This window comes from Hemitrygon akajei, chromosome 25, assembly GCF_048418815.1.
Source record: "Hemitrygon akajei chromosome 25, sHemAka1.3, whole genome shotgun sequence".
Classification (NCBI taxonomy): domain Eukaryota; kingdom Metazoa; phylum Chordata; class Chondrichthyes; order Myliobatiformes; family Dasyatidae; genus Hemitrygon; species Hemitrygon akajei.
Genome location: NC_133148.1, coordinates 42623725 through 42767903, shown reverse-complemented (window position 1 = coordinate 42767903; position 144179 = coordinate 42623725). Strand labels below are relative to the sequence as shown.

General features: G+C 45.0%; 1 protein-coding gene across 2 annotated transcripts; it reads left to right on the top strand.

Annotated features, from left to right (window-relative positions):
• The first annotated feature begins 66005 nt into the window (after positions 1-66005).
• Positions 66006-138359, top strand: LOC140716566 (synaptosomal-associated protein 25-like). 2 transcript variants are annotated; one of them, XM_073029396.1, is made up of 8 exons: positions 66006-66219; positions 91162-91301; positions 102769-102810; positions 111751-111799; positions 117937-118054; positions 127217-127351; positions 130345-130489; positions 132833-138359. In XM_073029396.1, the coding sequence occupies exons 2-8, from the start codon at positions 91230-91232 to the stop codon at positions 132899-132901; spliced, it is 630 nt and encodes a 209-aa protein (XP_072885497.1). In that variant the 5' UTR covers positions 66006-66219; positions 91162-91229; the 3' UTR covers positions 132902-138359. The 2 variants fall into 2 exon arrangements, with proteins under 2 accessions (XP_072885497.1, XP_072885496.1); XM_073029395.1 differs by lacking the exon at positions 117937-118054 and adding an exon at positions 118464-118581 and having other exon boundaries at positions 66009-66219.
• The last annotated feature ends 5820 nt before the right edge of the window (positions 138360-144179 follow it).

The following is a 144179-nucleotide window of genomic DNA, read 5'->3' as shown; positions in this document are numbered from 1 at the left end:
TTACTTTGAACTTTGAACATTTCACTGTATGTTTTGATGTACATGTGACAAATAAAGGTAATCTATCTATATCTTTACCTGCACCTAAAGGAAACCCACACTGTCAAGGGCAGATCATGCAAACTCCACGCAGGCAGCATTGAGGTCACAATTAAACCTGGGACTCTGGAGTAGTGAGTCAGCACCCCTACTAGCTACACCACTATCCTACCTTCAGTGGCACAGCAGGAAATGAGGCCTCTCTGCCTACTGTACTGTGTCAACTTTCATAGAGTCGATTTGTCCAGAGTTTCTGCTCTGTCCCAATTGCCCCATAAATTGGTGAGGGAAGTTAATGGGGAGAAACAGGTAGTATTATCACCTCGCAATACTATTTATGACTCACTTGACTCTAATAATATCTGTATTTACATCCCTGACCATCTCATGGTGTTTCCTTCCAAAGAAACACACACAAAATGCTGGAGGAACTCAGCAGGTTAGGCAGCGTCTTTGGAAAGGAATTAAGGAATTCTGGCCGAGACCCGTTGTCAGGATTGGAAAGGAAGGGAGAAGAAGCCAGAATAAGAAGGGGGGGAGGGGGAGATGTTGAAGTTGGCAGGTGATAAGAACCTAAGTACATGAAAAATAGGAACAGGAGTCGGCCATCCGGCTTGTCGAGCCTGCTCTGCCATTCAATGACCTGACCATGCACTCATCTTCATCTACCTTCCTTTTCCCCATAACCCCTAATTCCCCTATCTTGCAAAAATCTATGCAACTTTGTCTTAAATATATTTACTGAGGTAGCCTCCACTAGTTCATTGGGCAAAGAATTCCATAGATTCACCACTCTCCGGGCAAAGCTGTTCCTCCATAGCTAAATTACTCCCTCAAATCTTGAGGTTATGTCCCCTAGTTCTAGTCTCACCTACCAGTGGAAACAACTTTCCTGCCACTACATTGTCTATCCTTTTCATAATTTTATGTTTCTGTAAGACCTCTTATTCTTCTGAATTCCAGCGAGTACAGTCCCAGGAGACTCAATCTCTCCTCATAGTCTAAACCCCTCAACCTGGAATCAATCTGGTGAACCTCCTCTGCACTGCCTCCATAGCCAGTATATCCTTCTTCAAGTAAGGAGACCAGAACTGCACGCAGTGCTCCAGGTGTGGCCCCACCAGTACCCCGTAGGCACTAGGTGTGATAGGTGAATCCAGGTGAGGGGGAAGGTGAATGGGTCAGGGAGGGGAGTGAATTGAGATCTGGGAGGTGATAGGTGGAAAAGGTAAAGGGCTGAAGAAGAAGGAATCTGATAGGAGAGGAGGGTGGATCATGGGAGAGAGGGAAGGAAGAGGGGCACCAGAGGGAGGTGATAGGCAGGTGAGGAGAAGAATGGAAAAAAGAAAGACTGGGGAGGGGAAGAAATTGCTAGAAGTTAGAGAAAAAGATGTTTATGCCATCAGGTTGGAGGCTACCCAGATGGAATACGAGATGTTGTTCCTCTAACCTGAGAGCGGCCTCATCATGGCAGAATTGGAGGCTGAGGGGTGACATGTTGGAATGGGAATGGTTGGCTACTGGGAGATCTTGTTGTGGATGATGTGAAGGTGCTTAACAAAGGTACTTTCAAATAAAGTGTTTTATCAACCTCTTAAAACCTTCTGTGCCTTCAAATATTCCTTGTGCCAAGCACAAAACTGTTCTGTATGCCACACAGACTCGTTTATGAACAGCGTGTTCTTTACATTTTGAACAAACTCTAAGCTGACTCCCAGGGTCCCTAGATCAATAAGGTTCATTTCTCTCAGTACTAATGCTTCCAGTTCCTTCTGCACTCATTCCCCGCATTGCAGGAGCTGGAGGAATGAAGCCCCACTGCCCATGAAGCAGCGGAGCCAGGCACTGCAGCAGCTTCACCGAATGAAGAGGGCAAGTGTGCCAAGTCTGACACCAGAGGGTGGAGTTCTGGCAGCTGGGATTGACAGAGTATTCAGTCTACAGCTATGGGTGTTCACCATTCAAAAGGGGGGGAGGACAGAGCAGATCGGTGTTACTGAGTTTGTATTCAAAGGGGGACAAAGTAGATCAATATTCAGTGAATCTGTAACTATGGCTGTTCACCATTTGGGTGGGGGGCAGAGTAGATCAGTATTTACTGAGTCTGTATGACTGTTCACCATTCGGGGGGTGGGGTAGATTGGTATTCACTGACTCTGTGACTATGGCTGTTTGGGTGGGGGGTGGGGTAGATGGGTATTCACGGAGTCTGTAACTGTGGTTGTTAAAAGGGGAAGCAGAGCAGCTGCAGGACCTCTCTGTTCCAAGGTCTGAGGATGGTATTGCTCCCATTTCCTCTTCTAATTTTCACCCCTCTAAACTGATGGCCTGCATCCCAGGGTACTTAAGGAGGTGGCGCTAGAAATCGTGGACACATTGGTAATCATTTTGCAATGTTCTATAGATTCAGGATCAGTTCCTGTGGATTGGAGGGTAGCTAATGTTATCCCACTTTTTAAGAAAGGAGGGAGAGAGAAAACAGGGAATTATAGACCAGTTAGCCTGACATCAGTGGTGGGGAAGATGCTGGAGTCAATTATATAAAAGATGAGATAGCGGCACATTTGGATAGCAGTAACAGGATCAGTCCGAGTCAGCATGGATTTACGAAGGGGAAATCATGCTTGACTAATCTTCTGGAATTTTTTGAGGATGTAACTATGAAAATGGACAAGGGAGAGCCAATGGATGTATTGTACCTGGACTTTCAGAAAGCCTTTGATAAGGTCCCACATAGGAGATTAGTGGGCAAAATTAGAGCACGTGGTATTGGGGGTAGGGTACTGAAAAGGATAGAAAATTGTTTGGCAAACAGGAAGCAAAGAGTAGGGATTAACGGGTCCCTTTCAGAATGGCAGGCAGTGACTAGTGGGGTACCGCAAGGCTCGGTGCTGGGCCTGCAGCTATTTACAATATACATTAATGATTTAGATGAGGGAATTTTAAAAGTAACATTAGCAAATTTGCAGATGATAGAAAGCTGGGTGGCAGTGTGAAATGTGAGGAGGATGTTATGAGAATGCAGGGTGACTTGGACAGGTTGGGTGAGTGGGAAGATGGATGGCAGATGCAGTTTAATGTGGATAAATGTGAGGTTATCCACTTTGGTGGCAAGAACAGGAAGGCAGATTACTATCTGAATGGTGTCAAGTTAGGAAAAGGGGAAGTACAACGAGATCTTGGTGTCCTTGTTCATCAGTCACTGAAAGTAAGTACAGCAGGCAGTAAAGAAAGCTAATGGCATGTTGGCCTTCATAACAAGGGGAGTTGAGTATAGGAGCAAAGAGATCCTTCTTCATTTGTACAGGGCCCTGGTGAGGCCACACCTGGAGTATTGTGTTCAGTTTTGGACTCCAAATTTGAGGAAGGCCATTCTTGCTATTGAGGGAGTGCAGCATAGGTTCATGAGGTTAATTCCCGGGATGGCAAGACTGTCATATGTTGAAAGATTGGAGCGACTGGGATATACTGGAATTTAGAAGGATGAGAGGGGATCTGATTGAAACATATAAGATTATTAAGGGATTGGACATGCTAGAGGCAGGAAACATGTTCCCGATGTTGGGGGAGTCCAGAACCAGAGGCCACAGTTTAAGAATAAGGGGTAGGCCATTTAGAACAGAGTTGAGGAAAAACTTTTTCACCCAGAGAGTTGTGGATCTGTGGAATGCTCTGCCTCAGAAGGCAGTGGAGGCCAATTCTCTGGATGCTTTCAAGAAAGAGTTAGATAGAGCTCTTAAAGATAGTGGAGTCAAGGGATATGGGGAGAAGGCAGGAACAGGGTACTGATTGTGGATGATCAGCCATGATCACAGTGAATGGTGGTGCTGGCTCAAAGGGCCAAATGGCCTACTCCTGCACCTATTGTCTAATGTTTGATCTGCCTTCAGGTCAGTGATGTTTGCACTCGGTGCAGAGACTCTTGTAACATCAAAGAAGTATTTAGACAAGCAAATGCCGAGGTTTAGAAGTCTACAGAAGGAATGTAGTCTATTTCCTGTGGTTCATTCAGAGGTGCCAGAGGTGATCACAGTCTTTCCATGACCATGATTGTTCTTGCCAAATCTTTCTACAGAAGTGGTTTGCCATTGGCTTCTTCTGGGCAGTGTCTTTACAAGACGGGTGACCTCGGCCATTATCAATACTCTTCAGAGATTGTCTGCCTGGCGTCAGTGGTCACATAACCAGGACTTGTGATCTGCACCGGCTGCTCATTCGACCACCCACCACCTGCTCCCATGGCTTCACGTGACCCTGATCACAGTGGGGGGGGGGGGGGAACGCTGCTAAGCAGGTGCTACACCTTGCCCACCTGCAGGCTAGCAGAGGGAAGGATTGCCCTACATCTCCTTCGGTAGAGGCGTAGCTCCACCTTGCCACCCAATTTCCCGTGGCAGAACTGTCAAATACTGGAGGACAGAGCTTTATGGGGACAGGGAGAAAGTTAGGGGAAATGGGCAGGGTATGAAGGTTTCTGGAACGTTCTGCCATGGTTGGTGGTGGAAGCAGATAGAATCATGGTGTTCAGGAACTATTTAGACAGACACCAGAATAGGCAGGGAAGGGAGGGATATGGACCATGTACAGGAATCTAGGAATAATTTACTCTCGTACATGGTCAACACAGAGATCATGGGCCGAGTGGTCTAGTCCTGTGCTGAAGTGTTCTATGTTCTATGTTGGACTTGAACCCACAATCTTCAGACTCAGGATTGAAAGGAAGCAAACCAGAGAAACCAGGAATGGACTCAACAGTTATAACGAGTCTGTGATAATGGCTATGTTTCATTCAGAGTTTGTGCAGACTTGATATGTCACCAAAGACTCTTGCAAATTTCTACAGATGTACTGTGGAGAGCATTCACTGTTTGGTGGGGCAACTGCACCAGATTAGAAAAAGCTGCAGGAAGTTGTAAACTCAGCCAGCTCCATCACAGGCATTAGCCTCCCCAGCATCTGGGACTCCTTCAAAAGGTGATGTCTTAAAAAGGCAGCATCCATTGGTAAGGACTTCCATCACCCAGGGCATGGCGTCTTCCCAGTGTTACCATCAGGGAGGAGTTACAGGAGCCTGAAGAAACACATTCAATGTTTTAGGAACAGCCTCTTCCTCTCTGACATTAGATTTACATGAACACTACCTCAATGTCTTTTTTTTGTTCTCTTTTTGCACTACTTATTTATTTTAATTTTTATATATATCTTTCTTGTAATTTACAATATTTTACTATTATGCATTGCAATGTACTGCTGCAGCAAAACAACAAACTTCATGGCATATACCAGCAATTCTGATTCTGAGTAATGACGGACATTTGCATTAAGGAGCCTCATCATCTTCACCTCAGCCACCAGATTTCTGAACAGACTATGAACACTACTTCATTATCCATCTTTTCATTTAAATATTGTTCATCTTTCATTGTAATTTTGATGTCTTGCGCTGTGCCGCTATCACAGAACAGTATTAGTCAGTGGAGATAAACCAGATTTTGATTCCCAGTCTATCAAAGTTCAAGGTAACTTTGTTATCAAAGTATGTGTATGTCACTATATGCTGCCTTGACATTTATTTTCTTTCAGGCATCCACAGAAGAACAAAGAAGTATAATCGAATCAATAAAAAAACGACACACAAACAAAAACTGAAAAACAGCCAAAGCGCAAAAGAAAACAGTCTGTGCAAATATAAGAAGTAATAAAACTGAGAACATGAGTTGCAGAGTCCTTGAAGGTGAGTCTGTCGGTTGTGGAATCAGTTCAGTGTTGAGGTGAGTGGCCATGCTGGTTCAGGAACCTGATGGTGGATGGGTAATAACTGTTCACTGAGAATCCCCAGGAAACGGAAGGAATGAAGGATGCTGATTATCCTAATCAATCTGGGTTTGTGTTTCAGGAGGACATATGTCAAAACTCAAAACAGAATCCATTTCTAAACTGAATCTACTGTCGTTGCTCTTGACAAGTAACAATTGGCAACTGCTGGGCAAAGTTCTTTATCTCATGCTGTGACCCAGCGTTAGGAGACGGCTCCAAACACAGAGAGGAAATGAAGTGGAAGCACAGGACAGGTTTAGTGGCAAATGCAAAATGTGTGCTTTGTTTTCTCATTGTGACAGAACACACAAAGGGTGGCGGAAGCAGATTTGATAGGAAAAATATTTATCAAAGAACTTCTCTTTGTTGTAGAAAACTTTCAAATCAGTGAGCCTTGCCAGGGCAGATGCAAGTGTTGCCGCACTTCCAATACCAAAATTGCATGCTCACAACTTACTAACCTCAACTGTACATCTTTAGAAGGTGGGAGCTCCTGAAGGAAACCCACGTGGACATGGGGAGAATGTACAAACTCCTTACAGACAGTGGCAGGGTTGAAATCCAAACTTTTCTTTGGTGTAGAGACAGGGGTAGTGATGATGATTAGACGATGCTCTGCTTTATTTGTCAAGTTGCAGTGAAGTGCATCATTTGCATCAAATCAAATCTGTGAGGTTTGTGCTTGGACCAGTTTGCAAGTGTTAACACTAAAGTAGCACGCTCGCAACACACTAACCTTAACCCATGGAAACTCAGCCAGCTGAAGGAAACCCAGGCACTAAACGGGGAGAGTGTACAGTCTCCATATTGGCAGCGGCAGCAATTGATCCCTAATCAGTGATCGCTGGCACTCTAAGGCAATGTGCGAACCATTAAGCTACCAAGCCACCCCCATAGTGAGATAAATGGAGTGAGATTAATGGAGAACACTGTCAAGACATTAGCACCAGCACAATGGGCTGAATGGCCTTCTCCTGTGTAATCAGAATCAGATTTAATATCACTAGTATATGTCATGAAATTTAATGTTTCGCAGCAGCAGTACTTTGCAATACATAATAAGAACTATGAATTATGATAAGTATATATAAAAAATTACCATAAATAAGTAGTACAAAGGAGAACAAAAACCAAAGCGGTAGCATCATGAGTTCGTTATCCATTCAGAAATCTGGCTGCAGGATGAGAGTGAAGAGGAGAAGATTTAAAAGAGCCCTGAGGGGAAAATCATGCAGAGAATGGTGACTATATGGAATGAACTGCCAGAGGAAGATGCTGAGGCAGGTACCATGGTATCGTTGAATATCAATATGCAGGTAGATTGGGAAAATCAGGTTGGTGCTGGATTCCAGGAGGGGTAGTTTCTGGAGTGTCTAGGAGATGTTTTTTTAGAGTAGCTCATGGTTGAGCCCACTAGGGGATCAGCTATTCTGATTAGGTGTTGTACAATGAACCAAAATTGATTAGAGACTTTAAGGTAAAAGAACCCTTAGGGGCAAATGATCATAATATGATCTAATTCACCCTCAAGTTTGAGAAGGAGAAGCTAAAGTCAGAAGTATCAGTACTACAGTGGAGTAAAGAGAATTACAGAGGCATGAGGGAGGAGTTGGCCAGAATTGATTGGAAAAGAACACTGGCAGGGATGACAGCAGAGCAGTAATGGCTGGAATTTCAGGGAGCAATTCAGAAGGCCCAGGATATATACATCTCGAAGAGGAGGAAGTATTCTAAAGGAAAGATGACACAACCATGGCTAACAGGAGAAGTCAAAGCCAACATAAAAGCCAAAGAGAAGGCATACAATAGAGCAAAAATTAGTGGGAAATCAGAGGATTGGGAAGCTTTTAAAAACCAACAGAAGGCAACTAAAAAGTCATTAAGAAGGTAAAGATGGAATATGAAAGTAAGCTAGCTAATAATATTAAAGAAGATACTAAAAGTTTCTTCAGATACATAAAATATAAAAGAGAGGTGAGAGTGGATATCGGACAGCTGGAAAATGATGCTGGAGAGGTAGTAATGGGGACAATGAAGTGGCAGACCAGCTGTTTAAGTATTTTACATCAGTCTTCACTGTGAAAGACACTAGCAGTATGGTGGAAAGTCTAGGTGTCGGGGTCATGAAGTGTTAGTCTGACTTCAGTGGTTGTTAAGATGCTGGAGTCGATTATTGAGGATAATATCTCAGGGTACTGGAGGCACATGATAAAATAGGTCGTAGTCAATATGGTTTACTCAAGAGAAAATCTTGCCTGACAAATCTGTTGGAATCCTTTGAAGAAATTGAAAGTAGGATAGACAAAGGAGAATCAGTTGATGTTGTGTACTTGGATTTTCAGAAGGCCTTTGAAAAGGTGCCATACACGAAGCTGCTTAACAAGCCATTAGCCCATGGTGTTACAGGGAAGATTCTAGATGGTTAAAGCAGTGGCTGATTGGTAGAAGGCAAAGAGTGGGAATAAAGGGAGCCTTTTTTGTTGGCTTCCAGAGACAAGTGGCGTTCCACAGGGGTCTGAGTTGGGACTGATTTTTTTTTTTACGTTAAATGTCAATGAATTAGGTTATGATATTGATGGCTTTTAGCAAAGTTTGCAGATGATATGAAGATAGGTAGAAGGGCAGGTAGTTTAGAGAAAATAAAGAGGCTACAGAAGGACTTAGACAGATGAGGAGAATGGCTGATGGAATACAGAGTCTGGAAATGTATGGTCATGCACTTTGGAAGAAGAAATGTAAAGGTTGACTATTTTGTAATGGAGAGGAAACAAAAAAAACTGAGACAAAGGGACTTGGGAGTGTAGGATTCTCTAAAGGTTAATTTGCAGGTTGAGTCTGTGGTGAGGAAGGCAAATGCGATGTTAGCATTCATTTCAAGAGGACTAGAATATAAAAACAAGGAAGTAATGTTCAGACTTTATAAAGCACTGGTGAGGCCTCACTTGGAGTATTGTGAGCGGTTTTGGGCCCCTCATCTTAGAAAGGATGTGCTGAAACTGGAAAAAGGTTCAAAGGAGATTCATGAAAATAATTCCAGTTTTAATGGCTTTTTTTCATTTGAAGAGCATTTAATGGCTTTGGACAAGAACTCACGGGAATTCAGAAGAATGAGGGGTGACCTCATTGAAACCTATCGAATGGTGAGAGGCCTTCATAGAGTGAATGCGGAGAGGATGTTTCTTATGGTGGGAGGGACTAAGACCAAAGGACAGCCTCAGAGTAGAGGATCCTTTTTGAACCGAGATGAGGAGGAATTTCTTGGGCCAGAGAGTGGAATTTGCTGCCCCAGGCAACTGTGGAGGACAAGTCTTTATGTATATTTAAGTCAGAGGTTGATAGATTTTTGATCGGTCAGGGTATGAAGGGATATGGGGAGAAGGCAGGAGATTGGGGCTGAGTGGAAAATTGGATCAGCTGTGATGAAATGATGGAGCAGACTCGATGGGCCAAATGGCCTAATTCTGCTCATATATCTTATGGTCCTATGTGGAGTGTGGTGACTATATGGAATGAACTGGTAAAGGAAGATGCTGAGGCAGGTATCATGGTGTCACTGGACATTATATAGGAATATGGAGGAATATGGACTGAATGCAGGAAATTAGAACAGGCTGAGTGGATGATGTGTAAGCATGGACTAGTTGGACTGAAGGGCCTGTATCTGTACTGTATTGCTCTGTGACTCTATTAAGAGATGTGCAGGCATAAACCATAAAACCATAAGACATGATAGCAGAATTTGGACACTGAATTGAATTGAATTTCTTACATCCTTCATATACACGAGGAGTAAAAATCTTTGTGTTACGTCTCCATCTAAATGTGCAATGTGCAATCATAGTAATTTATAATAATTTATAATAAATAGAACAGTCAATGTAATATAGAGTATACTCAAATCAATATGAGTTCATCAGTCTGATGGCCTGGTGGAAGAAGCTGTCCCGGAGCCTGTTGGTCCTGGCTTTTATGCTGTGGTACTGCTTCCCGGATGGTAACAGCTGGAATAGATTGTGGTTGGGATGGCTTGGGTCCCCAATGATCATACGGACCCTTTTTACACACCTGTCCTTGTAGATGTCATGAATCATGGGAAGTTCACACCTACAGATGCGCTGGGCTGTCCACACTGCTCTCTGCAGAGTCCTGTGATTGAGGGAGGTACAGCTCCCATACCAGGCAGTGCTGCAGCCAGTCAGGATGCTCTCAATTGTGCCCCTGTAGAAAGTTTTTGTAGAAAGGATTTGGGGGCCCATACCAAACTTCCTCAACCGTTTGAGATGAAAGAAGTGCTGTTGTGCCTTTTTCACCACACGGCTGGTGTGTACAGACCATGTGAGGTCCTCGGTGATGTGGATGCTGAGGAACTTGAAGCTGTTTACCCTCACAACCCCAGATCCATTGATGTCGATAGGGGTTAGCCCATCTCCATTCCTCCTCCACAACCATCTCCTTTGTTTTTGAGCCATTGAGGGAGAGGTTGTTTTCTTGACACCACTATGTCAGAGAGATGACTTCTTCCCTGTAGGCCACCTTGTTATTGTTTGAGATAAGGCCAATCAATGTAGTGTCCTCAGCAAATTTAATTAGCAGATTGGAGCTGTGGGTGGTAATACAGTCATGGATATACAGGGAGTAAAGGAGGGGACTCAGTACGCAGCCTTGAGGGGCTCCTGTATTGAGAGTCAGAGGGATGGAGGTGAGGGAGCCCACTCTTACCACCTGCTGGTGATCTGACAGGAAGTCCAGGATCCAGCTGCACAAGACAGGGTCAAGGCTGAGGTCTCTGAGCTTCTTGTCGAGCCTGGATGGAACTATGGTGTTGAATGCTGAACTGTAGTCCAAGAACAGCATTCTCACATAAGCATCCTTCTTCTCCAGATGTGTAAGAATGGTATGTAGAGCAGTGGCTATTGCGTCATCTGAAAATCGGTTGCGTCAGTAGGCAAATTGTAGGGAGACCTGTTTGGGTGGTAGCATGCTGCAGATGTAGTCCTTGACCAGCCTCTCAAAGCATTTGCTTATTATTGAGGTGAGTGCGATAGGACGCCAGTCGTTCAGGCATGTTACATTCGACCCATCAAGTCTGCCACATCTTTCAATTCTGGCTAATTTATTATCCCTCTCATTCCCATCCTCCTGCCTTCTCCCTGTCACCCTGACTAATCAAGATCATATCAACCTCCACTTCAGATGTACCCAATGACTTTGCCTCCACGACTGTCTGTGGCAATAAATTCTACAGATTCACCACCCTTTGGCTAAAGAAATTGCTTCTCATCAGGAGGGGGTGTAGCCGCCTGGAATGTGTTGTCAGTGATGGCGGTGGCTGTTAGATACCTGAACGCTGGGACAGGAGGGTCAGAGATTCTATGCAGGCAGAGGAGATTGAGTTCAATTTGACATTATGTTAGCTGCTGACATCTGGGTCTGATCTGCCTGCTTCTGTGAGATGTTGTCCTATGTCATGTTATGCCGACCTTTGAAGCTACTCTAAGATCAATCTAATCCTTTCCTTCTACATATCCATCCCCTTTTCTGTCATCATGGATCTATCTGAGAGTTTCTTAAATTCCCTAATGTATCTGCCTCTACACCACCACCTCTGGCAGTGCATTCCATCACTTTCTGTGTAAAATATTACCTCTGACATCCCCTTAAACTTTCCTCTAATCACCTTAAAATTATGCCATTTCCACCCTGGGAAATAGTCTCTGTGTATCTACTAGATCTATGCCTCTTAACATCTTTTACACCTCTAAAAAGTCACCTCTCATCCTCCTCTGATCCCAAGACATGCTCTCCAATCCAGGTAGCATCCTGGTCAATCTCCTGTGCACTCTCTCTTAAAACTTCCACATCCTTCCTATAATGAGGTGACCAGAACTGAATACATTATACTAAGTGTGGTCTAACCAGAGTTTTATAGAGCTGTAACATTACCTTGTGGCTCTGGAACTCAATCCTCTGAATAAGTAAGCCATCATATCATACATCTTCTTGAACTCAATCCCCTGACTAATGGAACCAACACATCACACACCCTCCTGAACTGAATCACTTGACAACACACCATACACCCTCCTGAACTGAATCCCTTGACTAATGGAACCAACACACCTTACACCCTCCTGAACTGAATCCCTTGACTAATGGAACCAACTCACCATACACCTTCCTGAACTGAATCACTTGACAACACACCGTACACCCTCCTGAACTCAATCCCTTGACTAATGGAACCAACACACCATACACCCTCCTGAACTGAATCCCTTGACTAATGGAATCAACTCACCATACACCTTCTTGAACTGAATCACTTGACAACACACCGTACACCCTCCTGAACTCAATCCCCTGACTAATGAAGCCAACACACCATACACCTTCCTGAACTGAATCACTTGACAATACACCGTACACCCTCCTGAACTCAATCCCCTGACTGATGAAGCCAACACACCATACACCTTCCTAGACTCAATCCCTGACTAATGGAACTAACACACCACACATCTTCTTGAACTCAGTCTCCAGACTGATGTTGTATGTTGCATTTCTATGATAGCTTTGTTGAATAATATTTCAAAGCTTGACGTTAATAGACAATAGACAGTAGGTGCAGGAGTAGGCCTTTTGGCCCTTTGAGCCAGCACCACCATTCACTGTGATCATGGCTGATCATCCACAATCAGTACCCCGTTCCTGCCTTCTCCCCATATCCCCTGACTCCGCTATCTTTAAGAGCTCTATCTAACTCTTTCTTGAAAGCGTCCGGAGAATCGACCTCCACTACCTTCTGAGGCAGAGCATTCCATAGATCCACAACTCTCTGGGTGAAAAAGTTTTTCCTCAACTCCGATCTAAATGGCCTACCCCTTATTCTTAAACTGTGGCCTTTGGTTCTGGACTCCCCCAACATCGGGAACATGTTTCCTGCCTCTAGCGTGTCCAATCCCTTAATAATCTTATATGTTTCAATCAGATTCCCTCTCATCCTTCTAAGTTCACAGTCAATTTGTTATCAAGTTACATACGATGAGGTATGTAATTTGAACAGTGGTTTGGTTTACATTTGATGGGCCAAGTGGCCATCTCCTGCCCCTGCTCTCCTGTGTTCTTTCATGTGAAGGCAGGAAAAGGCAAAGAGGGCAAAATAGAGAAATACAGCATGTCGACAAACACGCCTTCAGCCAGTCCAGTCCACACTGACCGCCACACTCGTCCTGCATGCACTCCCATGTTCCATCTCCATGTTGAACAACAGGGGAGGGGTTTGATTGGCGACTCTCCCTGAACTCTACTTTGTGTTTTAAAGACTGGTGGCTCAGTTCATCTGGTTTTAATTTTGAATAAGCCAAAATAAAAGCTGCTGGGATTGGCTGAGCAGGTCACTCCATCAGCCAAAAGAAAAATGGAGGGCTGTAAGGGAAGGAAGCAATAGAGATTGATCTCAGAGTAGGTTAAAAGGTCGGTACAGCGTTGTGGGCTGAGTGGCCTGTATTGTGCTGTAATGTTCTATGTTCTAGGCAAATGGAGGTCAATCTCAAGTCAAGTTTATTCCCATTTAGCTCTATACATGCACATAACATATATAACCGTATAACTCTAACAATTTTACAATTCTACCGCCAGGACTTAAGAACTTTTTAAAAGCTATTATTAATGCTTTTTGAGATAGTGATTTAGATGCATATCATATTTTTTTTTTACTGAGTTAAGTATTGTATGTAACAGTTTTGCTACAACAAGTGTATGGGACATTGGAAAAAAGTTGAATTTCCCCATGGGGATGAATAAAGTATCTATCTATCTATCTATGTATATGGAAACAAGATAACATTTCTCTGAACCAGCACGGTAGTACACATAACATACATAACACATGATAACTGAAGATAAGAGTAAAATCTACAGATGAATCACACATCAACTAGTTGATCCACAAAGCATGCCTCCTTACTTTCTCAATAAGCCTTGCATGGGGTTTTTTATACATCCCAGCTACTGTTTGGAGGCCTGTATATAACTACCATCAGGGTCCTTTCACCCTTGCAGTTTCTTAACTCAACCCACAAGAATTCAACATATTCTGATCCTATGTCACATCTTTCTACTGATTTGATGACTGCCTTCTTATCCCTCCAATACAACATGTAACCTTTGATATTCAGCTCCCAAAGACAACCATCCTTCATCCATTATTCAGTAATGACCATAACATCACACCTGACAATCTGTAATAGTGCAACAAGATCATCCACCTTATTTCTTATACTCCGTCATTGAGATTAACACTTTGAGTACTGCATTTGCTACCGCTTTTGATTCTGCATTCCCTGATACCCTGTTGGCTGTAATTTTGTCCTTTCATCTGCCTGTCCTTCCTGGCAGTCTGACTGCATGCTATCTTTATTTTCTTTTAACTATCTGTTCTATCCTGGGTCCCTTTATTCCAGTTCTGATGTCCCTGCCAAATTAATTTAAACCCTTCCCAACAGCTCTAACAAAACTGCCTGCAAGAATACTAGTCCCCTCCCATTCAGGTGCAACCCACCACTATTGTACGGGTCATCCCTTTCCCAGAAGAGATCTCAATGATCCAGGAACCTGAAGCCCTTCCCCCTGCACCAGCTTCTCAGCCAGCTCATCCTGTTTCCACCATCACTGACATGTAGCACAGTCAGCAATCCAATAATTATTACCCTGAAGGTCTTGCTTTTCAACTTTTTGTCTAGCTCTCTAAATTCTCTTTTCAGGACCTCTTTGCTTTTCCTTCCAATGTCATTGGTGCCAATATGTACCAAGACATCTATCTGCTCTCCTGCCTCTCCAAAATGCTGTGGACACAATCCTTAGATTGATTACAACCATGGAAGGTGGTGTGTTTCCTTCTGTGAGGCAATTAGAATCCGATTAATGAAACTGCCTCACTAGGAAAATCATCCGATTCATTAGGGACGATTATCTGTGTATTTCAACAGATCAGCATAAATAAACTACTGGATATCCAGTGTTACTGGGATGTCGTCTCTCCCAACTGGATGTACTGGGTGTCCAGTGTTACCGAGTCGTCACTCACCCCCAACTGGATGTACTGGGTGTCCAGTGTTACCGAGTGGTCACTCACCCCCAAATGGATGTACTGGGTGTCCAGTGTAACCGAGTCATCACTCACCCCCAAATGGATGTACTGGGTGTCCAGTGTTACTGAGGGGTAACTCACCCCCAACTGGATGTACTGGGTGTCCAGTGTTACCGAGTCGTCACTCACCCCCAACTGGATGTACTGGGTGTCCAGTGTTACCGAGTGGTCACTCACCCCCAAATGGATGTACTGGGTGTCCAGTGTAACCGAGTCGTCACTCACCCCCAAATGGATGTACTGGGTGTCCAGTGTTACCGAGGGGTCACTCACCCCCAACTGGATGTACTGGGTGTCCAGTGTAACCGAGTGGTCAGTCACCCCCAACTGGATGTACTGGGTGTCCAGTGTAACCGAGTGGTCACTCACCCCCAACTGGATGTACTGGGTGTCCAGTGTTACCGAGTCGTCACTCACCCCCAAATGGATGTACTGGGTGTCCAGTGTTACCGAGGGGTCACTCACCCCCAACTGGATGTACTGGGTGTCCAGTGTTACCGAGTGGTCACTCACCCCCAACTGGATGTACTGGGTGTCCAGTGTTACCGAGGGGTCACTCACCCCCAACTGGATGTACTGGGTGTCCAGTGTTACCGAGTGGTCACTCACCCCCAACTGGATGTACTGGGTGTCCAGTGTTACCGAGTCGTCACTCACCCCAAACTGGATGTACTGGGTGTCCAGTGTTACCGAGTCATCACTCACCCCCAACTGGATGTACTGGGTGTCCAGTGTTACCGAGTCGTCACTCACCCCCAAATGGATGTACTGGGTGTCCAGTGTTACCGAGTGGTCACTCACCCCCAACTGGATGTACTGGGTGTCCAGTGTTACCGAGTGGTCACTCACCCCCAACTGGATGTACTGGGTGTCCAGTGTAACCGAGTCGTCACTCACCCCCAAATGGATGTACTGGGTGTCCAGTGTTACCGAGTGGTCACTCACCCCCAACTGGATGTACTGGGTGTCCAGTGTAACCGAGTCGTCACTCACCCCCAAATGGATGTCCTGGGTGTCCAGTTTTACTGGGTCATTCCTCTCTGGCAAGTGCAATTTGCTCATCACCAGCTTCCTGAGGGCAGCTGAACCCAGACACGAAAAACCGGCCCTGTCAGTAACCAGCTCACCTCGAGAATAGACTAAAAGATTTCTGAGAGAGATCTGGCTTATCGGGGGGTGGGGAGGGGGGCAACATAGCGACTAGGCTGAAGTAAAAATGAAGCACTATTGTTAGGGCTGACCTTTAGCTTTCAGGAGCCGCAGACTCCTGACCACAGTTTGCAAGCCAAAAATAAATTCTAAAGGTTAGTATTTCACCCAGGAGGCACCAGTTGTAGACATCATTTGGCTGAGATGTAGTGTTCCCAGAGGAGTAATTACGTTGCAGTGATGGATGAGAGGGAAAGCCTTATGTTGTAATTAAGGGCAGGTTCATTCATTAAACTGTGAGGATATGGGGAGAAGCGATCAGTCACACACTCCGTTACTGTAGGAATGCCAATTCATTGCCGTTCAGCTACTGTGTGTGATTCCTCTCCTCCAATCCCGGTCTTTTACTATGTAGCTGTTTGCCTTGCTTCCCTCCTCCAGCTTCACACCCTACCTCAGGGGTCACTTTCGCCTCCGAGGTGGAGGGAGTGAAGGGTGCTGCTTTGTCCTGGGTGGTTCTGATTCACATTCAGATTTGTTTAGCATTTGTACACCAGAAAACACGGTGAAATGTGTTAACGACCAACACACACACACACACACACACACACAAGGATGTGCTGGGGCTGCCCACAAGCGTCACCAGACATTCTGGTGCCAATAGCACAATGTACCCACAACAGCATCAAAACAAGCCCCTTCCCCTCTCCCTCACGTGCTCACGCGGACATGCCTCCAACCCCAGGTTTGGCAGCCTCCGGGCCTCCTGATGAGGAAATGTATTTTTATAGTCAAAGGGGTAATGAGGGCCTGCCCGAGGGAGTTTGGGGGTGGGGGGACAAGAGGCAGAAACACTCGTCACTGCGCGTGGCCATTCGATTGATGATCTGAGGAGCTAAGCACGGTTACAGGCCCTTCCTGCTCCTCAGGCTCACGCAGCCCAATTACGCCCAGGAGACCAATCAAACTACTAACTGGACTGTGGGAGGAAACCAGAGCACCCGGAGGAAACCCACACAGTCATGGAGAGAACGTATAAACTCCTTACAGACAATGACAGGAATTGAACCCAGTTCACTGACTCTCTAATAGCGTATGCTAATGTGTCAGTGCACGGCCTCCTCTACTGCCGTGATGAGGCCACACTCAGGTTGGAGGAGCAACACCTTATATTCCACCTGGGTAGCCTCCAACCTGATGACATGAACATCGATTTCTTGAACTTCCGGTAAAAATGGCCACCCCCACCTCACCACTCCCCGTTCCCATTTCCCTCTTTCACCTTATCTCCTTACCTGCCCATCACCTCCCTCTGGTCTCCTGTTCTTCTCCTATCAGATTCCCCCTTCTCCAGCCCTGTATCTCTTTCACTAATCAACTTCCCAGCTCTTTACTTCACCCCTCCCCCTCTCCCGGTTTCACCTCTCACCTACTACCCTATACTTCTTCCTCCACTCACCCCACCTTCTTACTCTAACTTCTAATCTCTTTTTCCAGTCCTGAAGAAGGGTCTCAGCCTGAAATGTTGACTGTTTATTTTTCTCTGTGGATGCTGCCTGGCCTGCTGAGTTCCTCCAGAGTTTTGTGTGGTATTGAGGTGTCGTGCTGCCAACAAACAGTTACCTTTGTGAATTATGGTAATTCTTTATGTCTCGCCCTGTACTGCTGCAACAAATTTCACAACATACAGTACTGTGCAAAAGTCTTGGTTGACATCTGTCTATCTCAAAGAACAATGGGTGATGATGCTCATTGTTACAAGCCTGGGCAGAAGGTATGGAGATCCTGAGATGCCCAGTCATCAAGATCCTCACCAGTGTAGTCCAAAGGAAGACTAATGAAGCAATACATTTGGTACCAGCTTGGCTGCAGGAACTGCTCGAAGGATGTTCAAAGACATGCAGCCGCCTCAGGGGCTCCACTCTGGACTTGCTGCCTGAATTTGCTCCTGTAGCCCTCATCTCTCCCGAGGCTGCCCATAAGGCAGTGGGGCTATTTACCATTAGCTAGGGATCTGGTTCACGAGCTCCAGTGCGTGTCCGCACACAGGTGGGCCTGCATGCTATGTGTGCAGGGGCCAGACCTCCTCCCTGTCCTCTGTAGTTCAGCCCGAGTTCAGTTTCCGCGTGTCACCAGCAAGGAGACACTACATGAGGTTTGCTGTTGTGGAGAGGCTATACACTGGCAGGGAGAGACTTACACATTCAGCTCTCCTTTTTGCAAGACTGCTAGCCAGCGGTGGAAGCTGAAAGTGAGAGCAACAAACACTACCCACAACTCCACCATACTGGACGCTGCACAACGACCATTTTGTCAGTGGTAATGAAGCTGATTCTGAACAGTTGGAAATGCAGATCTCAGAATGATACAGAGACGAGGAAAAGCCAAGTGGTGAACGAATGCTGGGTGGGGAGACGATGCATCGAGCTGTCTGTTCTGTCCCCTTCCCCAGCTGACACTGTACCCCCCCCCCCCCCCACTGATTGTTCAGCGCCTGTCAAACGAGGTTAACACTGGCTGGCAGAGGGACAGATGGCTGATTTGATACACCCATTGTCTGAGCTGGCTTTCTACAGAGCAGTCAGTTTATAATTCTGCTCTGTTGTTCAGGAGCGGCGGCTGGAAACCAGAGTGAACCACTGCCCTTGCCCGCCTGTCAGCCCAGGCTCTGGATGTCCTGTGGCACCGTGGCTCTCAGGCAGGCGTCGACGGCTCTTGGCAGAGGCAAGCCAGGCAGTCTGTTTAAAACCAAGATCACTGCAGTAACTTCCTGCAAAGGTAATGGATCCCTGATTCCTAGGGGAGGCTCAGTTAGAGGACTGATCCTCCCGTAGGCCCACACTCCGATCACCTTCGTCAGGCTTTCTGCACACGAGGAAAAGCCAAGAGATAAAAGTAACTCGGCCTTACCTCCAACCTCCACACACACACACTCACACACACACACACACACACACACACTCACACTCACACACACACACACTCACACACACACACTCACTCACACTCACACACACACACTCACACAGACACACTCACACAGACACACTCACACACACACACACTCACACACACACTCACACACACACACACACTCACACACACACTCACACACACTCACACACACACACTCACACACACACACACACTCACACACACTCACACACACACTCACACACACAGACACACTCACACACACACACTCACACACACACACTCACACACACACACACACTCACACACACAGAGACACACACACACTCACACACACACACAGAGACACACACACTCACACACATACACACACACTCACACACACACACACAGAGACACACACACACACTCACACACACACAGACACACACACACACTCACACACTCTCACACACACGCAGACACACACACACACACTCACACACTCTCTCACACACACACAGACACACACACAGACACACACACACACTCTCACACACACAGAGACACACACACAGACACACACTCACACACACACATTCACACACACACACACAAACACACACTCTCACATACACACACAGACACACACTCACACACACACATTCACACACACACATACACACACACACAAACACACACTCTCACACACACACACAGACACACACACACACACTCACACACACACACACACACACACACACACACACACACACACACACACACACACACACACCACCCCCCCCCCCCCCCATTCTGGGAAAATTCCTCTCTGTCTCGGGTGGTTGGAAGGAAAGGAGGAGGACTCGTAGAGCAGACAGTTAGGTTCTGTCTGATCTGCTTGCAACACCTGCTCCTACCTCTCTAAAGCAGAACGAGGGAACCAACACACTGACTAGCAATATATTCCACAGGATCACCGTTCATAGTTCAATGGAAACCAATCCGTCTTGCTCCTGCTCTGGTGGAGTGGAAAAAAAAGGACCCTGTCTTCAGTTTGTCAAACGACTCCCATGTATACTGTGCCTTAATGTATGAAAACACTTTGAGATGCTTTAGAGAAGATTCTTTCCTGTTATCCTTAGACAGACACTCTCGATTGATGTTAGCTTGCACCCAGTCTAACTCAGTGGGTTCTGAGTGGCCGATGAGGTCCAAGTGGGACCTCGGACTCTTCGGCAGGGAGGGCAGGAGGTGCCTGACAGGATACATGGGCTATCTCAGTTCCACTGCTTACCTCCAACTTCTGTGTGCTCCTGACGTGAGGACTTGAGGTTCTCTGTACCAATCTGAATACAAACAGGACTGGTCTCCAAGCCACATAGGGAAAGATAGGGGTAGATGATGAAAAAGGAGATTGAAGAACGAGTCATATAGAGAGTTGTAAAGGTTCCCATCCCAGAGCCTGAGGCCTTGGCACCTGATTGTTTGGCTGTACTCATGGAGTGATTAAATTTAGGGAAGACAAGAATGTTCTAATCACTTGGGAGAGTCCGAAGGGTCCTGCTTCATGACTTCATTTCACTCACCTAGTTTGGAACACTTACGTGAATGAGCCATGTTACCAGGTTCAGGAACAGCTATTACCCCTCAACCATCTGGTTCCTGAACCAGTGTGGATAACTTTACTCACCTCAACTCTGCACTGATCACTGAACAAAACCTATAGACTCACTTTCAAAAATCCTACAACTTATGTTCTCAGTATTATTCATTTATCTATTTATTTATTTATATGTATTTTTTAATACTGGCACAGTTTGTCTTCTTTTGCTCATTGGTTGTCAATCTTAGTGTCGTAAATGGTTAACTATATATACTTTGATAATAAATCTGCTTTGAACTTTAGACTTGTGTGTCTCGAAAGAAGGGAAGCCTTCTTTCCAAGTTGTTGTGGCCAGATTTTCATTCTCCCTCCCGCGTGCTGATTCGTCGCCACCTTAGATTCGGTCAACGACAGTGGTGTCGTCAGCAAACTTGGATATGGCATTGGAGTTATGCTTAGCCTCACAGTCATAGGTAGAGCAGGGGGCAAAGCACACAGCCTTGTGATCCACCTGTGCTGATGGAGATTGTGGAGAAGATGTTGTTGCCAAACCAAACTGACTGGTATCTGCAAGTGAGGAAATCAAAGATCCAGTTGCACAAGGAGGTATTGCCACCAACTTCTTGAAGCTTATTCATTAGTTTTGAGGCGATGATAGTATTTAATATGGAGCTGTAGCCAATAAAGAGCATCCTGATGATTGTATCTTTGCTGTCCAGATGTACAGAGTTGAGTGAACAGCTAACAAAATGGCACAAGCCGTGGACCAGGTGCTTCAGTAGGCGAATTGGAGTGGATCCAAGTCATTTCACAGGCAGGGGTTGATATGTTCCATCACTAACCTTTCAAAGTACTTCATCACTATGGATGGAAGTGCAACTGGACAATAGTCATTGAGGTAGATTACCATGTTCTCCTTAGGTTCCAGTAAAATTAAAGTATTCTTGAAGCAGATGGGTAATTCAGACAGCTGAAGTGAGAGGTTAAAAGTATTAGTGAGCACTCTAGCCAGTTGATAAGCACAGGTATTTAGTACTTGGCCATGTACCTCAACTGGGGCAAATGCTTTCTGTGGGTCATTCCTATTTAAGTATGCTCTCATGTCAACCTCAGAGACTGAAATCACAGGGTTATCAGGGGGCTGTGGGAATTTGTGAAGGTTCCTCCATGTTTTAGACCATAAGGTATATGGGAGCAGAATCAGGCCATTTGGCATATTGAATCTGTTCCACCATTTCATCATAACTAATTCAATTTTCCTCTCAGCCTCAATCTCCTGCCTTCTCCCCATATCCCTTCATTCCCTGACCAATCAAGAATTTATCAACCACTCTGGCTAAAAAAATTCTCTTCATCTTCATTTTAAAAGGACGGCCCTCTATTCTAAGGCTGTGTCCTCTGGTCTTAGACTCCCCTGCCGAAGGAAGCATCCTCTCCACATCCATTCTATCAAGGCCTTTCACCATTCAATAAGTTTCAATGAGGTCACCCCTCATTCTTCTGTCTAAGTCCTTCTGTAACCATTCTACTTCTCAAAACTACCTGCCACTCCACCTACCTTCATATCGTCTGCAAACTTTGCAGCAAAGTCATCAATTCCATCATCCATATCTTTGACATGTAACATGCAAAGTCCCAGCACAGACCACTGTGAAGCACCATTAGTCACTGGCAGCCAGCCAGAAAAGGCTCCCTTTAACCCACTCTTCGCCTCCTGCCAATTAGCCACTGCTTTATCCATGCTAGAATCTTTCCTGTAAATCCACGTTAAGCAGTTTCATGTGTGGAACCTTGTCAAAGGCCTTCTGAAAATCCAAGTACACAACATGAACCAATTCTCCTTTGTCTATCCTGCTTGTTATTTCTTCAAAGAATTCCAACAGATTTGTCAGGCAAGAGATTCCCTTGAGGAAACCATACTGACTACGGCCTATTTTATCATGAGCCTCCAAGTACCCTGAGACCTCATCCTTAATAATTGACTCCAACATCTTTCCAATCACTGAGGTCAGACTAACTGTTCTATAGTTTCCTTTCTTCTGCCTTTCTCCTTTCTTGAAGAGTGGATTGACTTTATCACTTTTCCAGTCTTCCAGAACCATTGCAGAATCTAGTGATTCTTGAACGATCATTACTACTGCCTCCACAATCTCTTCAGCCACCTCTTTCAGAACCCTGGGGTTCTGACGGTTTTGATCATCAAAGAGAGCATAGAAGGCATTGGGCTCGTCTGGAATGAAAGCCTGCTGTCACCTGTGTGACTTGGTCTCACTTTGTAAGAGCTAATAGCATTCAAGCCATGCCACAGCATCGTTCACTGATTCAAGTTTAATCCAGAATTACCACTTCACGTGTGGGATGGCTTTCTGGGGATCACAACTGGACCTGTTGCACCTTTGCTTGATAACCAGACCTGAATGCCACTGATCCAGCTCTCAGCAAATTGTGGATCTCATGGTTTATCCATTACTTCAGGTTGGGAAATAAGTGATTTTGTGGGATCATACTTGCCTACAACTTTTTTATAAAATATATGACAATGTGATGTATTCACACAGATCCTCTGAGAAGTCTTTGAACAGAGCCCTGTCCACTGACTCAATCATTAGATGTTTCAGGTCAGGGAAGCAAGAGTGCAATAAGACTGCTGCCAATTAGCCACTGCTAGTTAAAGGGCTTATTGTGAAACACAGACCCCCATCTTTTCCCCTCTTTGAATAAACGGTTCAGTCCCTCCGTGTATCGAGAAGCCCTTGGGTCTTATTGACATATCCGGTGTGGCTGAGGTGAGCCATGTCTCTATGAAACACAGAACACAGCAATTCCTCATCTCCCTGTGATACAGCAATCTTACCCTTCATTCTTCAATCTTGTTCTCCAGCGACTGAATGTCTGCTAATAAGACGCTGAGTAGAGAAACGACCTCAGTTACTCAACTGTATTTCTCCACTTAATAAGTTGGTGATATCAGAAATGACGGTTTAGGAATCAGACAAGGGGCAATACTGATTCAATTGGAATGTCAAGTCAAGAGAGCAAATGCTTAGTCCACGAGGCAGAGTTTATGGAGATGGAAATCGAGGTGAAGACACGTGAGAGAAAAACAGACCATTGGACCTAGAAATCTGAAAGAGGACCACAAAGAGTTGGATGACGTACAGCTGCTCTAGCTGCTTTCTTTCCAGAGCAACAAGCTCCTTTCTTTGGAAGCTGGTGTTCGGGTGGGCGGTAGTTTGAAACGTACTCTAATTATAGCACTGGTGAAGATGAGACTTTGAATCCTGAGACTGTGGGAGGGCAGATAACTGTATAAAACTGAGATGCTTGAGCACTGAACATGGGAATTAGCATGCTGTGGTTTCTATGAACTGACTCCATAAGACCAAAAGGCATAGGAGTAAATTAAGCCATTCAGCCCATCGAGTCTGCTCTGCCATTCCATCACAGTGATTTATTATCTCTCTCAACCCCATTCTTCTGCCTTCTCCCCATAACCTTTGATGCCCTGACTAATTAAGAACCTATCAACCGCTTTAAATATACTCAATGACTTGGCCTCCACAGCCGTCTGTGGCAATGAATTCCATAGATTTGCTGCCCTCTGGCTTAAGAAATTCCTTCTCATCCCTGTTCTAAATGGACATCCCTCTATTCTGAGGCTGTGCCCTCCATTCCTAGGCTCCCCCACTACAGGAAACATCCTCTCCATGTCCACTGAGATGAGAAAATCTGCCAATGCTGGAAATCCAAGCAACACACACAAAATGCTGGAGGAACTCAGCAGACCAGGCAGCATCTATAGAAAAGAGTAAACAGTCAATGTTTTTGGCCAAGACCCAGGACTGGAAAAGAAGGGAAGAAGTAAGAGTAAAAAAGCGGGGGAGGGGAGAAAGAAGTACAAAGTGGTAGGCGATGGGTGAAATCGGCAGGGGGGAGGGGTGAAGTAGAGAGCTGAGAAGCTGATTGGTGAAAGAGATAAAGGCCTGGAGAAGGGGGAATCTGACAGGAGAGGGTAGAAGACCATGGAAGGGGAAGGAGCAGGTAATGGGCAGGTAAGGAGATAAGGTGGCAGTGCGAATGGTGAAGGAGATTGGGAAAGGTGAAGGGGAGGGGGGTGCAATTACCGGAAGTTCGAGAAATTGACATTCATGCCAGGCTACCCAGACAGAATATAAGGCATTGCTCTTCCAACCTGAGTGTGGCGTCATTGTGGCAGTAGAGGAGGCCATGAACTGACATCTCGGAATGGGACTGGGAAGCAGAATTGAAATGGATGGCCACCAAGAGATCCGTGTCTACTCTTTCTATACTTTTCAATATTCGATAGGTTTCATTGTGATTCCACCCCCCCCCCCCACTCATCTAAACTCCAGTGAGTACAGCAATCAAATGATCCTCATGCATTAACCCTTTCATTCCTGGGATCATTCTTGTGAACCTCCTCTGGAGCCAATGCCTGCACATCTTTTCTTAGATAAAGGGCCTAGGACTGCTGCCAATACCTGTACTCCAATAACAATTGGAGTCCGTTTGGAGTCTCCCTTCCTTAATGCAACATGCAGCAACTCTTCGAGTCTTTGGTGCCATTGAATTTCTTTCCCTGTTCATCAAGAGTGAAGAGCCTGGCTTTGAAAGAATTAAGAATTTTCTTGACTGATTCACATTCCTGGTGCACAGTGGAGTGCAATTCAGAACTCATTTGCAAACTTGCTAATGTTACATGGATCCCTCAGTAATAATGCAGGAGCAAGCTGAGACAATGGGTCTACCTGGACAGGCAGGTTTGTGGATCTTGGGTAGGAGGTAGAAACAGGAAGTGCGGGGTGTGGGAACTATGAGGTTGGTGGCAGTGGATGGGAGATCCCCAGAGCTGATAAGGTTGTTGATGGTATAGGAGACAATGGTCTGGTGCTCCTTAGTGGGGTCATGATCAAGGGGTAAATAAGAGAAGGTATCAGAGAGTTGTCATTGTGCCTCGGCCAGGTAGAGGTCAGTACGCCAGACAACAACAGCTCCCCCCTTATCAGCAGGTTTTATAGTGAGGTTGGGATTGGTGCAGAGGGAGCGGAGAGCAGAGTGTTCGGAAGGAGTGAGGTTGGAATTGGAACAGGGTGTGGTGAAGTCAAGACGGTTGATGTCCCGTCGGCAATTAGCAATAAAGAGATCCAGAGCAGGCAGAAGACCAGAGCAGGGTGTCCATGAAGAGGAGGAGGGTTGAAGACGGGAGAAGGGGTCATCGGTGGGGGTAGGAGAGTCCTTGTCAAAGAAGTAAGCTCGGAGACGGAGCCGGCAGAAGAAGAGTTCGGCGTCATGACATACGTGGAACTCACTGAGGTGTGGGGGAAGGGGGACAAAGGTGAGGCCCTTAATGAGGACAGAGCGCTCTGCCTCAGAGAGTTGAAGGTTGGAGGGAATGGTAAAGACCTGGCACGGATGAGCGATGGGATCAGAGGGGGGAGGAAGGCTGGTAGTGTCAGTGGAGAGAGAAGAATTGGGGTAAGAGGAAGATGGAGCCTCTGAGGGCCCAGGAGCTGTTGGCTTTGTGGAACAGTCCATGTTCCAAGTCTATACCGGTATCCATCCCCCTCTTTTCCTTCGCTACATCGACGACTGCATTGTTGCTGCCTCCTGCACGCATGCTGAGCTCGTTGACTTCATTAACTTTGCCTCCAACTTTCACCCTGCCCTCAAATTTACCTGGTCCATTTCCGACACCTCCCTCCCCTTTCTTGATCTTTCTGTCTCCATCTCTGGAGACGGCCTATCTACCGATATCTACTATAAGCCTACAGATTCTCACAGCTACCTGGACTATTCCTCTTCCCACCCTGTCTCTTGCAAAAAGGCTATCCCCTTCTCCATATTCCTCCGTCTCCGACGCATCTGATCTCAGGATGAGGCTTTTCATTCCAGGACGAAGGAGATGTCTTACTTTTTTAAACAAAGGGGCTTCCCTTCGTCCACCATCAACACTGCTCTCAAACGCATCTCTCCCATTTCCCGCACATCTGCCCTCACCCCATCTACCCGCCACCCCACTCGGGATAGGGTTCCCCTTGTCCTTACCTACCACCCCACCAGCCTCCAGGTCCAACGTATAATTCTCCGTAACTTCCGCCACCTCCAACGGGATCCCACTACCAAACACATTTTTCCCCCCCCCTTTCTGCTTTTCCCAGGGATCGCTCCCTACGTGACTCCCTTGTCCACTCGTCCCCCCCATCCCTTCCAAACCAATCTCCCTCCTGGCACTTATCCTTGTAAATGGAACAAGTGCCACACCTGCCCTTACACTTCCTCCCTCACCACCATTCAGGGCCCCAGACATTCCTTCCAGGTGAGGCGACACTTCACCTGTGAGTCGGCTGGTGTGGTATACTGCATCCGGTGCTCCCGGTGTGGCCTTTTATATATTGGTGAGACCCGACGCAGACTGGGAGACTGTTTCGCTGAATACCTACGCTCGGTCCACCAGAAAAAGCAGGATCTCCCAGTGGCCACACATTTTAATTCCACGTCCCATTCCCATTCTGATATGTCGATCCATGGCCTCCTCTATTGTCAAAATGAATCCAAACTCAGGTTGGAGGAACAACACCTTATATACCGGCTGGGTAGCCTCCAACCTGATGGCATGAACATTGACTTCTCTAACTTCTGTTAATGCCCCTCCTCCCCTTCTTACCCCATCCCTGACATATTTAGTTGTTTGCCTGTTCTCCATCTCTCTCTGGTGCTCCCCCCTCCCTCCTTTCTTTCTCCTGAGGCCTCCAGTCCCATGATTCTTTCCCTTCTCCAGCTCTGTATCACTTTCGCCAATCACCTTTCCAACTCTTAGCTTCATCCCACCCCCTCCGGTCTTCTCCTATCATTTTGCATTTCCCCCTCCCCCCACTACTTTCAAATCTCTTACTATCTTTCCTTTCGGTTAGTCCTGACGAAGGGTCTCGGCCCGAAACGTCGACAGCGCTTCTCTCTATAGATGCTGCCTGGCCTGCTGTGCTCCACCAGCATTTTGTGTGTGTTGTTGTTTGAATTTCCAGCATCTGCAGATTTCCTCATGTTTGCCCTATACAACATCCATTTGCTCTCCTTTGTCTACCCTGCCTGTTATTTCTTCAAGAATTCCAACAGATTTGTCAGGTAAATTTTCCCTTAAAGAAGACCATGCTGACTTTGGCCTATTTTGTCATGTGCCTCCAGGTACCCCAAAACCCCATCCTTAATAATGGACTCCAACATCTTTCCAATAACTGAAGTCAGACTAACTGGCCTAAAACTTCCTTCCTTTTGGCTCTCTCCCTTTTTGAAGAGTGGAGTGATATTTGGCAATTTTCCAGTTCTCTGGAACTATGTCAAAATCTAGTGATTCTTGAAAGAAAATTACTAATGCTTCCACAATTTCTTCAGCTACTTCTTTCAGAAAGCTAAAGTGTAATCCATCAGGCCCAGGTGGCTTTTCTACCTTCAGACCTTTCAGCTTTCCACACGTTTTCCGTAGTAAAAGCAATTATACTCGCTTCTGCCCCTGACAGTCTCAAATTTCTGGCATATTGTGAGTGTCTTCCACATAAAGACTGACTCAGTTCATTCACAATTTCCTTGTCCCCCATTACTACCTCTCCGGCATAATTTTCCAGATATCCAATATCCACTCTCACCTCTGTTTTACTCTTTATATATTTGAAAACAACTTTTAGTATCCTCTTTTATCTTTTAATCTCTGTTCTCTTTTAATCACACAAGCTTCTACAGATATACTCTGAAGAGCATTTTAACTGATAGCTTCACTGTCTGGAATGGGGGTGGGGGTGGGGGTGGAGGCCACTGCACAGGATTAGCCAAAGCTACAGAAAGTTGTAAACAGTCAGCTCCATCATGGGAACTAGCCTCCTCGACATCCAGGACACCTTCAAAGAGCGATACCTCTAAAAGGCAGCGTCCATAATTAAGGACCCTGGCACCCAGGACATGTCCACCTTTCATTGCTACCGTCAGTAAGGAGGTACAGGAGTCTGAAGGCACACACTCAGGAACAGCTTCTTCCCCTCTGCCATCAGATTTCTGAATGGACATTGAACCCATGGACACGACCTCACTACTTTCAATGTACTGAAGTATTATAATATGATAAGTTTTTATCTGCAATTTGAGAAGGATAAGGGCAGATCGGAGGTGTCAGTGTTGCAGTTGAACAAAGGAGACTATGGAGCCATGAGGGAGGAGCTGGCCAAAGTTGACTGGACGGATAGCCTAGCAGAAAAGACAGTGGAACAGCAATGGCAGGTATTCTTGGGAATAATGCACAAGGTGCAAAATCAGTTCATCCCCTTTAGAAGGAAGGATTCAAAGGGGGGAAAGGGGCCACAGTGGTTGACAAAGGAAGTCAGAGATTGCATAGCATTAAAAAAAAAGAAGTATGACAGAGCTAAGGTGAGTGGGAGGACAGATGATTGGGAAATTTTTAAGGAACAACAGAACTTAACTAAAAAGACAATACGGGGAGAAAAATTGAGGTACGAACGCAAGCTAGCCAGGAATATAAAGGAAGATAGCAAAAGCTTTTTTAGGTATGTGAAGAGAAAGAAGATAGTTAAGAACAATGTTGGGCCCTTGAAGAATGAATTGGGTGAAATTGTTATGGGAAACAGAGAATTTAATAAGTACTTTAGATCTGTCTTCACTAGGGAAGACACAAGCAATCTCCCAGATGTATGGATGGGCCAAGGACATTGGGTAACATAGGAAATGAAACAGATTGACATTAGGAAGGTGGCTCTGGAAATTGCGGATGCATTGGTAATCATTTTCCAATGTTCCTTAGATTCAGGATCAGTTCCTGAGGACTGGAGAATGGCTAATGTTATCCCACTTTTTAAGAAAGGAGGGAGGGAGAAAACAGAGAACTATCGTCCTGTCAGCCTAACATCAGTAGTGGGGAAGATGCTAGAGTCCATTATAAAGATGAAATAGTGGCATATCTAGATAGCAGTGATAGGATTGGGCCGAGCCAGCATGGATTTACCAAGGGTAAATCATGCTTGACTGATCTGTTGGAGTTTTTCGAGGATGTAACCAGGAAGTTAGACAAGGGAGATCCAGTGGATGTAGTGTACCTTGATTTTCAGAAGGCATTTGATAAGGTCCCACATAGGAGATTGGTGGGTAAAATCAGAGCTCATGGCATTGGGGGGAAGATATTGACATGGATAGAAAACTGGTTGGCAGATAGAAAGCAAAGGGTAACGGTGAATGGGTGTTTCTCGGAATGGCAGGTGGTGACTAGTGGGGTGCCACAGGACTCGGTATTGGGACCACAGCTGTTTACGATTTACATCAACGATTTAGATGAAGGCATTGAGAATAACATCAGCAAGTTTGCTGATGATACTAAGCTGGGTGGCAGTGTGACATATGATGAGGATGTTAGGAGAATTCAGGGTGACTTGGATAGGCTGAGTGAGCGGGCAGATACTTGGCAGATGATGTTTAATGTGAATAAGTGTAAGGTTATCCACTTTGGGAGTAAGAACAGGAAGGCAGATTATTATCTGAACGGTGTAGAGTTAGGTAAGGGAGAAATACAAAGAGATCTCGGAGTCCTTGTTCATCAGTCACTGAAGGTGAATGAGCAAGTGCAGCAGGCAGTGAAGAAGGCTAATGGAATGTTGGCCTTTATTACAAAGGGAATTGAGTACAAGAGCAAGGAAATCCTCTTGCATTTGTACAGGGCCCTGGTGAGACCACACCTGGAGTATTGTGTACAGTTTTGGTCTCCAGGGTTAAGGAAGGACATCCTGGCTGTAGAGGAAGTGTAGCGTAGATTCACAAGATTAATTCCTGGGATGTCCGGACTGTCTTACGCAGAGAGGTTAGAGAGACTGGGCTTGTACACGCTGGAATTAAGGAGATTGAGAGGGGATCTGATTGCAACATATAAGATTGGAGGCCAATTCTCTGGATGCTTTCAAGAAGGAGCTAGATAGGTATCTTATGGATAGGGGAATCAAGGGATATGGGGACAAGGCAGGAACCGGGTATTGATAGTAGATGATCAGTCATGATCTCAAAATGGCGGTGCAGGCTTGAAGGGCCGAATGGTCTACTTCTGCACCTATTGTCTATTGTCTATTATAAAGGGATTGGACAAAATAGAGGCAAGAAATATGTTCCAGATACTGGGAGAGTCCAGTACCAGAGGGCATGGTTTGAAAATAAGGGGTAGGTCATTTAGGACAGAGTTAAGGAAAAACTTCTTCTCCCAGAGAGTTGTGGGGGTCTGGAATGCACTGCCTCGGTAGGCAGTGGAGGTCAATTCTCTGGATGCTTTCAAGAAGGAGCTAGATAGGTATCTTATGGATAGGGGAATCAAGGGATATGGGGACAAGGCAGGAACCGGGTATTGATAGTAGATAATCAGCCATGATCTCAGAAAGGCGGTGCAGGCTCGAAGGGCCGAATGGTCTACTTCTGCACCTATTGTCTATTAAATTGAATTGAATTGAATTGACTTTATTTCTTACATCCTTTGCATACATGAGGAGTAAAAATTTTTTTGTTACATCTCCATCTAAATCTGAAATCATAGTAATTTATAATAAATAGAACAGTCAATGTAATACACCCAAATCAGCGTGAGTTCATCAGTCTGATGGCCTGTTGGAAGAAGCTGTCCCGGAGCCTGTTGGTCCTGGCTTTTATGCTGCGGTACCATTTCCCAGAGGTAACAGCTGGAATAGACTGCAGTTGGGGTGATTCAGGTCCCCAAAGATCCTTCGGGTTCTTTTTACACCTGTCTTTGTAAATGACCTGAACAGTGGAAAATTCACAACTGCAGGTGTGCTGGGCTGTCTGCACCACTCTCTGCAGAATCCTGTGATTGAGGGAGGTACAGTTCCCAGGCCAGGCAGAGATGCAGCCAGTCAGGATGCCCTCAATTGTGCCCCTATAGAAAGTTCTTAGGATTTGGGGACCCACACCAAACTTCCTCAACCATCTAAGGTAAAAGAGGCACTGTTGTGGCTTTTTCACCACACAGACACAGACAGACAGATACTTTATTGATCCCGAGGGAAATTGGGTTTCATTACAGCTGCACCAACCAAGAATAATGAAGAAATATAGCAATATTAAACCATAAATAATTAAATAATAATAAGTTAATCATGCCAAGTGGAAATAAGTCCAGGACCAGCCTATTGGCTCAGAGTGTCTGACACTCCGAGGGAGGAGTTGTAAAGTTTGATGGCCACAGGTAGGAATGACTTCCTATGATGCTCAGTGTTGCATCTCGGTGGAATGAGTCTCTGGCTGAATGTACTCCTGTGCCTAACCAGTACATTATGGAGTGGATGGGAGTCATTGTTCAAGATGGCATGCAACTTGGACAGCATCCTCTTTTCAGGCACCACCGTCAGAGAGTCCAGTTCCACCCCCACTGGCCTTTATGAATAAGCACCATTCTGCTGCCACATAACAACAAATTTCACAATGCCGGTGATATTAACCCTGATCCTGATTCTGGTTTTTATTTTTCCTCTCCTTTTTTGGTCCTTATAGGTACATGGATGGGAGGGGTATGGAGGGGTATGGTCCCAGTGAAGATCAATGGAACTAGGCAGTTCAAACAGTTCAGCATGGATTAGATGGGCCAAAAGGCCTGTTTCTGTCCTGTACTTTTCTGTGACTATGAGACTGCAGATACTGGAATCTGGCGCAACACGTAAGGCATTGGAGGAACTCAGTAGATCGTGCGGCATCTGTGAAGAGGATAATTGGAATCTCAAGTTGAGACTCTTCATCTGGACTGGGATATATGGGCCATTTTTTGGGCTGGCAGGAGGTAAAGCACAAGGCAGCAGAGGGATCGGCTGATGAGAATGTGTGTCTATGATTTGGAAAAGAGAAATAAGTGTGATATTTTGAAGTCTGCCAGCAGCACTAAACCCAGTGGGACTGTGAATTGCAAGGAGGATAAGAGGCTTCAATTGATTGAGCAAGTGGGCAAAAACGTGGCAGATGCAGAAAAAGGTGGTAATACAACAAGATCCATATCTCAACAGGAAAAACACAGAGGAGGTGCGGTAGATCAGGAAGTATTGATGTACAGGAGATAGGGATGTAAACCAGTCCCTGCAAACAAACATGCAGGTACATGCAGACTATTATTTTACACTGTTCGGTTTTAGATCATACGACCATAGGACAATCAATCTCAATCTCCTGCCTTTTCCCCCGTACCCCTTCATTCCCTGACCAATCATGAATCTATCAACCTCTGCCTTAAATATTATACTTGGCCTCCACAGCCACCTATGGCAACAAATTCCACAGATTCACCATTCCCTGGCTAAAGGAATTCCTCCCCATCTCCTCGTCCCCTGCCAACACAGTCATCTTTGGGTTGTGGGAGGAAACCTACAGGGTCAGAAAGAGAAAATGCAAACTCCATCTAGACAGCCTGTTATTTCTTTCTGCCGTACATGCGATTTGTTTGTTTCTTTTTGCACGAGGAGTGAGGCTGGGGCTTGGGGGTTTGATGTTCTAGTTGTCATTTGCATGATTTAGTTTTAGTTTTGCCGGTGGGGGGGTCGATATTTTTCAAACTTCAAAGTTCAAGGTAACTTTATTATCAAAGTACATATCTGTCACCAATCTACAACCCTGAGATTCATTTTCTTGCAGGCATACTCAATAAATACAATAACCGTTATAGAATCAAAGAAAGACTGCTCCAATTCAGGCATTCAGTCAATGTTTCAAAAGACAACAAACTGTGTAAGTACTAAAAGAAGAAATAATAATAGTACGTTTGTAAATAAATAAACAATAAGTATCGAGAACATGAGATAAGGAGTCCTTGAAAGTGAATCCATAGGTTGTGGGGACAGTTCAATAATGGGGCAAGTAGAGCTGAGTGAAATTATCCCCTTTGGTTCAAGGGTTGAGAGGTAATAACTGTTTCTGAACCTGGTGGTGTGAGTCCTGAGGCTCCTGTACCTTCTTCCTGATGGCAGCAGTGTGAAAGGAGCATGGCCTGGATGGTGGGGGTCCCTGATGATGGATGCTGCTTTCCTGTGACACTCTCCATGTAGATGTGCTCAATGGTGGGGAGAGCTTTATCCATGATGGACTGGGCCATAACCACTACTTACTGTATGATTTTTCCACTCAAGGATATTTTGGTGTTTCCATATCAGGCTGTGATGCGGCCAGTCAATATACTCCCCACTACACATTGAAAGAAGTTTGTCAAAGTTTTAGACATCATGCTGAATCTTTGCAAGCTCCTAAGGAAGTAGTGGCACTGCTGTGCTTTCTTCGTAACTGCTAGACCAAATTCTCTCAAGTAATAACACTGAGGACTTTAAACTTGCTGAGTCTTGCCGTTTCTGGCTCATGGATCTCTGGTTTCCTCGTCCTGAAGTCAATAATCAGCTCCTTGGTCTAGCTGACATTGATTTGCTGTCTTACTTAAGAAAGAATGCACTTGCTATGGAGAGAGTTTAGTGTTCGGTTTTCTACATTGAAATGGTGGCATCATTAGCTGCAGGTGACTTGGAAGCCCCTGTGTGATGCAGGGTGCTGCAGAATTTAGTTCATTCTGCATCTGTGGAATAGAAACAGAGCTAACGTTTCAGTTCCAAGAGCTTTTGTTAGTTACAGTGAAGGATCTCAGAATTGAAACGTTATTTCTATTTCTCTTTCTGCAGATGCTGACTGACCCACCGAGCATTTATCTGTTTCTTGATTTTCAGCCTACTGGCCATCCCTGGGAAATAAACGGGTTTCGTTTTTACAGACGTCCATGAGCTGATTTTATCCACTAGTCAGAAAATACTCAAAAATCACTTGAAATGGTAACTACTCTTCCACAGTATTGAAATGGTGACCATGTCTGCACAGTATTGAAATGGTAACGATATCTGCACAGTATTGAAATGGTAACGATATCTGCACAGTATTGAAATGGTAACCATGTCTGAACAATGTCGAAATGAATGGCGTATATGTAAGACTATAAAAAAGAACTAACATCAAAGTCAAAGCAAATTTATTATAAGTCCATAAGATATTGGAGCAGAAATAGACCATTTGGCCCATTGAGTCTGCTCTGCCATTCAATCAAGGGCTGATCTAGTTCTTCCAGTCATCCCCACTCCCCTGCCTTCTCCCCATATCCTTCGATACCCCGGTTAATCAAGAACTTATCTGTCTCTGCCTTAAGTGCACCCAATGACTTGGCCTCCACAGCCACTCGTGGCAACAAATTCCACAAATTTACCACCCTCTGACTAAAGCAATTTCTCTGCATCTCAGTTCTATAAGGATGTCCTTCAATCCTGAAGTCATGCCCTCTTGTCCTAGAATCCCCTATCATGGGAAATAACTTCGCCATATCTAATTTTTTCAGGCCTTTTAACATTTGGAATGTTTCTATGAGATTCTCCCTCGTTCTCCTGAACTCCAGGGAATACAGCCCAAGAACTGCCAGCCATTCGTCATACGGTAACCCTTTCATTCCTGGAATCATTCTCATGAATCTTCTCTGAACCCTCTCCAATGTCAGTATATCCTTTCTAAAATAAGGAGCCCAAAACTGCACACAATACTCCAAATGTGGTCTCATGAGTGCCTTATAGAGCCTTAACATTACATCCCTGCTCTTATATTCTATACTTCTAGAAATGAATGCCAACATTGTATTCACCTTCTTCACCACCAACTCAACCTGGAGGTTAACCTTTAAGGTATCCTGCACAAGGACTCCCAAGTCCCTTTGCATCTTTGCATTTTGAATTCTCTCCCCATCTAAATAATAGTCTGCCTGTTTATTTCTTCCACAAAAGTGCAGGACCATACACTTTCCAACATTGTATTTCATTTACCACTTCTTTGCCCAATCCCATAAACCATCTAAGTCTCTCTGTAGGCTCTCTGTTTCCTCAACACTACTCGCTCCTCCACCTATCTTTGCATCATCGGCAAATTTAGCCACAAATCCATTAATCCCATAGTCTAAATCATTGACATACGTCATAAAAAGCAGCGGTCCCAATACCGACCCTTGTGGAACGCCACTAGTAACCGGCAGCCAGCTGGAATATGATCCCTTTATTTCCACTCTCTGTTTTCTGCCGACCAGCCAATGCTCCACCCATGTTAGTAACTCCCCTGTAATTCCATGGGCTCTTATCTACCTAAGTAACCCCGTGTGGCAACTTGTCAAAGGCTTTCTGAAAATCCAAGTACACCACATCTACTGCATCTCCTTTGTCTCCTGCTTGTAATTTCCTCAAAAAATTGCAGTAGGTTGGTCAGGCAGGATTTTCCTTTCAGGAAACCATGCTGGCTTTGGCCTATCTTGTCATGTGCCTCCACGTATTCCATAATCTCATCCATAACAATTGATTCTAACAACCTCCCAACCACTGATGTCAGGCTAACAGGTCTATAGTTTCCTTTCTGCTGCCTCCCACTCTTCTTAAATAGCAGAGTAACATTTGCAATTTTCCAGTTATCCGGTACAATGCCAGAATCTATCGATTCTTGATAGATCATCGCTAATGCCTCTGCAATCTCTCCAGCTACTTCCTTCAGAACCCGAGGGTGCATTCCATCAGGTCAAGGAGATTTATCCACCCTCAGACCATTAAGCTTCCTGAACACCTTCTCAGTGTAATTTTCACTGCACAAACTTCACGTCCCTGACACTCTTGAATGTCCGGTGTACTGCAGATGTCTTCCACTGTGAAGATTGATGCAAAATAAGCATTCAGTTCCTCTGCCATCTCTGTGTCTCTCATTACAATATCTCCAGTGTCATTTTCTATTGGTCCTATATCTACCCCCAACTCTCTTTTACCCTTTATATACTTAAAAAAGCTTTTAGTATCTTCTTTGATAGTAGCCGCCAGTTTCCTTTCATAATTTATCTTTTCCTTCCTAATGACCTTCTTAGTTTCCTTCTGCAAGTTTTTAAAAGCTTCCCAATCCTTTATCTTCCCATTAGCTTTGGCTTCATTGTATGCCCTCTGTTTTGCTTTTACTTTGGCTCTGACTTCACTTGTCAGCCATGGTAGTGTCTTTCTTCCATTTGAAAATTTCTTCTTATTTGGAATATCTGTCTTGCACTTCCCTCATTTTTTACAGAAATTCCAGCCATTACTGCTCTGCTGTTCTTCCTGCTAGTGTCCCTTTTCAGTCAACCTTGGCCAGTTCCCCTCTCATGCCATTGTAATTTCCTTTATTCCACTGAAATATGACACATTGGAATTTAGTTTCTCCTTCTCAAATTTCAAAGTGAACTTGATCATATTGTCATCACTGTTCCCTAAGGGTTCCTTAACCTTAAGCTCTCTTATCACCTCTGAATCATTACACAACACCCAATCCAGCACAGCCGATCCCCTAGTGGGCTCAACAACGAGCAGTTTTAAAAAGCCATCCCTTAGACACTCTACAAATTCTCTCTTGAGGTCTAGTACTGGCCCGGTTTTCCAATCCACTTACATGTTAAAATCCCCAACGATTATCATGACATTGCCCTTCTGACACACCTTTTCTATCTCCTGCTGTAATTTGCAATCCACATCCTGGCTGCTGTTTGGAGGCCTGTATACAACTGCCATTTGGGTCCTTTTACCCTTGCCATTTCTTAACTCAATCCGTAGAGAGTCTACACCTTCCGATCCTATTTCATTGCTTTCTAATAATTTCATATTATCAAAATACATATTGGTATAAGTTAACGTGCCTCACAGAATTATAAATGTAACGCCCTGGGAAAGGTTTCACTGCTAATGTAATGGTTTCTCTGTGTTTGGGTTATGAGTAGAGATAATGGGGTCTTTGGGATTTGTGCCATCCAATGGAGGCATGTTGTTTCTTTCTTGTGTGTCTGAGAGGAGGTATTCATGGTCTTTTGTCAGCCAGAGATGAAGAGAGAAGACGCGAGTGGAGAGAGTTGGTAGACTGCAGGATGGAGTGGACTTGAAGTGAGGGTCTGGCAGTCGATGACGCTCGGAGGAAATTGATGAGGAACGAATGGGTGGAAAACCATGAGCTCCAACATACACATTAGTGAGGGTTCAGGAGGGAAGTGAGGGTTCGGGAGGGAAGTGAGGGTTCGGGAGGGAAGTGAGGGTTCGGGAGGGAAGTGAGGGTTCAGAGAAGGTCGATGGGGAACGAATGGATGGAAAACCATGAGCTCCAACATACACATTAGTGAGGGTTCGGGAGGGAAGTGAGGGTTCAGAGAAGGTCGATGGGGAACGAATGGATGAGCTCCAACGTGCACATTAGACTGTTTCATTAAAATGGGCCCTTTTTCTTTTCGTTTTCTTTACTAATCCTCTAGTCAAATTAAGAATTATAAAGCTCAATTGTTTAATTGCATATGGTGTACTGTCTGATATTTTGTGGCACGGATTTGTGACAGGGCAGCATCCAGACGAATGAGATTTCACAAGTTTGGCAGGGCCGGCCTTCCCCTAGACTAATGCCGCCGGCCAAACCTGGGGGTTACATAAAGAAACACAGAACTTATGAAAATGCACGGAAACAACAACTGACACGCAAAAGAAGACCAATGTGCACATATAAATAATTGAATAATACTGAGAACAAAAGTTGTTGAGTCCTTGAATGGTAATCTGTAGGTTGTGGTTTAAGCTGGAGAGAGAGAGATGAAACTAGAAAATTTATGTACATATGTTAGAGGTTTGAATTGAATAATATTATTGGAATTTGTTCGCTTTCAAGGCTGTCCATACTGTACAGCAGAGGTTTGGGATCCGGGGATGACCTACAGGATGACCTACCTATTTTTCTGTACATCAATTCTGCATTTTTCTCTGAAGTGAGTGAGTCAGTTCATTTCTCTGAAGTTAGCAGTAGTGTGGTAGTGGTGGGCAGAGTAACACTTTACAGTGCCAGAGACCTGGGTTCAATTTCCACCACTGCCTGTAAGGAGTTTGTACATTCTCCCCATGACCAAGTGGGTTTCCTCCGGGTGCTCTGGTTCCCTCCCACTTTCCGAAGACGTACAGGTTAGTACAGTAAGTTACCTGGTCAGATGGGTGGAATTGGGCAACGTGGCCTCATTGGACCAGAGGTCCTGTTACCATGCTGTATCTTGGAATTTAAAAAACCAACAAACTGACTCAGAGGCGCTTTGAGATCAGGTCACTGCTGTTGAATGGCTGTGAGTAACGAGATCATGTTGAATTCGACGAAGTACAGAAGGGGATCCAAGCTCCCAGCATGATGACGGTGGGTTTGACCACTTCATGCTGCTTGTCACTGACATGAGTCGCCTTTGTCTGTGTGATGCGTCACCCTGCAGCCTGACAAATTTATCAAGACAGAAAGCAGCTCATCCCAAAGACTGGAGGCAGCGAAGGAAAAAGCATGTGGGTGGTTTGATTGCTCACATCATGAGACCTCAGTGCTTTGTGTATTAGAGCTCACACAGCTTCCTTGTTTTACCAACTTTCATGATAAGATAAAGATTAGCTTTCTTTGTCATATGAAACACTCGCAAATTTCTACAGATGTACCATGGAGAGCATTCCAACTGGCTGCAGCACCGTCTGGCAGGGAGAGCTACTGCACAGGATCAGAATAAGGTGCAGAGAGTTGTGAGCTCAGTCAGCCCCATCGTGGGCACCAGCCTCCGTGGTAACCAATTCATCTTCAAGCAGCAGTGCTTCAAAATGGTGCCGTCCATCATCAAGGACCCCCATCACCCAGGGTATGCCCTCTTGTCGTTGTTACCATCAGGAAGGAGGTACAGAGGCCTGAAGGCACACACTCAGTGATTCAGGAACAGCTTCTTCCCCTCAGCCATCTGATTTCTGAGTGGACGTTGAACACGTGAACACTACCTCACTACTTTTTAAAAATTTCTATTGTACTACCGCGTATTGCATTGTACTGCTGCTGCAAATTTAACAAATTTCATGGCAAATGCCAGTGATAATAAACCTGATTCAGATTCCGATCCTGACTTATACATTGAAACTACACTCAGTGACACTTTACCCGTACACCCGTACACCTCTCGTTAATGCAAATATCTCATCAGCCAATCATGTGGCAGCAACTCAATGCATAAAAGCATGCAGGCATGGTCAAGAGGTTCAGTTGTTGTTCAGACCAGAATGGGGAAGAAATGTGATCTATGTGACTTTGACTGTGGAATGATTGTTGGTGCCAGATGGGGTGGTTTGAGTATCTCAGAAACTGCTGATCCCCTGGCATTTTCACACACAACCGTCTCTAGGGTTTACAGAGAATGGTGCAAAAGACAAAAAAAAAATCCAATGCGTGGCAGTACCGTGGGCAAAAACACCTTGTAAATGAAGGAGGTCAGAGAAGAATGGCCATACTGGTTCAAGGTCAAATAACCACACGTTACAACAGTGGTGTGTAGAAGAGCGTCTCACAACACATTGGCCCTTGAAGTGGCTGGGCTTCAGCGGCAGGAGTCAGCTCAGTACACACTCAGGAGGTACCTAATAAAGTGGCCACTGAGAGTAAAAGTAGAAACTCCTCACAGACAGCAGTGGGAATTGAACCCCATTCACTGATCACTGGTGCTGTAAAGATGGAGCAGCCAACTGTCAGAATCAGGTTTATTATCACCGGCATTTATACAGCCTATGTATATTGAATAGATTAAAAACTATGCAAAACAGAAATACTGTATATTAAAGAATAGTGAGGTAGTGTTCAAGGGTTCAATGTCCATTTAGGAATTGGATGGCAGATGGGAAGAAGCAGTTCCTGAATCACTGAGTGTGATTCAGGCTTCAGGCTTCTGTACCTCCTACCTGATGGTAACTCCAGCATGCGCTGGGTGCTGCAGGTCCTTAATAATGGATGCTGCCTTTCCGAGACACTGCTTCTTGAAGATGTCCTGGGTACTTTGTAGCTAGTACCCTAGATGGAGCTGACTAAATTTACAATCCTCTGCGGCTTCTTTCAGTCCTGTGCCGTAGCCCCTCCCACCATACCAGACAGCGATGCAGCCTGTCAGAATGCTCTCCACGGTACATCTATTTTTGAGTGTATTTGTCACACTCCTAATGAAGTATAGTCGCTGTGTTGCCTTCTTTATAACTGCATCAATATGTTGGCACCAGGTTAGATCCTTACAGATCTTGACACCCAGGAACTTAAAACTGCTCACTCTCTCCACTTCTGATCTCTCTATGAGGATTGGTATGTGTTCCTTCATTTTACCCTTCTGGAAGTCCACAATCAGCTCTTTCGTCTTACTGACATTGAGTGCCAGGTTGTTGCTGTGACACCACTCCACTAGTTGGCCTATCTCGCTCCTATACACCGTTTCGTCATACCTGAGATCCTACCAACAATGATTGTATCGCCAGCAAATTTATAGATGGTATTTGAACTATGCCTAGCCACACAGTCATGGGTATAGAGATAGCAGAGCAGTGGGCTAAACACACACCCCTGAGTTGCACCAGTGTTGATCGTCAGCGAGGAGGAGATGTTATCACCAATCTGCACAGATTGTAGTCTTCTGGTTAGGAAGTCGAGGATCCAATTGCTGAGGGAGGTACAGAGGCCCAGGTTCTGCAACTTCTCAATCAGGATTGTGGGAATGATGGTACTAACTGCTGAGCTACAGTCAATGAGCAGCATCCTGACATAGGTGTCTGTGTTGTCCAGGTGGTCTAAAGCCGTGTGGAGAGCCATTGAGATTGCATCTGCCATTGACCTATTGAGTCCAAGTCTTTGCTGAGACAGGAGTTCAGTCTAGTCATGACCGACCTCTCAAAGCATTTCATCACTGTAGATGTGAATGCTACCGGGCGATAGTCATTAAGGCAGCTCATGGTATTCTTCTTGGGCACTGGTAAGTATAATAATACCTGTTGGAGAAACAACTTGGACTCAAGTTATCGAGTCATTCAGCACCGAAACAAGTTCCCTCAACCTACCATGTCTAGCCAACCATCCCATCACCATCATCATCATCAGCGATCACTCGTAGTCGAGTATGGTTCTTCTCCTGGTGGTTATTTGGTCATTCGTGGGTCTTGAGATGACTAAAGAGGCCGATCTGTGATCCACAAGGCCTATTGCAGTGTTGGCCATTGAAGTGGTGGTGGATGTAGTTTCCCGGTCTCTCCTGATGTTGAAGCCGTTTAGTCTCAGGGCTGTGCAGTCCCCCTCATAGACAGTCCCTCTCCAGCTTTTCCTATCCTGTGATAATTTCTCCCATCCATTCAAGTTGGCACTTCTTTAGGTGGGTTGTGATATTGTCCTTGAACGGCCTTTTCTGTCCTCCAGGAGTGCACTTTGCATCCTTGAGTTGGCCGAACAGGAGTTGCCTAGGGAGGCGGGAGTCAGGCATACGGATGTTGTGACTGACCCATCGCAATTGGTGTTGAGTCACGATTGTGGCTGTGGAATTAATGTTGAAAATGATAGGGAAACATCAGACAGGTTTGTGTGAGGAATGTCAGGAAGAGGAGTCAGTAGAACATGTAATTCTGAGTTGCAGGAAGTATGGGATACAGAGAGAGATGATGAGAATTAATCTAAGGGAATTGGGGGTGCAGGAATTCACATTAAAAGGGTTACTGGGCATGGGTGAGAGGGCACAGGTCAGGGTACTTTTAGCTTTCTTAAGGGATACAGGGTTTTTTTTATAGGATATGATGGATAACCAGGAATAGGGTACTAGGAAGGAAGGACAAAGTGTAGATTAGTGTGTGTGTGTGTGTGTGTGTGTGTGTGTGTGTGTGTGTGTGTGTGTGTGTGTGTGTGTGTGTGTGTGTGTGTGTGTGTGTGTGTGTGTGTGTGTGTGTGTGTGTGTGTGTGTGTGTGTGTGTGTGTGTGTGAAAATGGGTGAAGGGATTTAGAATGTAAGTCTATCGTCTGATCCACACTGTGGAGCAGAAGGTGGTGATAATGCACCATTAAGCTGGGTGCCAACCACTGTAAAACAAGAAGAAGAAGAAGAGTTAATGTTAGCTTCCTCCAGGATACTGGACTTAATACGCCTTTTCTTCCAGCCAACGATCAGAATCTCTCAGAGGCACCTTTGATGGTAAGCTTATGTGCCTGCTGTATGTTGTCCATGGCTCCATTCCATATAGCAAGGAGGGGAGGACTTTAGCTTTATAGATCAGAAGCTTAGCACTGGGCTTGGTATCCCAATCTTCAAAAATCCTCTGTCTCAGCCTGGCAAAAGCTTCACTCACACAGCCTACTCTATGCCGATGAACGCAGCAACCATCTATGCCTATGAACACTAATCCCATCACTAGGCCTACATCCAAAACCAACATTTATTTTCATTCAACACAAAACAATCTGCTGGAGGAACACAGCACCTGTGAAAGGAAAGGAATAGTTGATGTTTCAAGTCAAAACCTTGCATTTGAGCTGCTGAATTCCTGTTCGTTACCCCAGGTTCCATCATCAGTAACCTCCTATGTCTCCATTTTACTTCCCTTTCCTGACTTTCCTTAAGAAAGTGAATGCTGTTTTACACCCCTCTCGTCAGTGAGGCAGTGGGAGTGCTGTAGGAGGGAGGTGTGGAAGTTAGGGTTTTGCCCCAGCAATGATGAAAGAGCAGTTTATCCATGCTCAGGTGCGTAACAGACTTGCTTTTCAGTCAGGAGATGGGTGGGGGGGGGGATGATCGTCCCACTTCAGTGATTTAAGCACACAAGTCTCGATTAGACTGCAAAGTTGATGAAGGAAAGGTAGCAGATGTTGTCTACATGGACTTTGACATGGACCCACATGGGAAACTGATCAAGAAGGTAGTGACTTGGGTTAGACATCGGCTTAGTGAACTAAGCCAGAGACTGGTAGTTAACGGTTGCCTCTGTGACTAGTGGGATGCTACAGTGATCAGTGCTGGGTCTATCAATGATCTTGATGAGAATGTGGTTAACCGGATCAGAATGTTTGCTGATGACACCAAGACTGGGGGTAGTGCACAGTGAGGGAGAGTATCAAAGCTTGCAGGGGGATCCAGACCAGCTGGAAAAATGGGATGAGAAATGGCAGATGAAATTTAATGCAGACAAGTGTGAGGTGCTGCACTTTGGGAGGACCAAACAGGATAGGTCTCACATGGTGAGTGGTGGGGCACTGAGGAGTGTGGTAGAACAGAGGGATCTGGGAATACAGAACCATAATTCCTTGAAAGTGGTGCCACAGGTAGGTAGGGTTGTAAAGAGTAGTTTAGGCACATTGGCCTTCATAAGTCAATGTACTGAGTACAGGAGTTGGAATGTTATATTTAAATTGTATAAGAATTTGGTGAGGACTTAATTGGAGTACTGTGTGCAATGTTGGTCACCTACCTACAGGAAAGACATCAATAAGATTAAAAGAGCGCAGTGAAAGCTTTCAAGGATTTGCCAGCACTTGAGGACCCGAGTTATAGGGAAAGCTTGAATAGGTTAGGACTTTATTCCCCGGGGTGTAGGAAAATGAGGGGAGGCTTGATAGAGGTATTATGAAGGGTGTAGATAGGGTAAATGCAAGCATGCTTTTCCCACTGTGCTTGGACAGGACTACAATTAGAGGTCATGGGTTAAGAGTGAAAGGTGAAATGTGAAAAGTTTGAGGGGAACATGAGGGGGAACATCTTCATTTAGAGGGTGAGAGTGTGGAACGAGCTACCAGTGGAAGTGGTGGATGCAGGTTCGATTTCAACATTTAAGATGAAATGAGAGATTTATCTTATTCATCTAAATTTTTTTTTCAGAGAAATTTAGATAGGTACGTGGATGGGAGGGGTATGGAGGGCTGATTGATGGGACTAGATGGATTAATAGGTCCAGCATGGACTAAATGGGCTGAAGGGCCTGTTTCTGTGCTGCAGTGTTCTATGACTGTTCTTTTACACCCACTTGGGGGTGTGGTTTGTAATATCTCATTGAATTAAAAACTGCAGCACCCCCTAACATTACATCAGTCGAGGGCTCAGTGCTTCAGTGTCTGGGGTGTCGTGCTGAATCCCACGACCTGCTGACTCAGAGGTGAGCTTGTTACTCACTGAGCCCTCAGCCAACACATGAGGAAGCTTCTAGCAAAGCGTTAATTACATGGAGACACGGATTAATCATTGCTGATCTTATGAAGTTCAGTTGCTTTGGTATCAAGATATATAATTTAAATAATGAGACGGAAAGACCAGACACCAATAAAGATGCGGCAGATGGCTGGTAATGCTGAAATGATTAGGCTTGTTATTAGATCAGATCATGATGGCATTGTGCACTGGAAAGGCAGAGCGGTTGGCAGAGGCATCTGCTGTGTCAATTGCCACAGATGGTGTTAAATACAAATACGACTTTGAGAAAACACTTGGCAAGGATAGTTCAACTCCACAGGTCATGCGGGAGAGGGAACGTGGTCGAGAATCACTTTGTACTTTTGTGAGTTGGGCTCGGTGCAACAGGCAAACATTTTGGGTTGTAGTGGGCAGGCAGATTAATTAATGTGAATTAATTGTATCTGAACTGTTTATAATTTATTAACACGGCTTCATTTTATTCCCTTTTATCTTTTCCTGTCTTTTTTTCATCTTCTTGAAGCCATCGATCCATTCTGGGGCGTGGAAGCAATTGGATATATTTTGCTGTGGGAACACTGATTTTGACAATGTGGACGTTTTCTGATACCATCAGAATTGATGTTGCAGGCTTAAGTTATACCTTCAAATAAATATCACCAAACACTTCAGCACCATGTTCTACAGTACTGTGCAGAAATATTAGGCATACACATACATCTATCTATCTCTTTATATAAATAACTCATGTTTCTAAGACTTTTGCAAAGTACTGTAGTAATTTTATGTATTACACTGTACTGCTGCTGCAAAATAAAAACAAATTTCATGACAGATGTGAGTGATGATAAACCTGATTCAGATCTGGGTCTCTACTGTGGACTGAGAGTGGGGAGGGGTCAGGAAGAGGGGAATCATGGTTGGGAAAAGGGGAAGGGAGTGGGAAGCACCAGAGAGACATTCTGTAATGATCAATGAACCAATTGTTTGGAATCAAATCACCTTGCCCGGTGTGTCAGGGCTGGGTGTGTTTGCACCCGCACCTCCCCTGCCTCTGGCACTCCTTCTCTGCCACCTGTCCCACACTCCTGCATGGTGCTCCGCCTTCAAAAGGCGATGCCTCTGACGCACCATCAATAACTCACTCTGAGACGTAAAGGCGATATATCGGCTTTTATTGACTGGAAGAAGGAACAAGCAGTGAGTGACCACTATACTACATCCTGGAGACCTCCATCACCTTTATACAGGGGTCTGTGGGAGGAGCCACAGGAGCAGTCATCAGGGGGCGTGTCCAGACAGGTAAATGTAGTTCACCACATTCTCAAGAAAGAGGCTTTCATCATTAAGGACCTCTACCTCCCACTTCTCATTTCTACCATCAGAGAGGAGGTACAGGAGCCCAAACACACTCAGTGATTCAGGTACAGCTTCTTCACCTCTGCCATCCGATTTTTAAGTGGACATTGAATCTATGAACTCTGCCTCATTTTTTTTCATTATTCCTATCTGTGCATTTAACTATTTAATATACTGTAGGCATCTTTCTCTCTGTCTCTGTCTGTCTGCTGCTCTCTCTCTCTCTCTCTGTTTCTGTCTGTATCTGTTTCTCTATATATATATATCTATCTATATATAATTATATATATAAAAATATATATAGTATATAATATGTGTATTTTTCTCTATCTATACCTATCTATCTACTATACATAGATACAGATATAGATCGATCAACATACCTGCATTGTTGCAATTTACCAAACACTGCAGCGCCACGAAATCAATAATGTTGTTTCCAACAATTTAGTACATGGTCTTATTGTAGATTGTGTGAGTTTCCTCTGCAAACATTTTCGGTCTGGAAATGTTGTTATACTATTGGCTGGTATAACAACACTGCTGTCAACCTCTCTGGGCTCTTGTGACTGAGAGAGGCAAGCCTAATGCTAACTATCTTGATAGGTACCGGAAAAGGTGGGGTTAAAAGCGCAGCATTCACAATCCTTGCTTTGAACAGACACAGCTCTGCTGCTCGGAGCAGGCTTGCAAGGTCAAAGCTGGGTGCTGGAGTGTTGGAACGACGGGTAGTCATGAGGGGTCATCAGCATTGTTCTCAGCTCTCACTGTGGGGCTTGTGGGTGTGGGAAAGACTTCTCCACCGGGTGCAAGGTGACCTTGGACCACCCCAACCCCAGCTCCACCCCCTGCCCTCCATCTTCCCACCCCACTCATTTGTTTGCGGGAGTACTGTGTAAGACTTTAAAAATTGCTATAAATCGGAACAAACCAACACAAATTGGGCAAACATGGAATAACGAATTAGGGATTATAGATTCATGGACCGATTAGAAATCTGATGGCAGAGGGTTGAAGCTGTTCCTGATTTGCTGAGTGCGTCTCTTCCGGCTCCTGACCTACCCTGATGGTAGTAATGAGAAACGGCATGTCCCAGGTGGTTAGAGTCCTCAGCGGTGGGCTCTGCCTTTTGAAGATGCGTTGGGTGGTGGGGAGGCTTGTGCCCATGAAAGACCTGGTTGAGTCACCAACCCTCTGCAGCCCCTGTTGATCCAGTGCATTGGAGCCTCCCCACCAGTCAGGATGCTCTCCTTACTTGTGATCAGATCAAAGTTTAAAATTTCAAATTGTGTATACAGTATAGAACCTTGAGATTCATTTTCTTGCAGGCAGCCACAACCAAGAAACACAATAGAACCCATTAAAAATTCCTCACACAACAAAGACCATCAAATACCCAAATAGCACACAGACCATGAACCACAAAGTTCCCGAAAATGGGTCCACAGCCACGGAGCCAGTTCAGTGCAGAGGCAAGTGAAGTCAGTCCAGGAGCCCGATGGCTGCAGTTCACAGCCTCAGAGCCAGTTCAGAACCGAAGTGAATCAAGTCAGTCCAGGACTCCGATGGCAGCAAGCCACAGGCTACAGAGTCAGTTCAGCACTGAGATGAGTCCTTTACCCCAAAACTAGTGTCTCAAAGTTCAAAGTAACTTTATTATCAAAGTACATTTATGTCATCATGTACAATCCTGCGATTCACTTTCTTCTGGGCATACTCGATAAATCGATAACAGAATCAATGAAAGTCTGCACCAATTTGAGGATTCAACCAGTGTGCAAAAGACAACAAGCTGCAAACACAAAAAGAAATAAATAATAATAATAATAAATAAGTAAGCCATAGATATTGAGAATATGAGATGAAGAGTTCTTGAAAGTGAGTCTGTAGGTTGTGGGAACATTTCAGTGATAGGACAAGTGAAGTTGAGTGAAGTTATCTCCTTTGGTTCAGGAGCCTGATGGTTGAGAGGTAGTAACTGTTCCTGAACTCACTGGAGTGGGTCCTGAGGCTCCGGTACCTTCTTCCTGATGGCAACAGTGAGAAAGAGCATGTCCTGGATGGATGGTGCTTTCCTGCAGTAATGCTCCGTGTAGATGTGCTTGATGATGGGGGGGGGGCTTTATCCATGATGGACTAGGCCATGTCCATGACTTTTTGTAAGACATTGAAAGGCATTTATGTTTTCATACTCTAATTAAATAAAATAAAACATTAAGTTCAGCGGGTTGAGCAGCATTTATGGGAGGAAAGGAATTCTCGAGCTTTTGTGCTAAAACCCTGCAACAACTCTGCAACAATCCCGATTTGGGGTTTCAGCCCAAAGCATCAGTGATTCCTGTCCTCCCATGAATGTTGCTGGAGCTGTTGAGACCCTCCAACAGTCTGTGTGCATCTGTGTGGAGTTTGCATGTTCTCCTTACAAGGCCATGGCTCTCCTCCAGGTGCTGTGACTTGCTCCCTCACTGTAAGGAGCTGCAATTTGATCGGGTTAATAACCACTGTAAATTGCTCCTAGTGTGTTTGAATCTGGGGGTGTTAATGGGAACGTGGGCTGAGTGAAAATTCATACAAATGGCTGCTTGATGGTAGGAATGGAGTAAGTGAGCGGAGGGGCCTGTTTCCATCGTCTACCCCTCTGATTTTAGCTGTTGTAAGCTTCAAAGTTGTCATTCAGAGTTCATACATTGTGCTGTGAAATAACTAACCAACTCCAAACGGCTTGTGAATGCCACACAGAATACCTTAATGTTTTAGAATTAGGTGGAAATTGTCTTATAGCAATATTTCCTTATCACCATGAAGTCACATTTTAAAACCAGAACAACAAGGACTTTGGTAAATTCCAAACGTTAGAATATCTGCAGCTGCTGGAAATGCTGGAGGAACCCAGCAGGTCAGGCAGCGTCTACGGTAAAGAGTCGATGTATCGCACTGAGACACTTCTTCAGGAAAATTTGCAATTGTCTGTAATAAATATATCCTAAAAAAAATACAATGGGAGAACTGCAGGTCATTTCTGACATTGAAAATAACTCCACTTAAATAAATCAAAATAATTAGTAAAAAGATTGACAAAAAAGAGTTTATAAAGTTAAACAAACTGCACCTCTTTGTTCCTTCTTTGCCCAGGGCCCCACATTACACATCTGAATTCACGGCCTCATGAACCTTAGCCAGGTCTGACAAGAGGCGGACCCCTGACAGCAGATTCTCCAGTTTAAAAGACCTTGACATAGGAGCAGAAATAGGCATGTGACACATCGAGGCTGCTCCACCATTCCATCATGTCTGAATTATTATCTAACTCAACCCCATTCCTTTTAACCTTTGATACCCTTCTCTCTAGCACCTGTCACCTCCACTGGCTTGGTTGCCACAGCCGTCTGTGGCAATGAATTCCATAGATTAAATGCCCTCTGGCTAAAGAAATTCTTCCTCTTCTCTGTTCTAAAGAGATGTCCTTCCATTCTAAGACTGTGCCCTCTGGTCCTAGACCCTTCCTCCCACCCCACTATAGGAAACATCCTGTCCACATCCACTCTATCTAGGCCTTTCCATATTCAATAGGTTTTAATGAAATCCCCTTCTCGTTCTTCTAAACTGCAGAGAGTACAGGCCCAGAGCCAACAAACATTCATACATTAATCATTCTTGTGACCCTCCACTGGACTCTCTCCAATGTTAGCACATCCTTTCTTAGATAAGTGCATTCTGACCAATGCCTTAAAAAGCCCCAGCAGTACATTCTTGCTTTTATATTCCAGTCCTCTCGAAGTGAATACTAACATTGCATTTGCTTCCTCACCACAGACTCAACCAACTAAAAGTGTGATTGAAGGTTGCTGATGGGCTGAAGACTCTGTTGTTGTATTGTATGTCTCAGTGACGATATGGGGACTTCCAACAAAGCACTCCTCTCGCCGATCGAGTCCATTGGGAGTCTAGCAGTGGGATGGAATGGGAAATAGGCAGTGGAGCTTAGCTGATGAAGTTGGGTTCCTTGTATTTGTGAAGGAATTCCAATACTTATTGCCAACTCTGCAGAGATAATGCAGGCAGTTCGGTGTGACTGAAAGAAAGTTTTTGTTTATTTTCATAAATTTAGGGTTAGGGTTAAGGTATTCAGTACAGGAGATGGGATGTTATGTTGAAGTTGTATAAGACATTGATGAGGCCCAGTTTGTAGTACTGTGTGCAGTCTTGGTCACCTACTTACAGGAAAGATGGAAACAAGGTTGAGCAGAGAAAATTTACAAGGATGTTGCCAGGTCTGGAGGACCTGAGTTATAAGGAAAGATTAGGACTTTATTCTTCAGAGCACAGAAGACGAAGAGATTTGATAGAGGTATACAAAATTATGAGATGTACGGATAGGGTAAACGCAAGCAGGATTTTTCTACCGAGGTTTGGTGGAACAACTAGAGGTCATGGGTTAAGGGTGAAAGGTGATAAGTTTAAGGGGAACATGAGGTGAAGCTTCTTCACTCAGGGGTTTGTGAGTGTGTGGAATGGACTGCCAGTACAAGTGGTGCATGCAAGCCTGATTTCAATGTTTAGGAGATGTTTGCATAGATACGTAAGACCATAAGACATAGGAGCAGAATTAGGCCATTCCACCTGTTCCGCCATTCCATCATGGCTGATCCTGGATCCCGCTCAACTGCATACACCTGCCTTCTTGCCATATTCTTTAATGCCCTGACAGCAACTTCTCCCTTATATAAATATACCTATGGATTTGACCGCTACCATAGTCTGTGGCAGAGAATTCCACAGATTCACTGCTTTCAGGCTAATAAAAAATCCTCCTTACCTCTGTTCTGAAAGTTTGCTCCTCAATTTTGAGGCTGTGCCCTCTGGTTCTGGATACCTCCACCATAGGGAACTTCCTCTTTACATCCACCCCACCTAGTCCTTTCAACATTCAGTAGGTTTCAATGAAATTGTCCCATATTCTTCTAAGTTCCAGCGAGTACAGACCCAAAGCTGCCAAGCGCTCCTCATATGTCAATCCCTTCATTCCCAGAATCATCCTTGTGAAATTCTTCTGGTCTCTCTCCAATGACAACACATCCTTGCTGAGATATAGGGCTCAAAACAGGTGCGGCCTGACTAGTGTCTTATAAAGCCTCAGCACAATCTCTTTGCTTTTATGTTCTATTCCCCTTGACATAAATGTCAACATTGCATTTGCCTTCTTTACCACAGACTCTACCTGTAAATTAATCTTGGAGGAGTCTTACACAAGTATTCCTAAGTCCCTCTGCACCTCTGATGTTTAAAACCTCCCCATTTAGATAATAGACCGCACTATTGCTCCTTTTACCAAAATGCATTATCGTACATTTTCCAACACTATATTCCATCTGCCACTTTTTGCCCATTCTTCCAATCTGTCTAAGTCCTGCTGCAATTGCATTGCTGCCTCAGCACTACCTGCCCCTCCATCTATCTTTGTATCATCCACTAACTAAGCCATCAATTCCATTATCTAAATCTTTCCTGTAATGTCAAAGGATTTTATTTTGTTAAGCAACCTCATGTGTGGCACCTTATTAAACGCCTTCTGAAAGTTCAAGTAAATGTCATCCACTGCCTCTCCTTTGTCCACCCTGCTCGTTACTTCCTCGAAGAACTCTAACAGATTTGTCAGGCAAGATTTCCCTTTACAAGAACCATGCTGACTTTGACTTATTTTATCATTAGTCTCCAAGTACCTCGAAACCTCATCCTTATTAATAGACTCCAACACTTTTCCAACCACTGAGGTTAGGCTAACTGGCTTATAATTTCCTTTCTTTTGCCTTCCTCCCATCTTATAGAGTGACATTGCAATGTTACAGTGCTCCAGGATCATACCAGAATTAAGTGATTCATGAAAAATCATGACCAATGTATCGTTATCTCTTCAGCAACCTCTCTCAGTTTCTGGGATGTAGTCCATCTGGTCCAGGTGACTCATCCACCTTAAGGCCTTTGAGTTTGCCCAGCACTTTTTCCTTTGTAATAGTAATGGCACCCACTCCTGCTCTCTGACACTCACGGACCTCTGGCACACTGCTAGTGCCTTCCACAGTGAAGACTGATGCAAAGTACCCATTAATTTCATCTGCCATTTCTTTATCCCCCATTACTATCTCAACAGTATTATTTTCCAGTGGTCCAATATCAACTCTCACCTCCCTTTTACTCTTTCTATAACTGAAAAACTTTTGGTATCCTGCTTTATATTATTGTCTAGTTTGCCCTCATATTTCAACTTTTCCTTTCTTATAGGTTTTTTGTTGGATTTTGTTACATTTTATAAGCTTCCCAATTGTCCAACTTTCCACTCAGTTTTGCTACTTTATATGCCCTTTACTTGGCTTTTATGCAGTCATTAACATCCTTTGTCAGGCATGGTTGCCTACCCCTGCCATTTGAGAACTTCTTCTTCTGTGAGACATAGCTATCTTGTGCCTTGTGAATTATTCCCAGAAACTTCAGCCATCTCTGCTCTGCCGTCATCCCTGCCAGTATCCTCCCGAAATCCACCAGGGCAAGCTCCTCTCTCATGCCTCTGTAATTCCCTTTATTCCATTGTGATACTGGTACCTGTGAGTTATGCTTCTCCCTCTCAAAATGCAGTATGGATTCAATTATATTATGATCACTGTCTCCTATGGGTTCCTTTACATTAAGCTCCCTAATAAGATCTGGATTATTGCACAACATCCAATCTAGGATAACCTTTTCCCTCAGTAGGCTCAAGCACAAGCTGCTCTAAATGTCATCTTGTAGGCATTCAAAAAAATGCCCTCTCTTGCAATCTGACACCAACCTGATTTTCCCAATCCTCTTGCATATTGAAGGCCCCCTTGTAATTGTAACATCAGCCTTATTACATGCCTTTTCCAGCTCCCTTTAAAATCTCAGCCCCACCCCCATCTTGGCTACTATTTGGAGGCCTATATATGCTTTTTTGTACCCTTGCAGTTTCTTAACTCCATCCACAAAGATTCAACATATTCTGATCCAATATCACCTCTTGCTAAAGGTGTAACTCCATCTCTTACCGATAGAGCCACACCACCGCCTATGCCTTCCTGTCTGTCCTTTTGAAACAAAATATATTCTTTGATATTAAGCTCCCAACTATGGTTTTCTTTCAGCCACGACTAGTGATGCCCACAACATCATACCAACCAATCTCTAATTGTTCCATGAGTTTGTCCACCTTATTCTGAATGTCACACGTATTTAAATACAACACATTCAGTCCTGCATTCTTTGCCCTTTTGAATTTTGCCTCTGTGGTACAATTAAACTCTTTGCTCTTTCTGCATTCATACCCAATCATTGGCTTGTCCTTCCTTACATTCATGTTACACCCATCATCTCCTTGTAAACCTGCTGGTTCATCTGCCCACAAGACTGTTGTTCCCCCTTGGATTCAAGTGCAGCCCATCCCTTTTGTGCAGGTTGCAACTGCCCCAGAAAAGATCCTAATTATCGAGAGATCTGAAACCCTGCTCCCTGCTCCAATTCTTCAGCCACGCATTTATCTGCCACCTCATTCTATTCCCATCCTCACTGTCGCGTGGCACAAGCAGCAATCCCAAGATTACTTCCCTTGGGGTCCTGCTTTTCAGCTTCCTTCCCAACTCCATGTGTTCTGTTTTCAGGACCTCCTCCGTTTTCTTCCTATGTCTCTGGTACCAATATGCACTACGACTTCTGGCTGCTCACCCTCCCTCTGCAGGATATCACGTTTAGAAACATCACAGACTCTGGCACTGGAAGACAAGCTACCATCCATGTTTCCTTTTCATGTCTACAGAATCACCTGTCTGTCCCCCTGACTATACAGTCCCCTATAACTGCTGCCATCCTCTTCATTTCCCTACCCTTCTGAGCTACAGGGCCCGACTCAGTTCCAGAGGCATGGCCACTGTTGCTTCCCCCAGGTAGATCGTTCCCTCTCAACAGCACTCAAAATGGAGTACTTATTGTTGAAGGGGACAACCAGAGGGGTATCTGACGTTCTCACTTCCCTCTCTCTACGTGGATGGTAGGGGTATGGAGGCTATGGTCCTGGTGCAGGTCGATGGGAGAACGTAGTTTAAATGTTCAGGCATGAACTAGATGGGCTGAAGATCTTGTTTCTGTGCTGTACTTTTTATGATTCTATAACTCTAATTTACAATCTGAGGAATACTAACAAAGACCAAAACGGTCCCAACAATAAGAATTGAGAATCTCAAACCCTTAGAGTTAATTCTGAGAAGCAATGGCCTGTTTCCTTGGTGAAGCCCATCTTTAGGGAGCCATACTGAACTGGGAACTCATTTTTAACAGAGATAAAATCTTCCACACAGTCCCCTTGTGAGATGCAAAGAACCATCTCAGTGTGCTGAGCTGATCGGGTGAGTAATCCTGTGATTACTCACTGAGTGAGGAGGCTGAATAAATCATGCTGATAAAAGGACTGTTGGAAGGGAGTAGGAATGATGTGTCAGCCTCTCCTGAGTGCCTTTGTCAGTCGTGTGCTCATCACAGGCGAGGGAATGGAAAGGTTGCTATTTCCAGCCCTGGTTCAGTGAGGCAGGACCCAGACAGTGAAGTTACTTACACCACGACTTAGTCCAGGAGGCAAATGGTCACTTATATATTACCTTCAATGCCCTTTGGGCTGTTTCGATGTTCCTCTTACGCAAATAGCAAGACCAGTTAAATTGGTAAATTGGTTTTCAATCGGCACAAACACTGACGGACAGAGAAAGACTTTGTCTTGTGTGCCTTCCATACAGATCATTTCATCAGATCAGAGCATCGAGGTTGTACGAGGGCAAAGCAACAACAGAATGCAGAATAAAGTGTCACAGTACAGAGAAAGTTTAGTGTAGGTGGACGTGAAGGTGCAGGGCCGTGTTGAGGTAGATTGTGAGGTTCAATAGTCTTCGAACAGCAGAGCAGAAGCTGTGCTTGAGTCTGGTGGGAGGGGCTTCCAGAGGTTTCTATTTTCCGCGAAGGAGGCAAATAGATCATGTTGGCTGATGTAGATGCCGGCCAGTGGTGTAGTGGCATCGGACTTCGAGGTGAGTGGTCCCAGGTTCGAATCCTTGTTGAACGTTGAGCTAGCAACTCGGCCTTGGAAACAACAGAAATGGCAAGGGTTGCCGATGCGCCAGAAGGCATTGAGAGGAATAACATCAAGGAGTGTAGTCAGAGGTTTTGGAGGGCAGGTTGTTTTGATGATGTGCTGAGCTGTGTCCACAACTCTCTGCAGGTGCGGTAGTAGTCCGGTGTACTGGCCTCTACTTTGATGAGACCTAGCGACAACTCTCAGACTCCTCCTCTTAATTAACCCCTCAAACTGGATCCCACTAAGGAGCACCAGGCTATTGTCTCTCTCACCATCACTGACCATTGCCACCAATCTCATAGTTCCCTCACCCCGCACCTCGTACCTTATCCCCTTCACCCACCATCTCCCCATTCACAATAACTTGTGCAACTACTGTCCAGCCTGTATCTACCCGCCTCAGTGATGTACAGTATATCAGCAATGTTTCCTCTAACCTTTGTCTTCTTGTCAAGTATTATCTTGCGGGGGGACGTCATGTGATGACGTAGGATCGAGACGTGGAAATCCAGCTCTCCCGTAAAAAACCAGTAAAATAATGTTTAAGTGAAGAAAAGTTAGTAAATACTTAAAAAAAATTACTTAAAAACTACTCAGGATTGTCTTAAGATATATCTCCTAAACAGAAACAGAAAAAAACTACTACTTTGAAGACAACACAAGTTGGAAAAGAATCAAGGCCGGCCGCCATGAAAGAGCCTCGGGCTCAAGTGCATCTTACCTCCGGCGATACAGAACAGGAAACTGTGGCAACATCAACCGTTTCCAAAAAAAAAGAGCAACAGGAATTGCGCATGCGTGAAGGAAGGGGCATGCGCAAACATGAGAAACCCAAACTACAAATCCCAGTTGTGATCGGAACTGAAAGTGAAAGTGAATATGAGGTGGAATCAGATTCTCTGGATAAATCAGACAAAGATGGAGTGACAAACAAAGAAGAGCAACAGGAAGAGGTTGGAGGTGATATTGGAGACATAAAAAAATCTTTGGTGCAAATAATGCATGAATTAAAAGCATTAAAAGTAATAAAAAAGATATTAAAATATGAAGATTATGTTTGATAAAATGATGAAAAGACAGGACAAAATGGACAAGAAAATTAAAAACTTGGAAGAAATAATGGGAGACACCATTGATAGAGTGAATAAAATGGAAGATAATATTTCTGCCTGGACGTCAGAAAGAAAATGGTTGTTGGAAAAAGTGGATGTACTTGAAAATTTTAACAGACGAAATAATATTAAGATTGTTGGACTTAAAGAAGGTATAGAGGGAGAGGATCCAATAAATTTTTTTCAAAACTGGATTCCGGAAATTTTGGAAATGGAAGAAGGAACCCAGTTAATTGAAATTGAAAGGGCTCACAGAGCCTTAAGATCAAGACCTCAAGTTGAGCAAAACCCACGATCAATCTTGATAAAATGCTTAAGATATCAAGATAATGAAAAGATCCTGAAGGCGGTCGCCCAACGTGCCAGAAAGAGAAATGGGCCATTGATGATAGAAGGGAAAACAGTTCTTTTCTATCCTGATATAAGTTATGACCTTTTGAAGAGAAAGAAGGAATTTAACCTAGCGAAAAAAGTTTTATGGGAAAAGGGTTATAAATTTATATTGCACCACCCGGCAACCCTGATAATTTTTTTGGATGACGGAAAAAGAAGATCTTTTACTGATTATCGGAATGCGGAAGAATTTGCACAAGAACTCCCAAATATTCGCTAACCATAGCCAAAGATTTAAAAGTGAAACAGATTAAAGATGAAGACAGGGACAGTGAATGGAGCTGATGGATGTTTAAGGACAGAAGAATATTTAAATATATTCTTAATTATATAATACAGGGGGAGAAAGGTAAAAATTTGAGAAATATTAATCGAGAGTAGTGATATTATTTTTTCTTCTCTTATATATACTTTTTTATGTTACAGGGGAGCTGGGGGAACTTTGGATCGATTGGTATGGGATTCACTTGTGTGATCATGGCGATTGCCATGACCCGTACAATGGAGGGGGGTAATGTTGTGTTTTTTTTATTCACAACATTAGTAGGGGGGTATTTTGTTATTTTTTCCTTTATAATCTATTTTTCTTTAATCTTTCTTTCTTTGCCTGGACAATCGGGGGGGAGACACATAGCAACACGAAGAATTTTAAAAAGATTCCCCAAGGTACTACGAAAGTTGAAAAGTTAGGTATTACTACAGACTGGAGTAACCCTGTTAAAAATAATGACTAATTTACTGAATTTTTAAAGTTTTAATGTTAATGGGCTTAATGGACCAGTGAAAAGAAAAAGAGTTTTAACATACATTAAGAAAATGAAAATAGATATAGCTTTTAGCTGCATTCCATTTGAAAAAATTACTTATAATTTAAGAGATAAATATGAAATATTTCTGAAAATTTGGCGCCCTTATTTACAAAAGATAGGATTAAATATATAGGTGCTCTGAAGATAAAATTATTGGTTATTTGGGGAAAGAAAGAAATATATATACTAAAGCTATTATGAACTCCATGGAGCATGTGGGAATCTTCCGATATCCAGGCGTTTTTTCTTTCTTTCTTTTCCCCCCCCCTTTTTTTTCTCTTTCGACAGGGATATGTTGGGGGGAGGGGTTAAGGGGAGGGGGAAGGGTTGATAATTTTTTTCCCCTTCTGTAACCATTTGAAAATTCAATAAAAAATTTTTATTTAAAAAAAAGTATTATCTTGTACCTTTTATCTCATTGAGTTTTTCAGGAACCAGGAACCTCCTACCCAAGATCTGTAAACCTGACTCTGCAGGTAGGCCTATTGTTTCTGCTTGCTCCTACCATACTAAATTCATGTCTGCATACCTTGACTGTTTTGTCCTCCTGGTTCAGTCCCTTCTTACCGACATTCATGACTCTCTGGAACTTTTCAAAGACTTTAAGTTCCCTGGACCCAATTGTCCCATTTTCACTATGGATGTCTACTCCCTAACACCTGCATCTCTCATCAGGTGGGCCTTAAAACTCTGTTATCTTGCTCTGTTATCTAGAAAGAAGCAGACAGACCAAACTTGTTCCCTTCCACCACTGCTCTCCTCCATCCTGTGCAACTGGTCCTCACTCTCAATAATTCATCCTTTGGCTCCTCCCACTTTCTTCAAACATAGGTGTAGCCATAGGGCACTTGCAGTTATGCATAGGTGTAGCCATGGGTCCCAGTTATGCCTGCCTAGGTGTCGTCTATGTGGAACAGCCCATGTTCCAAGCCTACATCGATATTGCTCCCCAACCCTACGATATATTGATGACTGCATTGGTGCTGCTTCCTGCACCCATGCAGAGCTCGTCAACTTCATCAACTTTGCCTCCAACTTCCACCTTGCCCTCAAATTCACTTGGTCCATTTCCAACACCTCTCTCCCCTTTCTCGCGCTCTCTGTCTCTATCTCTGGAGACAGTTTATCTACTGATGTCTATTATAAACCCGTTGACTCTCACAGCTACCTGGACTATACCTCTGTTACTTGTAAAAATGCCATCCCATTCTCTCAATTCCAAAGTCTCTGCTGCATCTGCTCTCAAGATGATGTCTTTCATTCCAGAACTCCTGAGATGTCCTCCTTCAAAGAAAGGGGCTTCCATCAATGCTGCCCTCACAGGCATCTCTTTCATTTTGTGCACATCTGCCCTCACCCCATCCTCCTGCCACCATACCAGGGGTAGGGTTCCTCTTGTCCTCACCTACCACCACACTAGCCTCCATGTTTAACATACAATTCCCTGGAACTTCCACCATATCCAACTGGATCCCACCACAAAGCCCAGCTTCCCCCCCGCCCCCAGCTTTCTGCAGGGATCGCTCCATATGCAACTCCCTTGTCCATTCATCCCTCCTCTGGCCCTTAACCTTGCAAGTGGAACAAGTGCTACACCTACACCTCCTCCCTCACTACTATTCAGACCTCCAAATAGTCCTTCCAGGTGAGGTGACACTTCACCTGTGAGTCTGTTGGGGTCATCTACTGCATCTGGTACTCCTGGTGTGGCCTCCTGTATATCGGTGAGACCCGACGTAGATTGAGAGACTGTTTCACCGAGCACCTATGTTCCGTCTGTCAGAAAAAGTGAGGTCTTCTGGTGGTCACCCATTTTAATTCCACTTCCCATTCCCATTCTGACATGTCAGTCCACAGCCTCCTCTACTGCCATGATGAGGCCACACTCAGATTGGAGGAGCAACACCTTGTATTCTGCCTGGGTAGCCTCCAACCTGATGGCATGAACATCAATTTCTCAAACTTCTGGTAATTGCCCCCTTCACTATTCCTCCATTCCCTTTTCCTTTCTCAGCTTATCTCCTTCTCTACCCATCAGCTCCCTCCAGTGCTCCTCCCTCTTCTCTTTCTTCTATTGTCTTCTATCCTCTCCTATCAGATCCCCTTTCTCCAGCCCTTTGTCTCTTTCACCAATCAACTTCCAAGCTCTTTACCACCCCTCCCCTCTCCTGGTTTCACCTATCACCTACCAATTGGTACTTCTTTCGTCACTCCCCCTGGTTTTATTCTGGCATCATCCCCTTCCTTTCTAGTCCTGATGAAGGGTCTCAGCCAGAAACACTGACTGCAGGGTTGCACTAGGATGGGCTATTGGCAATGATCACTCTGAGGAACTTGAAGCTCTCAGCTCTCCTGGCCTCAGCACGATGGATATAAACAGGAGTGTGTCACCACTCCCCTTCCTAAAGTCACAGACCAGCTCTTCGGCTTTACTGACACGGAAGGAAAGGGAATTGTTATGACACCATGTAACTAGGCTCACTATCCCCTTCCTGTACTCTAACTCATCACTATACTGGTGTGATCTACAAGCTTGTAGATGGAATTCAAGCAGAATCTGGCCACGCAGTTGTGAATGTATAGGAGTAGAGTAGAGGCTGAGGATGCAACCTCATGGGACACCAATTTTGAGGATAATCCTGGTGGAGGTAGTGCTGCCTCCAATTCTCTCTCTCTCTCTCTCTCTCTCTCTCTATATATATATATCTTTATATCTCTATCTCTATCTCTCTATCTTTATCTATCTCTCTCTCTCCCCCTCAATGCTTTCGGAGGATGGTGTTGGGATTGTGGTGAACTACATATACCTGTCTGGACACGACCCCCCTGCTGACTGCTCCTGTGGCTCCTCCCACTGACCCCGGTATAAAGGCGATTGGAGTCACAGCCCCGGCCTCAGTCTCCAGGATGTAGTGTGGTGGTCATTTGCTGCTTGTGCTTTCTTCCAGCCAATAAAAGCCTACCTTAACCCACGTCTCAGAGTTATTGATGGTGCATCAGGGATCCTGTGTCTTGGGCAGGGTTTGATCAATGCATTTTGTCGATTGAACTCTGTAGTTCACGTTATGATGTTGTTTTGGTATCTAGTTGCTTCTTGGTTGCAGTTTGGTGTGATTTTGATTGGGGCAGCCTGCAGATAATGGACTACATGGCACTGGATTGAACTGAGCTGAGCTAAACTAAGCTGAATATCCTGTGTTTTATGCTCTTCTTTTTTCCGTTTGCACAATTTTGTTTGCATGTGGGGTGGGGGCGGGTTGATGTTTATCCTTTGAACAGGTTCCTTGGTTTTCATTGTTCCGTGGCTGTCTGTGGGATGGCAAATCTCAGGGTTGTATACTGCATACATACTTTGATAATAAGCATAATTTGTATCTTTGAATCTTTACTGGTCATGGTCTGTTGTGCAGGAAATCAAGCATCCACCTGCAATGGGAGCGAAGGAGTTCCAGGTCAAGGTGTTTGGAGATGAGCTTGCTGGGCATTGAAAGCCAAGCTGTAGTCAATACACAATAGCTTAATATCCTGTAGGTATCTTTACTGTCCAGGTGCTCCAGAGGTGAGTGTAAGGCTAGGGAGATGGCATTTGCTGTGTACCTGTTCTGGTGGTAGGCAAATTGTATTAGGTCAAGGATGCCTGGGAGGCTGGAGTTAATAGGTGTCATGACTAGCTTCTCTAAGCCCTTCACGATGAGTGATGTCTGAGCTACTGAGAGATAATCACATGACCTTATTTTCTGAGATGACTGTTGTCTTCATAAAGTAGTCTTCTTAATAGTCTTCTAGTGGTCTTCTTAATGAAGGAGCTAAAGGAGGAAGGAATGTTATCTATAGCACTGGGAAGGATTTCCCTGCTCATTCTGTCATTAGAGTTGCTGTATCCACCTGCACAGCCCAGCCATTCTCTCTTCTCCCCCCTTCCCTCAGGCAGAAGATACAAAAGCTTCAAAGCACTGTATCTTCAGGCTCAAGGACATCTTGTAGCCCACTGTTATCAGGCTCTACAGCAGATGTCAGGGAATAATGCACTTGTACCTCTAGGTCTCTCTGCTCAGGTAACACTCTCTAAGGTCCTGCCTTGATCCAATTGAGCAAGATGCATCAAACAAGTTAACCCAATTAAATTCCTTTTACCATTCCTTCGCCACTTTCCCGGTGCACTTAGATTCAGTTGTAATCTTTCTTCATTGTCCAATTTTGCTGCCATCCACAAAGTTAACATCAGTATAAAATGATTTGGATGACCTTGCATGGCTGGGATAGTGTGATGATTGCAGTTGTGGATTGAAGTCAAGGACACAAACATCAGAGCCAGAATCTTGGTTGAAGAGAGTTTTGAAGTGCTTTTTCTTGTGACATTGACTGTCAACCTGTCTTTGATAAGCTCTCCACTGTATGCTGTTCCCAGAAGGATGTGTCCTTGGTTACCTGGGTTGTAGGTGATCTTCTCAGAACTGAAGGATTTACTCATGCCATAGTTGTGACATCACGGTAGCCTAGCACCATTAAAGCACCAGCGACCCTGGTCTGTAAGGAGTTTGTATATTCTCTCCACGACTGCGTGGGTTTCTTCTTCGATCACAGGTATTTTGTTGGGCCTTGACTTTCAGATGTTTGTAGATCTGTTGGTTTCCTTTTGGTTATGAGTTCCTGAGATCCCAGAGCAATGCTGTCTGGAGTTTTACCACCTGGAGCTTAGCTCCTGGTATGGTCACCCATGGTGAGAAGATCAATGAGGAGTTTCCAGACAAAAAGCGATCCAACCAACACCTCAACAGTGGAGATGGTGGAAGATAATGAACATCACATTGGCAGTGAAAGTGCAGGGAGACTGCGACAGTGAAGTTATCTTGCATTCCATGTCACTGGACCCAGACCCTGACCCTGATCTGATGCCTTCCCATGTTAAACAAAGTCACACACTTGTATTCTCCATTAAGGGAATCCAACCACAACAGATTATGTGGATCCTGGATCAGCCTCTACAGCCATCTGAGGACTCAATATACAACTCTTAGGAGAACATCATACTCAACTTGAATGATCACACAATTACTATCATATTTATATATACCTTTAGTTTGTTTGTTTGTCTGTCTTTATCTATAGATTTTCATAAGTGCTACTGCATTTATTTTTCTGTAAATCCCCACAAGAAATAAATCTCAAGGTAGTATATAGTGACTTTGATAATAAATTTACTTCGACTTACGAGGGGTGATTGATAAGTTTGTGGTCTAAGGTAGAAGGAATCAATTTTAGAAAACCTAGCACATTTATTTTTCTTCATAGTCCCCTCCTACATGTATACACTTAGTCCAGCAGTCGTGGAGCATACGGATCCCTTCTTTGTAGACGTGGTCCACTGTAGGGGTGACTGATAAGTTCATGGCCTAAGGTAGAAGGAGATGAGTTATTAACTTCAAACCTTTTGAGTTATCACTCAAAGAGTTGAACTGCACGTGCATGTAACGAGAGCGTCTTGGACCTCCAGGTGGTCCACAGCAGGAGTGATTGATAAGTTCGTGGCCTAAGGTAGAAGGAGATGAGTTATACAGCTCTCGTTACATGCACGTGCAGTCCAATCATGTTGGAGCAACTCAATGCATAAAAGCAAGCAGATGTGGTCGAGAGGTTCAGTTGTTGCTCAAACCGAACATCAGAATGGGGAAGAAATGTGATGTAAGTAACTTTGAACCACGGAATGATTGTTGTTGCCAGAGGGGGTGGTTTGAGTATCTTAGAAACTGCTGATCTCCTGGGATTTTCATGCATAACAGTCTCCAGAGTTTACAGAGAATGGTGAGAAAAATCAAAAATAAATCCAGTGAGTTGTGGTTCTTTGGGCATAAAGGCCTTGATAATGGGAGGGGTCAGAGGAGAATGACCAGACTAGTTCAAGTTGACAGGAACTCAAATAACCATGTGTTACAACAGTAGTTTACAGAAAAGCTTCTCTGAATGCACAACACTTCGAACCTTGAAGAGGATGGCCTGCAGCAGAAGAAGATCATGAACATACACTCAGTGGCCACTTTATTGGGTCCAGGAAGTACCTGACAAAGTGCCCACTGAGTGTAGCTTATGTTACGATGTAGAGCAGGGCAGTGTTACAATCATAGAGCCTTTGGCTTGTGGCTCCAGGCACCCAGGTTCAACCCTGACCTCTAGTGCTGTCTGTGCAGAGTTTGCATGTACTCCCTATGGCCATGCATCCCAAACATGTGGGGTTTGTGGATTGATTTCAGTGTGTGGGTGGCTGGTAGACGGGAGATATGTAAAAAGAGACCAGTGGGCAGGCCAGTCATTTTCATCAAAGAGAGGGCCACACCAGTCATATAAAAGAGGCCTAAATTCAATCTCCTGCAAACTGCCAAATCATGGGAAATGAGGGTTGGTGTGGGGAGGAAGTTGCCATTCCCAGAGGCAGTGCAAGCCACACTTGGACCAGACATTGTAGTGTGCTCCATGGAAGACGGGAGGAAGGCCCTGAAGTACCAGTCCTTAGTCCAGGAGTGCAGGGACAAAGGATGGCTGTTCCCCGTGGAGATCAACTATAGTGGGTTCCCAGCAAGGTCAGTATAGAGGTTGCTGTCTGCAGTGGGCCTTGATGAAAAGAGCAAGAACCAAGCAGCTCGCAGGATGGGGGAGGAAGCAGAAAAAGCCTCTTGCTGGATACGGAGACTTCCCCAGCAGACCCCGGAGATTCACAGACACTAGGGCCTGACTTCCCCAGCAGATCCCGGAGATTCACAGACACTAGGGCCTGACTTCCCCAGCAGACCCCGGAGATTCACAGACTCACTGGCCCCTGACTTCCCCAGCAGTCCCACAGAAATTCACAGGTCTGCGGCCATTAGGCCTCGATGTTCGGGCAAACACAAACCAGAGTAGAAAGGCACCTTAGTGGTGCCCATATCGACCGTTGGACGCCCTGAGGCTCTGGATTACAGTAAACACAAAGAAGCAGGAACTGCACCAACATTTCCATGTCATGCTTTGACTCCATACGAGCTTTAGTTTTCGTGTGTCTCTGAATTCCCCAGTGCTGTAAACATTCTCAAACACACATTGAAAGTCTTTGCAACAGTGCCAATAATTATATAACGTGAATGTAATCAATGCATCACTGAGTTTATATCGTTACTACCCACATTCTTAACCCTGGGGTAGCTAAAGTGGCGGCTTTGTGTCGCTATACCTATTTGATTCGCATCACCCCATGAGACCCTGAAGTGCTGGAAAATGCAAAATGTAAAATGTATACAGCAGCTTTCCAATTAAAGCTCTCACACTGTGAGATATTTTCCCAGACTGTTTGTCAGGAGAATGATAAACAGGGCAATTTAAAAATGAGTGCACAATTGTCACCATGTCGTACTGAGTTACTGAAAGCAAAGAGTACTGCAGATAATGTGATCCATCCTTCAAGAAGATCACAACCTTCTCGTAGGGTTTGGAGGCTTGTGTGCCTCAATGACCAGGAGAACTATGTTGACTGGAGTCAGGGCTTTGTGCTTCGGCTCTTAGCAATGAAGTCTACCTCTGGGGTGCAGTGGCATTCTTGAGTCTCCACCCAGGACTTGCATGACAGTCAGTTGAGAAAACCGAGAGGAAGCTGCTGACATGGTGAAGGAAGCCAAGAATACTGCTACAGATGTGGCCGAGGAACCCATAACCCCTCAACATGCATATCCTGTATAAGCCTCCAAGTGGACCACACCCTTGCCGTAGGGTTTGGAGGCTTGTGTGTTTCAATGACCCAGAGAGCTATGTTGGCTGGAGTCAGGGCTTTAATGCTTTGGCTCTTGGTGGGGTCACCCATGCCAAACAGGTCAAAGGGTAAAGGCCAGACTAAGAGTGGCCCACTGGTCCTCCAGGTTTGGGTGTTCAGCTCAGGGCTAACAACCCTGACTGGTCTAACAAAACCGTTACAGAAACAGCAATGAAGAATCCTTCTACATCTTAGTGGAATGGTATTCCTGAGGACCCCGAACCACAGCTGCTGCAGACAGAGATGGAGGACCTTCATTGCTGCCCTAAACAACAGTGACATAACGGCCAGTAAGGAAAAAAACTATGGTCCATGAAAGAGAAAATGGTGGAAATTTGGACCAAGGTTAAGCCTGCATTTGTGAAAACCTTTAATACTTCTCATGGGCAGTGGAAGGTTCAGATATCTGCATAATCGTTTAAATCATCTGTTATCATGGTGGTGGGGGCATCTGGTCCCAGAACTAGCAACAACCATAACGATCGGAATTGCACACGGTTGCAAGCGAGCACTGAAGAAGCGGTGATGTTTTTGTTTGTACAGGAGGGTATATCATCTCAGCCGGAGCTCCGTGTAAAGCAGCGGATCGAATAAACGAGGCGGATTCGAGCGGCTCCTTTGTCTGAATGGACGCGGGGGCTAGGGTAGGGTGGGCTGGGGTGGGGTCGATCCGGTGTGAGGGCGGAGTCTGAATCCAGAGTGCAGTGTCAGTCAAAGGCTGCCACTGAATTTACTGCATTGAATCTGGCTCCGGTTTAGGAATTGTGGGAGTTACTCTCCAGCCTCTCGCTCGCCAAGGCTTCTTGCACACTGATTCATCCGGAGACACAATAAAAGGCAGAGGCGGTGAACAGAGTTCGGATTTACGCTTCTTCATACAGGCACCGAGAGGAATTCACGGTCAGTCATGATTTTTCAATTGCTTGTTACTTTACAATATGTTCGTCATAATGGTTAATTACCAAGGGAGTGCGAATTGAGCCACTGTTTGCCTAGACTGGTAGAAATGCAAACAACGCGAATGTTGTTTTTCAGAGAAGAACGAATAATATTGATAAGCACAGTTCAGTAACAGGCGCCGCCGTCTCGGAGATGGTTGTGTATATCGAGAGGGAGATTGTTGTAGTGGGGAAGGCGTTGACTTTCTTTTTGACTTGGTGGCGGGATGATGTGGGGTGCCCCGGGAGAGTTGGGATGTCACACACCCCACGCCATCTAGAGCGGGGTTTGCATTCGCCAAGCGCCCGTATCTTCCCCGAGGTTCCGAGCACCGGCTGTCCAGTGTCCAGAAAGCTCGGCTCGGAAAGTTCGGTGCGCGGCTCGCCTGATACTGGTTTGCGCTGTAGGTTGTGAATTACGGCGAAATTGCGACGGTTGTGTTAAAAACACTAAATAGCCACAAGTTCACGACTTCAGCGGAGACCCTGGCTGCGCTTACCACATCAACAGCTGAGCGCATTCTAACTGGTGGCATCACCATCTCGTTTGGGGGGGTGGGGACGACTTCTATAGAAAATGGAGAAACCACTGCAGAAAGTTCTAAACTCAGCCAGTTCCATCACGGGCATCAGCCTCCCCAGAATCGTGGACATCTTCAAAAGGTGGTGCCTCAAAAAGACGGCATCCATCATTAAGGACCCCATCACCCAGGACATGCCCTCTTCTCATTGCTACCATCGGGAAGGAGGTACAGGAGCCTAAAGATATACACTCAGTGATTCAAGAACAGCTTCTTCCCCTCTGCCATCAGATTTCTGAATGGGCAATGAACCCATGAACACTACCTCACTACTTTCCCCTCCCCTTTTACACTACTTATTTAATTAATTTGTTTTTATTGTAGTTTATAGTATTTACTAAGATGTATAACATTGTGCTCGTGCCGCAAATACAGATTTCACGACATTTGCCAGTGACAGTAAGCCAGATTCTGAGGTGATTACTCAGCTGTCGGGTCGCACCGTCGGTTGAACGGGTCAAGCTGCCGCTGTTCAGTTGTGAAGCGGCCACGGACCCTCCCTCATTCACGCGCGACCCAGAAGTCTGGTTCTCATCGGGATTCGGGGTTTGACATCTTGTTTAGCGCTTGGAGTGAAAATCGGGCGGGGGTGCCCGGGTGTGTCGAGGGGAAGGGGAGTGGAAGCCACCCGGGACATCTCGCTTGGAGGTCGGTGGCAGGGGAGCTTCTCCATAATAAACACATTGATCTTCGCGGTCGGTGTATGAACCGCGTCACAGCGAGTCCCGCCGTGGGCGGCACAGTGACTCAACAGGTAGAGTTATTGCTTCCCACCTTGGGACACGAGTTCGATGCTCGCCTCCGGCGCTAACTGTTCTCCCTGAAATGGTGAGAGTTCCTCCCACAACGAGCGGGCCGTTGAGTTCCTGGCGTGTGGGTGCGTGCTACAATCTAGATCATTAGTTAAGAACGAGTGAAAATGAAATACCATTAATGTAAATGGGTTACCATTTGCTTCCGGGTCGACGTGGTCTTGTTAGACGGTGCTATTAAATGTTTTTTTTTTAAAGTTATTTTTCAATCTCCGCCTCCCCCACCAACTTATTCTGACTTCTTCCCCCTTTCTTTCCAGTGCCGATCTCCCCTCAGCCTCCCTTCCTTTAGAGACCCAAACTCAGACTGCATGTCTCACTGTAGTCCACACTCCCCACCCCCATTCCCGTTTCCTCCCACATCCCAAAGATGGACCAGTCGGTGGGATAATTGCACCTAGTTGTCTCAGTGAATAGTAGAATCTGGGGGTGGGGGTGGAATTGATAGGAGTATGGGAAGAATTGAAGTATAGGATGAATATAGGGTTTGTGTAAAAGGATAGTATAAACTCATTGGGCCAAACGGCCAGTTTCTGTGCTTCTAGGACTCTGGACTTGGTTTGAGATAGATTAGCCTATATTTCGAGATGTAACGTGGTACTGGACCCAAGGGGCCCTCACTGCCCAAATACGTGATGAGTAAGTGTAACTTACTAACCTGTGGGTCTTTGGAGTGTGGGAGGAAACTCATACAGTCAAGGGGGAACGTACAAACACCGGAGGATTGACCCTGAGTCTCAGGCTCTGTAATAGTGTTACTGTGCGCTCTTGGTTTGAATGCACTGAGTAGTATCCACTCAATCTATACAGAGTGTTACTGACCGAGTAATTGAGCCTTTTGGGCAGGTGGGGCTCTTCAGCCTTGGGTGGCTGCCCGCCTAGGAGAAGGAAAACTGATTTTACACCTCCGCTGTTTTGCGGCCATACCCACTAGTGGGAAAGGCTTTGGGAGTAAACCCTGAGGAAGAAATCCCGAGCTGGGGTCCCTAAGGCAGTTTGGCAACCTCTGCGACAACACTGGTGCCAAGTGTACTGGCCCTTGGACTACATCAGTGACGTGGAGAGGGGGAACATGCAACATAGGCCACAGCCGGTTCTTCAAATCATCCCACCCAGGCTTGTGTCCTGGAGAGTCCACCAGAGGCACAAACCATGATCCCCTGGGATCAACAACTGTCTACAGAATGAGCTGGTTCTCCGGCTGTGTAATAATGTTGTGTTACCGTGCACCCATAGATTGAAATGCACTGGGAAATATCCCCCATCTGTACCAGGTCAGTACTATGGGCAGCTTGCTGCAATGTTCTCCTGAGAAATGGCCTCCTCATCACATTCTTCAATTAAGTGGACAATGTTCTGTGGAATAGCATTCAATCCAAGTTAACTGGAGGCTGATGAATAGCACCTCTCTTGGAGTTCAAACTCCAGATATAGAAGCAGAATTAGGCCATTTGGCCCATCGAATCTGCTCAGCAATTTCAGCATGGCTGATCCAATTTTCCTCTCGGTCCCAATCTCCTGTCTTCTCTCTATATCCCTTCATGCCCTGACTAATCAAGAATCCATCAAGCTCTGCTCTAAATATACATAAAGGCTTGGCCTATGGCAAAGAATTCTGCAGACTGGCCACTCTCTGGCTAAAGAAATTTCTCCTCATCATTGTAAAAGAACGCCTGTCTATTCTGAGATTGTGTGCTTTGGTCTTGGACTCTCCCATCAGAAGAAACACCCTCTCCACATCCAGTCTATCGAGGCTTTTCACCATCAGTAGGTTTTAATGAGGTCTCACCTCATTCTTCTGAATTCTAGTGAATACAGGCCCAGAGCCATCCAATGCTCTTTATTTGACAAGCCACTGAATCCTGGAATTATTTTTGTGAACCTCCTTTGAGCCCTCTATAGTTTCAGCACATTCTTTCTAAGATAGGGGCTCTCAGTTCTCCCAAGTGAGGCCTCATCAGTGCTTTATAAAATCTCAACGTTACATCCTTGTTTTTTATATTCTAGTCCTCTTAAAATGAATGCTAACATCACATTTGCCTTCCTCGCCACAGATTCATCCTGCAAGGTAACGTTTAGGGCATCCTCCACAAGGCTCCCAAGTCCCTTTGCACCTCAGTTTTTCAGCATTTTCTCTCCAAGCTGAAAAGAGTGAACCCTTTTATTTATTCTACCAAAGTGCATGACCATACATTTTCCAACACTGTATTCCATCTGCAATTTATTTGCCCATTTTCCTAATCTGTCCTTCTGTAGCCTCGCTACTTTTTCAAAACTACCTTGCTGTCCACTTTGTATAGTCTGCAAACTTTACAACAAAGCCATCGATTCCATCATCCAAATCATTGACATATAATGTAAAAAGAATTGGCCCCAACACAGACCCCTATGGAACACCTCTAGTCACCGGAAGCCAACCAGAAAAGGCTCCCTTTATTCCCACTCTTTGCCTCCTGGCAAACAGCCACTGCTTTATCCGTGCTAAAACCTTTGCTGTAATAATTCTTTGTGTTAGAGGGCTGTGTGCATGTGTGAGTGTGAGTTTGTGTATGTGTTTGAGAGAGGGAGGAGCAGAGTTTTGTTGTTTGCTCACTGTTGTTCTGAACATTGTGGGGGTGTGGGTAGGCTACGTTGGTGCTGGAATGTGTGGCAACACAGCGATCTGCCTCTGGCACACTCAATTGATAGATAGATAGATACTTTATTCATCCCCATGGGGAAATTCAACATTTTTTCCAATGTCCCATACACTTGTTGTAACAAAACTAATTACATACAATACTTAATACTTAACTCAGTAAAAATATGATATGCATCTAAATCACTCTCTCAAAAAGCATTAATAATAGCTTATAAAAAGTTCTTAAGTGGTTTACTTAAATACAATTGTGTTGGTTATCACAAAGGATACATTTCACTGCATGTTTCAATGTACATGTGATAAGTAAACTTGACTCTTGAATCTCGAAACTGAATCCATTCTGTACCTGAGAGGGATAATAAATCAGCCATGATTGAATGGTGGAGAGGCTCGATGGGCTGAATGGCTTACTTCTGCTCCTATGTATTACGGTTGTATATCTAACCATGTTGCTGCAGGTTTTATTGTGACGACACGATGCTGCTACGTGCTTCACTACACTGCTATGTGTTTCGGTGTTACTGGCTACACGATTCATTCCACATGACAACAGTTCTTGCCCTTCAGAACTAAATGATTGGAGGCTAAGTGCTTTGGAAGCACCTCGGGCTGTGAAGATACTACTGAGAGGTGCTACTTCTAAACACTAAATGAAATACAGATACTTAAAGCTGAAATCGCTCGAGCTCTGTGCTGGCTAATCAAAGGCTGATTGACTCAGCAAAGCATATTGTAATGCCAGATTGCCGAAAACAAGTTCCATTGTATTTAAAATAAAACACAGGAGCAGCATCAGGCCGTCAACCTATCAATCTTCTCCACCATTTATTATCCCCCTAAACACGATTCTCCTGCCTTCTCCCTGTAACCTTTGACACCCTGACTAATCAGAGTGAGTCAACATCGTGGGCCGAAGGGCCTGTAATGTGCTGTAGATTTTTATGTTCAATGTTCTAATCAGGAACCTATCAACCTCCACTTTAAATATACACAATGACTTGGCCCCCATAATTGTCTGTGACAACGAATCCCACCAGATTCACCACCCACTGGCAAGGAAATTCCTCCTCCTCTCTGTTCTAAAGGGACACTCTTCTATTCTGAGGCTTTGTCCTCTGGTCTTAAACTCCCCCACAATAGGAAACATCCTCTCCATTTCCGCTGTATCGAACCCTTTCAACATTTGATAGGTTTCAATGAGATCCCCCCCCCCCCCCCATTCTTCTAAACTCCAGTGAGTTCAGGTCCAGAGCTATCAAACGCTCTTCATACATTAACCCTTTCACTTCAAGAATCATTCTCGAGACCCTCCTCTGGACTCTCTCCAATGCCAGCACATCCTTTCATAGATAAGGCGCCCAAAACAGTTCTCAATATTCCAAGTGCGGTCAGACCAATGCCTTACAAAGACTCAACAATATATCTTTTGCACTACTACTTTAAATTTTTATATATACCTATTGTAATTTATAGTTTATTATTATGTATTACGCTGTACTGCCGCTGCAAAACAACAAATTCCATGACATGCGCCAGTGATATTAAACCTCGTCTGTTCAGGGAAATCTTGCACCAGCACTTATTAAGAATCAGCTTACTCCCATTTTGAGAATATTCGAAGATTCTGCTTTTCCTCTCCTTTGAGGAAAAGACTTCTAAAGACTGGTGTACATCCAAGAGGAAATAAAAATCCTCTTCGTTTGTATCATATGGGCTTCCCTTAGTGTTAAGCAATGATCCATTCCGTCTTGCACTCTATGTTCTGTTCTGCAGTAAGATTGTAGAATCTTCACCTGGAGACGTTCTTCAGAATCAGAGTTGGGTTTATATCATTGGCATATGTGGTGCAACTTGTTGGTTTTGCTGCAGTAGCAGTACAATGCTAATAGAGAGAAAAAACGGAATCACAGTAAGTATATACAGTATATGTTTAATAGTTAAATTAAACAAGTAGTGCAAAAAAAGTAGTTGGTAGTGTTCATGGATTCATTGTTCTTTCAGAAATCAATAGTAAAGGGGAAGAAGCTGTCCTTGAATCACTGAGTGTGTGTCTTCGGGCTGCTGTGCCTCCTTCCTGATTGTAACAATGAGACGAAGGCATGTTCTGGGTGATGAGGGTCCTCAGTGATGTACGTTGCCTTTTTGAGGCATCGCTTCCTGAAGTTGTCCTGGATACTATGGAGGCTAGTGCCCATGGCAGACCTGACTGAGTTTACAACTCTCTGCCCTTTAATTCGTTCCTGTGCAGTAGACACCTCCTCCCAATACTAGACTGTGATGCAGCCAGTTAGAATGTTCTCCATGGTATACATAGAGAAATTTACAAGTGCCTTTGACATACCAAATCTCCTCAAACTCCTAATAACAATATTGATATGTTGGGTCCAGATTGGATCCTCAGATTTTGACATCCAGGAATTTGAAATTGCTCACCCTGTCTCCACCAGATCCCTCAATGAGAACTGGTGTGTGTTCCCTCGACCTACCCCTTCTGAAGTCCACAATCAGTTCTTTGGTCTTGCTGATTTTGTTGCAGCGACACCACTCAATTAGCTGATATATCTCACTCCTGTATGCCCTCTCATCACCATCTGAAATTCTGGCAACAATAGTTGTAATGTTAGCAATTATTCATCTAATCTCAGCTCTCTCTGTCTCTCTTCATATCGTGATTTCTGTATGCCTGTCCTTGAACCCATAAACACTACCTGGTTATTTGTTTTTGCACTATTTTGAATTTATAGTAATTATATGCCTTCAAACTATTCTGCCGGAGGACAACAAATTTTGCATCCGGCGTTCATGATAATAAACCTGGTTCTGATTTTCCTTCACTCACCTCATCCCAGGGGCCAAGGTCCAAGAAAAACTTCCATTAACAGTAAAGCCAATAATCTGTTTTCTGAAAGTTCCTTTGCCTTTCCAGTCCTGATGAAAGGTTTTGGTCCAAAATGTCAACTGTTTTTATTCATTTACATAGACACGGCCTGACTTGCTGAGTTCCTCCTGCATTTTGTATGTGTTGCTCTTGATTTCTAGCATCTGCAGAATCTCTTGTGTTTATAATTTGGCACTTGGCTCAGTACGTGGGATTTCAAAGATTCAAAGTACATGTATTATCAAAGTATTTAATGCAGTATACAAGCCTGAGATTTGTCTTCTCACAGACAGCCACGAAACAAAGAAAAACCACAGAATCCGTTTGAAGAAAACATCAAACACCGAACACACAAAGAACGAATCACGCAACTATAAAAAAACACAGAACATTAAAACATCAAGCCACAGAGTCATTGAAACAAACGTTCAGCTTAGATCAGTTTAGATCAATTCAGCGCTGCGTCTTTCATTTACTGCAGAGCAGTCCGCCCCGATCAAAATCGCACAAAATAGCAATAAAGAAAGGAGAAACCAGAAACGCATATAACACGAACCGTGGAGTTCAGCCCACAGACTGCATCGATTAAACCTTGCCCAAAACCCATGGCTCCCACACCTTCCTCCAGTAAAATCAAGAGGGAGAGGGAGCGGTCAAATGCAGACACCTTTCTATGGAAGCAGCGGGCTCCCATTCTCCCCTTAAACCAGGTTCACTAGGAAACTTGCTATACTACTGTGTAACATCCACAAAAAATTAAATTAAATTTACTGAGGTATTAAGAGAAATAATATTCAATAGTCTGGAAAATCGGCTAGTCCAACATCACCAGGATCCCAGATGTGCCAAACTGTAGGAGGTTTACTGATCCTGCATAATCTCGAGGCATTTTATGGGCAATTAAGGATGTTTAAAGTGCAGTCACCATTGCAAATTGCTTCATGGAATATCTGACACCAGTGTCCTGTTGTGTCAGGAAAGGCGGTGGCTAAAGACGTGCTCAAGAGACAGCAGTAAAAACCATTGAGAAGAGAGAAGCACTCCCACTACTCTCCACAGATGGTGCTCTGTACTGAATAGAAAGGAGCGTTTCAGTTGTGTGTAACAGGGTTATTAATAAAGGTATGTTCAATAAATGACAGGGGAGAAATGTGAATCGGAACAAGGACAAGGTATCAGAATCAGGTTTATTCTCACCGAAATGTGACGTGAAATTTGTTAACTTGGCAGCAGCAGTTCAATGCAATACATAATCTAGCAGAGAGAGAAAAAATAATAAATAAAATAAAACATAATAAATAAATAAACAGGTAAATTGATTACGTATATTAAATAGATTTAAGAGTGTGCAAAAACAGAAATACTGTATATTTTTTTTAAAAAAAAAGTGAGGTACTGTCCAAAGCTTTAGGAATTAGTCTCCATTTAGGAATCAGATGACAGAGGGAAAGAAGCTGTTCCTGAATCACTGAATGTCTGCCTTCAGGCTTCTGTATCTCCTACCTGATGGGAACAGTGAGTAAAGGACATGTCCTGGGTGCTGGAGGTCCTTAATAATGGACGCTGCCTTTCTGAGATACCACTCCCTAAAGATGTCCCGGGTACTTTGTAGGCTAGTACCCAAGATGGAGCTGACTAGATTTACAACCCTCTGCAGCTTCTTTCGCTCCTGTGCTGTAGGACCCCCTCCCCCCACCCCCATACCAGACAGTGATGCAGCCTGTCAGAATGCTTTCCACGGTACAACTATAGAAGTTTTTGAATGTATATCAATGGAAAGCAATCCTAGGTCCCAATTAATCTTCCCGTCTTGGGAGATGGTGCATCCAATCATTTCTCAGCCATCTAAGCAGCCATTCCTTATTATTCTCTTTGCCTTGGCATGAAAAAAAACAATTTATGCAAACAGCAAAAAAAACCTTGTCTGCCCCTCACTCGATGGCGCCGGAGTCCTGGTTCTTGGGCAAGGTTTAATCGACGCGGTTTGTAGATTGGACTCTGTAGTTCATGTTATGATGTGTTTCTGGTTTCGGGTCGCACCTTTTTTTTGTTGCTATTTGGTACGATTTTGATCAGGGTGGACAGGCTCTGCACCGGCAGGTAACGAGCGATATGCTGCTAGATTGAACTGAATTGAATAAGCCCCGACTCTTTTTCAATGCCTTTGTGACTTGGTGTTTTGTATTCTGTGTTTTTCTCTTGTTTTTTTTTTTTGCCATTTGCACAAATATTTTTTTTGCACACGGAGGTTTGATGTTTTTCTTTAAACAAGTCGCATGGTGTTTCTTTGTTTCATGGCTGTCTGAGAAGATGAATCTCAGAGTTGTATACTGCAGATATACTTTGATAATAAATGTACCTTGAATCTTTGAAAACCATCAAAACATACAGTGAAATGCTCTGTTTGTGTCGATATGAGGATCATGCAGGGGCATCCCACGTGCTTCTGGCACCAACATAGCATGTCCACAACTCGCCTACCTTAACCTGTATGTCTTTGGAATGTGGGTGGAAATTGGAGCAGCCGGAGAAAATGCATGTGGTCATAGTGACGACATACAAACTACTTACTGACTGCAGTGGGAATGGACCCTGGATCGCCATCACTGTAAAGTGTTATGCTGAATTCCACGCCATCAGGCCATCCCACAGCATCACCATGCTGGACGGGGAATGTCACTGAACAAATATCTCCACACCATGGTCCAAGATCAGCTCCTCAAATCACAATACGAATTCTGGCAATGGATTTGATCTTCACTGTGTGACAGTTCCAGAGAACAGCACCAATCACCATCGATGGTCTTCTGTGACCTCTGAGGAGCCTTTGATTCATTCCAATTAAGAGGAACTAACTGTATTACATCCTTTTCTCCAAGGAATGTCTCTGTTGTACCTCTGCGTGCGAATAATGGTCTTTAGAAAATTCAGAACAGATCTGTTACCAAAGCAGTGTGGTGTCAAGCAAGACTGTGCCTCTGTTCTTGATGAAGGGCCTTGGCCCGAAATGTCAACTCTTTATTCCTCTCCATAGATGCTGCCTGACCTGCTGAGTGTGTGTTGCTCTGGATTTCCAGCATCTGTAGAATCTCCTGTGTTTATATTCAACATTCTGTTATTATTTTCCCTTGTACTACCTCAGTGCCGTGGTGTGAGCGGAATAATCCTTAAGGATGGCGTGCAAAACAGTTTTTTACTGTACATTGTCACATCTGCCAATAACAAACCAACTTATTAGTTGTGATTTCCCCGGCTATGCTTCAGCAGCAGCAGAACACTGGGACTGACATCTGCTTTGTGTGACTGACATGGAAAGATTAAAGATTTTTATTTTAAAGATGAGCTTAATGTACATTGAAACACCGACTGAAATGCATTGTGTTCAGCAAAGACCTGAGTCGGAGGTGTGCTGGAGGCAGCCGACAAGTGTTGCCACACTGCCGGTACCAACATTGAATGCCCACAACTTAATAACCCTAACCCATACTTCTTTGGACTGTGGGAGGACACCCATGCGGTCACGGGGAGAACATACAAACTCCTGACAGTCAGTGATGAGAATCAAGCCCTGATCTTACAGCAGGCTATAAAGTGTTGCCCTAATTGCTATGTTATTGTGCTGCTGTGCCCCTAGTCAAATCAAGAATAGCAAAAGATTATTTCCCTATAATTTCATTTTTGGCTTATCCCACTTCTTCCAAATTCTGTGTTGCCATGGGCATCTGCATGGGCCCCTGTTATACCTGTCTTTTCTGTTGAAAGGCCTCAATAGAGAGGACATGGAGAGGATGTTTCCTGTAGTGGGGGAGTCTAGGAACAGAGGGCGCAGCCTCAGAATAGAGGGACGTCCATTTAGAACGGAGATGAGGGGGAATTTCTTTAGCCAGAGGGTGGGGAATCTGTGGAATTTGTTGCTGCAGGTGGCAGTGGAGGCCAATTCATTTGGGTATATTTAAGGGAAAGATTAATAGGTTCTTGATTAGTCAGGTTGTAAAAAGTTATGGGGAGAAGGGTTGAGAGGGAAAATGGATCAGCCATGATGAAATGGCAGAGTAGACCCAATGGGCCAAATGGTTTAATTCTGCTCCTGTACTGATATATAAACCTAACACTATTCACGGCTATCTCAACTGTACCTCTTCCTACCCTGTCTCCTGTAAAAATGCTCTTCCCTTTTCATACCACATGGCACACAATGAACAAGCATTTGCAAGGCATCTGGTTGAATTTCTAAAGTGATGCAGACTAGGTTAACCTCACGTGTTTTACCCTTTGAATTTCAAGAGAGTTGATTAAGTGTACATAAAAGAGCTGTCTATGAGGCTATGAGAATAGGGGAGTGGGAGTGCTTCGATGTTTCTATTGAAATCCTAGCATGGGGACGTGGGCCGAATAGTTTTCTGTGACCCATAATGTTATCATTGAAGGCATGAAATAATCCTCGGGCTTGTTAACCCACTGAGATTTTTTTTAGTTTACGAAGTTTAGGAAGAGCTATTCTTGGAGAGGTGGTTTGAACTGGAACACCGAGATTCGTTAGGATCAACAGCGTGGGATTTCTGTAAATTGAGAGGAAGAGAGATTTAAACCTTATTGTTAGGTGTGAATTGGGACATTGCTTGGCCTCGTTAAGATTAAATTCTCATCTCTGGCTGCTTGAAGTGTGAATAATGTGAGGGAAACGTGACGCATCTTGAAGCCATCTCCTGGTGGAGCTGTGACACAGGCACTTGCTGTTGTGCGGTTGCTAGCTGCCTTGAAATGGATTTTGCAGTTCTCCAGGGGGACAGGACGAGGCAGTGGTTTCTGGCCAGAGTGACATTGGCAACAATTATCAATGAAATTCCTTCCCCGCAGTATTCAGGCCTTCAAAGTAAATTTATTATCAAAGGACATGCATGTCACCATACACAGTACTGTGCAGAAGTATTAAAGCCCAAGACTTTTACACAGTACTGTAGTAATTTTATGTACTGCTGCCACTAAAAACACAAATTTCATGACAGATGTGAGTGATGATAATCCTGATTCTGATCTGGGTCTCTGTTGTGGACTGAGAGTGGGAAGGGGGCAGGGAGAGGGGAATCATGGTGTGTCTGTACCTGTGACGTGTGTGGGTGATGATAATCCTGATTCTGATCTGGGTCTCTGTTGTGGACTGAGAGTGGGAAGGGGGCAGGGAGAGGGGAATGATGGTGTGTCTGTACCTGTGACGTGTGTGAGTGATGATAATCCTGATTCTGATCTGGGTCTCTATTGTGGACTGAGAGTGGGAAGGGGGCAGGGAGAGGGGAATGATGGTGTGTCTGTACCTGTGACGTGTGTGAGTGATGATAATCCTGATTCTGATCTGGGTCTCTATTGTGGACTGAGAGTGGGAAGGGGGCAGGGAGAGGGGAATGATGGTGTGTCTGTACCTGTGACGTGTGTGAGTGATGATAATCCTGATTCTGATCTGGGTCTCTATTGTGGACTGAGAGTGGGAAGGGGGCAGGGAGAGGGGAATGATGGTGTGTCTGTACCTGTGACGTGTGTGAGTGATGATAATCCTGATTCTGATCTGGGTCTCTATTGTGGACTGAGAGTGGGAAGGGGGCAGGGAGAGGGGAATGATGGTGTGTCTGTACCTGTGACGTGTGTGAGTGATGATAAACCTGATTCTGATCTGGGTCTCTATTGTGGACTGAGAGTGGGAAGGGGGCAGGGAGAGGGGAATGATGGTGTGTCTGTACCTGTGACGTGTGTGAGTGATGATAATCCTGATTCTGATCTGGGTCTCTATTGTGGACTGAGAGTGGGAAGGGGGCAGGGAGAGGGGAATGATGGTGTGTCTGTACCTGTGACGTGTGTGAGTGATGATAATCCTGATTCTGATCTGGGTCTCTATTGTGGACTGAGAGTGGGAAGGGGGCAGGGAGAGGGGGAGGGGGAGGGAGTGGGAAGCACCAGAGAGACATTCTGTAATGATAGATAAACCAATTGTTAGGGATCAAATTACCTTGCCTGGTGTCTCAGGGCTGGGTGTGTTTGCACCCTCACTGGCACTCCTTCTCGCCACCTGTCCCACACCCTTCCGACAGCACTCCACCCTCGCCATTCCTGACATCCTGTGCTCCTGTCAGATTTACAGACTTGTTCTCCACTCCACATTGACAAATACAGTGCTCTGCAAAAACCTTGGGCACCCTAGTGGTATATATAGTATATGTACAACTGTATAGTAGTTAATGCACAGTACTGTACAACCCTGAGACTCATTATCAGAATCAGGTTTATTAACACTGGCATCTGCCTTGAAATTTGTTAACATGAACAGCAACAGTTCAATACAATACAAAATAGAGAATAAAGAATACACAAGTAAATCAATTATAGTATATGAATATTGAATAGATAAATTTTGCAAAACAAATATATATTTAAAAAGTGAGGTAGTGTTCATGGGTTCAATGTCCATTTCAGAATCAGCTGACAGAGGGGAAGAAGCTGTTCCTGAATCACTGAGTGTGTGCCTTCAGGCTTCTGTACCTCCTACCTGATGGGAACTGAGAAAGGTGCATGCCCTGGGTGCTGGAGGTCCTTAATAATGGACGCTGCCTTTCTGAGACACCGCTCCTTGAAGATGTCCTGGGTACTTTGTAGGCTCGTACCCAAGATGGAGCTGACTAAGTTTATAACCCTCTGCAACTTCTTTTGGTCCTGTGCAGTAGCTCCCCACTCCCCCATACCAGGCAGTGATGCAGCCTGGTAGAATGCTCTCCACAGTACATCTATAGAAGTTTTTGAGTGCTTTTGTTGACATGCCAAATCTCTTCAACCTCCTAATGTATAGTTGCTGTCTCGCCACCTTATCTTGCATACTCAATAAATCCAATTACCATGATGGAATCAATGAAAGACTACCAAAAAGGCTGTCAGCCAGTGTAAAAAAGACAACAAACTGTACAAATACAAAAAGAAAATAATAATAAATAGATATTGAGAACGAGATGAAGAGTCCTTGAAAGTGAGTCCTTTGGTTGCAGAAACATTTCAATAATGGGGCAAGTGAAGTTGATGGAAGTTAACCCCTCTAGTTCAAGAGCCTGATGGTTGAGGGGTAATAACTGTTCCTGAATCTGGTGGTGTCAGTCCTGAGGCTCCTGTACCTTCCTGATGGCAGCAATGGGAAAAGATCATGACCTGGGTAGTGGGCGTCCCTGATGATGGATGCTGCTTTCCTGCAACATGTTTCATGTGGATGTACTCAGTGCTGGGGAGGGCTTTACTGATGGGCTGTATCTACTGCTTTTTGCAGAATCATCCTTTCAAGGGCATTGGTTTTTCCATACCAGGCTGTGATGCAGCCTGTTAATATACTCTCCATCACATCTACAGAAGCTTGTCAAAGGTGTAGATGTTATTTAAATGTTGTTAATGCATCAGTTTCAACCACTTCCTCTAGCAGTTCATTCCATATACTGGCCACCCTCTGGGTGGTAAAATTGCTCCTCAGTTTCCTAGTAAATCTCGTCCCTCTGTAGTTCTTGAATCTCCAACCCCAGGATAAAGACTGTATTCTCCCTATCAATGTGTCTTCTGATTTTATACACCTCTATAAAATCATTCCACATTCTCTGACACTCCCATGAAAGCAGTCCCAACCTGCTCAACCTATCCCCATAATTCAGTCCCTCAAGTAAAATCAGCATCCCTGTAAATCTCGCCTGCACACTTTGCAGCCTAATGGCACCTTTCCTATAGCAGGGTGACTGAACCCCCTCCCCCCTCCCCCAGATGGATCCGCTTGAAACGTTGACTGCTTATTCCTCTCCATAGACGCTGCCCGAGTTTCTTCAGGATTTTTATTGTGTGTTAGTCTGGATCTCCAGAATCTCTTGTGTTTACAGTGTTCCAAATGTCATCTACCCCAGGCCTCTGCACCTCTGCTATGCCTGATCCTCTTTGCCCTCAATCCAAGAAAGAGAGAACCCCTCTGACAAAAAGCTATCCCCTCAGTGGGACATTAGGCTCAGCCTTTTCTTGGCTATGTGGCTCTGGAGTTTCTACTTGTCTAGAGTCTCACAAAACAATTTTAAACAGATTTGTCAGCTTGGAATATTTAGAATGATACTCCTTGACAGAGCAGGTAATTGTTTGGGCTGGGTAACGAGTACTACACAAAGGTTGGCAGAGCCTGAGGTAGGCCTAGGCTGATTAGGCACACCAGGAACTTTGTGGGCATGGTGAATGAGGTCAGACGCACAGCGGCTCCAGTCATTTTTAAACTGCATGAATTTCCCTCTGACAAGACAATCAAACTTCTGGCCAAACGGTTCAGATCAGGGAATATTCTCTGCCCCTCCCCCTCACCCCTGTTTCACCCCCCCTCCACAAAATTGTACTAGGCCTACAGAAAGTAGAGGATACAGTCCAGTCCATCACAGGAAAAACCCTCCCCACTATTGAACACATTGACAAGGAGCACTGCCTCAAGTATCCAGTATCAAGGACCCCCACCATTCAGGCCACGTACTCTCCTCAATGTTGCCATCGGGAAGTTGGTACCACACCACCAGCTTCAGGAACCTGGTAATCAAGGGTTACCCTTCAACCATCAGGTTCTTGAACTGGAGTGGACAACTTCACTTACCGCAACACTGAACTGATTCCACAACCTATGGACTCATTTTCAAGGACTCTACATCTCATGTTCTCAGTTTAAAAAGAAATCTATCTGTCTGTCTGTCTACTATTTGTCTATCTAACTACCTATTTAAGTCTGTCTGTCTATTTATATGCAGTTTCTTCTTTTGCACATTGGTTGTAGTCTTTGTGTAGTTTTTCATTGATTCATTGTATTTCTTTGTTCTACTGAGAATGCCTGCAAGCAAATGAATCTCGGTGTAGTATATGGTGACATTTATGTACTTTGAGAATAAATGTACTTTGAACTTTGGGTTACAGGCAGCTGCCCTGCTTACGATAGGTGTTCTGTTCCTGACAATGGTTCATATGTTGGAATTGAACGACATACTATGAAATATGTTGCTTTCCGTTAATGAACGACACAGTCTGAGATGTGCTGGGCAGCCCCCAAGTGTTACCATGCTTCCAGCATCAATATAGCATGCTCACAACTTACCGACCCTAACCGTACGTGTTTGGGATATGGGAGGAATCCGGAGTATGCGCAGGTTATCCACTTGTCACAGGGAGAACATACAGACAGCGGCAGGAATTGAACCATGATCTTACAGCTGGAGCTGTAAAGTGTCATGTTAAATGTCACACTACAGTGCAGGCTTTTGTAACCCGTGGGGCCTGAAGAAGTTTAAATCTTCCCTTTGATGGGAGTTCAGTGAGACTGTCTCTTACTGCTCCCCCTCTGATTTCTGCTGCCTTCCAAGTCTTATCACCTCCTGGTCCTTCCTCTCCTCCAATCTTTCTTACTCTGACTCCTCGTCTTCTTTTCCAGTCCTCATGAAGGGTCAAGGTCCGAAATGTTGACTATACTCTTTCTCATAGCTGCTGCCTGGTCTGCTGAGTTCCTCCAGTAGTCTGTCTGTGTTGCTTGGATTTCCAACATCTGCAGATTTTCTTTTGTTTGTGAGCACTCACGTTGCCTGTTTCTTGCGCCTCCTCTGGGAGATAATAAGTCCAAAAGACTAAGGAGCAGAATTAGGCAATTCAGTCCATCAAATCTGCTCCATCATTCCATCATGGCTGATTTATTTTTCTCTCTCAACCATATTCTCATGCCTTCTCCACATACCTTGGTTGCCCTCATTAATCAAGAACCTATCAACCTTTAAATACACTCAATGACAACCTCCACAGCTGTCTGTAGCAATCAATTCTACAAATTTGTCACCCATTGGCTAAAGAAATTCCTCCTTTTCTCTGTTCTAAAGGGACACCTTTATATTCTGAGGCTATGCCCTCTGGTCCTAGACTCTTCCAATACAGGAAACAGCATCTCCATTTCCATTCTATCCAGGTCTTCCAATATTTGATAGGTTTCAATGAGAATCCACCACCTCCCCCATTCTTCTAAACTCCAGTGAGTTCAGGCATTTTCCTCCAGCATTTTGTGTGTTGCTCAAGATTTCTAGCATCTGCAGAATTTCTTGTGTCTATGTGCAAGGTGGAAAGGAGTTTCACTTTGGAAAGCTAATCAGGCTGGAACTTTCTCTGAGACCAGCACAGTAGTAATGGGTTACAGGTGAGTGCAATGCATGGTTATGCTGACATGCAGGTGGCTGGAATGTGTTGGACAGGCTATGAAAGCGCATCATAGAATGGTTACTGAATGAAATAAGGCCATCGTCCCAGAGCCATGACTAGCAGATCTTCTGCTTCACAACTCCAATGACCTGGGTTCTATTTTGACCTTTAGTGCTGTCTGTATGGAGTTTGCACGTTCTCCTTGTGACCGCGTGGGTTTTCCCAGGTGCTCTGGTTTCCTCCCACACCTCAAAGATGTGCAGATGTCTAGCTTAAGTAGTCACTAGTGTGTAGGTGAGTGTAGAGGACACTGAGAGTATAGGGAGTATTGAACTAGATTAATTAGAGTCCAGAGGCAGTTTATAGGAAACATCCTGGGAATGAAAGGGTTAAGGCATGAGAAGAATGGGGTGGAGTGGGGGTGGAATCTCATTGAAACCTACTGGAATATCGAAAGGCCGAGGAAGAATGAACATTGGGAAGAATAGTGGAGGACTCTGGGATCAGAACTGAGGTAAGAAGGAATTTGCAGTGAATCTGTGGCAAGTCAAAGTTCAAAGTAATTTATTATCAAAGTATGTGTTCATTATACAAGCTTGAGATTTGTCTGCTTAGAGGCAGCCACAAAACAAGAAACCTGGAAGAACCCAATTAAAGACAAAATGAACACCCAATGCACAGAGAGAGGGGAAAATACACAAATCATTTAAACAATAAAAACAAGCAGCAGCATTCAGAACCAGATTGAGTCCATAGCCCTGAAGCCTGGAGCAGCTCCAGCAGGCCCAAAGCGTCAGCCTCAGTTCATCACACAGTGGTGCAATCGTATAATGAAGCTTGCAGATATGAAGGCCGTAGCAGAACATAGCAGGATAAGTCATTGGGTACATTTAAAATGGAGGTTGATGTGTCACAGGTTATGGGGGGGGGGGGGGGAATGTGGTTGAGAGGCAAAATTAATTAGCTATGATCAAGTAGCAGAGCATTCTCAATGGGCCAAATGGCCTAATTCTGCTCTTATTTCTTCTGGTCTTACGTGCTTGATGGTCAGCATGAATGATGGGCTGAAGGGCCTCCTGTATAACTTTAAGGGCCTCAAGTATAACTTTGTCTCTTGAGTCTGTTAGGTCTTTTGGATGTGGAGAGGATGTTTCTATTGGCAGAAGAGTCCAGGGTCCAAGGGCTCAGTCTCAGAATACAGGGATGTCCCTTAAAAAGTGACGACAAATTTTTTCAGTCAACAGACAGACAGACATACTTTATTGATCCCGAGGGAAATTGGGTAATTCATAGGGTGGTGAATCTGTGGAATTTGTTGCCACAGAGGACAATGGAGTGCAGGTTTTTGGGTGTGTTTACGGCAGGGATTGATTGGTTCTGAATTGGTAAGGAGTTATGGAATGAGAAAGTGTGAGAGTTGAGTTGATTCAAATAATCAGCCATGATTGAATGGTGGAGCAGACTCGCTGGGTTGAATAGCCCAAATCTGCTCCAATATCAAATGGTCTTACTGACACTTCTGCCAATTCACCTCCTCCCTCACCATCATTTAGGACCCCAAACAGCCTTTCACCTGCAAGTCTTTCGCAGTCATTTACTGTACCTGACGTTTCCGGTGTGGTCTCATCAACATCGGTGAGACCTGGCGTAGGTTGGGGAACCACACTGTCGAACACCTTCACTCCACCCGCACGGGGAGGATTTCACTGTGGCCACCCATTTTAATTCCACGCCCCATTCACATTCCAACATGCTGGTGTATGGCCTCTTCTGCTGCCACAATGAGACCACGTGCAGGCTGGAGGAGCAACACCTCATATTGGGTAGTCTCCAATCATTTTCTCCCTCCCTTTCCCTCTTTATTATTCCCTATTCTGGCTGTCATCTTACCCCTTCTGTTCTCCTCCACCTTCCCTGTCTCCCATGGTCCATTTTCCTCTCCTGTCAGATTCCTCCTTCTCCACTAATAACCTTTCCACCAATCACCTCCCTTCTTCCCACTTCTTTCCCCCTACCCCACCCCCATCCATCTGTCTTTAACTGTCTCTTTCCTGCTGCTACTCCTTCCCCTCCCTTTTTGTTCTGGCTTCTTCCCCCCCGCCCCTTCCTTTTCAGTCCTGATGAAGGGTCTGGGCTCAAAACATCAACTATTTATTCCTTTCCACAGATGCTGCCTGACCCGCTGAGTGAGTTCCTCCAGCATTTTGAGGTTGTTGCTCTGGATTCCCAGCATCTGCTGAATAGCTTGTGTTTATGAACATTGTGGGCATGCCATGTTGCTGGAGTTTGTGGTGTCACTGTTTGTTTCGATTATACATGTGAATAACAAGTAAATCAGTCCAAATCTAGAAATGTTATCATTTTGTTAGCTTTTCTAAGCATTTTCAGTGCCTGTGAATAATTCCCAGTTCACCCTGGAGCTGTCTGACTTCTCACCATTTAGATACTGCCATTTTAGAAAAGAATTTGCTGCCAAAACAAACAATTCCACATTTTCCCATCTTAGTCCTCATTTGCAACATCTTTGCTCGGAAACTATCTTTATCCCGAGTGCATTCTCTTTGTGGTCACTTGTATTGTAACCTGTCTTTGAAATGGACACAACCATAACCAGACCTTTGTGCTTTCCGAGTCATTTGTGGGATTGTTGAAGGCTGGCACTGGGAGACCCCCCACCCACCCAATAAGCCTTTCCAGAGAGAGTGAAGAGCAGGCTAGTGTGGGGGCCATGCATGATCAGAGGATGAAACCTACAGGAACATCTCCATCTAGAGTTTTGTCAGTCCAGGGGTGGTACTGTGAAGTTTAGGCCCATGAAATCCAGGCCAGCTCCACCACCACCACAGTCATACAGGCCGTTCGGCCAACTCATCCATACTCACACAGTTGCCTACATCAGCTGATCTTTTTCTGTGCACTTGGCTCATATCCCTCTAAATCAGGGGTTCGGTGAATGGTAAGGCTCCATGGCACAAAAAAAGGTTGCAAGCCCCTGCTCTAAATCTTTCCAATCTTCAGAGTGCTTTCTGAAGGCACGATGGTGGCCATATTTCATTAGGAGTTTGGGCAGATTTGGTATGCCACCAAATTTCTACAGATGTACAGTGGAGAGCATTCTAACTGGCTGCATCACCGTCTGGTATGGTGGTGGCGGGGTGTGTCACCTACGCAGGATTGAAATAAGCTACGGTGGGTTCCAAACTCGGTCAGCTCCATCATGGGCACTAACCTCCCAGCATCTAGGACATCTTCAAGAAGAGATGGCTCAAAAAGGCAGCATCCGTCGTCCCCATCACCCAGTTCATGCCCTCCTCTCATTGCTACCATCAGGAAGGAGGTACAGGAGCCTGAAGACTTGCTATCAATGATTCAGGAACAGCTTCTTCCCCTCTGCCATCCGATTTCTGAATGGACAGTGGACACTACCACACAATTCCTTCTTTTATACTGTTTATTTATTTATTGTAACTTATAAAAATCCATTTTTATGTCTTGCACTGTGCTACCACAAAACAATAAATCTCTCCGCATATTTATTTCAACAGCATATGGTGTAATGCTGTAATAGTGCCAGCAACCTGGGTTCAATTCCCGCTGCTGCCTTTAAGGAAATTTTACATTTTCCCTGTAACTGCATGGGTTGCCTCTGGGTGCTCCGGTTTCCTCCCACATTCCAAGAATGTATGGTTTAATAGGTTAATTGGTCATATGGGTGGAACTGGGCAGAGTTGGCTCATTGGACCAGAAAGACTGTTAGCGTGCTCTATCTCTAAATTAAAAAACAATAATCATGAGTTAACATTGATCCTCTGTTGGATATACAGCCAGTGAATCCATCCCCAAATCCACCCCCTGACTAATTATTAGCCACCCTTACAGAGGTCACCCTTAGGCAAGATGTAGCACCTACTTGCCCTCCATCCCATCCCATCCCTTGTTTGGATCATGTGAAGCCATGGGAGTAGGCGGTGGATGGTCATATGAGCAGCCGATGCGGATCACAAGTCCTGGTTTTGCGACCACTGACGCCAGGCAGACAATCTCTGAAGAGTACTGATAATGGCTGGGGTCACCCATCTTGTAAAGACACTGCCCAGAAGAAGGCAATCGCAAATCATTTCTGTAGAAAAATTTGCCAACAACAAACATGGTCACGGAAAGGCCATGATCGCTCATGTCATATGACACAGCACATAATGAAAGAGGAAGCAAGGTTTTAATCAGGATGCTGGCTGGCAGTATAGGCCATGGGAAGGACTCAGAAGGGCTTGTTGGGGACAGGGACAAGCTGCGTGGATGGGTAAGAACATGGCAGGAGGAAAATGATGTCAGTTGGTGATGAGAGGGCATACAGGAGAAAGATGTACCAGCCAGCAGAGTGGTGTTGTAGCAACAATCTTGCACTCAACGTCAGTTAATACCACAGAGCTGATTGCGGACTTCAGAAAGGGAGAACAAACAACAGTCACCTTAGCAGGATCAAAAGTAGAGAATGAGCAACTTCAAGTTTCTAGGCGTCAAATCTCTGAGGATCTTACCGGGACCCAAAATGTCGATGCAGCTATAAAGAAGGCAAGACAGCGGCATGTTTCATTACAAGTTTGAGAAGGTTTGGTATGTCATCAAAAACAGTCGCAAATTTCTGTGGATGTGCTGACTATACTTGGAGTTTGAAGAGATTTGGCATGTCAACAAATACACTCAAAACCTTCTATAGATGTACTATGGAGAGCATTCTGACAGGCTGCATCACTGTCTGGTATCGGGGGGGGGGGGGGGTGTCTACTGCACAGCACCGAAAGAAGCTGCAAAGGGTTGTAAATTTAGTCAGCTCCATCTTGGGTACTACTTACAAAGTGAGCGGTGTCTCAGAAAGGCAGCATCCATTATTAAGGACCTCCAGTACCCAGGGCATGCCCTTTTCTCACTGTTACCATCAGGTAGGAGGTACAGAAGCCTGAAGGCACACACTCAGCGATTCAGGAACAGCTTCTTCCCCTCTGCCATCCGATTTCTAAATGGACATTGAATCTGTAGACACTATCTCTCTTTATTAATATATATTATTTCTATTTTTTTGCATGATTTTCAATCTACTCAATATACATATACTGTAATTGATTTATTTATCATTTTCTTTTCTTTTATATTATGTATTGCATTGAACTGTTGCTGCTAAGTAAACAAATTTCACGACACATGCCAGGGATAATAAACCTAATTCTGATTCTAACTGGCTACATCACTGTCTGGTAGAGGGTGGTGGTGGTGGGGGAGGGGGGGGGGGAACGTTTGCTGCTGCACAGGATCGAAGTAAGTTGCAAAGAGTTGTAAACTCAGTCAGCCCCATCATGGGCACCAGCCTCCCCAGCATCCAGGACTTCTTCAAGGAGCGATGTCTCAGGAAGGTGGCATCCGTCATTAAAGGAACCCAGTCACATACCTTGTTCTCATTGCTACCATCAGGAAGGAGGTACAGGAGCTTGAAGACACACAATGATTAAGGAATAGCTTCTTCCCCTCTGCTACCTGATTTCTGAATGGGCATTGAACCCATGAACACTACCTCACTACTGTGTGTGTGTGTGTGTGTGTGTGTGTGTGTGTGTGTGTGTGTGTGTGTGTGTGTGTGTGTGTGTGTGTGTGTGTGTGTGTGTGTGTGTGTGTGTGTGTGTGTGTGTGTGTGTGTGTGTGTGTGTGTGTCCTATTATATTGCATTGTACTGTTGCCACAAGTTAACAAATTTCATGACATATGCCGGTATTATTAAACCTGATTTTGATTCTGATTTTGAACTCATCCACTTCAATAGAGAAAAGAAGGGCAGAGTCATTTTTCTTCAATGCTGAGAGATTGAACGGTTTTGATATTTAAAAAGTTTGTGGGTCCTTGTGCTGAAATCACCGACAGTTACCATGCAAGCTCAGATGAACATGCAAACGGTGTGTGGCCTTTATTCCAAGAGGATTTGTGAACAAGATTAGACATGCTGTGTCTCGCTCCAATTATGTGGGGACCTGGAGAGACTGCATCTGGGGTGTTGTCTGATTTTCTGGAAGTCTTGGATGTTATTCCTATCCATGCAGAAACATACTTTTAATACAGATTTTTAGATATTGTTGAGGTTTTCATTGGCCTGGGCCACATCCAGATGCCATACGCAGACCTGGGCAGTACGATATGTTGCCCACATAACAGGCTCCCCCCTCTCTAAGTAGCTGATGAATCCAAAGGAACGGCAGAAACTTGTACAGTTTGGTACCAGCAGTGTTAGAGGAGTTGCCAGTCAGTGTTGAACTCAATGTAGGACTGCCTTAGGTACTCCAGCTCTGGTTTCTTCCTCCAGGTGTACTCTCGAAGCCATCCCCACGGGTGGGTATAGTTCGAGATCAGTGTTTTCCTTCTCCTAGATGAGCTATCAACCACAGCTGATGAGCCCCATCTCCCCAAAGTGACTGGTTTTATGGCTCCAGTTACCCGCCTTTGTCCCTTCTCCTGCCAGTAGAAACATTTTGGCCAGGCTTAGTAGCTAAACCACACGTGAACACCAAGAGCTAGACTTGATTGTCTGAGGCTATTTGAGACACGTGCCAATAGGAGGTCAGAGATATTCCCCACTTACACCCCAGCTATAAAAACCTTAAGGAACCAAATAATATATGGTGATAAAATGCATTTTCTAGTGAGTCTGAGTTTGAAGATAAGAGACTGCAGATGCTGGAATCTGGAGTGAAATAAAATCTGCTGAAGGATCTCAGCCAGTCAGGCGGTGTCTATGGAGGGAAATGGACAGTGGACATTTTGGGTGGAATTGCTTCATTTGGATTGAGAATAGAAGGAAAGGGACTCCAGTGATTTTTAAAGTGAGCATGTGTTGAGTTCCCAATCTGGGGTCCAAGGACCCCTTGGTTAATGGTTAATGGCATAACAAAAGGTTGGGAACCCTTGGTTTAAGGGACCTGGTGAGCCACATGCCAAACCATCAGGATTCTCCCAAAAAAATCAAAGTGGATGATTGAGTTTTGCTTTTATTTGTCACATGTACATTGAAAAGTCAAAAGTACATTAAAATGCATTATTTGCATCAACAACCAAAACCATCTGAGGAGGTGCTGGGAGATGCCAGCTAGCGTCGCCATGGTTCCAGCGCCCACAACATCTCTATAATATTTAACAAGTTTGGCTAGGGAAATAGATGAGAAGGATTTGGAGAGTTATCAAATTCCTTTTTCTCCAGCCTTTCTCACCCACCTGGCTTCATCTCTCACCTTCTATCTAGCTTCCTTCCCCCTCCCCACCCACCACCTCATCTGGCACCTTTCCCCTTCCTTTCCAGTCCCGATGAAGGGCCTCAGCCTGAAGCATTGCCTGTTTATTTATCTCCGTAGATGCTGCCTGACCGGCTGATTTTCTCCAGTATTGTGTGAGTGTTGTTTATGCCTTTTAAAAGGCATAAAAGGGCCCTTTTATGGGCTAAAAGGCCTGTTTCTGTGCTGTAGTGCTCTATGACTCTACAGCACATAACACTATCACCTCGGGCAGACCCTCAAGCGCCCACTGCCTGGACCTGTGGAAGACCACCTTAACAGCTCTGTTGGTTGTAGGAGTTAGTGTGTTAGACTTTTGAATTTGATGATATTATGGGAGCTCATGTATTTGTGGGGATGTCCGGGAAGTCAGCTGCTCATAATCCAGAGGTATGTTGTGCAGTCATCATCGTCATCATTATGTGCCTCGTTATCTAGTACCGTACCTGTGCTAAAGCCTGCCATTCTCTGCTTTGCAGCTCCCCGTGCAGCCACAAGTCCTTCAACGTGACGCGCTGCACCATCGCAGTCAACTGCCAGAAGGACCATGGACGGAAACGTGGATATGAGGTCGGAGTTAGAGGAGATGCAGCGATGTGCTGATCAGGTCACTGATGAGGTGAGGATGAATCGAGGGCAAGAGAGCACTTATTTGTAATTACCTTCTAGCCGGATGGAGCAAGAGGTGAAATTGAGAGCAGCAGGGTCAGTATCAACAGCTGCTGCCTGGAAAAAATAAATCGTAATGTTTATAATCTGAAACTGAGGAACTTGTCATTGTCTCTGTGAGTTGTACAGTGCCTATCAAAAAAAAACTGGGATTCAAAAAATGTCAAACGTAAATGTATTATCACAGTACATATAGTATATATCACCATATACAACCCTGAGATTCATATTCTTGTTGCTATACTCAATAATTCTATAAACTAGTAACTATAACAGAATCAATGAAAGTCTGCCCCGCTAGGCTTCATTCAAAAGAGTGAGTGACTGAGGGAATGCGGGAATGATGGGATTTGGGAATGGCCATAGTCTGGGATAATGCCTGCCAAATGAATGGAGAATTTTGTGCTTGGTATTCCCAAGATGTAGAAATGAAGGATGGTGCTAGCTTGGTGCCCTAGATCATTAGGGGTATATAGAGGAGGCAGATGCATTTCTAAAAGAGAATTGTGGGCTAGGAGATTTGGCATGAAATATGAGATAGTGAATGGGGCAGATCACGTCAGAATCGGGTTTATTACATTGACATATGTTGTGAAATTTGCTGTTCTGTGGCAGCAGCCTTGTATAACGTGCAAAAGATTCAAAGAATCTGTGCGGTGAATTCCGGTTAATCGGGGCAGTTGCTTCTTATTTGCACTAACTCTTAAAGAACAAAAACTAATCGAGAAAGTAGTCGGGAGCCCCTTCGTTTATTTGGGACACTATGCTGCTTAATTGGGACAGGAAACCGTTGCCAAACAGCTTCTAACTAGCATCAGTCACGTGCACTTGTGTGGCCGTTAGGCGCTACACCGTGCTTAGAGTGAACAGATTTTAAATAAATCTGTGTGTGTGTTTGTGTTCAAAAAGTAGTGATTTTTGTTGCTGATAGTTGGTGAGAATTAAGTAGTAAGACAAATTGGAACTGTTCTGTTGACTGCAGTTTTGATCATTTGTACTTGGAGGTGCCAAAAATGGTGAAAATGAAATTATTTCACTACTTCAAGTTAGGAACTACAAAAAAATTTGAAAGTATTGACAATCATCTTGAACATTACAATGAAAATAAATATTTGAAGGTGCAATCATCAAAAGTATCGTATGAAGGCAGTACATTATCTGCTCTAGGTGTCTGTGCTGAAATTGTTCATTTACAGTCAATGAAAAGAACGTGGCAGCTTACAGATACCCAGGATGAATTCCTCTGGAGTAGTATTCTACTTTGTTCTGTATACAGAATTCATCTGATTTCATCTGAATACATAATTTGTTACTTAGTTAAATGGTAGCTTGTCTTTATTTTATTTCCATGAAACATTGGCTAATTGGGACTGTCGGTTAATTGGGCCAAAATGTACTGGTCCTAATGCGTCCAATGAACTGGAATCCATAGTATTTATAAAAAAAAAATCAGATTGAATGGTAGGGCAGTTCTGAGGGGCCTACTCCTATTTTTTTTTTCTACCCTTGCATTTAACCAGTAAGCTTGAGAGATTGAATTTGCAGTCACTATGTGGATGATGGGTGAGTTAGGTTAGGGGCATCTCTATATTGGATGGGATTGAACTTGCTTTGTATGTCCAGACAAAAGGGTGAGAACAGTGACAACCTGAGTGCCCGTGGTTGATGCTAATGCATCAGGAACCTTTTGGGGTGGAAGTAGGTGATACTGGTTGTTACAGCAACAGTCAAGGCAATTGAGTCATAGATGAGGTGGAATTTATCTCCCTGTTTACTGATTGTTACAACACTGGTGTTCAGGGCAGTAATGAAGGTCCTCTATCTCTGGCAGTGTTCAGGGCTCCCTTCATCGTGCCAGTAGCTTCCTCTCGGTTTTCACTACTGTCAGCCATGCAAGTCCCGGGTGGAGACTCGGGAATACCGTCACACTCGGGTGTCGAAGGATTCTTCATTGCTGTTTTATTTTACTAGTGAAGACCGTTGGCCCTGAGCTGAACTCCTGAACCTGGAGGACCAGTGGACCACTCTTAGTCTGGCCTCTACCCTTTGACCTATGTGGCATGGGTGACCCTACCAAGAGCCAAAATATAACGGCTTGATTCCAGCCAGCATAGCTCCCCAGGTCAATGAGGCATGCTAGCGTCCAAACCCATGACAAGGTTGTGGACCTCTTGGAGGATAAGGTAGACAGTCGGATTCTTTTTCCCAGAGGTGAAACATTAAACATTATCTCGCATGCACTTAAGATGAGAGGAGATGTGCTGCACAAGTTTTTATTTAAACACAGAAACAGGTAGATTCCTGTAATGGGTTAGCCAGCCCTAACCCTAACCCTAACCCTAACGGTTAGCCAGGGGTAGTGGTGGAATTGGATGTTATTTCCCTTCTGGTTGGGTGAGACTAAAAACACAGGTCATGGGTTAAGGGTGAAAGGTAAAATATTTAAGGGGAATCTGAGGGGGATTATCTTCACTCAGGCAGTGATGTGAGTGTGGAACGAACTGCCAGTGGAAGTGGAAGGTGCAGGTTCAATAGTAACGTAGAAGGGAAGTTTCAATAGGTGACACTGTAATTTCCTTTGGGATCAATAAAGTATCTGTCCATCTATCTAAGTGGATGGGGTGTGGAGGGCTCTATATGGGTGTAGGTAGATGGGACTGGGTAGAAATCCAGGCCAGCATGGAAAAGATGGGCGGAATGGCCTTTTCTGGTGTGTTATCATGACTCTGTGATAGTAGCATTAAGGAGGCTGTTAGATGGGATGTGGGTAGCAGGGTTGAGATGTATTTCTACCAAGGAAGATGAAAGGTGCTCCTTCCCCCTGTCAGTCTACACCTGGACCTTCATGTGTTTCTCCCCCCCCCCCCCCCCCCCCCTGATTAGGGCCATGTGAAACCATGGGTGGATGGTCGTATGAACAACCGGTGCTGATCACAAGTCCTGGTTATGCGATCACTGACGCCAGGCAGGCAGTCTCTAAAGAGGATTGTAAAGACTCTGCCCAGAAGAAGACAATGGCAAACCGCTTCTGTAGAAAAAAATTGCCAAGATCAATCATGGTGATGGAAAGACCATGATCGCCCATGATCATGATCACGATGATGATGATAGGTAGGGACGTAACTTGGGATCATGTGCAGGTAGAATGGATATAACCATATAACCATACAGCTTGGAAAATAGTTTAACTTTGGAAAATAGTTTATAGTTTAACTTTGTATTGTGTTTGGCATGGGCAAGGAAATCCGAAGGGATGTTCCTGTTCTTTATTGTTCTAGCTGTATCAGATCCACTTTGAGACATTTATGAGAGGAGTATTCGGATCGAACAGAGGCGAATGGAATGTATTTTCATGGGCAGGTTGTTTCCCGTGGCACTGTAGGCACTATACAGCTGTGAGGGAGTGAAGGATGACCAGGCTGGCAGCAATGCCCAGTGTGCTCAATAGGTCAGAGATGTGAGACGGGCAGATCAGGGCAGGTTCGACCTTGAGAAAGGAGAAGGCGGGAGCCAGCACAGAGATGTAGCGTTGAATAATTAACGGTGGCAGCTGGTGGTTGTGAGGGTCTGAGGCCTCAACAAATGAAATGCCGGTGGGGTGCAGGATGGATTAAATCGAACTGCAGACTAAAGCTTGGCAGCAGTTTTCTGGTGAACTGAATGCTGCAGCTAATGTTCAGGCAATAAAACTGGGTAATGGCACAGAGGAAGGGATACTTTGTATGAGTGTTAACCCACGTGTTAGCCAACCTGCACTTACACTACTTAGCCAAGATATTAGATTACTAAATAACCTAATCAAATTATCCTTGCTGCTGCAACCTATCCACTTCAAGGTTCAATATGTTGTCTCGGCCCGAAACGTTGACTGTACTTCTTTCTATAGATGTTGCCTGGCCTGCTGCGTTCCACCAGCATTTTGTCTGTGTCTCTCATTAGCAAGTCATTTTCATCCACTAAACTGCCAGTCACTGGATATTTTTTATTCCTTGCAACATTCTCTGTAAACTCTAGGGACTGTTGTGTGTGAAAACCCCAGGAGATCACTAGTTTCTGAGATACTCAAACCACCCCATCTGGCACCAACAATCATTCCGCTGTTAAAGACACTTACTGCAAGTAACATTTCTTCCCCATTCTGGCGTCTGGTCTGAACACCAATTGAACCTCTTGACCAGGTCTGCGTGCTTTTATACATTGAGTTGCTGACATATGATATTTGCATTAGTGAGCAGGTGTACAGGTGTACCTAATAACTGAATGTATATCAGCTTAAATTTCTAGACACTTCCATAGGTGTGTTCTCCGCTATACCAGAAGACCATAAGATATAGGAGCAGAATTAGGCTATTTGGCCCATCAATTCTGCTCTGTCAACTCTGCTGATCCATTTTCCTCTCAACCCCAGTCTCCTGCCTTCTCCCCATATCCCTTCATGCCCTGACTAATCAAGAATCCATCAACCTCCACTTTAAATGTACCTAGTGACTTGGCTTCCACATGTGTCTGTGGCAAAGAATTCCACAGCTTCACCGCTCTCTGGCTAAATAAATTCCTTGGGGCATCAAAGGTTACAGGGAGATGGCAGGGGAATGGGATTGAGGAAAAATAAATCAGCCATGACAGAATATCAGAGCAGAATTGATGGGCTGAATGGCCTAGTTCTGTTCCCGTGTCTTGTGGTCTAATTGTTAAGATACAAACCTATAAAATTGGTCCCTGTAAAATTTCCCTCTATAAACTATAGAATGGACTTGTGCAATGTATGAAGGCTCTAATAAAGATATGAGGGAAAATCACAATAGTCAGAGAGGCCGGTGCAGGAGGAATCCCTGGTCCAGCAGAGCAGAAGAGGGAACTTTATCCCAGTATTGTTGAATAAGTAGAATGCTGTGCAATAAAATCTATTTGCATTTGCTAATACAACATCGGAAATTAAAACAGATGGTCGCAATACTGATAGTACTAATTTCCCTAAGCCATGTTTACACTCTCTGTGCAATGTTCCATACATTAACCCTTGAGTGTGACCCACACCCCTCACCATCTGGGAGGTGGTTCTGTATGTTGTGCATCCGGTTGGGAGCACGTCCATCAACAATGGTAAGATCCAGTTCTGGAAAGGAGTCAGCATTGAAGCGTGAGCTCGGTTTCCCTCTCCTCGGATGCTGCCTGACCTGCTGAGTGTTTCCAGTATTTTCAGTTTTATTTCCGACAGGTTGTTATACTTGCCATTGCTTGATTCATTCTGCTGACAGTCACAATGTTTGCATTTATTTTCATGCAGTCGGGTTTTATAACACCCCTTGTATATGAAATAAAATCAAACAAGTATATAATTATTCTATGAATATATAATTATACAGTTAAAATGTAATTTAATTAATACACAAATCAAAGCATACACTCTGAAAATAAATATGCATGTAAGATTACATTTAATATAGATCTTTGAATGCACACTCAGGGACCACTTTATTAGGTACACCTTAACAATTTGCTTGTTAATACAAATATCTAATCAGCCAATCGTGCCAGCAACTCGATGCATAAAAACATTCAGACATGGGCAAGAGTTTCAATTGTTGTTCAAACCAAACATCAGGATGGGGAAGAAATGTCAAGTTTATTGTCATTTAACTATATACATTTATATGGTTAAATGAGACAAATATTTATCTGGACCAGGGTTATGTAATGTACAGTAGTCCACATAACACACAATAACTTAGAAAAATAAGGATAAAATGTACAGATGAGTTGCGCATAAATATACAAAATAAAGTGCATAAATTTTGTCAGGTACAGAACAGATTATCAGGTGACACTTTGAACACAATATGACAGGGAGTTCAGAAGCCTAATGGCCTGAGGGAAGAAACTGTTTCCCATCCTGACCGTTCTTGTCTTTATGCATCGGTGTCTCCTACCTGATGGTAGAAAGTCAAAGAGGATGCTGTTTGGATGGGTGGGATCCTTAATAATACTAAGGGCCCTGCATACACAGTGCTCCTGGTAAATGTCCCTGATGGGTTGTAGGTAGACCCCTATGATCCTCTCAGTCTATCTTACAACCCTTTGTAGGGGCTTCAGTCTGATGCTCGACTGCTTCCATACCAGATGGAGATGCATCTTCTCTGGATGCTCTCAATGGTGCTCCTGTGAAATTTAGTTATGATGGGAGTGGAGGAGCCTCACTTTCTTCAATCTCCTTGGGAAAATGAAGGAATGCTGTGCCTGCTTGTTCAGGGAGTTGATATTAAGGCACCAGGTGAGATCATCCATGATGTAAACACCAAGAACTTAGTGCACTTAACTATCTCTATGGAGGAGTCATGTATTTGCAGAATTGGGAAGAAATGTGATCTAAGTGATTTTGACCATGGAATGATTGTTGGTGCCAGATGGGGTGGTTTGAGTATCTCAGGAACTGCTGATCTCCTGGGAGTTTTCACTCACACCAGTGTCTAAAGTTTACAGAGCATGTGCGAGAAACAAAAAACATCCAGTGGGTGGTGGTTTTGTGGGCAAAAACACCTTGTTAATGAGAGAGGTTAGAGGAGAACGGCCAGACTGGTCCAAGCTGACATGAAGGTGACAGTAACTCAAATAACCACACATTATAACAGTGGTGTGCAGAAGAGCATCTTTGAATGCTCCACACATCAAACCTTGAAGTGGATGGCTTGCAGCGGCAGAAGACCACGAGCATAAACTCAGTGGCCACAGGAAGTGGGTAATAAAGTGGCCACTGAGCATATGCACAATGTGCAAATTGACTTGATTACAAAGATGAACTGCTTGAGAATACTCATTTCTGTAAATCAGATGTTGAAATTATAGATTCTTGTTATCTGTAATTATGCAGTGACAACATTTACCTGTCCATTGGGAAAGAACAGAGTTTTATAATTCACAGGTAAACAACTTCTATTAATTGTTCTTGGGCCTTGTTAACATTCATAACAAAACTGAGTTGAACAGGGAACCAAAGTGACTTGAACTGGAACAAATGAGATCAGACGGGACAATTGGTACCAAGGGATGATGCATCCCACCCAGTCGTCAGATACCTGTAGCAGTAACTTTTGAACTGATAATCTTATACTGTTGCATTTTATTGATGGATCCAAATTCTCGAGTAGCACACTTGAAACTCTTCTCTTTAGTTCAAATGTATTATGTGATGCCAAACCAGGTGCTGACAGAGTAAACGTTCTAAAAGAAACAGCCTCGTCAATGTCTGTTACAGAATAGAGATGTATCATAGAAGTTGTCCAGAATGTTTAAAGTAAGATCTTTATTCGTGGCCTGTGCTGGGTTTATTCTGATGCTAAAGTTCCTCTTTCATGCACACCTGGTAATTCAAATGTTGTTGAGTGATATTAGGAAAAACGTGAAAATCAAGGAAGTCTGCAGATATTGGAAAGACAAAGCAACTCACACAAGATAGTGGAGGAACTCAGTAGGTCAGGCCTGTACCTAATAAAGTGGCCACTGAGTATATGCTCATGGTCTTCTGCTGCTGTAGTCCATCCACTTCAAGGTTTGATGTATTGTGCATTCAGAGTGGTTCTTCTGCACACTGTTGTTGTAACATGTAGTTATTTGACCATAATCCCATATGACATAGGAGCAGAATTAGGTCATTTAGCCCATTCAATCATGGCTGACCTCATGGCTGAACTTTTTTTTCCCCCCATCCTCAACCCCACTCCTCCCCAGTCTTCTCCCCATAACCTTTGATGTCATAGACAATTAAGAGCCTATCAATCTGTCTTAAATACACCCAATGACCTTGCCTCCCCAGATGTGGTGATAAATTCCACAAATCCACCACCCTCTGGCTAAAGAAATTTTTCTGTATCTCTGTTTTAAATGGATGCCCCTATCCTGAGGTTGTGCCCTTCTGTCCTAGACTCCCCCACCATGGGGAAACATCCTATCCACATCTACTCTGTCTAGGCCTATCAACGTTCAAAAGGTTTCAATGAGATACCCCTCCCCCCCCTTCCATTCTTCAGAATTCCAGCAACTATAGACCAGGAGCCATCAAAGTTCCTCATGTGATAACCCTTTCTTTCCATGAATCATCCTTGTGTACCTCTGCTGAACTGTCTCCAATGCTAGCACATCTAAGGACCCCAAAACTGTTCACAGTAGTCAAGGCGAGGCTTCGCCAGTGCCTCAGCATCACATCCCTGTTCTTATATTCCAGACCTCTTGAAATGAATGCTAACATTGCATTTGCCTTTCTCACAACTGACTCAACCTGCAAGTCCCTTTGCATCTCAGATTTTTGGAGTTTTGCTTTGCTTAGAAAATAGTCTGCACATTTATTTCTACTTTCAAAATGCTTGACCATGCATTTTCCAGCATTGTATTTCATTTGCTACTTTCTTTCCCATTCTCCCAATTTAAGTCCTTCTGCAGCCTTCCTGTTTCCTCAAGACTACCTTTCCCTCCACCAATCTTAGTATCATCTGCAAACTTGGCAACAAAACCATCATCAAAATCATTGATATATGGCATAAAAAGAAGTGGTCTCAACACTGATCCCTGTGGAACACCACTAGTGATTGGCTGCCAACCAGAACAGGATCCTTTTATTGCCACCAGCTCCCTCCTACTAATCAGCCAATGCTCTAACCAAGCCAGTAACTTTCCTTTAACACCATGGGCTCTTAACTTGGTAAGCAGCCTCATATGTGGCACCTTGCCAAAGACCTTCTGACAATCCAAATGTACAACATCCACTGCATCCCCTTTATCTATCCTACTTGTAATCTTGTCAAAGAATTCCAACAAGTTTGTCTGGCAGGATTTTTGCTTACTTCGCTGACTTTGTCCTATCTTGTCCTCTGTCACTGAGTACTCCAAAACCTCATTGACTGTAGCACTTTACCAACTACTGTGATCAGGCTAACTGACCTATAATTTCCTTCCTTCTGCCTCTCTCCCTTCTTGAAGAGTGGAGTGACATTTGCAATTTTCCAGTCCACTGGAACCATGCCAGAGTCTATTGATTTTTTTTTTTGTAAGATCATTACTAATGTTTCCACAAACTCTATGGCCACCTCTTTCAGAGCCCTGGGGTGCAGTTCATCTGGTCCGGGTGACTTGTATGTCTTGGGTCTTTAAGCTTTTTGAGTATCTTTTACCTTGTAATAGTAACTGCACTCACTTCTCTCACACCTCTCAGCACCTGGCACACTGCTTGTGTCTTCTACTATGAAAACTAATGCAAAATACTCATTTGGTTCATCTGCCATCTCCTTGTCCCCTGTTATTATTTCTCTGGCCTCATTTTCTAGTGGTCCTATATCCATTGTCATCTCTTTAAATTTTTTACATACTTGAAAAAGCTTTTTTTATCCGCCTTGATACTGTTTGCTAGCTTGCTTCCATATTTAATCATTTCCCTCCTAATGATTCTTTTAATTGCTTTCTTTTTAAAAGCTTCCCAATCCTCTATCTTCCCACTAATTTTTGCTTTGTTGAATGCCCTCTCTTTTGCTTTTACATTAGCTTTGACTTCCCCTGTCAGCACAATTGTACTATTTTGCCATTTGAGTATTTCTTTGTGTTTGGAATACATCTGTCCTGCACCTTCCTCATTTTTTTCCCAGAAGCTCCCACCATTGCTGCTCTGCTGTCATCCCTGCCAGCATCCCCTTCCAATTTACTTTGGCCAACTTCTCTCTCACAGCACTGTAATTTCCTTTACTCCACTGAAATACTGCTACTTCAGACCTTACTTTCTCCCTATCAAATTTCAAGTTGAACTCAGTCATATTGTGAAGGGGTTCCTTTACCTTAAGCTCCCTAATCACCTCCAGTTTGTTACAAAACACCCAATCCCGTATTGTTGATCCCCTAGTAGACTCAACGACAAACTGCTCCAAAAAGCCATCTTGTAGGCAACCAACAAATGCATTCTCTTGAGATCCATTACCAATCTAATTTTCCCAGTCTACTTGCATGTTAAAATCTCCCATTGAAACATGCCCTTTATATTTCCTGTTGTAATCTGTAGTCCACATCTCAGCTTCTGTTTGGAGATCTGTATATAACTGTCATCAGGGTCCTTTTGGCCTTGCAGTTTCTTAACTCAACCCACAGGATTCAACGTCTTTAGATCCTATGTCACATCTTCCTAATGATTTGATGCCATTCTTTATCAGCAGGGCCACACCACCCCCTCTGCCTACCTTCCTATCTCTCTAATATAACGTGTAACCTTGGAAATTCAGCTCCCAACTACAACCATCCTTCAGCCACGATTCAGTGATGGCCACAACATCATACCTGACAATCTGTAAAAGTGCAACAAGATCATCCACCTTATTTCTTATACTCCACGCATTGAGATATAACACTTTGAGCACTGTATTTGCTACTCTTTTTGATTCTGCATCTCTGTGCAGTGATACTCGCCCTGCTGGCTGCAATTGTGTCCTATCATCTGCCTGCCCTTCCTAACAGTTTGACTGCACACTATCTTTGCTTTTTTTTTTTCAAACATTCATCCTATCCTGAGTCCCTTCACTCTGGTTCCCACTCCCCTGCCAAATTAGCATTAACCCTCCCCAACAGTTCTAACACACCTGCCCGCAAGAATATTGGTCCTCCTTGTGTTCAAGTACCTGCCCCAGAGAGATCCCAGTGATCCAAGAACCTGGCTGATGGGCATAGGGGGAGGATAGAATGGGCCGGGGTCCACAGATTCCTTGCTTAATGGTCCAAGGCATAAAAGAAGTTTGGGAACCCCTTGATTAGTGGGTGTTTGATGATCAGCAATTACGTAATAGGTCGAAGAGCCTGTTTTCTTGTTTTCTCTCTTTCATTGTATGACATCGATTGAGACCATGTTTTACATAAAGCTTTCATTTCATATCACACTATTTTCAGGAAAATGGGAAAATTTCAAGTGATCATTCTTGAGTTCTGATTAGAGCAGTGTCTGTGAGGTTTAAGTGATCAGTCTTGTGTTCTGCTGGTAAAGCAGTGACTGTAAAACAAATTCTTGGTTTATCCTCCGTGATCTACCGTGGTTCTCCCTCTGATCAAAGTACCCAGGACAACAAAGTGCCCAGGACATCTTCAGGGAGCAGTGTCTCGGAAAGGCAGCGTCCATTATTAAGGACTTCCAGCAATATACGTATACTGTAATTGATTTACTTGTTTACCCATTTTTTATTATATTTTTCTCTACTAGATTATGTATTGCATTGAACTGCTGCTACTAAGTTAACAAATTTCACGTCACATGCTGGTGATAATAATTCTGGTTCTGATCTTGGTGATCAGCCTCTAGCTTACTCAGCTAGAGGCTGTGGTAAAATGAAGTACTGGTTTGTTTTCAGTGTCTAACCCTGCCTCTCTCTCTCTCTCTCTCTCTCTCTCTCTGCCCACAGTCCCTGGAGAGCACTCGCCGTATGCTACAGCTCGTGGAGGAGGTACAGTTTGTTCATCAGCATCCTTTCTTCATCAACTTTTAATCAAATGTTCCAGGATGTTTTGTCTCTGGTTTGGAATAATCACATTCTCGTATACCAGGCAGATGAGGTGGTACTTTTCCAACTGATGTTAGGTCTTCTTGTAACATTGCAGTAAATTACAGAGAGAGAGATAAAGGGGTGGTGGTTGGGGTGATTGGCCAGGTCCATATGACCCAACTTCACTGGATAGATGGGCCAGGGTGGTGGTTGGGGAGATTGGCTGGATCCTCACGTCCCAACCTCACTGGATAGATGGGCCAGGGTGGTTGTTGGGGTGATTGGCCAGGTCTGTACATCCCAACCTCACTGGATAGATGGGCTGGGGTGGTGGTTGGGGAGATTGGCTGGGTCTGTACATCCCAACCTCACTGGATAGATGGGCTGGGGTGGTTGTTGGGGAGATTGGCTGGGTCTGTACATCCCAACCTCACTGGATAGATGGGCTGGGGTGGTGGTTGGGGAGATTGGCTGGGTCTGTACATCCCAACCTCACTGGATAGATGGGCTGGGGTGGTTGTTGGGGAGATTGGCTGGATCTGTACATCCCAACCTCACTGGATAGATGGGCTATGGTGGTGGTTGGGGAGATTGGCTGGATCCTCACATCCCAACCTCACTGGATAGATGGGCTATGGTGGTGGTTGGGGAGATTGGCTGGGTCTGTACATCCCAACCTCACTGGATAGATGGGCTGGGGTGGTGGTTGGGGAGATTGGCTGGGTCTGTACATCCCAACCTCACTGGATAGATGGGCTGGGGTGGTGGTTGGGGAGATTGGCTGGATCTGTACATCCCAACCTCACTGGATAGATGGGCTGGGGTGGTGGTTGGGGAGATTGGCTGGGTCTGTACATCCCAACCTCACTGGATAGATGGGCTGGGGTGGTGGTTGGGGAGATTGGCTGGATCTGTACATCCCAACCTCACTGGATAGATGGGCTGGGGTGGTGGTTGGGGAGATTGGCTGGGTCTGTACATCCCAACCTCACTGGATAGATGGGCTGGGGTGGTGGTTGGGGAGATTGGCTGGATCTGTACATCCCAACCTCACTGGATAGATGGGCTGGGGTGGTGGTTGGGGAGATTGGCTGGATCCTCACGTCCCAACCTCACTGGATAGATGGGCCAGGGTGGTGTTTGGGGAGATTGGCTGGGCCTGTACACCCCAACTTCACTGTTTCTGGGTTCTCCAAATATTGGGGCAAATTCATCTATTTGCACATCATTCACATGGGACACAACAACTGCGGCCATTTTAACTCCACTTCCTATTTCCATAGCAACATATCTGTCCTCTGCAGGGCCGAGGCTTAACCTGAATTAGAGGAACAGTGCCTCATATTCCGCTGGGCAAGTCTCCAACCTCGTGATATGAATGTCAAACTTCAGGTGACCATGACCCCCTTGGTCCCGTGGAAAGATTTAGGAAGAGAATTGCAAAGTTTGGGACGGGTATTGAGGGATACAGGGTTGCGGGAGCAGTGCAGGATGTGGGGAGGGGGATGTAAGGCAGGAATGCTGCACTCTCAGCAAGAAAGTAGTAACAGTTGTGGGGTATGCACTCCTTTATTGGAGTTAACTACAGCTAAAAATATAAACACAGGAGATTCTGCGGATGCTGGAAATCCAGAGCAATGCAGACGAAGTGCTGGGGGAAGCTCGGCAGGCTAGGCAGCGTCTATGAAAATTAATAAAACAGTTGACATTTCTGGCTGACGCAAATATCACCTTTCCCTGCAAAATGTCTCCAAATGTACTTTTCTGACTCTGCCGTGCCCGGATCCATGGTTCTCTGAGCTGAATTTTGTCAGCCGTTTGCAAAGCACATCACGATTATACACCCAGTAAAGGGATCAATGCAAAATCCGCCAAACCTAATACCACAGTGAGAAATGGCTTTGTACAGCAACAAGGTTTATGCCTGCCCTGTAATTCCTTAATTCAGTGAAAACAAAACGTTTAATTGAAGCAAGAACAGTGCATTTGACAGCCATTTGCCAGGAGGGGTTGGGAATTGAGGAGAAAGAACATCGAACTTATAACTTCTTTTGTGCTGAATTAATTTCCTTAACAATCTCAGCCTTCCTATTGGCACCCTGCGTGGTTACAAGCAAATGTGGGATTGAGTCCTGCTGAGAAGCAGTCATTTAGAAATGTCAGTGATATTAGTGGCTGCATCTTGTAGTGTTACAGAGAGTGCAGCTCTGCTCCGATCACTGGAGTGAGACTACAGTGCTCGTGTGTTGCCTTGGAGCTCTGAACAGAGCCAAAATGATGGCAGAGTCTCGCATGCATTACCATATCCCCAAACTGTGCGAGCTGAGTGTATCTCTTCCCCGATGGTAGAAATGAGAGGGGCTCGTCCCAGATTTTCGGGGTTGTTAGTGATGCTGCGTTCCTGAGATTTCACCTCTTGAAGGTGTCCTCTACGGTGGGGAGGGTTGGAACTGGCTGAGTCCGCACCTCCCTGCAGCCTCTTGCGACCCTGTGCATTGGGGCCTCCACAGCAGGCTGTAGTGCAGCCAGTCAGGATCATCTATACCATAATCAGTAGGAATTTGAAAGAGTCTTTGGTGACGTGACAAATCTCCTCAAACCCCCATGCCATGCCTTCTTCATGATTGTATCAATGTGTTGAGCTCAAGAAAGACCATAAGGTATTGGACAGAATTAGGCCATTTGGCTCATCGGTCTGCCATTTCATCATGGCTGATCCATTTCTCTCTGACCCAGTCTCCTGTCTTCTCCCCTTATCCCTTCACACCCTGACGTTAAGAATCTATCAACCTCTGCCTTGGCCTCTGACTCCATCATTTCTTAGCACTTGGTCTGGGTGCTTTAATGCCTTCATAATTCAAATGCTCACCTGGATAAGTGTGGGGAGATTCTGCTTCTGACAGCGACGCACACGGTTGGTTAAAGGTTCTAACCACAAGAAGCAGGATGCTGGAGGAACTCAGTGGGTCAGGCAGCTCTTATGGATGCAAAAGTTGGATGTGTTTGGAGCTGAGTGTGGACAGGGGGAAAGAGGAGATCACCAGTGCAAACTGATGGCCGAGCCAGAGCTGGCAGGCAATTGTGTTAGACATGTGGGTTACGCCCAAAGTAAAAAATGGCTGGAGTCGCTTAGCGCAAAGGTGTTTACCAGGCGAGTCAAAAATCAAACTGCCAACCACAGCTGACAAGCCCCATGTGCCTGAAGTGACTGGTTTTAAGGTGCTGGTAACCTGCCTTTACCCCTTCTGTTAGTAGAAACGGTTCCACTGGGCTTAGTAGTGAAACCACAGGAGAAGGCCGGGAGTTGGACTGTGGTGAACTAGAGATACCTGTCTGACTGCTCCTGTGGCTCCTCCCAAGACCCTGCTGACTACCCCTGTGGCTCCTCCCACAGACCCCTGTATAAAGGCGACTGTGGCCTGCTGCTCTCCCTCATTTTCCCCAGGATGTAGTGTTGTTCTTCAGTCAATAAAAGCCGATATCTCACTTCCTAAGTCTCGGCGTGAGTTATTGATGGTGCATCAATTTTATTGACTGAAAGTTACAACATGGAAACTGCTTTACGCCCAGAACGCCTAGACTTGGACCCCCGAGACCCTGGAGCAGCTCTTGCCTTTGAACACTGGCTGGTGTGCTTCCAATCGTACTTAGAGGAGGTTCGTGCCACCGACTCGGCTGTTCGGCACAAACTTCTCTTCTCGAGGGTCGCCCCAAAAGTTTATTCGTTCATCAGGGACATATCCACCTACGAGGAGGCGCTTGCCGCCCTCCGAAGACAGTACCTGCGGCCAGTAAATCCAGTTTATGCACGGCACCGCTTGGCAACGCGAAAACAGCGGCCTACGGAGTCGACTGCTGAATTTCTTCGCGAGTTACAGACACTCGCGCGGGCCTGTGACTGCCAAGCGCTCACAGCGGAACAGCATAAGGAACTCTTGGTCCGAGACGCTTTTGTGACTGGGGTTCGGTCAGTGTGTATCCGCCAGCGGCTGCTGGAAAAAGCTGATCTTACCTTACGCTCCGCGATAGAGACGGCCGATTCGATAGAGGCTGCGCAGTTGTACGCCGAAGAAGTCCAGCCGAGCAATTCCCCGGTTCCGAGCGAATTCGCCAACGCCGCTGCCAGTCGTGGTATCTCAAACCCCACGAATTCGCCAGGTATGAAACTCTGTTACTTTTGTGGGCTTCGGAAACATGCCAGGGACAGCTGCCCGGCGCGCGAAGCGACGTGTTCCAGCTGCGGGAAGAAGGGCCATTTCGCCAAGGTCTGTAAATCTAAACCGCGCCCGGGGTCGAGCAGCGCTGCGTCTGAGACCTGGGGGCCGCCATTTTGCATGACCGGATGTGGACAACCATCTTTGCCGGCGTCACCAGGCCCCGCCCCCGCCTCGCCATCTTGCATGCCCGGATGTGAGCGGCCAACTTTGCCGGCGTCACCAGGCCCCGCCCCCGACACACCCCGTTCAACGCTGGCTTCCGTGACCCTCGATCAAAGCGCTCCGCACCAGCTCGCAAGGTCGATGATGGACATCCTGGTGGAGGGGCACAGGACTAGCTGCCTGTTTGACACGGGCAGCACTGAGAGTTTTATTGACCCGGCCACAGTGAAACGCTGCGGACTCGTTACACGGCCGGTCCGTCAGAAGATCACCTTGGCTTCAGGGTCGCATTCCACAGACATCCGGGTGGGTTGTGTAGCGACATTGGTGGTGCAGGGCACAGAGTATCGGAACTTTGCGTTCCTGGTCATGCCTCGGCTGTGCGCACCTGTGCTATTGGGGCTGGACTTCCAGAGCCATCTCGAAAGTGTGACTATGGCATATGACGGGCCCCACCCACCACTCACTGTCAGGAATCCTCAGTTTGGTGGGACTTCGCCATATACTCCGTTACCACACGCACATACACCCCGAACCCCACATCCCGCCCAGCACCATGTCGATAGCTGTGCTGCTGACACTATTTGCAACCTCTCCACCCTCAAGATCCCTCCCCCATCGCTGTTCACCAACCTGACCCCCGACTGTAAACCTGTGGCAACTAAAAGTCGGAGGTACAGTGCGGGGGACAGGGCCTTTATTCATTCAGAGGTGCAGCGGCTGCTCAGGGAGGGGATCATTGAGCCAAGCACAAGCCCATGGCGGTCCCAGGTGGTCGTTGTTCGGACTGGGCAGAAAAATAGGATGGTTGTGGACTACAGCCAGACCATCAATAGATTCACGCAGCTTGACGCGTACCCCCCTACCCCGCATCGCGGATATGGTCAACCAGATAGCTCAGTACAAGGTGTACTCGACAATTGATCTGAAATCCGCTTATCACCAGCTCCCCATCCGCCCAGAGGACCGCCCCTACACCGCCTTCGAGGCGGGTGGCAGGCTCTATCACTTTCTGCGCGTCCCGTTTGGTGTCACAAATGGGGTCTCGGTCTTCCAGAGGGAGATGGACCGGATGGTGGACCAGTACAAACTGACGGCCACATTTCCCTATCTAGATAACATCACCATCTGTGGTCGCGACTGGTCGGACCATGACGCCAACCTCCAACGTTTTTTCCAGGTGGCCGATGCTTTGAACCTCACTTATAACAAGGACAAGTGTGTGTTCAGAACCACACGGCTCGCTATCCTTGGGTATGTCGTGGAGAATGGGGTCATTGGCCCTGACCCCGACCGTATGCGCCCCCTGTTAGAACTCCCTCTTCCCACTACTCTCAAGGCCCTCCGGCGGTGCCTGGTTTTTTTTTCCTATTACGCCCAATGGGTTCCCCATTACGCAGACAAGGCCCGCCCCCTGGTCAAGTCTACCACCTTTCCCCTCTCTGCCGAGGCCCGCGCGGCCTTCAGCTGCATTAAAGGGGACATTGCCAAAGCAACGATGCATGCGGTAGACGAGACCATTCCCTTCCAAGTAGAGAGTGACGCCTCTGACGTCGCGCTGGCTGCTACCCTCAATCAGGAAGGCAGGCCAGTGGCGTTTTTTTCTCGTACCCTTCAAGGCTCTGAACTTCGGCACTCCACGGTGGAGAAAGAAGCCCAGGCCATAGTGGCAGCTATTCGGCACTGGAGGCACTATCTCGCCGGCAGAAGGTTCACCTTGCTGACCGACCAGCGCTCGGTTTCGTTCATGTTCAGCAGCCAACAGCGGGGCAAAATCAAAAATGATAAAATTTTGCGATGGAGAATGGAACTCTCCACCTATACTTACGATATCCTGTACCGGCCTGGCAGGCTCAATGAACCGTCTGATGCCCTATCCCGGGGACCGTGTGCTAGTGCCCAGCTCGACCAGCTGTATGCCCTTCATGCCCAACTTTGCCACCCGGGGGTCACCCGGTTTTATCACTTCATTAAAGCCCGGAACCTGCCGTACTCCCTGGAGGACATCAGGACGATGACCAGGGACTGCCAGATCTGCGCTGAGTGCAAACCGCACTTCTACCGTCCTGACACTGCGCAGCTTGTCAAGGCCACCCGCCCTTTTGAGCGACTGAGTATTGACTTTAAGGGCCCCCTTCCCTCCACCGACCGCAATGTCTACTTTCTCAGTATTATTGACGAGTACTCGCGATTCCCCTTTGCCGTTCCCTGCCCCGACACTACTACCACGTCGGTCATCAAAGTCCTGCGCCAGCTCTTCACACTGTTCGGATATCCCTGCTATGTCCACAGTGATAGAGGGTCCTCCTTTATGAGTGACGAGTTGCGCCGGTTCCTGCTTGCTAGGGGCATAGCTACTAGTCGCACCACGAGTTATAATCCCCGGGGGAATGGCCAGGTGGAGAGGGAGAATGCCACAGTGTGGAAGGCCATACTTTTAGCCCTTAAGTCACAAGGGTTGCCGGTCTCCCGATGGCAGGAGGTCCTCCCTGAGGCACTCCACTCTATCCGCTCCCTGTTGTGTACGTCCACTAATGCCACCCCTCACGAACGCTTATTCTCTTTTCCCAGGAAGTCTGTCACTGGGACCACCCTGCCAGTTTGGCTGACGTCCCCGGGGCCAGTGCTGCTGCGTAAACATGCGAGGAGTAATAAGTACTCACCACTGGTCGAGAAGGTTCACCTCCTGCATGCTAATCCCCAGTATGCCTACGTGGTCTTGCCTGATGGGCGGGAGGACACGGTCTCTGTCCGCGACCTGGCGCCCGCCGGAGCAGCAGACCACTACCCCGAGCACTCCACGGTAACTTTGCACCCTGTACCCGAAGTGACTCCGCGCGCACCGTGCCCCACACAGACTCCGTATGCGTCTGTTCCAGGGCCCTCGCTCACACGCGAGGGATCCCTGACACCTCCTGTTGGGACAGAATTAACCCACTCTCCGCCTTCGGAGCACACACCACCTCCGGCACCTGTGCCGTCATCACCTCCGGCTCCTGTGCAATTGCAGCCGGAGCTACGTAGATCGCAGCGAACGATTCGACCACCTGATCGACTTAACCTGTAAATATGCTTGGGAATTTTTTTAAACAAAGGGGGGGTGAATGTGGTGAACTAGAGATACCTGTCTGACTGCTCCTGTGGCTCCTCCCAAGACCCTGCTGACTACCCCTGTGGCTCCTCCCACAGACCCCTGTATAAAGGCAACTGTGGCCTGCTGCTCTCCCTCATTTTCCCCAGGATGTAGTGTTGTTCTTCAGTCAATAAAAGCCGATATCTCACTTCCTAAGTCTCGGCGTGAGTTATTGATGGTGCATCATGGACTTTGTTGTCAGAGGCTATTTGAGATGCATACCATTGGGAGCATTTAATAGGTAGTGGGAGCTTATCCCCACTACCACCCCTGACTAAAACAACATTAAGGAAATGCTGTTTTGTGTGTTGTCTGATTCTACATACCTGTGTTGCTGCAGCAATAAAGGTTTCATTGTACCTGTATCTCACCCTACTTGTGCCCACAACAATAAACTCGACTTCACTTGTATAGACTTGCAGATTGTACAGGGCAGAGCAGTGTAGGGGCTCTCTCTGTATTCTGTAGATGCAACCATTTTTGAAAATGAGTATGCCCTCTGCTGGTACAGATTGCAGGCTGTCTAACCCTGCCAATTTAGATGATTGTACTTGGGTCTGCAACGATTTAAAAAAAAACTGCCTTGTTGTTAGTACACTTAAACTCCTTGCAGTAAGGCTGGGCACGAAGTTAGGTACGTGATTACTTCTCTGTACACGTGTCAGGGAAAATGAGCCCACCTCTCTCAACATCTTGATAGCTTTGAATCGGAGTGTCACAAAGTGATGATAGGCACATGTGTCTCAAACAAGACAAAATGGAGAGAGCTGGCCTATTGTGGAGACTAAGCTGGTAATTTGGGTGGTAGGGTGGAGCTGTGTCTCTACCAAAGGAGGTGTAAGACGCTCCTTTCCTCTGCTAGCCTTCAGGTCACCCTTGGGCAAGGTGTAGCCCCTGATCAGGGTCACGTGAGGCTATGGGAGCAGGTGGTGGATGGTCGTATGAGCAGTCGGTGCAGATCACAAGTCCTGGTTATGTGACCACTGACACCAGGCAGACAATCTCTGAAGGGTATTCATAATGGCTGGGGTCACTCGTCTTGTAAAAAGATGCTGCCCAGATGAAGGCAATGACAAACATAGTCATGGTACCATGTTCACCCACATCATACCAGCACATACCAGACTTGTTAATATAAATTGGATGTTTGTGAAGTAAGCTTAATGGGACTTCATTCTTGAAACATGGGGGCATTCTTATGTGTGGCTAGTGGCCACTGGGTATTTTAAATCTGATCTGTTTTATCCTTGCATGAGCCACTTGTATACTTCTCAGGAGTTTTCTAAACATGGATATAAAAGGGGTGGATTATGAACTTGTAGTTGAGATCTGACAATGTACCTTGGTTCCCAGCCACCATAATTCTTTTTTCCTTTTCACCTCGAACAGAGCAAAGATGCGGGGATCAGGACTTTGGTCATGCTGGACGAGCAAGGAGGTGAGTGAATTTTCGGGAGCACTCAGGGTTGGAGAGGAGTCAATGCAACCACATTGAGAATACTTGATCTCTCAGAGCCTAGAGTGAAATTGCAGAGCTGTATTTTGTAAAGTGGGTGGGTGTAGTGATTTGAAATGAGGGCATCGTGACTCACTTCAGAAGACCAAAGGTAATGTAGACAGGAGTTGCAGAGGCATACTGCATGGGAATAGGTCATTTGGTCCAACTTGCCCATGATGGCTGTCTTGCCTAGCAGGCTAGTCCTATCTGCCTGCATTTGGTCCAGGTCCTCTAAACCCCTCCTATCCATTATTTTCCTGTCATTGTCTTTAAAATGTTGTAAGCGTGCCTGCCTCAGTTATTATTTCTGGCAGTTCATTTCAAATATCCTTTACAAGAAGCTGCTGCCCCCGGTGTCCTTTTTAAATCTCTCCCCTCTGATTTTTGTCAATGCCCTCTTGTTGATAGCACCCCCTCCCTGGGAAAAGGGCTGTGTGCTTTCACCCTGTCCATGCCTCTCATGATCATATATACCTCTCAGAGGTTCATTTATTATCAAAGTATGTATCCATGTACAACTCTGAGAACTGTCTTCTCCAGATAGCCACGAAACAAAGAAAAAGCATGAAAGTCCTTAGAATAAAGTTCTAGTCTGTCCAACCTCTCCTCGTAACTCAGGCCCCCCAAGATCCTGGTAAATCTTTTCTGCACACTTTCTAGTTTAATAATACTTTCCTAAAACAGGATGACCAACAGGCTAGATACAGTAAGGGCTTTGCCCAAAGGACATAAACAAGCAAAATGGATTCTAGACCATAAGACATAGGAGCAGAATCGGCCGTGTGTTCCGCCATTCTATCGTTCCCTCTCAACCCCATCCTCCTGCCTTCTGCCCATAACCTTTGACACACTGATCAATCACGAATCTATCAACCTCTGCCTTAAGTATACCCGATGACTTGGACTGCAGTCGTCTGTGGCAATGAATGCCACAGATTCTCCTACCACTGTCTAAAGGAACTTTCTTCATCTCTGTTCTAAATGGATATCCCTCTATTCTGAGGCTGTGTCCTCTGGTCCTAGATTCCCCCACTATAGGAAGCATCTGCTCCACATCCACTCTATCAGGGCCTTTCAATATTTGATAGATTTCAATGAGATGCCCCCTCATTGTTCTAAACTCCAGCGAGTATAGTCCCAGAGTCATCAAACTCTCTGCAAACATTAGCCCTTACATTCCCAGGATCATTCTCATGAACCTCCTCTGGACCCTCTCCAATGCCAACACATCCTTTCATAGATAAGGGGCCCAAAACTCCAAGTGAGGTCCGGCTAACGCTTATGAAAATCTGACTGATTCATGATCACTTTTGCTGATGTCAGCTTTATGTTGCATTGAAGACTGGTGAAGGCAATAGCCTTAATCCCCTAAAGTTAAGCAGATGTTTCTGTTTTAATTCCATAGTTTTATGGCCACCTTTTATGAATGTTGTCTTGTTTTTAATTTCAGTATTAGTTCAGTTTAAATTGCCACTGTGGGATTTGAACCCATGTCTCAGAATTATTCATTCCTTGAAATCCTGGTCCAGTAACCTCAGTGCATATCCAATCTTCTTCACAAGAGCTACAGAGTGTCAAAATGGGATCCCCAGCTAATGCTTCCACCCTCTACACTTGTACTGGTGGCGTGTTCCACAATCTCCCCACCTTCTGAATGAAGAAGTTTCCCCTCGTGTTCCCCTGGAGCTTTTCACCTTTCACTCTTAACCCATGACCTCTAGTTGCAGTCCCACCCAACCTCAGTAGAAAAGGCCTGTTTGCATTTAGGCTATCTGCACCCCTCATTATCTTGTATACCTCTATCAAATCTCTCAATCTTCTATGTTCGAGTGAGCAGTCCTAACTTATTCAGTCTTTCCTTATAACTCAGGTCCTCCAGTTCCAGCAGCGTTCTTGTAAATTTTCTCTGTACTCTTTCAGTCTTATTCACATCTTCATTAGGTCTTCATTCACTTTGATATAGAGACCAAAAATACGAGTAGAATGTCATGGACGTGTTCAGCAGGTCAGGCAGCACCTGTGGAAAGAGAAGAGGGGTGAACATTTCAGGTCAAAGATGCCTCTTCAGAAGTGAATAATCGTATGTCTGGTGACTGATAGGAGTAACACCCAGCAGTTTGGAAAAATCATTTGCCAATCCCAAGGGTGCTTAATGGAATTTAAACTCTTGTCTAGAGGAGGGATGGTGAACCTTTTTGAGAATGTATGCTCATTGATCATCATCTAAAAAATTTTCTCCTGTGTCATAGTAATATTGAGCAGAGATGATTATTTAATGAATTAATAACAATAACTATGGTCTTCTTTAAGGAAAAAGGCTAAGTTTTGTATATTTACATTAATCATTGTTTTACTATTAATATAAATATAACATACTGATTAAAATGAAGGATTTCAAAATTATCATCCAATGCCACTGTGTAAATGAAAATATAAATAAATAGCAATAAATAACAAGAGCATGGAATACAAGATGGAGTCCTTAAAATGCAATCATTTGTTGTGGGAACTTCTTGATAGATGAGTGTAGTTAACCTTTTTTGTTCAAGAGCCTGACGGCTGTAGGGTAGTAACTGTTCCTGAACTTGGTGGTGCGAGTTCTGAAGCTCTTATACGTTTTACCTGATTGGAAACCACGAGAAAAGAGCATTGTCTAGGTGGTGATGGATGCTGCTTTCCTATGACAGTGTTTCATGTAGATGTGCTCAATGGTTGGGAGGGCTTTACCTGTGATCTACTGTGCCAAATCCACTAGCTTTTGTAGGATTAGTCCTAATGAAGGGTTTTGGCTTGAAACATCACCTCTTTACTCCTCTCCATAGATGCTGCCAGACCTGCTGAGTTCCTCCGGCATTTTGTGTGTGTTACTCTGGATTTCCAGCATCTGCAGAATCTCTTGTGTTAAAGAGTAACTCCCTCCCTCCCCATGGACAGTATTCAATATCACTTGTGATGGCACAGTTAGGATTGGGAGTTTGACCTGAACAATACAAAACCAGTTGTCCAGCACTCTCTATTTTAAACAGAAAGATGAAAGATCAGCTTTATCCATCAGATGTACATCAGAATATGCAGTGCAATATATCGTTTACATCAATGACCAACACAGTCTGAGGGCAGCCCATAAGCATGACCATGCTTCCAGCACCAACATAGCATGCACACAATTGTCTTGGACTGTTGGGGGGGAACCGGAGCACCCAGAGGAAAGCCACTCAGTCACGGGGAGAGTGTGCAAATTCCGTACAGGTGGTGGTGGGGACTGAACCCCGGTTCCAATTGCTGGTGCTGTGTAAAGTGTTATAGCAAACGGTGCGCTATCTCGTCACCTACATGGTGACTGTTTGTCCCATTCATGCCAACCCAGAGTCATTCCATCATCTGCATTTCTCCATTTAACCCTCCTCTCTCACACACTCATCAGCTCCGCACTGACTCTCCTGTCGCAGCCAGTCAGCTTCCCAACCCCCTGTCGGTGGGATACGGGAGGAAACTGGAGCACTTGGGACTGAAGAGGCGTTGAGCCAAGCGGCACAGAAACAGGTCTTTCAGCCCCCCCCTCCCTTCCTCATCTGTTCCCCACCCTGGCCTCTAACTCTCCTTCTCTTCCTGTCACCTTCCACAGTGTCCCTTTCTCCTTTGGTCCACCCTCCTCTCCTATCAGATTCCTTCCTCTCCAGTACTTTGACCTGTCCAACCCAAGTGAGTGGCTTCACCTATCACCTTCTAACTATCCTCCTTCCCCTCCCCACACCTTTTTTATTCTGGCATCTTCCCCTTCCTTTCCAGTCCTGATGAAGGGTCTCGGCCCAAAACACCGACAGTTTATTCATTTCCATAGATGCTGTCTGACCTGCTGAGTCCCTCCAGCGTTTTGTGTGTGCACAAAATCCTCACCAACCCCTTCCAGATTCAACCACCCACCTACCATGAGCAAGTTGCATTAAGCTGTTGAACTGTGTGTCTTTGAGACATGGGAGGAATTCTGAAACCCAGAGGGCGAAGGTACAAACTCTGCGCAGACAAAATCAGAGGTCAGGATCGAACCCCGGTCGCTGGAGCTGTGCATGGTTGTAATTAGATTATAAATCCTTTGAGTGTCTGTCACTAGTTGAAATGGATGGCGGAGGCTAAGTACAATTGCCAGGGTCTTCCAGTGACCACACAGTCCTGACCAGATGTAGGTGACTTCCATGCAAAGAGCGTCCATGAAGAAGGAGCCAAAAGCACCATACTGCAGGTGCTGGAAGTCTTAAATAAAAGAGGACACGCTGGAGATATTTAGTAGTCGAGGAAGCATTTGAGGAGAGGGGGTTGGAAGGGAGAGAGATAATTAATTGCAGGCAGTCCCCAGATAAAACGGTGTTCCCTTCCTGAGAACTGCTCCTAAATTACAAAGCCTATACAAGCAGTGTGTGGAAGATGATTACAGAAACAGCGGTGCTGGGAGAACAAGCAGGCGTGGAAAGAGCAGCCTCTGGCTGGTGTCACTGACTCCGTGAATGGGTCTGCTCAGGGCTCCCAGCTCTGTTCGACTCAACACTGCCCCCAACTGTAGCTCAGGGAGGAGGAGCGAACGGGGACCAAAGGTTCGCAAAAATGTCCCTTTCCTACAAGACAGAAACTCCACAGAAGTTAAGATGTCCATCACTATCCATCCCACCAATATCCCAAACTTGTTTGTAAGTATGTGTGGGTGGGTCAGGTGTTTAAACCTGGGAAGGACCTGATGTAGGATGTTGTTAATTCCAGACCCCCACCAGGTGCTGCCCAACCCACTGAGCTTTTCCTGGAGATTGCTCCTGGGATCTGTAATGTTTCACTGAAACTGGAATAAAAACTGACAGCAGTTTGAGGCTGCACAGAATGAATGGGGGAAGGTGGACAACAAGGCTGAACAAATGACATAAAATCAAAGTGGTAACTCTTGAGTAATGAAAGATGGATCTGGGAGAGTCAGGTAAAATACTGACATGAGCATGTTCTAGAGTCTGGCCAGACTGTGTGTATCTGAAATGGAGAATAGGACAGACCCAGATGAAATTCTAAACATAGGAGATTCTGCAGATCAACACACACAAAGTGCTGGAGGAACTCAGCAGGTCAAGCACCATCTATAGAGGGGAATGAGTAGTCGATGTTCTGGGTGGTTAAACCCTTCATCAGGACTGGAAAGGAAGGGGGCAGAAGCCAGAATAAGAAGGTGGGGGGGGGGGGAATGGGAGGAGTACAAGGTGATAGGTGAGACTGTGTCAGGGGGAAGGTGAGTGGCTGAGCAAAGAGAGAATGAAGTAAGAATCTGGGAGAGGATAGGCGGAAGAGAGAATGGTCTGAAAAAGGAGGAATCTGATTGGAGGGGAGTGAGGACCATGGAAGAAAGGCAAAGAGGAGCTGCACTGGAGGTAGGTGATGGGCAGATTGGTTGATCATCAGTATTTGATATAGTTTCTCATAAATTCTATTGTATTTCTTTATTTTCCTGTTTAAAAACCTGTATGAAATCAAATCTCAAGGTAGTATGTAGTGACCTATACATACTCTGATGATAAATTTACATTGAACTTTGAGGAGAGGAGGAGTGAGCGGGTAACCAGAGAGGGGAGTAGAGAGAGAGAAGGGAATACCAGAAGATGGAGAAATCGATGTTCATACCAGGTTGGAAGCTACCCAGTTGGAATATGAGGTGTTACTCTTCCAAGCTGAGTTTGACTTCATTGTGGTGGAGGAGGCCATGGATGGGCATGTCGGAATGGGAATGGGAGGCTATCAGGAGCTCCTACCTTTTGTGGGCAGACTCAGCGAAGGGACTCGATGAAGCAGTCCCCCGATCTGCATTGGCTGTTTATTCCCATCCACAGATGCTGCCTTTGCTGAGTTCCTGCAGTGTGCTGCTCCAGGTGAAATGATGTTGCTCTTGTCCCTATATGGATCAGCCAGGTTTAAAGGGTAGCGAGTAATTCTTCGCCAGCCTCAGCAAACTCCCCGCATCTGTCTCGGTGATTTTGCAAACCCTCTCTGACCACGTTTATAATGATTCTCTCTCCTGAACTCAAATCCTTTGCTTCTGTTCTAACCAGAACAACTTGATCGTGTTGAGGAGGGCATGGACCAGATCAACCAGGACATGAAGGAGGCAGAGAAAAATTTATCAGACATGGCAAAATGCTGTGGCCTTTGCGTTTGCCCCTGCGCCAAGTAGGTACTGGCAGAGTAAAGGCATTTCTGGGCTGGCACTGTGGCGCATTGAGTTCAGGGTTCTGTGACAAATTTCTGTGTCAATGTCTTGCTGGGTTTTTTGTATGTCTAGTTCTTTCTTTGGCTTCACTGTTTCTTTGAGCATGGGTTCCCAAACTTTTTCATGCCACGGATTAATACCATGAGCAAGGGGTCAGTGGACCTCAGGTTGGGAACCCCTGTTTCAGAGGGTTGAGGGTGTCCCACGCTGATTGGAAGCGGTCTAAAGTGCTATAAATCTCTAATGGCCCAAAACCCACCTGTAGCCATGTTGCGAGAGCCAGTTCAATCCCGATCAGTTTGGGGCGCCAGCAGCCCCTTGCTTGTGTGTTGTCATTGTCTGTGGAAACTAACTATCTTCCTCATTCAGAGCAATTGGAGAGGATTGAAGAGGGAATGGATCAGATCAATAAGGACATGAAAGAAGCAGAAAAAAATCTGTCGGATCTGGGCAAATGCTGTGGTCTTTGTTCCTGCCCCTGCGATAAGTAGGTGCCAACTGTCGGTCCCAGAGGCCGCCTGCCTGCCTGCCTGCATGCTGCTTGCTGAGATAGCACGGTTCCATCTATACCAGGGGTTCCCAACCTGGCGTCCATGGACCCCTTGCTTAGTGGTATTGGTCCAAGGTATAAAAAAGGTTGGGAACCCCTGATATAAACTCATAGAACACTCACCCAATGTAGGGAAGAACATCAATACCAGCAAAGCTATTGGCTCCTTCATTCCCCAAGACACTCATCCAAGGTTCCCTAAAGATTAGGTGGGCTGACACTCTCTATAGGAGCATGAGAAGGTTTTGATAGATAGATAGATAGATACTTTATTCATCCCCATGGGGAAATTCAGCATTTTTTCCAATGTCCCATACACTTGTTGTAGCAAAACTAATTACATACAATACTTAACTCAGTAAAAATATGATATACATCTAAATCACTATCTCAAAAAGCATTAATAATAGCTTTTAAAAGTTCTTAAGTCCTGGCGGTTGAATTGTAAAGCCTAATGGCATTGGGGAGTATTGACCTCTTCATCCTGTCTGAGGAGCATTGCATCGATAGTAACCTGTCCAGTTTTTAAAATGATAAAGTGAATTATAGAAGGCTATTCGTGTTGGAAGAGAGGTCGAGGACAAGAGGTCACTGGACTAAATTTATTTACAGTACTGTGCAAAAGTCTTGGGCACATGTAAAAAATATTTGTAAATTGAAGATGCTTTCAAAAATAATGAAATGGAACATTTCTAAATATCACAAAAGAATCACTATAAGGAGCCATAAACAGTAAAAAAAAGTAAATCAACTCTACATTTGGTCTGAACACCATTTGCCTTTAAAACTGAATCAGTTCTCTTCGGTACACTGTGGTGCAGTTTTATTAGAAAATTGGCTGGTAGGTTGTTCCAAGCAACTTGGAGAACTTGCCACAGTACTTCTGCAGACTGTGGCTGCCTCGCTTGATTCTGTCTCTCCAGGTAATCCCAGGCAGCCAGGATGATGTTGAGATCAGGACTCTGTGTGAAGGCCATACCATTTGAAACCCTATCAAAAAACTAGTGTGCCCAAGACTTCTTCACTACTGTATTGATTTACTTAGAGATATGTCACGGTAATAGGCCCTCTTGACTCTATGAAGTACTCTTCTCCCCCACCCCTCATTACACCCATGTGACCAGTTAACCCCTACATCTTTGGACTGTGAGAAGAAACCAGAGCACCCGGAGGAAACCCACATAGTCATAGGGGGAATGTACAAGCTCCTTACAGCCTGTACTATCCTCTACAGTTCTAAATTCATCGAATTTAGTTAGCTTTTGGAACTGACTTTCTGATTCAGATCGTTAAAGGAGAGAATCATTGAGTTTAAAAATGTTGAGTTGTGTTGACTGTTCCAGTATTATGGATATGAAACTATTTCTGTCTGATGGCATCCCAATGATGGTTACTCCTGCGCTAGGTGATGGCACTGGAAGCTCCGCTGACCAGAACTGTGTTTACGTTAGGTGTGTTTTCCAGGTGGGACCTGGGGTTGACAACCAGCACTACTGTGCTTTTTTCCCTGCAAGAGTTGCTGGGGAAAGTTGTCCAGGGGTATTGAAATGCCCCTGTTGTTAGGCTCCTTCAGAAGACAACACTTTAATAATGGCACAATTTAAAGAAGGCTTTACTAAGCAGCACCTGGAGGAAAAGAGGAAGTTGAGCCTAATTCAGGCAAATGGGAATTGCATAGATAGGCAGCATTGTACAAGGTAAGCCACAGAACCCATGACTGTGCTCTGCAGATCGAAACTTTCAGTGAGCCCCAGGTCATATTTCCCCCTCTCTTGGGCGGCACCGTGCCGCAGCTGGTAGGGTTCCAGAGGCATGTGTTCAATCCTGACCTCTGGCCCTGTTTGCGTAGAAGTTGCACATTGTGTGGGTTCTTCCCCAGGTTTTGGAGAGACACAAAACATTCAGGCGTTTGCCCTTACTGATTTACTATAGAAATGAAGGAGAGAGAGGTGGGCTGTGCATTCAATAATCATTGGCACGATAATCTGTTCTATCCCCACTCAGTGAGAGCCACCTAGGGATATGTCAGTACCAGAAGATGTGACCTTCAGCATAGAGGCTACAAACTGAAGGTACCTTCAGATCTTTCTTTGTCCTGTCAGCTCTGGAGGGTTATTTCCAAATTCCGCTCCACCAGTCAAAGCTTGAACATTGAGTAATATTTATTGTCGAAATGGTATCACGATTCTTCACAGGCGAAGAGATCCAGTGGTAAAATTTGGTAGCATAGTCCCACTGGGGTATACACAACTTAGCAGCTGGCATGGGATATGGAGAGTCACCATGGTCTAGTTTTGTGACTTACAGAGCAGTCGCTCTTTCAAGGCATAATTCAGGGTGCTACATGTTAGTTTGTCATTCTTGCAAGGGTGCCTAGAAGGTATTTCCTAGTCTTGAATTCTGACTGAGTCAGAGTGAAAGCAAAGAAGTATTACCGAGGTGTTTGGCAGGTCAGGCCTCACGTGGAGCACTGAAAGCTGTTTTTGGCACCACACCCCCACCCATTTTGTGCTGGCCTTGGACAGGGTCCAGAGGAGGGTCACAAGACTGATCCCAGGAATGAACAGTTTAACCTTTGGGAAGTCTTTGAATGTCTCTGGGTCTGTGCTCACTGCAGCTTAGAAGAATGAACGGGGATCTCTTTGGATGCTGAAAGGACTGGTTAGAGTGGATGTGGAGAGGACAGTTTCCATTAGCAGAGAAATGTAGGATCTGAGGGCACAGACTCAGAGTCAAGGGATGTCCCTTTAGAGCTGAGATGATGAATCTGTAGAATTCATTGATACAGACAGCAATGGATGCCAAGTCATTTGGTTTATTTAAGGTGGAGATTGATAGATTCTTCCACCCGCTCTGGTGTTGCCAACCTGTAGTGGGCCCCTATGATGAACTCTGAGTTACTTCTATGTGTATCTGAAGTCTGCCTCCTCAGCTGAAAGTTTCAGGTAAAGCAGATGGTTTCTCTGCGTGGTTGGTGCTTTGGCCTGCATGATGATTGAATTGGCCATCTGCCTGCTGCAGTCTGGAAGGCAGTGTAGCAACTTGTGCAATGTGAAAAGTCCTTGGAACATGAAGGGTGAGCAGGTCCGAGTCGTACAGCATGGAAACGGGGTCTTCAGCCTACAGAGTCCATGCCAGCCTCCAGCATCTATTTTACAGTAACCCTCCTCCAATCCCACTTCATTCTCCCCACAGGTTCTAGGACTCCCCCGCACACATTAGGAGCAATTTACAATAGCCAATTAACCTACCGATCCACGTGCCTTTGGAACGTGCGGGTTAATAGGAGCTCCTGGTGAAAACACATACGGTCACGGGAAGAGCACGCAAACTCATCACAGTGAGAAGCAGAGGTCAGGGTTGGCTGGGGGAGGGGGTTTATCAACTGTTCTGTGCTACAGAGGCTACAGCTACTACAGAGTTGGCCTCATGCACCCTGCTATTGATGTCCTGTAAAGATACAGCCTGTCTTACAGGAGGTCCAGCTGAAAAGATACAACCTGTCTTAGAAGGTCATACAGAAGATGTATCTCAACCCATTGGTTCACCCAGGACCACCCATGTAACAGCTGGATACCTGGAGTTAGCTGGACAGTGGATGTGGAATTGGGCTATCTCTGACTGATCTGATTTTGTGCGATCGGGGTTCAGGCAAGGGCTGGATCTTTCTGGCAATGCTACAGGAGTGAGGGAGCTGATACAGCACTGACTTCGGAAGCAGATGAGCATCACTGCTGGTTGTCAATGTTGCCAGCCTCCTGCCAATGTGAAGCAGCGTCACAGGCACACACATCAGATAGGCAATATTCGCAAGTAAAAACATACATTCACTATGTGCAGTTTTTACAAGTAAGGACACAATTAGAACATTTTGGTGCAAAGTGATCTAAGTATTGCTAAACTGCAGTGACATCTTGGAGTGGTTTTTGCAGCAATGCTGGCTCCTGTTGAGGGCAGGCAGCCTTTGACTGCTCCTGGAAGAAGATCCCAAGTAATAACCCAGTCCTTTCCCTCAGCCAGAGGAGTTTCTTGTGCCAGATGCCAGCTCTTGTAGATTGTAGGTGTCATCACCTCGTCAGCAGAATGTCCTTTTAAATAATGAGATTCTTCTTCAGAGCCGTACAGACCCTTCGGCCCACAATATTGTGCTGACCTACTCCAGGGAACAGGGTCAGCTGGTGCTCCCTCTGTTATGCACTCTGATCCCTTGTGGGACAGTCCTCAGAAAAACTGGAGGGCAGAGCAGCGGGGTAACTTCCAGCCTTGAGCAAGAGGACATCTAATTCTACAATATTGGGAACGTGTCAGTGGACACACCCTCTAACATGCCACAGAGCTGTTGGGTCGTCCCACACAGAAACAGGCTCTTTGACACACTGAGTCCATGTTGACCTTTGGTCATCCTATGCCAGACCACTCTCCCCAAGTGCCCCTGCATTTGACCACCCTCCCACAAACACAGGGCAATTTATGCCATCCTGTTATCATAGAACCATAGAACATTACAGCACAGAAACAGGCCTTTTGGCCCTTCTTGGCTGTTTTGAACCATTTTTCTGCCTAGTCCCACTGACCTGTACCTGGACCATATCCCTCCATACCCCTCTCATCCATGTACCTGTCCAAGTTTTTCTTAAATGTTAAAAGTGAACCCGTATTCTGGCAGCTCATTCCACACTCCCACTACTCTCTGTGTGAAGAAGCCCCCCCCCCAATGTTCCCTTTAAACTTTTCCCTTTTCACCCTTAACCCATGTCCTCTGTTTTTTTTTTCTCCCCTAGCCTCAGTGAAAAAAGCCTGCTTGCATTCACTCTATCTATACCCATCATAATTTTATACACCTCTGTCAAATCTCCTCTCATTCTTCTACGCTCCAGGGAATAAAGTCCTAACCTGTTCAACCTTCCTCTGTAACTCAGTTTCTCAAGTCCTGGCAACATCCTTGTAAACCTTCTCTGCACTCTTTCAACCTTATTAATATCCTTCCTGTAATTAGGTGGCCAAAACTGCACAACACTGCAAATTATCCTACGAGCCCGTGCATTTTTGGGATGTTGGAGGAAACTGAAGCACCAGGGAAAGTCAGAGAGAGAACGTGCAGACTCCACACAGACAACACCCGAGGTCAGGGTCGATCTTGGGTCACTGGAGTTGTGACACGGCGCTCCCAGCTTCTCAAAGGGCACTTGATCCTGATGTACAATCTTCAGTGTTTCACCAGAGCCCCTCCAGTGCATCTCAGGCACTGAACCACTCGGACTGAATAATACGCCCATGTACGTGTCCTCCCCAGCTTAATAGACCGCTAATTTATGGGCAATCTGTAAACAAGCATTTGGAAGACCATTAGGATGGATTTATTGGCTGCTGTGGGACTGCAGATATCTTCTGCCATCAGGGAATTTGGTTCAAAACCTCATTTCCAAAATGCAGACAGTTCAGATTATGGGATCAGGACCCTGTTGTATCCTGTCAAGGACCTGTAGGAAATCCAAGTAATGGCATCCTGTACTGCTAATTAAATCACATATGGGCTGACACATGAGACTGCAAGTGTCTAGAATTTACAGCAAAAACACAGTAAACTGGAAGAACTCAGCAAGTTGGGCAGCATCTATGGAGGGAAGTGGACTGTTGATCATTTGGGCCAGGATTCTTTGCCATTGGGTCAGACTAGATGAAAGGTTTTGGGTCAAGACTCTGCCCGGACTGAGTCCAATGGGTCAGACCAGATGAAGAGTTTTGACCTGAACTGTTAACTGTTCAGTTTCCACCATAGAAGTATCCATCATTTTGTGTGTTGCTTCATTCCATAACATTAGTGTTCTCAGGAATTGCGCTTAACAAGGACAGGTGGGAGGCCCTTACTGGTGACAGAGTAAGAACTTTCTCCACTCTGCTTGAAAGGGGCAAACAGAGGTTTCCTCCTCCCCCTTCCACCGTTTCTCTCCTGATGTTTGTCCGTGTAGGCAACATAGGTATAGGTTCGTATAGGTTCCCTGCACCTTCTGCAACGTGATCATGTGTGAGCACTTGCACAGACTGTCCTGACTTTCCAACACACCCCTCCTTCTAGTCCAAATGGTGATCAATCCTCCACGTTCTAGCCTGTTGACTGTCGTCCCTGTTACATCATCAAAGTAGACAATGAACACCACCCAAGAATAAAGCCGAGACCTCCTGCCTTGTCCAAATTTAAACCACTGTAAAGCTGGGGTAGATGCCCAGTGGCATTCTTTTAGGTATAGAAGCTACCTAATAAATGGCCAGTGTGTGTATGTTCATGATCTTCTGCTGCTGTAGTCAAGGTTTGACATGTTGGGCATTCAGAGATGCGCGTCTGTGCATTGGTGTGTTGTAATGTGTGCTTGGTTGAGTTACAATCTCCTTCCTGTCAGCTTGAACCAGTCTGGCTATTCTCCTCTGACCTCTCTCATTAACAAGGAATTTTCACCCAAAGAACTCCCGTTCACTGGATGTTTATTTTTGTTTTTTGCACCATTCTTTTTAAATTCTAGAGACCGTTGTGTGTTAAAATCCCAGGAGATCAGCAGTTTCTAAGATACTCAAACCACCCTGTCTGGTACCAACAGTCATTCCACAGTCAACTCCCTGAGATCACACTTCTTCCCCATTCTGATGTTTGGTCTGAAAAACAACTGAACCTCTTGACCATGTCTGCATGCTTTTATGCATTGAGTTGCTGCCATATTTTCAGAAGGCCTTTGACAAGGTGCCACATATGAGGCTGCTTAACATGCTATGAACTCATGGTATTACAGGAAAGGTTCTAGCATGGATAAAGCAATGGCTGATTGGCAAAGAATGGAAATAAAGGCAGCTTTTTCTGACTGGCTGCCGATGACTAATGGTGTTCCACAGAGGTCTTTGTTGGGACCGATTCTTTTTGCATTAGATGTCAATGATTTGGATAATGGAATTGATGGCTTTGTTGCAAAATTTGCGGAAGATATGAAGGTAACTGGAAGATATGAAGGTAGGTAGTTTTGAGGAAGTAGAGGGGAAAGACTTAGACAGGTTAGGAGAATGGGCAAAGACATGGCAGATTGAATGCATGGTCATGCACTTTGGCAGAAGAAATTAAAGGGTTGACTATTTTCTAAATGGAGAGAAAATATTAAAGAAACTGAAATGCAAAGGGATTTGGGAGTCCTTGTGCAGGATTCCCAAAAGGTTAATTTTCAGGTTGAGTCTATGGTGAGAAAGGCAAATGTGATGTTAGTATTCATTTCAAGAGGTCTAGAATATAATAGGAAGGATTATAATGCTGAGACTCTATAAAGCACTGATGAAGCCTTGCTTGGAGTATTATGAGCAGTTTTGGGCTTTTAATCTTTGAAAGGATGTGCTGAAACTGAAGAGGGTTCAAAGGAGGTTTATGAAAATGATTCTAGGAAATGAATGGCTGTATTTTTGAGGAGTGCTTGATGGCTCTGGGCCTGTATTCACTGGAATTCAGAAGAATGAGGAGTAACCTCATTGAAACCTATCCAGTGGTGAAAGGCCTTGATAGAGTGGATATGGAGAGGATGTTTCCTATGGTAGGGGAGTCTAAAAGCAGAGGTCACAATCTCAGAATAGAGGGGTGTCCTTTAAGAATGGAGACAAAGAGGAATTTCTTTAGCCAGGGAGTGGTGAATCTGTGGAATTCATTGCCACAGGCAGCTGGGAAGTCAAGTCCTTGGGTACATTTAAGGCAGAGGTTGACAGATTCTTGATTGATCAAGGCATGTAGGGATGCAGGGCGAAGACAAAAGATCGGGGCTCAAAGGATGATTGAATCAGCCATGATGAAATGGCAGAACAGACTCAATGGGCCTCTTGGCCTAATTCTCCTCCTATATCTTGCGGTCATATGATTGGCTGATTAGATACTTGCATGAACGAGACTATATTTTAAAATTAATTATTTAGAGATACAGCGCATTCGTAAGCCTTTCTGGCCCATTGAGCCTGCACTGACCCAAATACACGCAAATCAACATTTAATCAGCTAACCTGTATGACTTTGGAATGTGGGAAGAAACTGGGGCAACTGGGGCAAACCTACATGGTCACAACAAGAATGTACATTGGCAGCAGTGGGAATTGAACCTAAGTCACTTGCACTGTAAAGCACTATGCTAGCTACTGGGCTACCATGCCAATCAAAAACATTGATTTTACTGACTCTGATAAACAGAAATTGAAATTACCTCGATCGACGAGGGTTGGATTCGAGTCCACGTGTGCTGAGCACAGTGTATTAACAGTCCATCACCTTAACCAGGTGGCCATCTCATCGCATGTAAAAATTTATAAATTATACGGTCATATCGGCTGAAAAAACTGCTGCTTCATCACAGCACCATCAAGCATAATGTATGAAAGAGGAAGATGTTTTGGAGGTGTTCGTGGAAAGGTGTTGCACAGAGAGTGGCTCGTCATTGTGTCTGTATCTGATGTCTTGTGTAGCCAGCTCCTCTGTGTCTAGATTAGATGTGCCATGCACTGGCTTCAAACTGTTCTGGCCCACGACAAACGGCTCTGAATTTCCCTTTCCTCCTTCAAGGTTGAAGAACTTTGAGGCTGGAGGAGCCTACAAGAAGGTGTGGGGCAATAACCAGGACGGTGTGGTGGCCAGCCAGCCAGCTCGAGTGATGGACGACCGGGAGCAGATGGCCATGAGTGGTGGATACATCCGCAGGTAAGATGGTTTGGAAACGGGGCTGAGACTGGATGTTACTGTCAGAGAAGCTGACTTTACTTGCCTCAGCTCTGAACTGATTCCACAATCTTCAGGCTCACTTTCAAGGAATTTACAGCTTGTGTTCTCAGCATTATTTATTTATTTTTCTATTATTTGTCTGCTCATTCATTCAGTTATTGCACAATTTGTCTTTGTCTTGGTATTTTTTTTCATAAATTCTATTGCAATTCTTTATTTTCCTGTAAATGCCTGTAGGAAAGCAAATCTCAGGGTTGTATATGGTGATACATGTGTAGTTTGATAATAAATTTACGTTGAACTTTGAGTTGAATTAGGTGAGTGATAAGAACACATCAGGTAATGATGTTGCCTAACAATTATAATTATTGATTAATCACCATTGATTCAAATAACTCAAAGATGCTCCAGAGTCTTAATCATTAACTCTTTATTTTCACAACTCTTATTTACTTTTACAACTGTTTAGTTTATTTAAATTTATTTATTGAAATACTGCACGGAGTAGACCCTTCCAGCTCTTTGAGCCGGGCTGCCCAGCAACCCCTAACTTAACCCTAACCTAGTCACAGGACGATTTACAATGTCCGATCAATCTACCAACAGTACACCTTTGGACTGTGGTAGAAAACTGGAGCACTCAGAGGAAACTTACGTGGTCATGGGGAGAACATACAAACTCCTTACAGACAGCGGTGGGAAATGAACCCAGGACACTGGTGCTGTAAAGCGTCGTGCTAACCACTGAGGACCCTACTGACTTCAAAACACCATAAGTGAAGTGAATTGTGTCAATGAGATGCAACCAATCAGTTGTCTCCAGGCACAGCTTCTGGAAGTCCCTCCTTAAACTAATCCTCACCCCTACTTACCGTCTCAATATACAACTGTCCCAGCTTCAGTCACTTATCTGAAATCCCGTAAGAAATTGCTATCATAAACACAAAAGATTCTGCAGATAGAGTAAATCCAAAGTATAGACTTATTGCCAATTACGCCGCTGGTGTTTAGGTCAGCAATGAAGGTCCTCCATCTCTGTCTGTCCTTGGCCATCTTCTCTATTGTGCACCAGCTGTGGTTCAGGGCCCTCATTTCTGCCCATATGGTATGGTGCCAAGTTGTCTTCTCTGCCCTGCAGGGGTCCACTGAAGTGCTATCTTGTTGATGGAGTTAGGCTGTCTTCTCATCACATGCCTAATCCATCTCCAATGATTGAGGCCTTGTCCTCTTGGTGACACTGAAGGAGTAGGGCATGGTTGGAGATCTTTCTTGGCCAGAATATCCAGAGTAACACACACTAAATGCTGGACTTACTCAGGAGGTCAGGCAGCATCAATGGAGGGGAATAACCATGCTGAGAGGCTTCGTCAGGACTGGAAAGGAAAGGACAAGATGCAAGAATAAGAAGGTGAGGGAGCAGAAGGAGTCCAAGCTGGCAGGTGTTAGGTGAGATCAGGTGAGGGGGAAAAGTAGGTGGGTGCAGAAGGGGAGGTGATAGGTGGAAAAGGTAAAGGGCTGGAGAAGAAGGTATCTGATAGGAAAGGAGAGTGGATCATGGGTGAAAGGGAAGGAGGGAGGGGACCCAGAAGAAGTGATAGACAACTGAGAAGAAGAGAGGGCATTCTTCCCTCTTCCTTTCCAGTCCTTTTGAAGGATCTCAGTGGCCACTTTATTTGATACCTTCTGTACCTAATAAAGTGGCCACTGGGTGTATGTTCATGGTCTGAAGCAGCCCATCACTTCAAGGTCAACGTGTTGGGTGTTCAGAAATGCTCTTCTACACACTACCCCATCTGGCACCAACAATCATTCCACAGTCAAAATCACCTAGATCACATTTCATCCCCATTCTGATGATAGTCTGAACAATAACTGAACCTCTTGACCATGTATGTATGCTTTTATGCATTGAGTTGCTGCCGTATGATTGGCATTAACAAGCATGTTTACAGTTCAAAGTAAATTTATCAAAGTACATCTGTCATTATATACAACCCCGAGATTAATTTTCTTGCTGGCATACACAATAAATCCAAGGAACACAATAGAATCAATGAAAAATCACACCCAACAAGGCAGACAAACAACCAGCGTGCAAAGACAACAAACTGTGCAAATACAAGAAGTAAGAGGGGAAAAAAGAAGGAATAATAATAATAATAATAAGTAAGCCATAAATATTGAGAACATGAGATGAAAGATCCTTGAAAGTGAGTCTATAGGTTGTGGGAACAGTTCAGTGTTGGGGGTGAGTGAAGTTATCCAGTCTGGTTCAGGAGCCTGATGGTTGAGGGTAATAACTGTTCCTGAACCTGGTGGTGTGGATCCTGAGGCTTCTGTACCTCCTCCCTGATGCCATCAGTGAGAAGAGAGCATGACCTGACTGGTGGGTGAGGGGGTCCCTGCTGGTAGACGATGCTGCTTTCCTCTGACAATGCTCCATGTAGATGTGCTCAGCTATACCTAATAAGCTAAGTGTATAAGAAATGAGTATCTTGGATTTGATAAATGCAATGAAAATGTTGGTTATCTGGTTTCTAGTTACTAAAGGAGTTTTTTTATTGAATAAAGTAATGATTAATAAAAATCTGAGAGCAGTTAGTCTGCTGAACTCTTAGCCCAGTTTACCACTGTTGGGATTTCCATTCTTCTCTCGAGTTGCCTGTAATTTGGGTGAAGTCACTTGCTGGTAAAGACCCGTTTTCAGTTTACTTACTTGGGCCCTTAGCTCCCAAGTGGAGCATAGTCATCGATGACCTCCCGTCGCCTTCGTCCTCTGAAGTCGATGGTATGGTTGGAATTCATTAATGCTTTTGCAATCCATTGCACCTACTGCAGAGGGGATGGGCCCATACAGCTTCACCAAAGCCCTGTTGGCTGGCCTTGCCCATTTCCGCCTCTCACGATGGGGACGTAGTGTTAGAATTTGAGAGGCATTTTCAGTTTAGCTTATGTAATTTTTCTGACCACAGAGTCACAGATGACGCTCGGGAGAATGAGATGGAGGAGAACCTGGATCAGGTGGGCAGCATCATTGGTAACCTACGACACATGGCACTTGACATGGGCAACGAGATCAGCTCCCAGAATGCTCAGATTGACAGGATTGTCACCAAGGTAAGTGTAGACGCTTCTCTTCCAACTGAGCGTCCTGCATTCAGTGTTCAGGATATGCCCTCAACCACACCGTAGAAACCTAACACAGACTGGAAGATCTCAAAAGGCTGTCTTTTTAGAGGTGGTATCAGTGGACTGCTTGAGAACTTCAGAAGGACCACAAAGAATATTGTACAGTTGGCCTGGCAGTAACTATAACTGAGGTCGATTAGAACTGGTTTATTGTTGTCACATGTACTGAGATACAGTGAGAAGCTTGTCTTGGTGAACTACACAGACAGACCATTTCACGCATAATGACACCGAGGCAGTAAACAGAATGCAGAATATCATTTTACAAGTATAGAGGGAGTCCAGTGCAGGTAATCAGATAAAGCACAGGAGTCATGATAAAGGCAGGTTAGCAGGGCAAGAGTTCATCCTCCAGTGCATAAGAGGTGCTTTTGTGTGTTCAAATAAAACTAATTAACCCATATACATCTGCAAAATACTTCAAACTTTTCAGGAACTTCTATTCCTAAATTAATAATAAATAAATCAATAAATATCAAGAACATGAGTGTAGAGTTCTGGAAAGTGCGTCCAAAGGTGGTAGAAGTGCTGGGGTGGATGCAGTTGTCCATGTTGGTTCATGAGCCTGATGGTTGAAGAGTAATAACTGCTCCTGAATCTGGATGTGTGGGACCAGAGGCTCCTGTACCTCCTTCCTGATGGCAGCAGAGAGAAGAGAACACGGCCTGGGTGGTGGGATCCCTGATGATGGATGCTGCTTTCCTGTGACTGTTTCATACAGATGTGCTCAGTGGTGGGGAGGGTTTTTCCGCAGACCGACTTGTATCTCAGTACATGTGATGGCGATAAACCCTTAGCCATAGGAATATGGACGCAGCTGCATCCCAGGCACATAGCAACAGATAACATCAATTAAATACAAATACAAATAATACTCACTGCCTGAGAGGTTTATAAATTAGCGAGAGGTCTAGAGAGTAGACAGTCAGAATCTTTGCAGCTCATCCCTTCTAAATCTAGGCAGCATCCCCTTAATGGGATGAATGGTCTCTTTCTATAAAACCTTTTTTTATATACCATTAAGCAAGGGGTCAGTTGACCCCAGTTTGGTAACCCCTGGCATAGAATAATCAGGGGCCAGAAAACTGTCCCATCATGTGATATATCCTTGTCCTAAGCTGATAACCACAGGCTACATACAAAAGCCTTCATGACAGATTTAATATTGTAAAACTCTCCACACTGGCCCATTAGAAGGTGGAGTGAACTCTGATCAAAACTTAAGCAGTTGACCATTTTTGAGGGAATTTGAGGTGGCCAAGAGACGGAGGAGATAATTGCAGAGAGCAGAGGAAGGATTGTGTAAGTACTAAGATAGGTGGCGTTGTGGATAATGAAGTAGGTTTTCAAAGCTTGCAGAGAGATTTAGACCAATTAGAAGAGTGGGCTGAAAGATGGCTGATGGAGTTTAATGCTGATATGTGTGAGGTGCTACATTTTGGTAGGAATAATCAAAATAGAACATACATGATAAATGGTAGGGCATTGAAGAATGCAGTAGAACAGAGTGATCTGGGAATAATGGTGCATAGTTCCCTGAAGGTGGAATCTCATGTGGATAGGGTGGTGAAGAAAGCTTTTGGTATGCTGGCCTTTATAAATCAGAGCATTGAGTATAGGAGTTGGGATGTAATGTTAAAATTGTACAAGGCATTGGTAGGGCCAAATTTGGAGTATTGTGTACAGTTCTGGCCACCGAATTATAGGAAAGATGTCAACAAAATAGAGTACAGAGGAGATTTACTAGAATGTTACCTGGGTTTCAGCACTTAAGTTACAGAGAAAGGTTGAACAAGTTAGGTCTTTATTCTTTGGAGCGTAGCAGGTTGAGGGGGTACTTGATAGAGGTATTTAAAATTATGAGGGGGATAGATAGAGTTGACATGGATAGGTTTTTTTCATTGAGAGTAGGGGAGATTCAAACAAGAGGACATGAGTTAAGAGTTAGGGGGCAAAAGTTTAGGGGTAACACAAGGGGGAACTTCTTTACTCAGAGAGTGGTAGCTGTTTGGAACAAGCTTCCGGTAGAAGTGGTAGAGGCAGGTTTGATTTTTGTCATTTAAAAAAAAAAAAAAAAAAAAAAAATTGGATAGGTATATGGACAGGAAAGGAATGGAGGGTTATGGGCTGAGTGCAGATCGGTGGGACTAAGTGAGAGTAAGCATTCGGCACGGGCTAGAAGGGCCAAGATGGCCCGTTTCCATGCTGTAATTGTTATACGGTTTAGCGCACATCGTGTGTACTTATAACCATATGCGTTGCTGTTCTTAGGGTGACATGAACAAAGCTCGTATTGATGAGGCCAACAAACATGCCAACAAGATGTTGGAGAGTGGCTGAAAGGAAAGAGGAACCAGCCACACTGCCAAATTCACCCATCATCCATTGCAGCATCTACGAGGCCCAGGAGGGGCAAGTCCCTGTGCAGTGAGAGGTTCAGCATCTCTGTACATTATAATTTATTTTGAAATTTCTCAGTGTAGCCAGATGTTCCAGTTGTGGAAGTGTATTTTTTTAAGTGTGGATTTGTATTATTGCCTGTTGAAAGAGTAAACTGTGTATTTAGTTTTTTAATCTTTGTACTTGTCTGCGGTTTCCCTGTTTGAGTCTTTCTATGTAATATTATAATATAAAGTGTTCATAGTCAAATGAAACGTGAGCTCTCTGTGTGTATGGTTGAATCTCAATAAACACAAGCCAGGTCCAGCATCCCTCTCTAACCAGAGGGGTTCAGTCTCCGACTTTCAGATCCGAGACCAGTCTCCAGGTTGGAGGAGCAACACCTTGTATTCTACCAGGGTAGCCTCCAGCCTGATGACATGAACATCGATTTCTCTAACTTCTGGTAATTTCTCAACCCCTTCTCCTTTTTTCCATTCCCCATTCTGGCTCCCCTCTTACCCCTTCTCACCTGCCCATCACCTCCCTTTGTTGCCTCTCCTCATTCCCTGTCTCCCATTGTCCACCGTTTCCTATTAGATTACTTGGCAGAGCAGACTCAATGAGCCACATGGCCAAATTCTGCTCCTATATTTTAGGGTCTTTTTCAGCCCTTCATCTTGGTACCTGTCACGTCCCAGCTTCTCACTTCATCCCCACACACCTCTCAGCTTGTACCCCCTCCCCTCCACACACCTTGTTCCTCTCTCTTCCCCCTTCCTTTCCAGTCCTGAGGAAGGGTCTTGGCCCAAAACCTCGACTGTTTGTTTTTCTCCATAGATGCTGCCAGTCCTGCTGAATTCCTTCAGCACTTTGTGTGTGTTGAATGTCAGATTTTGCCACTTATAATCTATTAACCAAATAAGTCACGGACCTGTACTCGGGCTGGTTGGGGATGGGATGTAGCTTTCCTACCATCACAACTCTGCAAAACTGTCTCGGTAACTGGGGTACCTCTCGCTCAATTTGCTGGTATTTATCCAATTAAAACAATGACAGAGAATGATGAAATAGTTTCAATGCAGGATAAGGCCATTTTGCTTATTGAGTGTCCATGCCTTCTCCCTGATGTCAAGCGACCAGTCATTCCAATTCCACTTCTCGTTCCCACACTGACATTCCTTTCCATGGCAGGATCAGGGCCAAACAAAAGTAGAGCAGTGCTCCCCAACCGTGTGGACCAATACCATCAAACAAGGTTGGGAAGCCCTGTGTTAGTGGGACTGCCTGGGTAGTCTCCAGCCTGGGTGCATGGATGTAGAATTCTTAAATTTCTGGTAAGTGCTCGCTCTATTTTCTTCTCTCTCCTCTTGATCCACCAGTCCTCCTCCTCCGACCCCAACCATTACCTTTTCACTTTCCCCTCCTCCACCCTCTCAAATTGCCCATCACCCACACACTGTTCAAACTGGTTCCCTTCCCCAACTCCTTCCTGTTATTCCATTTTCCTTCTATCAGATTCCGTCATCTTCAACCCTTTCTTATTGCCACCCATCACCTCCCAGTGTCTCACACATTCACACCCTCACCTGGATCCACCCGTCACCTCCCAGTGTCTCACACATTCATACCCTCACCTGGATCCACCTGTCACCTCCCAGTGTCTCACACATTCACACCCTCACGCCTCACCTGGATCCACCCGTCACCTCCCAGTGTCTCACACATTCACACCCTCACGCCTCACCTGGATCCACCCGTCACCTCCCAGTGTCTCACACACTCACACCCTCACCTGGATCCACCCGTCACCTCCCAGTGTCTCACACATTCACGCCCTCACCTGGATCCACCTGTCACCTGCTAGTTCGTGCTGGACCCCTTGCCTCCACCTTTTTTAATTCTGCCAGTCTCCCCCTTCCTTCTGGCCCAGGTGAAGAGTCACAAGCTGAAGCATCAACTCCATTGATAGCACCGGATGCGCTGAGCTCCAGTGCTTTATGTTCCTCCGGGACGTCTGCCTTTGGCAGGTGCCCAGGATTTCTTCCCTACCAGTTCAGAGCTGTATGCCTTGTGTACTCTCCCTGTTAAACCTCAGTGACTTGTGCCATAAATACCGTATTGTATTGAACAATTCTTTGTTTAATGCCAGAAAATTAGTTTTTTTTAAAGAATTCTAGAATCTGGATCAGGGTGAATGTTTATCGGGATTCAACTTCAGAGTTTGATATGAGCGAGAGAGCCTTTTTCCCTCACTGTCTGCCCTTCGATGGGGGACTGGGTTTTCTGCATCCTTGTGTGCTTTCCAGTAAATAAGTGATGAAATCCAAGGCTATTTTCTTTAGTGCTTTATATTCTGTAAGTCACAGAAATGCAACTTAAGACATTCCAACCAGATTTTCTGCGTACCTGGGGGTGAGAGGGTAATTGGAGAGTCTGGGCAGATGTGATGACTTCCACTTTCTTGACTCAATAAGACATTCCTTTATTACTCACTGACACTCTGACCTATTGCCCCTTACCTCCAGGAAAGCATCTCACTAGGAATAATGTGTCTTGTGCTAATCCCAAAGATTTAGGAGCCAATCTTGGATGCCTCCCTTAAGGAAAATTCTCTTCCCTATGTTCCCCTCTCATTAGTATTGTTTCTGCTCCGAGTAGTGGGGAGCCACATGTCTATGGGGGAAGGAACACGTTCAGAGGAAAGCAATTGACTCTGTCCCTTTAAGAACTGTTCCCAATATTAGAGAACAGCAAACCAATTCTGAGAGATAATGAAGCACAAAAGTCCTTGTACACCAATTAACCCCTTCAATCCTTGCCTCATCTGCATACAGTGGAGCAGGGCTTTGGGAGGTGAAGGTGAATCTTCCGTAATAGGACAGGGAGAGAGGCACTATCTCTTTAAGTGCTTAATGAGTTGTGGGCTCACTGTTACTGTGACCCGATAGTTCCTGCAGTGACGGAATCTTCCCTGTGAACTCATCGGGCTCTGAGCCCACTCACACAGCTCGCTGGCCTGGCCCAACGTCTGCATGCGACGGGTGTGAAAGTATAAAAGGCTTTTCGTGTTCTGCACCACCTCACCCACCCACCATCCACCCACAGTATTGCTGCCAGTCACGTTGTGGTGAGGAGGCCGCTTGTAGCTTCTCCCCACGCCCACCCCCCAGCTTGGAGATCATCTGCTCCTCCACCAACCGTGTGTTTGTAGATGGTGCATGTCAGTGTCTGCGTCTGTCGCACCCCTCCGCTACACGCACGCCCAGAGCCACACCACCCCTTCGCTGCCTGTCTTCCCTCAGCTGTCACCTGTAACTATACCCTTGAAACTAAACTTAGAGGGAGTTTGCCTCTAATCAGAATCAGAATCAGGTTTATTATCACTGACCAATGTCATGTAATTTGTTGTTCTGTGGAAGCAGACATAAAAACATGATTTTATAATTAAAAAATACTTCAAAAGAGGAACAGTGAGGTAGTGTTCGTGGACCGTACAGAAATCTGAAGGCGAAGGGGAAGAAGCGGTTTTTAAAATACTGAGTGTGTGGCTTCAGGCTCCTGTACCTCCTTGGGATGGTAGCACTGAGAAGAGGGCATATCCAGATGCTGAGGGCCATTGATGAGGACTCTTTCTCCATTTTTTGTTGATTATTGGTTATCTCTGCCTTGTCTGTTGCTTTGTCCGCTGTCTCACTCTCTTCTGTTAAGTTGCACTGCGAACCCAAGGGTGAACAGTGCTATTTTCAGACTCTAGTTATAATCCCATATGGCAGACAGAGGGTTAATTCTCAGATGGATATTGGTGTTTTCACCAGCATCCCAAGATGCACCAAAATGCCCCTCTTCTAGTCACTGGGGAATCGGCCGAGATTTAGCTCCTTGTCTCCACACCAGAGAGAAAAAAACACTATGTTCATGAAAGCTGTAAGACCGTAAGCTATAGGAGTAAATTAGGCCATTTGGCCCATCAAATCTGTTCTGCTGTTTCATCATGGCTAATCCGCTTCCCCTTCTGCCCCAGTGATGTGGTTTATTATGTACCTCCAGGTACCCTGAAGTGAGGTCTGTATGTTGAATTGCATATTGCAATGAGAAAGATTCACTCAGTTTCGCTTTGTGTGGCTTAGTGGAGTAAGATGCAGCATTCTTTGCCCCATATCAAAGGAAGAATATGCTGGCCCTAGAGAGGGTCCAGAGGAGTTACAGAGTCATAGAGTGATAGAAGAATACAGCACAGAAACAGGCCCCTCAGCCCATCTCGTCCGTGCCTTCTCCCACTGAGGTTCACAAAAGAGATCTTGGGAATGAAAGGCTTAATCAATAATGCAAGGGCTCCGCACCTGCGATCCTCGGACCTCTTGTTTAATGGCATAAAAAGGGTTGGGAACCCCTGCCACAAAGACAGAGTATTTGATGCCTCTGTGCCTGAAACCCACCAGATACTGAAAGGCCTGGACGGAGTGGAGTAGAGAGGATGTCTCCATTAGTACGAGAGTCCAGGATCCAAGGGCACAGCCTCAGAATACAGAGACAGCCCTTAAAGACTGTGATGAAGAGGAATATCTTTCAAAACAAGGGTGAATTTGTTGTCACAGAGCATGGCGGAGGCCAAAACAGTGGATGTATTTAAGGCAGAGATTGATAGATTCTTTACCGGTAAAGGTGGGGTTGGGGTTAAAGATTATGAGGAAAAACAGGAAAATTGGCTTTGCAGAAGAAATCAGAATCAATAAATAACAGAGTAGATTCAATAGGCCAAATGGCCTCACCTTGCACCTACATCTTATGGTCTTATTATTAAGAGCCTGCTACGATTACTAGTCACCGTGGGTATATGTAAAATCAAGAAGTTGTCTTTAATATTGCTAGCTCTCAAATGAGAAGGAACAGTTTAGAAAGTTGTGTGATGCTTATCAACCAGGGGGTTTCAATGTGCTGTTGAGCCTCCGATAGCCACGGCTCTCAACAGGCAACTTGGTGTCACTCCAACGTCAAAATGTCATGGTTTAATCTTGTAATAATGTTAGAAATATGAGCATGGGAAGAACGATGGGCAAAATACCTACATTGATATCTATGGAAAATTCCAAGAACAGGAAGAACCATTGACATAGTAGATTGATAACGATGGCAAACTTCTTTGTTAAGTTTAGTTCCCCAACATTTTGTAATAAAAATGTGTGAAGTAATTGTCTTGATGATATGTAGATTGATTAACCAGTACTGTCATTTCAACAATTGCACAGGCACGGGTGAAATTCGATCATGTCTTGCTTTTGGCTGACTTGAATGTTTCGTCATGAACTTGTTTTGAAGACATTTATTAAATCTGGGGTGATGCATGCCTTACATTTTGTATCAGGAATATGCAGCAACTTCGATGAGCAATGAGAAAATTAAACCTAGTTTGTTGAAATCCTTTTTCTGTTAGCTTACTCTTGGTGCCCTCTAACTACTGTGGACGTTTCTGGAATTTATTTATTTACAGATACTGCATGGACCAGGCCCTTCCGGCCCAACGAGCTGCACTGGCCAGCAACCACTGATTTAACCCTTGCCTAATCACAGGACAAATTACAATAATTAATTAACCTACTAAATGGCCTGTCTTTGGACTGTGGGAGGAATCCCGGAGTACCTGGAGGAAACGTACGCGTCACGGGAAGAATGTTCAAACTCCTTACAGATGATACTGGAATTGAACTCCAAAATTCCCTGAGCTGTAATTGTGTCGCACTACCCACTACACCATGTGATGCCCAGTTCTTTCAGGGTTCGCTGTTTCTCAGTTCAAAGATTTATTAGATGTTATTGTATACAACCCGAGATTCATTTTCTTGCAGACAAAGAAACACAATAGAATTAATGAAAATCTACACACTAAAATAGACAACCAACCAAAATGCAAAAGACACACTGCACAAATACAAAAAAAATATTAATAAATAAAACATAATAAGAACAAGAGTGTAGAGTCCTTGAAAGTGAATCCATAGGTTGTGGAATCAGTTCAGTGTTGGGGTGAGTGAAGTTATCCACACTGGTTCAGGAGCCTGATGTGTGGAATCAGTTCAGAGTTGGGGTGAGTGAAGTTATCCACACTGGTTCAGGAGCCTGATGTGTGGAATCAGTTCAGTGTTGGGGTGAGTGAAGTTATCCACACTGGTTCAGGAGCCTGATGTGTGGAATCAGTTCAGTGTTGGGGTGAGTGAAGTTATCCACACTGGTTCAGGAGCCTGATGTGTGGAATCAGTTCAGTGTTTGAGGTGAGTGAAGTTATCCACACTGGTTCAGGAGCCTGATGTGTGGAATCAGTTCAGTGTTGGGGTGAGTGAAGTTATCCACACTGGTTCAGGAGCCTGATGTGTGGAATCAGTTCAGTGTTGAGGTGAGTGAAGTTATCCACACTGGTTCAGGAGCCTGATGTGTGGAATCAGTTCAGTGGTGGGGTGAGTGAAGTTATCCACACTGGTTCAGGAGCCTGATGTGTTGAATCAGTTCAGTGTTGTGGTGAGTGAAGTTATCCACACTGGTTCAGGAGCCTGATGTGTGGAATCAGTTCAGTGTTGTGGTGAGTGAAGTTATCCACACTGGTTCAGGAGCCTGATGTGTGGAATCAGTTCAGAGTTGGGGTGAGTGAAGTTATCCACACTGGTTCAGGAGCCTGATGTGTGGAATCAGTTCAGTGTTGAGGTGGTTCATGATCTTGCTGTGTTGAGGGACAATAAATGTTCCTGAACCTGGTGTTGCAGCATTTAATTCTCCTATACCTTCTTGGTGGCAGCAGCCAGAAAAGGGCATGAACCTGGATGGTGGAGGTCCTTGAATCTTTACACAGTTGTCATCTCCCTCAGTCATATAATTAATTTTAAAATAGTTGCTTTCATTCAAACTCTGGGACCCAGTAAGATGAGAGGTTTGATGTCTGGTTCACAGCTTTAGACAGCTGCGATCTGCTCACGGTTGAAAACGCTTTCCACAGATGGGCATCATCTGGTGAAAAAGACGTAAGAAAAAGGGGATTAAAAATGTTATGCTCTTTTCTAAGATCACTGAGCCCTGCTCACTCTTCCCATGGGTTGCGCCACCTCATCCGCACACGAGCGACTTAACCTGCCTTGGGATCAGTATGTCTTCGGGATATGAGAGGAATTGCAGAGACGCTTTACGGTGCCAACAACTTACCGTATGTCTTTGGAGTCTGGGAGGAATCCAGAGCATCAGGGGGAAACCGACACTGACCAAGTAGAACATACAAACTCCCGAAGGGCAGTGGCAGGAATTAAACAACAAGTTGGCATCATGCTCATTGCTCACTAGCGCTGTCACAGCAGTAAGCTAACTGCTACACTACCATGAAGTCCCTTAGTTAATGACACTAAGATCAGGGTGTTGGGGGCCTGAGGCTCTGCATTGAACGAAGGCTCTGTGGACGGACTCTCTTTGTAGACTTCAACTCAGAATGACATTTGCAGGATCTTTTGTTTACATGACTTATTTTATTTTCTCTGCACATTGGGTGTTTAATGCTCTTCTGTTTTTTATGGGTTCTTCTGGGTTTCTTTGTTTTGTGGCTGCCTGTAAGGAGACAAATTCCAAGGTTGTAACGTCTATCCATACTTTGATAATAAATGTACACTTTGCACACTAAAATGCCAGCTGGTATGGGGTTTAGTACACACTGTAATGATTATGAGACTGCATTAGTCAACCAGTAATCTGGCTGCTTGAGAAGTTGTACTTGTGCCTTAACAGAAAGAATTTTTTAGAAAATGTATTCACCATGACTACTGACTGCTCACGACTGCCCCCTGGAGGAACACAACCATCCATTTGCAATATGGCCAGACCCACAGAAATATTATGGTGAAGTTGACACAGCTGAGAAAACAAGTTGGCATAATGCTCATCCCAAACGCCTGGGTGTCAAGAAAACTGGTTAAATTAGCTGATATAAGTTCCCTGATAGATCTTGAGCTGAGAAGATAAGGTTCTTTTAAACCATCTATTCAACAGCATTAAAATAACTTCATTTTATTTCTCCTCATTTTGGACCCACCGTTCCCTCTGCTGTGGCTTATGTTGTTCCGATTCAGATTCACTTATTTATCATCAGAACAAAGGAATTTTTCCTATGGTGGGGACTCTAGGACCAGAGGTCACAGCCTTAGGATAGAGGGACATCCAATTAAAACAGAGATGCGGAGAAATTTCTTTAGCCAGAGGGTGGTGAATTTGTGGAATTTATCACCATGGGTAGTTGTGAAGGTCAGGTTGTTGGGTGTATTTAAGGCAGAGCTTGATAGGTTCTTGACTGGCCATGGCACCAAAGATTAGAGGGAGAAGGCTGGGGAGTGGGGCTGGGGAGGGAAAAAAGGATCAGCCATGATTAAATGGTGGAGCAGACATGAAGAGCCAAAGTGTCCTAAGTCTTATGGTGCTGGTCTTACAGTAAAATGTGTCGTTTGTGTCAACAACCAACAGAACCTAAGGATGTGCTGGGGGCAGCCTGAAAGTGATGCCACATACATTCAGGCGCCAACATAGCATGCCCACGGTGTTCAGCAGAACAATCCAAGTAACAAAAAGAACAGTAAAACAGCCCCTTTTCCTCTTTTCCATCCGCGCCCACACACAGACAGGCAGGCCTCCAACGCGGGGACAGGCCGCCTTTGGGCCTCCAACCTACAGTACCCAGCTGGACGAGCAGACTTGTAGATCTTGGGCCTCTGACCTCGTACACACTATCAGGCTCCCGTCTCGCAGATATAGAGACAAACCCATGTTTGATGGCTGCATCTCCAAATCAGTTCAGGCTCAAATTGTCTGTGAGGTCAGTCCTTCCAGAGACAATCCTTCAGAACACAGGTGGGTAAAGACTTTTGGTGAAGTCAAATGAGCAGATATTATGTGCATAGAAATTATACTCACAATAAATGCAGACATACCCCATGTTGCATTCCTAGAAAACAGTCAATAACACAATTTTCTGTACAACACAGCCACATAAACACATGCATCGAGAAATAAAATTTAAAAATTGACATATAAATTCCATGTGAATGAATTTTTATTCCATATCTCAGATATTTTGGAGGGGATCTGTGAATTCCATAAGGACACATTTCTGTTACTCAAACTGCTGTAACGCAGGTTTCGCTTGTACACATATTGATATCAACTGATGTGTGGTGGAGAGTTGCATTGAGTGAGGTAACACCAATGCCCTTGAATGGAAAATAGTAGATATGGTCCAATACATCAGGGGTAAAGCCCTCCCCACCAGTCAGCACATCTACACGAAACACTGTCAGGCAGCATCTATGGAAATGAATAAACTGTTTTGAACCATGATCTGGATTTCCAGCATCTGCAGTATCTCATGTGTTTATGGTTTGTGAAGTCTCTTTGAAGGAAGTCTACCCTGGAGAAGTTTAAATCTTCTCTTCAACGGGGTTCAGTAAGTCCCCCTCTCACTTCTCCCCTTCTATGACCTCTGTTGCCCTCTAAATTGAATTAAACTTAATTGAATTGACTTTATTTTTTACATCCTTCACATACATGAGTAAAATAGACAATAGACAGTAGGTGCAGGAGTAGGCCATTCGGCCCTTCTAGCCAGCACCGCCATTCACTGTGATCATGGCTGATCATACACAATCAGTACCCTGTTCCTGCCCTCTCCCCATATCCCTTGACCCCGCTATCTATAAGAGCTCTATCTAACTCTCTCTTGAATGCATCCAGAGACTTGGCCTCCACTGCCTTCTGGGGCAGAGCATTCCACATATCCACCACTCTCTGGGTGAAAAAGTTTTTCCGCATCTCTGTTCTAAATGGCCTACCCCTTATTCTTAAACTGTGGCCTCTAGTTCTGGACTCACCCATCAGCGGGAACATGCTTCCTGCCTCCAGCGTGTCCAATCCCTTAATAATCTTATATGTCTCAATCAGATCCCCTCTCATCCTTCTAAATTCCAGTGTATACAAGCCCAGTCGCTCCAATCTTTCAACATATGTCAGTCCCGCCATTCCGGGAATTACCCTTGTGAACCTACGCAGCACTCCCTCAATAGCAAGAATATCCTTCCTCAAATTTGGAGACCAAAACTGCACACAATACTCCAGGTGGGGTCTCACCAGGGCCCTGTACAGCTGCAGAAGGACCTCTTTACTCCTATACTCAATTCCTCTTGTTATAAAGGCCAGCATTCCATTAGCTTTCTTCACTGCCTGCTGTACCTGCATGCTTGCTTTCATTGACTGATGTACAAGAACACCTAGATCTAGTTGCACTTCCCCTTTTCCTAACTTGACTCCATTTAGATAGTAATCTGCCTTCCTGTTCTTGCCACCAAAGTGGATAACCTCACATTTATCCACATTAAACTGCATCTGTCATACATTTGCCCACTCACCCAACCTGTCCAAGTCACCCTGCATTCTCATAACATCTTCCTGACATTTCACACTGCCACCCAGCTTTGTGTCATCAGCAAATTTGCTAATGTTAAATCATTAATGTATATTGTAAACAGCTGCGGTCCCAGCACCGAACCTTGCGGTACCCCACTGGTCATAGCCTGCCATTCCGAAAGGGACCCGTTAATCGCTACTCTTTGTTTCCTGTCAGCCAGCCAATTTTCAATCCATGTCAGTACTCTGCCCCCAATACCATGTGCCCTAATTTTGCCCACTAATCTCCTATGTGGGACTTTATCAAAAGCTTTCTGGAAGTCCAGGTACACTACATCCACTGGCTCTCCCTTGTCCATTTTCATAGTTACATCCTCAAAAAACTCCAGAAGATTAGTCAAGCATGATTTGTAAAAATCTTTACGTCTCCATCTAAATGTGCCATTTATAGTAATTTGTAATAAGTAGTATGTACAACAGGACAGTCAATATAATATAGAAATACAGTTGTATCAGCGTGAGTTAATCAGTCTGATGGCCTGGTGGAAGAAGCTGTCCCGGAGCCTGTTGGTCCTGGCTTTTATGCTGCGGTACCGTGTCCCGGATGGAAGCAGCTGGAACAGTTGGTGGTTGGGGTGACTCAGGTCCCCTATGATCCTCCGGGCCCTTTTTAAGCACCTGTCTTTGTAACTGTCCTGAATAGTGGGAAGTTCACATCTACAGATGCGCTGGGCTGTCCGCACCACTCTCTGCAGAGTCCTGCGATTGAGGGAGGTACAGTTCCCAGACCAGCCAGTGATGCAGCCAGTCAGGATGCTCT

Excerpts from the sequence above, each read along its gene's own strand:
- LOC140716566 (XM_073029396.1), top strand. The coding sequence starts at position 91,230 with ATGGACGGAAACGTGGATATGAGGTCGGAGTTAGAGGAGATGCAGCGA. Across the intron at positions 102,811-111,750 it reads TGCTACAGCTCGTGGAGGAG|AGCAAAGATGCGGGGATCAG; the intron begins GTACAGTTTGTT and ends CACCTCGAACAG. Across the intron at positions 111,800-117,936 it reads CATGCTGGACGAGCAAGGAG|AACAACTTGATCGTGTTGAG; the intron begins GTGAGTGAATTT and ends TGTTCTAACCAG.